Consider the following 144,179-nt stretch of genomic DNA (forward strand, 5'->3'; position numbering starts at 1 on the left):
GAGATCAGATAGAGAGAGATCAGGTAGAGAGAGATCAGATAGGGAGAGAGAGATCAGATAGAGAGAGATCAGATAGAGAGAGATCAGATAGGGAGAGATCAGATAGGGAGAGAGAGAGATCAGGTAGAGAGAGGTCAGATAGGGAGAGAGAGAGATCAGATAGAGAGAGATCAGATAGAGAGAGATCATAGGGAGAGAGAGAGATCAGAGAGAGAGAGAGATCACATAGGGAGAGAGAGAGATCAGAGAGAGAGAGAGATCAGATAGGGAGAGATCAGGTAGAGAGAGATCAGATAGGGAGAGAGAGAGTGATCAGAGAGAGAGAGATCAGATAGAGAGAGATCAGGTAGAGAGAGATCAGATAGGGAGAGAGAGTGATCAGAGAGAGAGAGATCAGATAGTGAGAGATCAGATAGGGAGAGATCAGGTAGAGAGGGATCAGAGAGAGAGAGAGATCAGAGAGAGAGAGATCAGATAGGGAGAGAGAGAGTGATCGGATAGAGAGAGATCAGATAGAGAGAGATCAGGTAGAGAGATCATATAGGGAGAGAGAGAGTGATCAGATAGAGAGAGATCAGATAGGGAGAGATCAGGTAGAGAGAGATCAGATAGGGAGAGAGAGAGATCAGATAGAGAGAGATCAGGTAGAGAGAGATCAGATAGGGAGAGAGAGTGATCAGAGAGAGAGATCAGATAGGGAGAGATCAGGTAGAGAGAGATCAGATAGGGAGAGAGAGAGATCAGATAGAGAGAGATCAGGTAGAGAGAGATCAGATAGGGAGAGATCAGGTAGAGAGAGATCAGGTAGAGAGAGATCAGATAGGGAGAGAGATCAGATAGAGAGAGAGATCAGGTAGAGAGAGATCAGATAGGGATAGAGAGTGATCAGAGAGAGAGATCAGATAGGGAGAGATCAGATAGGGAGAGAGAGTGATCAGAGAGAGAGAGATCAGAAAGAGAGTGATCAGATAGAGAGAGATCAGATAGAGAGAGATCAGGTAGAGAGAGATCAGGTAGAGAGAGATCAGATAGGGAGAGAGATCAGATAGAGAGAGAGATCAGGTAGAGAGAGACAGATAGGGAGAGAGAGTGATCAGAGAGAGAGATCAGGTAGGGAGAGATCAGATAGGGAGAGAGAGTGATCAGATAGAGAGAGATCAGAAAGAGAGTGATCAGAGAGAGAGAGATCAGATAGAGAGAGATCTGATAGAGAGAGATCAGGTAGAGAGAGATCAGATAGAGAGAGATCAGGTAGAGAGAGATCATATAGGGAGAGAGAGTGATCAGATAGAGAGAGATCAGGTAGAGAGAGATCAGATAGGGAGAGAGAGAGATCAGATAGAGAGAGATCAGGTAGAGAGAGATCAGATAGGGAGAGAGAGAGATCAGATAGAGAGAGATCAGAGAGAGAGAGATCAGATAGAGAGAGATCTGATAGAGAGAGATCAGGTAGAGAGAGATCAGATAGAGAGAGATCAGGTAGAGAGAGATCATATAGGGAGAGAGAGTGATCAGATAGAGAGAGATCAGATAGAGAGAGATCAGATAGAGAGAGAGTGATCAGGTAGAGAGAGATCAGATAGGGAGAGAGAGTGATCAGAGAGAGAGATCAGATAGGGAGAGATCAGATAGGGAGAGAGAGTGATCAGATAGAGAGAGATCAGAAAGAGAGTGATCAGATAGAGAGAGATCAGGTAGAGAGAGATCAGATAGGGAGAGAGAGAGATCAGATAGAGAGAGATCAGAGAGAGAGAGATCAGATAGAGAGAGATCTGATAGAGAGAGATCAGGTAGAGAGAGATCAGATAGTGAGAGATCAGGTAGAGAGAGATCAGATAGGGAGAGAGAGTGATCAGATAGAGAGAGATCAGATAGAGAGAGATCAGATAGAGAGAGAGTGATCAGGTGGAGAGAGATCAGATAGGGAGAGATCAGATAGGAAAGAGAGAGATCAGATAGTGAGAGAGAGAGTGATCAGAGACAGAGAGAGATCAGAGAGTGAGAGAGAGAGTGATCAGAGAGAGAGAGACAGAGATTGATCAGATAGGGAGAGAGAGAGATCAGATAGAGAGAGATCAGATAGAGAGAGATCAGGTAGAGAGAGATCAGATAGAGAGAGATCAGGTAGAGAGAGATCAGATAGGGAGAGAGAGTGATCAGATATGAGAGAGAGAGTGATCAGAGACAGAGAGATCAGATAGTGAGAGAGAGAGTGATCAGAGAGAGAGAGACAGAGTTTGATCAGATAGGGAGAGAGAAAGAGATCAGATAGAGAGAGATCAGATAGAGAGAGATCAGGTAGAGAGAGATCAGATAGGGAGAGAGAGTGATCAGATAGAGAGAGATCAGATAGAGAGAGATCAGATAGAGAGAGAGAGTGATCAGATAGAGATCAGATAGAGAGAGATCAGGTAGAGAGAGATCAGATAGGGAGAGAGAGAGATCAGAGAGAGAGAGAGATCAGATAGGGAGAGAGAGAGATCAGAGAGAGAGAGAGAGATCAGATAGGGAGAGATCAGGTAGAGAGAGATCAGATAGGGAGAGAGAGAGTGATCAGAGAGAGAGAGATCAGATAGAGAGAGATCAGGTAGAGAGAGATCAGATAGGGAGAGAGAGTGATCAGAGAGAGAGAGATCAGATAGTGAGAGATCAGATAGGGAGAGATCAGGTAGAGAGGGATCAGAGAGAGAGAGAGATCAGAGAGAGAGAGATCAGATAGGGAGAGAGAGAGTGATCGGATAGAGAGAGATCAGATAGAGAGAGATCAGGTAGAGAGATCATATAGGGAGAGAGAGAGTGATCAGATAGAGAGAGATCAGATAGGGAGAGATCAGGTAGAGAGAGATCAGATAGGGAGAGAGAGAGATCAGATAGAGAGAGATCAGGTAGAGAGAGATCAGATAGGGAGAGAGAGTGATCAGAGAGAGAGATCAGATAGGGAGAGATCAGGTAGAGAGAGATCAGATAGGGAGAGAGAGAGATCAGATAGAGAGAGATCAGGTAGAGAGAGATCAGATAGGGAGAGATCAGGTAGAGAGAGATCAGGTAGAGAGAGATCAGATAGGGAGAGAGATCAGATAGAGAGAGAGATCAGGTAGAGAGAGATCAGATAGGGATAGAGAGTGATCAGAGAGAGAGATCAGATAGGGAGAGATCAGATAGGGAGAGAGAGTGATCAGAGAGAGAGAGATCAGAAAGAGAGTGATCAGATAGAGAGAGATCAGATAGAGAGAGATCAGGTAGAGAGAGATCAGGTAGAGAGAGATCAGATAGGGAGAGAGATCAGATAGAGAGAGAGATCAGGTAGAGAGAGACAGATAGGGAGAGAGAGTGATCAGAGAGAGAGATCAGGTAGGGAGAGATCAGATAGGGAGAGAGAGTGATCAGATAGAGAGAGATCAGAAAGAGAGTGATCAGAGAGAGAGAGATCAGATAGAGAGAGATCTGATAGAGAGAGATCAGGTAGAGAGAGATCAGATAGAGAGAGATCAGGTAGAGAGAGATCATATAGGGAGAGAGAGTGATCAGATAGAGAGAGATCAGGTAGAGAGAGATCAGATAGGGAGAGAGAGAGATCAGATAGAGAGAGATCAGGTAGAGAGAGATCAGATAGGGAGAGAGAGAGATCAGATAGAGAGAGATCAGAGAGAGAGAGATCAGATAGAGAGAGATCTGATAGAGAGAGATCAGGTAGAGAGAGATCAGATAGAGAGAGATCAGGTAGAGAGAGATCATATAGGGAGAGAGAGTGATCAGATAGAGAGAGATCAGATAGAGAGAGATCAGATAGAGAGAGAGTGATCAGGTAGAGAGAGATCAGATAGGGAGAGAGAGTGATCAGAGAGAGAGATCAGATAGGGAGAGATCAGATAGGGAGAGAGAGTGATCAGATAGAGAGAGATCAGAAAGAGAGTGATCAGATAGAGAGAGATCAGGTAGAGAGAGATCAGATAGGGAGAGAGAGAGATCAGATAGAGAGAGATCAGAGAGAGAGAGATCAGATAGAGAGAGATCTGATAGAGAGAGATCAGGTAGAGAGAGATCAGATAGAGAGAGATCAGGTAGAGAGAGATCAGATAGGGAGAGAGAGTGATCAGATAGAGAGAGATCAGATAGAGAGAGATCAGATAGAGAGAGAGTGATCAGGTGGAGAGAGATCAGATAGGGAGAGATCAGATAGGAAAGAGAGAGATCAGATAGTGAGAGAGAGAGTGATCAGAGACAGAGAGAGATCAGAGAGTGAGAGAGAGAGTGATCAGAGAGAGAGAGACAGAGTTTGATCAGATAGGGAGAGAGAGAGATCAGATAGAGAGAGATCAGATAGAGAGAGATCAGGTAGAGAGAGATCAGATAGAGAGAGATCAGGTAGAGAGAGATCAGATAGGGAGAGAGAGTGATCAGATATGAGAGAGAGAGTGATCAGAGACAGAGAGATCAGATAGTGAGAGAGAGAGTGATCAGAGAGAGAGAGACAGAGTTTGATCAGATAGGGAGAGAGAGAGAGATCAGATAGAGAGAGATCAGATAGAGAGAGATCAGGTAGAGAGAGATCAGATAGGGAGAGAGAGTGATCAGATAGAGAGAGATCAGATAGAGAGAGATCAGATAGAGAGAGAGAGTGATCAGATAGAGATCAGATAGAGAGAGATCAGGTAGAGAGAGATCAGATAGGGAGAGAGAGAGATCAGATAGAGAGAGATCAGGTAGAGAGAGATCAGATAGGGAGAGAGAGTGATCAGATAGAGAGAGATCAGGTCGAGAGAGATCAGATAGAGAGAGATCAGGTAGAGAGAGATCAGATAGAGAGAGATCAGGTAGAGAGAGATCAGATAGGGAGAGAGAGAGATCAGATAGAGAGAGATCAGATAGAGATCAGATAGAGAGAGATCAGGTAGAGAGAGATCAGGTAGAGAGAGATCAGATAGGGAGAGAGAGTGATCACATAGAGAGAGATCAGATAGAGAGAGATCAGATAGGGAGAGATCAGGTAGAGAGAGATCAGGTAGGGAGAGATCAGATAGGGAGAGAGAGAGTGATCAGATAGAGAGAGATCAGATAGGGAGAGATCAGGTAGAGAGAGATCAGATAGGGAGAGAGAGAGTGATCAGAGAGCCGATAGCAATCAAATAAATCAGCAAGATAGTTACCAGAGATGGTGATCAGTACAGAGAGCAAATAGTGATCAAATAGAGAAAGTGGGTGGAATGTTGCTGTAGGACACAGGAAACGTCTAAGCGGAAAGGCAGGTGATTGGGTATGATTGATGACAGTTATCATCTGTATCACTTAAAAATTTCATTTTAAAATGTAGGCCCGCTAACATGCAGCAATTCTTTTTAGTATTTGCAAATTGTGACTGAATTGAAGATGTGAGAGTTGTGCTGAAAGTTCACACATCTCACATTGAAAAATCCTATATCTACTCTTCCGAATAACCCTCAAAGAACTCTATAATAGACTTAAGTTACATAATTTCCTGTGTGTTAGAGAAACTGTGAATCCCATTGTCTTAATTTACTTGCTGCAAGTTCCTGGTCACCAAGGATTACAACAGTCAGAAATTAAACCTGTCTGTTCACAACTTTGTGTCCTTTTTACCCTGAGCTAAACTTCCAGTCACAGGTCTACACCATCCCTAAGATTATCCAGTTTATGTCCAGTTTTTGTAGCTGAAATCCTTGTACCATGTCTTGTTACCTCCAGAAGTGACCAACGTAATGCATGGATCTCTTGCATTGTACTTTCCACAAACTTGACACCTCCCAACTCTACATCTCAGTGACACTAAGTCCACTTGATTTAAAAAAAATTAAAACAAACTGATATTCTTTACTGTTTGCAGCTGTCCCTTTACTGCGGGTGTGGACTGAAGATACTCCCAAAATCGCTGGATATGATGAGCCTTGCTTCTCTTGTTTAAAGAAAGCATAGAGTATTTGAAGAATTTATTAGTGCTTTTCTGTTTTTAAAGTATAGATAAACTAATAAATAATTGTTTTTACCTTTGGAGCCTGGAGAGTTATGAGCTACTAACAGTAAATAACCTGCTTAATCATTGTTTTTGGATGTCAGTAACATATCGTCGTCATTTCTTATCTCCTCCTTTGAGGATCTTGTGGCTTTGATGGCGGAGAATTTAGTGCTGACAATGCCAATGAATATCAAGGGAGATAGTTAGACTCTCTCAAATTGGACTCTCAATTGCTTGGTCCTTGTGTGATGTGAATACTATCTGTCATCTATGAGCCTGGATATTGTCTCGGTCTTACTGTATTGAGGAATGGGCTGTTTCAGTATGTGAGTGCTCATAAATGGTGCTGAACATGATGCAATCATCGGCAAACATTCACATTTCAGATCTCATCATGGAGGGGACTTCATTATTGATGATTAAGCCTTGGACATTATCGAAAGGGACTCCTAGAGTGGTGTCCTGGGTGAAGGGATTCAACTGCACCCACCACCACCTTCCAATGTGTTAGATTTGATTCCAAGCAGTGGAACTGTTTCATCATGATTCCAGTTGACTCCTGTTTTCCAAAGAGTTTTTCATTGGTCAAATGCTGCCTTGATGTCAAGGGTAGTCACTGTCAGCTTACCTCCACAGTGGAGTTCAGCTCCTTTGTCCATATTTGAATTAAGGCTATAATAAGGTTGGGAGCTAATTCACTCTGGTGGAACCTAACTGACGTCGGTGACCAGGTTATTGCTGTGCAAGTAACTTTTGGTGACACTGTTGACAAAACCTCTATCACAATTCTAGAGATTGAGAGTAGATTAATAAGGCTGGATTGGGTTGAATTTGACCTGCTTTTTATAGATGGGGCAATTTTCTATGTCACTGAATACTCACCAGTGTTGTAAATGTAGCTTGAATGGGTGGACAGTTAGTTTTGGAGCATGTCTTCAGTGCGATTGCCAATATATTGTCAGGTTTCACAGCCTTTGCATCAATGTGGATTTCACCAATTTTGTCATTTCCCCTCCCCCCACCTTATCCAAACTTCCAACTCGGCCCTGCCCTCATGACCTGTCCTACCTGTCCATTTTCCTTCTCACCTATTCACTCCCCCCTCCTCTCCGCCCTATCACCATTATCCCCCATCCTCCATTTTTCTATTGCACTCTAAGCTACCTTCCCCCAGCCCCACCCCCTCCTATTTATCTCTCCACCCCGTTGGCTCACAGCCTCTTTCCTGATAAAGGGCTTTTGCCCAATTCTCCTGCTCCTCAGATGCTGCCGGAGCTGCTGTGCTTTTCCAGCACCGCACTCTCGACTCTAATCTCCAGCATCTGCAGTCCTCACTTTCGCTTATGCTTTGCAATATCCAGAGCCTTTAGCCATTACTTGGAATGTATCAAATTGGCCGAAGACTAGCATTTGTGATGCTGGGAATTTCAGAAAGAGACTGATCTGGATCATCTACTCAACATTTTTGATTGAAGATGGGTGTCAATAATTCAGCCTCGTCATGATGTTCTCTGCTGTCACATTATTGAGGTTGGGAATGTTTGTGCAGCCTCCCCGAAATGTTGTTTAATGCCCACAACCATTCACAACTGGATGTGACAGGAAGTATAGAGTTTTATCTGATCCGTTAGTTGTGGAATCATTTAGCCCTATCTATTGCATGTTACTTCTGCTATTTGGCACACAAATAGTCCCGAATTGTAATCTCACCAGGCTGATACCTTATTTTTAGGCATGCCTAGTGTTGTTCCTGGTATGCCTCCTGCACTCTTAATTTGACCAGTTCTAGCCAACTCACTTGATAAGAACAGATGAGTGGGGCGTAGGCCACGTAATGTGTTTACAGATTGTGTTTGAATACAGTTTTCCTGCTGCTGATGGCTCACAGTGATTCATGGATACTCAGTTGTTAACTGTTGGAAATCTATCCCAGTTAGCAAGGTGGTGAATTCCCACAACCCAGTGGAGGGCCTCTTCACTTCATCTCTACAAGGACTGTATGGTGATCATCCCTAAGAATTCTGTCATGGGCAGTTCCATCTGACAGGTTTATTGGTGAGGAGGAGGAGGTCACCGAGGTTTGTCTCTCTTGGTGGTTGCCTCACCACCTGCTGCAGAGCCAGTCGAGCAGCTATGTCCTTTAGGTCTTGAACATCTTGGTCAAAGATTGTGCTACCAAATCATTCTTCTTGGATGTTGAAGTCCCCCACCCAAAGTACACTGTGAGCCGTTGCCACTGTCAGTGCTGCTTTTAGTTGGAGTTCAACATGCAGGAGTATTGATGCATCAGTTGACCTAGTTATTCTCAAGGAAACATACCTTAAGACAGTGTCCCTTACTTGGAATTGTTGAATAAGTACTCAATTAGATACTTAACTATTATTTTCTTTATTCGTAAGAGCATAAGAACCAGGAGTAGGAGTAAGCAATTCAGATTCTTAAGCCTGACATTTGATATGATCTCATGTCTGATCTCATCTCGACCTCAACTCCACTTTTTTGCCAGCTCTGCATAGTCTTTCAACCCATTAGTAAAGAAAAGTTTTTAATGGGTGCAGACACTGCTGACAAGGCTAACATTTGTTGCCCAAACTTAATTAGAGTTGAACTGAATGCCTTGCTAGGCCATAGCAGAGGTTGGTTAAGAGTCAATCACATGACTTTGGTCTGGAGTCACATGTAGCCCACACTCGACCAGGACGGTCATTTCATGATTTCCTTCCCTAATGGACCCAGATGGGTTTTTACAATAGTGAAAATCATTGGTCCATGGTACCAATTCTGTACTATTAAGGATTGTGAAATTGGCTGTTCAACTAGCAACATCAATGCCACTGCTGACCTCCACTGCAAAGGCTACAGCGTTCAACTATCCACTCTTTATGAACAATTCAGAGACTGATCTTTCTCTTCTTTTAACTTTTATCCTTTTAGGCTTGGTTCATATTTCTGATCTATGTGTGTGTTTCATTACTAAGCCTGATTAAACTGGCTCATTTAAAACCCAATTCATTTGTGTCTGGGTGAAAGGCATGCAAAGTGAAAGATCTTTCCTAATAACCTGTTGTAACCAACAGAGGGCATTTTTAAAAAAATCATTTGTGGGATGTGGGCTTGGCTGGCTAGGCCAGCATTTATTTTCATCCCATGCAATTAATAGTTAACCGCATTGCTGTGGGTCTGGAGTTACATGTAAGCCAGACCAGGTAAGAACAGCAGATTGTCTTCCTCTAAAGGACATTAGTAAACCAGATGTGTTTGTCCCCCGACAACGGTTTCATGGTCACCATTACATTTCATTCCAGATTTTTATAAAATTCAAATTCCACCATCTGCCCTGGTGAGATTTGAACCCAGGTCAGTATCTGGATCTCCAGCAATAGCCACTTGGCTATCACCATCTCATGGATGAATAAAGAAAGAGAGCCAATGTATCTGTCTTCACCTGGCAGCTGAACAGTTTGGGGGTATCTTGCCTGGAACTATAATGAATTTGGAAACTTTGCCTTGGGTTTGAACATAACAACTGAGAAACTTAAGATCTGCAGTTGTGCTAGACAGGGAGGAGTGGTGCACTTGTCAGGATGGGTTAACTGCTTCGTGGCAGATTGCTAACTTCTTTAAAGCCAATTCATTTCATAAAGCCTTACATTTCATTCAACTAAGCTGAATCCTTAGATACATGCTGGATTTATCCTGAGGCACACCAACAGATTTCCTGGAGATACTGAGGACGACAGATGCTGGAGAGTCAGAGTTGATCAAGTGTAGTGCTAGAAAAAGCTGAGCAGGTCGAGCAGCATCTGAGGAGCAAGAGAGTTGATGTTTCACACCTAACCTTTATGGCCTGCTGTGCTTTTTCCAGTGCCACAGTTTATTGACACCATAGAGTTCCCCACTACTCACTCCTTAGAGAGAAAAAAACTATCTGCTGTGCTTCTCATGGGAACCCATCATTTCAAGACACAAACCTGGGATATGGTTAGGGCTAGGGCTAGGGTTACCCCTGTGACTCCTGGGAAAGAAACATTGGATCCACATGAATCATCTTAACTTCTTCAGGGGGAATGGCTATCTTATTGGCTCTATTTTGTAGCTATAGACCTGGGGGAGGGTGAAGGGGTGGAGTAGGGCATGCCATAGACCTTGGAGAAACTTAACTGCTTTGCCTAGTAAGCATGTATGTACCGCACGCCAGACTGATGTAAGTGAGCTTCTTTGGAGAAGGTCTGGTACCTTATCAAAAACCTTCTGAAAATTCTAGTATTCTATATCTACTGGTTCTCCTTTATCTACACTATAAGTAACATCCTCAAGTAGATTTGTTGAACCTTCATGACCCATATTGACTCTGCTCATCTGTTTAATTGTTTTCTCAGTTAATCTCAGTTTCTCAGTTAATTATTTATTGTTCATTCTGATATTTTCCTCTTTACTGATGTAAAACCAGCAGCTTTGTAGTTCTCCATTTTATCTTTCCCTCCTTTTGAGTAGTGGGGTTATATTTGCTATTCTCTGGAATCTACAGGAATTTTGAAAGACAATCACCAATGCATTCCCATCTCGAAAGGCATCTCCTTCATTAATAAGGGATGGTCCAGAGGATCAATCAATATTCAACCCAGTTAATCTTTGATTACTATCTCATTATTAATTCTAATTTATTTCAGTCCCTCATTTTCACTAGTCGTTTTGTTTCCTAGCATTTCTGGAAGATTTTCTGCTTTTTCACTGTGAAAATAGATGTACAATAATTGTTTTGTTTCTCCGCCATTTCCATATTACCCATAATAAATTCTTTATCTCTGCTTGTAATGGACCCTCATTTGTCCTTGATAATTATTTTCCTTTTCACAAAGCTAAACGAATTTATATGAAATGCTTTTATGTACTAGCCAGTGGGCCATCATATTTGCTTTTCCCTTTCTTAATCAGTGTCTTGGTCATCCTTTGCTGAATTTTAAATTGCTCCCAATCCTTGATCTTACCTTTATTTCTTGCAGCTTTATAAGTTACTTTATTTGTTAGCCAGAGTTCATTCACCTTTCCTGGTGAGTTTTTGTATTTTACTGCAATACTATTGCAAACACAATACTATTGCAATGCTTGAAGGTATTGCTGTCCAACCACAATAGCCTCATATTTCTGCTAATTTTTAGCAGTGCCTCATCATTGTGACCTTTTTATTCTGCTAACAATCGTTTGAAAGACTTTGATGACAATGCTGTACTGACACTGTTATTCAAGGAGAAAACTCTACTTCTGAAAAATATCAGCATTTTCCCATATCACAGCACTTGCTGACTAATTGATCACTTGACACTTGTGGCAATCGCTTGCAATTAGTCTGAAGTTCAGCTTTACACAAAGCTGATCCTCCAGCATGTTCCAGGGACAAACAAGGATTTTCTGATCTTTCTCACCCACGCCCTCTTTTGCAAAGTTATCTTTATTTTTAATCACTTGCCTACTCGCTTTTGTGATGGCTAAATCTAAATGGCGTAATTTCATCCATGTTTAAAAAGCCTAAATTCAGAATAGGATAGCTGGGACTTTTAATTAATTTTGGAGATCTGGCATTAGTCTTCTTGATAATTCCTATCTTTAATCAATGTTTCGGACTTATAAGTAATTTTGTAATCTTTCTGTGAGGAGTTAGTTTCAGTTCTATTTAAAGTTTTACGTGCATATGACAACTGTGTGTATCTATTTTTCAACAGTGCCAGTTCAATCTGTGTTCTGGCTAAGGTTGACTTGAGATATAACTGCTTGCTCTGCCATTGACAGTGGAAAGCAATGGCAATCCATCACTAGTAAAACTGTAAGGAAAGGTGGCTCAGGGTGACATATCTGAAGACAGTGAGCCAAGAACTTGCTTTTAGGCATTTTTGAGTGCAGTACTAATGGAATGCAAGATGTCATAGAGTCATAGAGATGTACAGCATGGAAACAGACCCTTCGGTCCAACCCGTCCATGCTGACCAGATATTCCAACCCAATCTAGTCCTACCTGCCAGCACCTGGCCCATATCCCTCCAAATCCTTCCTATTCATATACCCATCCAAATGCTTCTTAAATGTTGCAATTGTATCTTTAGATTATATTTTCTTGAGTGGAACTTCCAATTGCCTTATTTGATTGACAGTTTTCTGAGGATGTAAAGGGAATTTTTTTCGACTGTTGAATACTTTACTGTATTTCTACTTCATGAGCAATTCAAAACGTTTGCCAGTTTATACCTTGGCTTGTTGGTTCTACCCTTTGTGGATGCTGGAGGAGTGCTTCAAATCCTCAACAGATGTCAGGACATTAAATCTATGTGAAAATGAAACCTATCTGATCCAGACTATAGTATACATAATTTGAAATTAAATGATACTTTAAATATAAAAACAAACCAGAAACAACATGTCACTCAGTAGCATTCACCAAAACAAATTTGCCTTGGAATGATATGTTATGCAAAATATTTACATACATTCACTTGTGTTTGTACAAATCATATTGACACATATTACAGTATATTTTCTTCTAGATTTATGTAAAGGTGAAAAATATGCATATACCTTAAATTTCTTTGTTTTTCTGTGTTTTTGATCAATAACAGTATAATTTAAGATAAGAATACAATATCATATTACAAATATAATGTGAACATTAATAAGCCATTGAAATGTTTCTTACCCTGGAGTATGATAATTATCATAACTATGTTCAGATTAGCTAATGCATAACATGTCTGTTTGTTATAAGAGACATGCAATTCTATTTAGAACAATTCTCCAATCCAAGGCTTTCACACAAGGCAGCTGGTCAGATAACAGTGTAACACCAAAGGATGGATTTCACTTTTGAAGCAGAATTAATCTTATCCTTGGTCACCATAGCATGGAGCAATCCATTCATGGTAAGGGAGTAATAAATTCTCTGAATTCTTTATTTATTTGTATGATTATGTTTGTAATACAAATTTATTTTGATGCAGGTGAATAATGCAACAACAAAGGCATTACAAGGTTTGTTTCTTTTGCAGAATATTGTTCCCAGATAGTTTTGGATTGAAGGTAAAATTTACTTAATACAATGCATGTTTATATAGTATACAAAATAGGATTCTACTGCTCAAATTCGCAATTCCATGACCACAATACATTTTTTGTAAAAGCAAACTATCTATATTTTAGAATTTCATATCAATTCCTTGTACGTGGATCTTGTTCACTATAATTCATAGACTGTGTCATCCCATTATTTGTCATGCAGAAAATGAAGTTAGAAAATTACTATAATTTGTAATTGTGTATAAACAGTTGTCTTCTATTCAAAACGGGTGCAAACCATACAGAATCTAAAGCAACTATAATATTCACAACCAAACTAAATTTTAATAATTCAGCAAGTAACATTCACTAAATGTAAATATAATGAGAATAATCACTAATGACTACACTAGCCTTCTCAAAAATAAGAATTGGAAATTACCACATTCATTATGTTAAACTTTCTGGTTGCAAAGAATACTGCAGATGCATGAGGAGAGATCATAAATGCAGAAGTTAAGCCATTTGGCAGATCAAGTCTATTCCACCATTCAATCAAGGCTGATATGTTTCCCAACCTCATTCTCCTGCCTTCTCCCAGTAACTTGTCAGTAACTAATCAAGAACATATCAGAAACTCACTGATTTGGCATCCACAGGCTTCTGTGGCAATAAGTTCCACAGGTTCACCACATTCTGGCTGAAGAAATTCCTCCTGAACTCAGTTCTAAAGTGGCAACCCTTCATTCTGAGGCTGTGCCTTCAGGTCCAAGTCTCTCCTCCTAGTGGAAACATCTTCTCAACGTCCACTCTGTCCAGCCCTCTCAGTATTCTGTAAATTTCAATCAAATCTCCTCCCATCCTTCTAAATTCCAGCAAGTACAAACACATAGTCCTCATATGACAAGCCTTTCCATCCCCAGGATCATTTTTGTGAATCTCCTCTGGACTCCCTCTAAGGCCAGCACATCTTTCCTTAGATACAGGGCCCAAAACTACTCACAGCATTCCAAATACTGACTAGAATCTTATACACCAGTGCATCCCTGTACTTGTACACTTGCCCTCTTGAAATGAAGTGAAATATTACATTAGTTTTCCTACTGCCAACTGAACCTGCACAAAAAGCTTAAAAGAACTCTTGAACTTCTTTGTGCTTTAGATTTCTGAAACCTTTCCCCATTTAGAAAATAGTCTACATCTCTATTCTGCCAATTAAAATGCATTCCAATTGCTACTTCTTTGCTCAGTCTCCTAGCCTGTTCAAGTTTTGCTGCAAACTCCCCACTTCCTCAACACTACTTGCACTTCACCTATTTTTGTATCATCTTGAAAACTTAGAAAATTAACGACCAGATCGTTGATGTGTAGTTTGAATAGTTGTGGTCCAAACACTGACTCCTGCAGGATTCCTCTTGTCACTGGCTGCCATCCTTTATCCATACTCTCTGCTTTCTGCCAGTCAGCCAATCCTCTATCTATGCCAGAACCTTGTCCCTAAAACCATGGGCATATGTTGTTTAGCAGCCTGGTGTGATACCTTGTCAAAGTCCTTCTGGAAATCCAAACATATTATGTCCATTGGCTCTCCTTTGTCTCACTTGCTTGTTACCTCCTCCAAGAATTCTAACAGATCTGTCAGGCACGACTTCCTCTTGATGAAGCCATATTGACTCAGCCCAATTTTACCATGCACTTCCAAGTTCTCTGCAATCTCATTCTTAATAATACTCTAAAATCTTAGCAATAACTAAGTTCAGACTAACTGACCTATAATTTCTGTCCTTTGCCTCCATTCCTTCTTATGTAGGGGTGTAACATTAGCTACTTTCCAGTCCTTCCTGACTCCAATGATCCCTGCTCATGTTAAGAAGAGACATTGACTGATTTCAGCAAACCATACCAAGTCAGGCAATCAGGACACTTGTAAAAGGATTACCAATTTACTGCTCCTTCATCAGGTAGCTAATGGTGAGAAAGTGTATAAGGTATGAGCAGATAGGGAAAGAGTTAAGTTTTGAGTTTTTGTGAAGCAAAAGGTTCAGATAGCATGACTTGGATTAGATAAGAACTTGCAGTAAACAATGGGGTCCTGCAGGCAAGGTTAGTGGGTTAACAAGGTGGAAAAGCATTCATTATGTGAAGCCTTTTAACAAGGTGAAGAAGAATTCAGTTTGTAAAGTCAGTTAACAAGCTGAAAAGTATTCATTACGTGAAGCCAGTTAACAAGGTTAAGAACATTCACTGTGTAACAGCAGATGGTTTAGGCTTTACTATTGACACTCGCTGATTGTGACGATCATCCAGTCAATATATATATTGCCTTATCTGGATGCTCCCACCTGCAAGTGACTATATAATTCATTGGTAGGCTGCTGTTGGAGAGAAGATCGAGAACTCATGTCTCTGCACATGGGCGATCATTCTCTCTCCTTCCAGGTCCCAGAATAAAGATGAAGGAGGTAAAACTATACAGTATCTCTGAGCGTTTTGCTTTGACTGAGACGAGAATGGGACGACAATATTGGTTTAGTCAACATGATCCAAATGGTTGGTTACAATCAGATGGTGTCAACATCACCCAGAACATCCATGTCTCAAGACGGGCCCACAAGGTAAGAGTTTAAACTTTGGTCCCTCTCGATATTCCTGGGTGCTGGAAACGGTTCCCTCACTCAATCACTCTATTTTATGGACTCCTTGAATGGTAATTAGTTCAGTTGAGAGACATAGTTTTGCAAGCACGCTGACAGGTTCAAGTTCTCTGCGCTGGATTGGGTGGGGTGGGGGGGAGTTTAAGTCTCCTGGGTTAAATTAAGATTTGGGTCCTCCACGCTGTATCAGGGTTTGACTCTTCCAGGTGGGTTCAATTAAGGTTCAAGTACTCTGCACGGTATTGGGGTTCAAGTCCCCTGAGTGGGTTAAATTGAGGTTTGAGTCCTCCGTGCAGTATTGAGGTTCTTGTCTTCTGTGTTTAAGTGGGATTGCAGTTCTCTGTGTTTCAGTGGGATTCCAGTTCTCTGTGTTTAAGCGGGATTCGGGTTCCCTGTGTTTCATTGAAATTCAAGTTCTCTGTGTTTGAGTGAGATTTGAGTCCTCTGTAGATTCGAGTCCTCTGTGTTTAAGTGAGATTTGAGTCCTCTGTAGATTTGAGTCCTCTGTGTTTAAGTGAGATTTGAATTGTCTGTGTTTAAGTGGGATTTGAATCATCTGTGTTTGATTGGGGTTTGAGCCCCTTTGAGGAGTAAAGTGAGAAAAGGGTTAAAGTCCCCAAGTGGCGAAATTTGAGGCTCTGCGACTCTTTGTTCTAGGGGAAGAAAGTGGCTTGGACTGCGGCGCCATGTGTTCTGCTGCGAGGGCTTTCTCTTTTTATAAGAATGGAAAAAGAAATAGATAAGAACGAGAAATGCTGAAATTAAGGTTCTACTAATACTTGGGTTTAAAAAGGAAAGTTTCAATGTAAACTGTGCCATGCTGAGAGTGTTTGATGTTCAAAAATATTGGTTTGATAAAATACTGGCTTGGAAAATCCTTTTTAAGTAACTGTTTTGCCTTGTTTGAATTAGGATCTCAATTCAATATGTTTTGTGAGCTGTGTAATGGGCAGATTTTGTTTTTACATTGAAATTGTACATCATTATGTCCTTTTTAAAATAATCAAACCTTAAAACAAATTGATTGTGTGCCTTGAACCCTGATTTGTTGGAAATTCTACAATGCCTGTTTAAAAAAAAGTTAGGTCAGTGGTCATGCTTTAGCCAGTGGAGAGTATTATATTATAATATCTTTGCTGCTGTGATTTTAATGCAGTGCGTTCACAAAGAGTGCATTTTTAGTTTGGTGTTTTGTTACGATTTTCTAGAGAATATTAGAAATTGAGGCTGAGCTATTTAAATTCTTTCAGTTATTGTTAATACTTCATTGGCCCCCTTCATATTGCAAATTCAAAGAATGTTGATCTCTACCAAAATTACCACTGTATTTGGGAAGGTTCATTTGGAGGACATATTTTAAAATATTCTGCATTTGTTTCCCATGAATATTTGGGATTTAAATCTGAACTGAAACTACCTCTGCAATGACTGAAGGACAGGAAACATTTTGTTTTCTTGCTGTTCCAGACTTTTGAAATACTTTTCCTGACCAAGTCTCAATTTGTTAAAGGAAAATAACTTTTGAATAACCTGAATGGGGTCCACCGAAGGATTGATTTTAGGACCATTGATTGTTTCTAATTGTTTAGGCAGTACAATTTAGTAGTTTATGGATTGTATAAAACTCGATAATGCCATAAATAGTGAACAGAGTAATAGGTTTCAAGATGACTAAGAATGTTGAAATAGGCAGACACAATTGAGTGTAGTTAATTGTGTGACTGTCTTCATACTGATAACCACCTTGGCAAGGAAGGAATGAGAGGGGAAGTGAAGAGATATTTTCAGCAGCTAACATCGTCTCTAGGGTTTCTCCATTCACAGGTAAAGCACACCTTCTGACCACTGCCTGCCCCTCCACAACCCGATCCAATGGATTCAATCAGCTCCCCAGTCATCAGCACGACAAGTGAAGAAGCTAACAACAGTGAAGAGGAGGTTGGTACGCTTTTTTTCAGTGGCCTTCCTACGGACATTGAACCAAGTGAGCTTTACCTTGTCTTTCGATCATTTAAGGGATATGAAGGCTCGCTGATCAAGCTAGCATCACAACAGCTAGTTGGCTCTGTTACATTTAACAGCAGAGCAGGAGCAGACGCAACAATGAATGTTGCGTTCACCTAACCTGCAGCTGCTGTACTGTACAGTCAGATGTACTGGTATCCTCCATCTGAAGTATCTCTACAAGGATGGAAGTCTCGGCAGCTTTGTTAAGTATTTCACTTCCCTTATCCAAGAATTGAGATTTCTCTGAGGAGTGGTGCAAGGACAGACTGAATTTTTATTCAGGTTGGACTTTACTGAATGAGTTTCCACTTGACTTGGAGGGGATTGAATGGTCACTAAGGACTGCAGATTTAAGAACTTTACTGGTGAATTTTTTTTTCCACATGGGCGGATTCTTCAAATTCTGTTTACAGTAACGGACTAGTAATTTTTATTGTTACAAAGATTGTATGCTACGTATCAATAACTTGCTTAAATACTGGTTGTCAGAGTCTTATGAAAAATGGTAATGTCTATGTGGTTATCATGAAATGATAAAAAGAGGGAACGAGAAAGTGTATAAGATATGAGCAGATAGGGAAAGAGTTAAGTTTTGAGTTTTTGTGAAACAAAAGGTTCAGCTAGCATGACTCAGATCAGATAAGAACTTGCAGCAAACAATGCTGGAGGCAAGGTTAGTGGGTTAACAAGGTGGAAAGGCATTAATTATGTGAAGCCTTTTAACAAGGTGAAGAAGAATTCAGTCTGTAAAGTCAGTTAACAAGCTGAAAAGTATTCATTATGTGAAGCCAGTTAACAAGGTTAAGAACATTCACTGTGTAACAGCAGATGGTTTAGGCTTTACTATTGATACTCGCTGATTGTGACGATCATCCAGTCAATATATATGTTGCCTTATCTGGATGCTCCCACCTGCAAGAGAGAAGACCGAGAACTCATGTCTCTGTGCATGTGGGCGATCGTTCTCTCTCCCTCCAGGGCCCGGAATAAAGATGAAGGAGGTGAAACTATACGGTGTCTCTGAGCGTTTTGCTTTGACTGATACAGGGATAGGAAAATGGGACGACAGTGGGGCAGGATCATCGAACACAGAATTTATACTAAAAGATCAAAGTGTTATACAACTGAACAAACCTAGATTGGTGTTAAGTCTTTAATCACTTAGAACAGGGTGCAGGTTTTAATTGATTAACATGTAAATCGCAGAACTTAATTCCAGTCATAGACATAGAGTCATAGAGATGTCCAACTTGTCCATGCCGACCAGCTATCCCAACCCAATATAGTCCCACCTGCTAGTATCCAGCCCACAATTGTCCAAACCCGTCTTATTCATATAACCATTCAGATGCCTTTTAAATGTTACAATTGTACCAGTCTTCACCACTTCCTCTGGCAGCTCATTCCATACACGTACCATCCTCTGCGTGAAAAATTTGCCCCTTAGGTCTCTTTCCCCTCTCATCCTAAAGCTATGCCCTCTAATTCTGGACTCCCCGATCCCAGGGAAAAGACTTTGTCTATTGACCCTATTCATGCCCCTCATAATTTTATAAACCTCTATTAGGTCACCCCTCAGCCTCCAACGCTCCAGGGAAAATAGGCCTAGTCTACTCAACCTCTCCCTATAGCTCAGATCCTCCAACCCTGGCAACATCCTTGTAAATCTTTTCTGAACCCTTTCAAGTTTCACAACATCTTTCCAATAGGAAGGAGACCAGAATTGCATGCAATATTCCAACAGTGGCCTAAACGATGTCCTGTACAGCCGCAACATGACCTCCCAACTCCTGTACTCAATACTCTGACCAATAGAGGAAAGCATACCAAATGCCTTGTTCACTATCCTATCTACCTGTGCTATGAACCTGCATTCCAAGGTCTCTTTGTTCAGCAACACTCCCTAGGACCTTATCATTAAGTGTATAAGTCCTGCTAAGATTTGCTTTCCCAAAACGTAGCGCCTCACATTTATCTGAATTAACTTAAGGTTTCATTCTTAAAAAATTACATCTCAGCTCAGCCAATGCATTAAAGGTGTGATGGTAGAGTCTGTCTGTGTCCCAACCTTGAGTCAGACCGGTTCTGTTTCGAAAGTAGGAATTGATAAAATGTCACATGGACTGACTGCTTACAGATTCTGTGCTTTTTGAACAAAATAGAAGGTATCTGAAGATACAGTTCTGCAAATGCAGATTCACCCCATAGATTGAGTCTAAGCCTGGGACAGGATGTGTGCGTGAATGAAAGCATGTCTATAAGAGAGGGTGTGTGTGTGTGTGTGTGTGTGTGTGTGTGTATTGTGTAAGAGAGTGCGTGTGCACTAATGTATGAGTGTGTGTGTGAAGTATTAAGTGTGTGTATAGTGTAGTGGGGTCACCTGTAGTGTGCCATGAACCCAAGACCCCCAGTTGAGGCCATCCTCATGGGTGCCGAACTTGGTTTTCAGCCTCTGCTCGGCGACTTGTTGCATATCCTGAACTCTGCCTTGGAGGATGGTCAGCTGAAGATCCAAGGCTGAATGACCTTGACTGCTGAAGTGTTCCCTGACTGAAAGGGAACATCGCTGTCTGGCTATTGTTGCACTGTGTCCATTCATTCGTTGTTGTAGCATCTGCTTGATCTCGCCAACGTACCAGGCATTGGGGCATCTTTGCCTGCAGCGTATGAGATAGACAATATTGGCCGAGTCTCATGTATACCTACCACACACATGGTGGGTGGGGTCCCCGTGTGTAATGGTAATATCCATGTCAACACTCTGACACATCTTGCAGTGGTTGCCAGGACAGGGTTGTATGGTGTTGTGTTTGATGTTGTCCTAAGGCCGGGCAGTTTGCTGCAAACAATGGCAATTGTTTAAAGGCGAAAAGTGGAGGTATAGGGAAGAACTTGGAGAGGTGCATGTCCTCATCGATAATGTCTTGCAGGCTGCAACGAACATGGCGAAGAGTAGTTTCTCTGCCCCCAGGAAGTAGTGGACAACAAAGGGTGCCCTATCGGTCATATCCCATGTCTGTCTCCTGAGGAGACCATTACAGTTTCTCGCTGTGGCAACTACAGGCAACTACCAGCCAATCTGACCAAAGAGCACACCTGTGAACTAAGCAGATCGATCAAGACTTTTGATCCCATCCTTCAGAATACCCTACACACTATCATCCAATGTACTTCTACTGCCTTCCGAAGATTCTCAAAGCCAACAAATCTGGACATCCCACCGTATCAGGATATGGGATCCTGTGTGAGAACCTCTCTCGCTATGTCAACGGCATCTTGAAACCCATTGAGCAGAGGGTCCCTAGCTTCTGTCGCGACACTACAGATTTTTTTATGGAAACTAGGCACCTATGGACCAATTGAACCAGGAACATTCCTTGTCACCATGGACATTTTGGCGCTCTACACAAGCATCGCCCATGATGTTGGCATCGCTGCAACAGCCTCAGTACTCAATACCAACTACTGCCACTCTACAGGCACCATTCTACAACTCATCCGCTTCATAGGTGACCACAATATCTTCACCTTTGACAACCAGTTCTTCATCCAGACACACGAAACAGGCATGGGGACCAAATTTGCACCCTAATATGCCAACATTTCACGCACAAGTTCAAACAAGACTTCTTTGCTGAACAAGAATTCCAACCAACACTATTCACCAGATATATTAATGATATTTTCTTCCTCTGGACCCATGGAGAGGAGACACTGAAACAGCTACATAGTGATATCAACAAGTTTCATCCCACCATCAGTCTTACCATGGACTACTGTTTCAAATCAGTCTCATTCTTTGACACAAGCGTCACCATCAAGGACAGGCACCTCATACCTTACTGTAACGCAAGCCCACGGATAACCTCGTGATGCTGCACTTCTCTAGCTTCCACCTTAAACATATTAAAACAGCCATCCCCTACAGACAAGCTCTACACATACATAGGATCTGCTCAGCTAAGGAGGAACAGAATGGACACCTGAAGGTGCTGAAGGATGCTCTTATAAGAACAGGAGACAATGCTCAACTCATCGATTGCCAGTTCCAACATGCCACAGCGAGAAACTGTAATGGTCTCCTCAGGAGACAGACACTGAATATGACTGATAGGGTACCCTTTATTGTCCAGTATTTCCCGGGAGTGGAGGAACTATGCCATGTTCTTTGCAGCCTGCAAGACATTATCGATGAGGATCTGCCCTACGCCCTCCCTTCTTGCCTTTAAACAACCACCAAACATTAAATAGACCATTGTTTACAGCAAACTGTCCAGCCTTGAGGTCAACATCGATCATGACAGCATACAACCCTGTCCTGGCAACCACTGCAAGACATGTTAGAGTGTCAACATGGATACTACCATTACATGTGGGGACATCACCCACCATGCGCATGGCAAGTACTCATGTGCAATGACCAGTGTTGTCTATCTCATACGCTGCAGGCAAGGATGCTCTAAGGCATGGTATATTGGTGAGACCAAACACGCTATGACAACAGATGAATGGGCACTACGCAACAATCACCAGACAGGGATGTTTTCTCCCAGTCAGAGAACACTTCAGCGGCGTTGGGGAAACATGAAACCTATAATTCTTAATCAATACTGATTTTCAGGTTTTTTCAGAACAAGGTTCAGAGAGAACAGTGAAGTGGATATATTTTCCAGGATTACAGAAATTAACCATTGGATTGGTAAGCATTAAAGGAGTACTTTGTTTTAAATTATGTGTGTAACTGACATGTAGCAACAAAAAAGAAATAAAAAGTGTAACATTAAGAAGTGTAAAATATTCTCCAAATTGGAAATGTGTATGAAAAAGTGAACTCTTTGGTTGGATCCTTACTTTGTGCAGAATAAGCAGAATTTGGTTAAGACAATGATGGCAGAGCAAAATAAACCACTCCACCAATAAATCAGGAGAGAAGTTGAGTTGACTGTGCTTGAAAGTTATAAAAAAGAACGTGTATATGTTGGCCTAGATCTTCTTGTCACCAGTCTGAGGCACTTGCTATTGACCATAACTTAAACTCCATTTCACTTTTTTACACTAGAACTTTAGGAATTTCCTGTCCAGATTTCAGGATGCAGCAATCAGTGAAGGAAGTTACTGGCGAGATGCGGAAATGCTGAGGCCACATTCCTTTTGATCTTAGCACATAGAAGCAGTGCATCCTTATATGCAGCAGCCTTACAGGAGTTGCAGTAATTTTTTTTTGGTTCTTAAGCTATTTTTCAACTATTTTTAATCTTTCAAAAACTACAACAAAGAAAAAGGCCCTTTGGCCCATTAAGTCTGCACCAGTCAAAAACAACCACCGAAATATTCTACTTCCAGGTCTATAGTCATTGTGTGCCTTGGCATCCCGTGTACACCTAATTGCTGAGTAATTGTTATGAGGGTTTCTGCCTCTACCACCATTAAAGGCAGTAAGTGTCAGATTCCCACCACCCTCTGAGTGATAAAACATTTTCTCAGGTCTCCTTTAAATCTTCTGCCCCGTACCTTAAATCTATGCCCGCATCAAAGTCTGTGGAAACTTTAAGTTAATGAGGAAAAGTTCTGCAATGAATTTAAAAAGTACTTAAAATTAATTAAATGGTAAATTACAACTTTATAATATTGTAATTGTAGCCAAGTAAGTAAAATAACTGTTTTTAAAACACTTCTAATATTTTTATATTATTACTTTAAACAGCTGGTGAGTACAGAAACTTTGAAGTCAAGTTGTTTATTTGGGGTGGGTGAAGGTTGGTGAGTGAGATGTTAGTTGTTTAGCATGTTTCCTTGCAAGTACATTTTGAGGCTTTTCCAATATAGCTTCTATGGTTAATTATTGACAAATATTTCTAATTTTTCTGCCCTTGCCTTCTTTCCTCAAGACTTTACTTTCAGGGATACATTTCCATACTAGCTGTGCAGAGCCTTATCCAAGTAGCCATTGTTTGTGCACATCTTGAAAGTTAATGTTGACGGGTAGAACTTCCCTATGTTTGCTAAAATTTGAAATAGCCTGGTATAAAGACACATTCAGAAATATATAGTTTTGCATCCACAATTGCTTAGAGTCAAAATCCATCTTTCATTTTCTGGCCCTGAACATTTCTGTAACTGTGGAGTTTTTGACCAAGTTAAAATTTAAATACAATGTACCTGATTTTGGCCATAATCGAAAATACCTCCTAGAGTCATAGAAGAGTACAGCATGGAAACAAACCCTTTGGTCCAACTCATCCATGCCGACCAGATATCCTAACCTAATCTCATCCCATTTGCCACCGCTTGGCCTATCTCCCTCTAAACCCTTCCTATTCATACAGCCAGATGTCTTTGAAATGTTGTAATTGTACCAGCCTCCATCACTTCCTCTGGCAGCTCATTCTATACATACACCACCCTCTGTGTGAAAAAGTTGCCCCTTCTATATCTTTCCACTCTCATCCTTAACCTATGCCCTCTTGTTCTGGACTCCCCTACTCCAGGGAAAAGACCATGCCCCTATCCATGCCCCTCATGTTTTTATAAACCTCTATAGGGTCATCCCTCAGCCTCCGACAGAAACACAGCCCCAGCCTATTCAGCCTCTCCCCATAGCTCAATCCTCCACCCCTGGCAACATCCTTGTAGATCTTCTTGGAACCCTTTCAAGTTTCACAATAGGAAGGAGATCGGAATTTCACGCAATATTCCAAAAGTGGCCTAACCAATGTCCTGTATACCCACAACATGACCTTCCAACACCTGTACTCAATGTTCTGACTAATAAGGGAAAGCATACCAAACATCACCTTCACTATCCTATCTACCTGCGACTCTACTTTCAAGGATCCATGAACCTACACTCCAAGGTCTCTTTGTTCAGCCACACTCCTCTGCAATAAAATTGACAAAAAAATGTTGGGTGGCCCCTGTCCAGGCCCTCACACATGACCCTCCAAACTTCCCACCATCCACCAACAACCAACGCATCCTAAACCTGATGTTTCTCATTTTCAGTGGGGTTGCATGGTTCTTGGAGGCAGTTGGCCATTCACATGATTAATCTCCACTGAGATCCTCTGCTGTCAGGAAGAGTGTGGAGATTAGACCATGAAAGAGCAAGTCTGTTGTCAGTGCATTTATTTTAGGTAGGCAGAGTACTTTGTAGAACCCAGCTACACCCGTGTATGATCTCAGGGCAGCTTGGGAGTGTAGTTAGGAGCACTTTGATGGTGAGGGAGGGGACATTGTTCTGGTGCCCTTTTGGACTGTTAACTGTGGAGAAGATTGTGTGTGACACGTGCAAGTGCCCCATGAAACTGTCAAACCTCCCAAGATTTGTAACAAGCATCAATCAGTTATGAAGTGTCAAGAATGTTAACAGGAGACAAGGTCTATCAACAAGTGTAGACCTGTCAAGAACTGTCAAAATACACCTTTATGTATGAGAGTGCTATTCTCAACAGCGAGTAGTCTGTGGATACTCAATGAGCAAATAAATAAAAAAATGCTGCTCTACTATCACAGAAGACGAACATTTATCAACAATAGATATTAAGATAACTGGCTGAGGGTTGCCTTTTTTTTCAACTATTTGTTTATCCTCTGGGACCTCGAAGACCACTAGCAGTCATCCATTATCTCTGTAGCTATATTTTTAATATCCTAGGATGCAATCTGTCTGGTTGAGAGGAATTGTTGGTATTAGTTTCCTAAGCATTATTTCTCAGTTATAGTTATTGTGTTTGTTTTCTCCCCTTTTATGCCTTGATTATTTGGTATTTTTGGAATGCTGTTAGTGTCTTCTTCTGTAAAGACTGTGCAAAATATTTGTACATCCCTCCTAAATGTATCATAACAATATGCCATTGAACATTTATATGGAACAAATCCCAGTAATAGCACAGCACTGGAGTTGATAATGTATTATGGAGAAACCTTAGGCTGGGAGAAATGTCACTGTGGAACCACCTAAGAATTACCTCTTAGAACTTGTGAACAAATGCAAGTTGCTTTTTCTTCTGTATATTTTCAGTTTCAAAGGAGATTTTGCAATATTTTCCTTCAATAAATTTAATGCTATTGAATCTCAATTTTGCATTAAAAAAAAGACCAGAATGTTATTATTTGACCTTTGCCAAACTTACATGAAATGGGATGTGTTATGGTGCTTAGAGACATTAACCAAAATGTGATTATCTTTGCTTTGGATGGTGGATAAACTTAAATATATCATGTAATCTCAAGAAAATCCTATGGCTGCTTTAACATCTAGTTGAATCTATATATTGCATATTTATATTTTACATTTTTAGCAGTTGGAATTTCTTTCTCACCTTAGGGGAAGAAAACAAGAAGGATATTATATTTGGAGATATTGCAGCTGGAAGTTCCAAAAATGCTAAGAAATGTTTATTTGGTCCCAGGTCATGCCTGTGGCCTCGTTCAAGAGATGGGATTGTTTATATACCATATACAATTGACCAACGTTACAGTAAGCTAACCTACATTTTTTAATATTTGCTCCAGATTATAGATAAATATGTAATCATGTAATAATTATGAAGATATGATATCCAGTGAAATATCCAGTTAAGGAGGTAATAGCCTAGTCGTATTTTGCTAGACTGTTAATCCAGAGATCCAGAGAATGTTTTTGGGACCCAGGTTCAAGTCCCACCTGGAGTTTGGAAATGGAAATCAGGGCAGGACTTGTACACTTAATGGTAAAGTCCTGGGGAAAGTTGCCAAACAAAGAGACCTTGTGCAGAAACAAAGTGCAGGTTCGCAGTTGCTTGAAAGTGGAGTCACAGGTATACAGGATAGTGAAGAAGGTGTTTGGTATGCTTGCACTTATTTGTCAATGCATTGAGTATAGGAGTTAGGAGGTCATGTTGCACTTGTAGAGGATATTGGTTAGTTCACTTTTGGAATATTGCGTTCAATTCTAGTCCCCTGCTGTAGGAAAAATGTTGTGAAACTTGAAAGGGCTCACAAAAGATTTACATCAGTGTTGCCAGGGTTGGAAGGTTTGGTCTATAGGGAGAGGCTGAAAAGGCTGGGGCTATTTTCCCTCGATCATTAGAGGCTGAGGGTGGTATTTAGAAGTTTATAAAATCATGAGGGACACAGAAAGGGTGAATGGTCAAGGTGTTTTCCCTAGGGTAGGGGAGTCCAGAACAAGAGAGCATACATTTAGGGCGAGAGGGAAAAAATTTAAAAGGGACTTAAGCGGCAACTTATTCACACAGAGGGTGGTGTGTGTATGAAATGAGCTGCCAGAGGAAGTGGCAGGGGCTGGTACATTTACAACATTTAAAAGCATCTGGATGGGTATATGATTAGAAAGGGTTTCCAGGGACATGGGCCAAATGCTGGCAAGTGGGACTAGGTTAATTTAGGATATCTGGTCAGCATGAGTGTGCTGTACATCTCTATGACTATATGTTTGGTCACTTAACACAGTTTTAAAAACAAGCTGCTTAGTCACGTTCTAATGTGTTGACAGGATTATAAGCAACATAATAGAACTATGAAACCAAGAACTTTGTTTTTCCAGTTTAGACCTAGAATCAAAGAACTTTACAGTTGCCTGTACCAGTTCCAAAAGAGCTAACCAGCTGGTGTCTTTCTCCAGCCCTATCTTTGAAGCCCTCTAAACGTAACACTTTCGAATAGAATCTTTCAAGTAGCTCTTCTTCAAAACCTCTGCTGGAGTTTCCCTCCACCACTCCCCCAGGCAGTGCACTCTAAATCCTAAGAACTCTCTGAGTAAAGTTTCTCCTTATCTCATTCCTAGCTTCCTTGTTGATAATCTTGAAATTGTAATCCTTTGTTACTGCCATACCAGCTAGTAGAAACAGAATATCCCTCTGTACCCTGTCAAAATTGTTCATAATTTTGAACAATGCAATAAGGTAATCTCTTAATTTTCTCTCATGCAAGGAGAATAAGCACAATTTCTCTAATCTATCCTATTATTTGAAATCTCTCATTCCTTGTATCATTCCAGCAAATCTTGTTTGTACTTTCTCCAGGACTTTAGCACCCTTCCTTAAATAGGGTGCCCAGAACTGAACATAATACTTCAAATGTGGTCTGACCAGTGATTTGTAGAGATGCAGCATCACTTCCTTAGAACATAACACATACAACACTACAACACAGTACAGGCCCTTCGATGTTGTGCTGACCTTTTATCCTATTCGAAGATCAGACTAACCTACATACCCTTCATTTTAATATCATCCAACTGTCGCTTAAGTGGCTCTAATTTATCTGACTCTACCACTGATGGCAGTGTATTCCACACACCCACCACTCTCTGCATAAAGAACCTACCTCTGATATCTCCCCTAAACCTTCCTGCAATCACCTTAAAATTATGCCCCCTTGTGATAGCCATTTCGGCCCAGGGAAAAAGTCTCTGGCTATCCACTCTATCTATGTCAGTCATCATGTTGTACACCTCATAGAGTCATAGAAATGTACAGCATGGAAACAGACCCTTCGGTCCAACCTGTCCATGCCGACCAGATATCCCAACCCAATCTAGTCCCACCTGCCAGCACCTGGCCCATATCCCTCCAAACCCTTCTTATTCATTTACCCATCCAGATGCCTTTTAAATATTGTGATTGTACCAGCCTCCACCACTTCCTTTGTCAGTTCATTTCATACATGCACCACTCTCTGCGTGAAAAAGTTACCCTTTAGATCTTTTTTATATCTTCCCCTCTCACCTTAAGCCTATGCCCTCTAGTTCTGGACTCCCTCACCCCAGGGAAAAGGCTGTCTATTTACCCTATCCATGCCCTTCATGATTTTGTAAACCTCTGGCTCAAATCCTCCAACCCGGGCAGCATCTTTGTAAATCTTTTCTGAACCTTTTCAAGTTCCACAACATCTTTCTGATAGGAAGGAGACCAGAATTGCCCGCAATATTCCAAAAGCATCCTAACCACTGTCCTGTACAGCCACAACATGACCTTCCAACTTTTGTACTCAATACTCTGACCGATAAAGGAAAGCATACCAAATACCTTCTTCACTATCCTATCTATCCGTGACTCTATTTTCAAGGAGCTATGAACCTACACTCCAAGGTCTTTTTGTTCAACAACAGTCCCTAGGACCTTACCATTAAGAGTATAAGTCCTGATAAGATTTGCTTTCCCAAAATGCAGCACCTCATATTTATCTGAATTAAACTCCATCTGCCACTTCTCAGCCCATTGGCCCATCAGATCAAGATCCTGTTGTAATCTGAGGTAACCTTCTTCACTGTCCACTACACTCTATCAAGTCACCTCTCATCCTTCTTCGCTCTAATGAGAAAAGCCCGAGTTCCCTCAAACTTTCTTCATAAAACCTGCCCTTCAGTCCAGGCAGCAGCCTGGTAAATTTCCTCTGCACCCTCTCGAGCTTCCAATCCTTCCTATAATGAGGCACTGCGAACTGACTACAGTTTTCCAACTGTGGTCTAACCTGAGTTTTATAGAACTGTAGCCTAACCTTGGAACTTTTAAACTTAACCCCCCTGCAAGTGAAAGCCAACACGCCATATGCCTTCTTAACAACCCTATCAACTTGGGTGACAACTTTAAGGAATCTATGGACATGGACCCCAAGATCGCTCTGTTTCTCTACACTGCCAAGAATCCTGCCCTTAACCGTGTAATCTGCATTCAAATTCGACACACCAAAATGAATCACTGCACACTTTTCCAGGTTGAACTCCATCTGCCATTTCTCAGCCCAGTTCTACGTTCTGTCAATGTCCTGTTGCAACCTACAACAGTCCTCCACACTATCCACAACTCCACCAACCTTGGTGTCATCAGCAAACTTACTAACCCATCCTTCCACTTCCTCATCCAAGTCATTTATAAAAATCACAAAGAACAGAGGTCCCTGCGGAACACCACTGGTCACCGAGCTTCAGGCTTAATATTTTCCATCAACTGCCTTCTGTTTCTTCTATGGGCCAGCCAAGTTCTGTATCCAGGCAACCAAATTTCCCTATATCCCATGCCTCCTTACGTTTTGAATGAGCCTATCTGGGGAAGCTTATCAGACATCTTGCTAAAATCCATGTGACATCACATCCACTGTTCTGCCTTCATCAATGTGTTTTGTCACATCCTCAAAGAATTGAATAAGGTTTGTGAAGCATAACTTGCCCCTCACAAAGCCATGCTGACTATCTCTAGTCAAGCTATGCTTTTCCAAATAATCATAAATCCTATCTGTCAGAATCCTCTCCAATAATTTGCCCACCGCAGATGTAAGATTGTAATTCCCAAGGTGGTCCCCATTCCCTTTCTTGAACCAGGGAATAACATTTGCCAGGCTCCAATCATCTGGTACTACTCCAGTGGACAGGGAGAATGGAAAGATCATCGCCAAAGGTGCAGCAATATCTTCCCTTGCTTTCCATTTAAACCTTGGGTATTTCCCATCTGGCTCTGGGGACTTATCTATTCTCATGTTTTTCAATATTTTCAGCATATCCTCCTTCTTAACATTTGAGTGTATCAACCTGTTTCACGCAGTCCTCATAAATGACAAGATCCCTCTCACTAGTGAATATTGAAGCAAAGTATTCATTAAGGATCTCTCCTACCTCCTCTGACTCCAGGCGCAACTTCCCTCCATTATCTCTGATCGGCCCTACCCTCACTCTGGCTATCCTCTTGTTCCTCATGGAAGTGTAGAACGCCTTGGGGTTTTCCTTAACTCTGCTCTTCAAGACTTTTTTATGCCCCCTCTAACTCTTCTAAGTCTATTCCTCAGTTCCGTCCTGGCTATTTTGTAACCCTCTAGAGTCCTGTCTGATCCTTGTTTGCTCAACCTTAAGTAAGCTTCCTTCTTCCTCTTGACTACATGTTCAACATCTCTTCTGGAAGGTTCTTTCACCCTCCCATTCCGCTTGCCCCCACCCTGCCCCGCCCGCCAGGCCTTGCGTCAGTTAGACAAACCTATTCAGCACTCGCAGCAAGTGCTCTCTAAACAACCTCCACATTTCTGCCGTGTGTTTTCCTGAGGATATTGATACCAATTTATGCTCCACACTTGCCTAATACCTGCCTAATACCATTGTAATTTTCCCTTCCCCAACTAAAAAGTTTCCCTACCATCTGCTCCTATCCCTCTCCATGACTATAGTAAAGGTCAGGGATTATGATCCCTATCAGTGAAATGCTCTCCCACTGAGAGATTTAACATCTGACTTGGTTGTTGTCAAGCACCAAATACAGTATGGCCTCCCCTCTTGTCCGCCTATCTGCATCTTGAGTCAGGAATGCTTCCTGAGGACACCCAACAAAGACTGCACAATCCAACCTATTTTCCCAAAGGAGTTTCTAATCCATATTAGGGAAGTTGAAGTCACCCATGACAACAACCCTGTTACTTCTTCACCTTTGCAAAATGTGTGTCCCAATCTGCTCCTCCGTGTCTTTGTTGCTATTGAGGGGTCGATAGAAAACTCCCGATAAAGGGACTACTCCTTTCCTGTTTCTGACTTCCGCCCATAAGACAAACCCTCCTCGATAAACTCCCTTTCCCCAGCTGTTATACTATTCCTGATTAGCAATGCCACTCCCCAACCTCTTTTACCTCCCCTACCATTCTTTTTGAAACATCTAAATCCCGGAACATCCAACAAACATTCTTGCCGGTGATATCCCAGTCTCCGTAAGGGCCACAACATCGTAGCTCCAAATACTGATCATGTTCTGAGTTCATCACCCTTTTTCCTGATACTTCTTGCATTAGAATGGACACACTTCAAGCCATCGTACTGACTGCAACTTTGCCCGATCAACTGTCTATCCTTCCTCACAGACTCTCTGCACGCTGTATCTGCCTGTTCACCAGCTACCCCATCCTCTGATCCGTAGCTGTGGTTCCCGTCTCCTTGCCAAACTAGTTTAAACCGTCCCAAAGAGCTTTTGCAAACCTCCCACCCAGAATATTGTTACCCCTCCAGTTCAGATGCAATCCATCCTCCATGTACAGGTCCCATCTTCCCCAGAAGGTATCCCAATGATACACATACCTGAAGCCCGCCCTCCTACACCAGCTCTGCAGCCACGTGTTCAGCTGCACTCGCTCTCTGTTCCTGGACTCACTAGCCCGTGGCACGGGTAGCCATCCTGAGGTTACTACTCTGCTCGTCCTGCCTTTTAGCTTCCATCCTAACTCCTGATATTCTCTTTTAAAGTCCTCATCCCTTTTCCTAGCGATGTCATTGGTACCAAAGTGTACCACGACTTCTGGCTGCTCACCTTCACCGTCCCCCTTGTTCCTTGTTTTTATACTCTGTGCCTTTACTTGTAAACCCATGGATCCTATAAGCATTTTTTTAACAACTGTTTCAACTTGCCTGGCCACTTTCAGAGAATTATGCATTTGAACCCCAAGGTTGCTGTGCTGCTGAACTCCTCCCAAAGTTGTACCATTGTTTCTCCATGCTTCATCTGCCAAAATGCATTAATAGAATATAGAAGACAATAATAGAATTTATTCTATTTCACCTTTTGACCTCATAAAACAAATATTCCACACTGTTTTTCTTCTTTGGAAAGCTTATAGGTATTACTGTGTTCAGTTCTTCCCAACTGCGGTGCCATGTCTTGCCAATGCCACAGATGCGAAAATACAACCGTGAAACTCTATTTTCCCAGCTTTTGAAGTCCCCATCAACTTACAAAACTCTTGTGTTCAAAACCTACTTCCAGAAGGGTGGCTCAGTAATTAGAACTGCTGCCTCACTGCCCCAGCGCTCTGTCTTTGATTCCAGCCTCAGGTGACTGTGTGGAGTTTGTGCATGCTCCACATGTCTACATGGGTTTCCTCCAGGTCCTCTAGTTTCCTCACACAGTCCAGAGATGTGCAGGTTAAGTGGATTGGCCATATTAAGTTGTCCAAAATTCCCAGGGATGAATAGGTTAAGTGGATTAGTCACGGGAAATGCAGGATTACAGGGAATAAGGCTGTGGGGTATGGGTTCGGGTGGGGGCTCTTCGGATGGTCGATGTAGACCCGATGGGCCAAATGGCCTCCTTCTGCACTGTAGGGATTGTATGATTCTATAAATATTAACAGTCTTTTTCAACAATGTAGGCTATTCTGGCAAATACATGGAATTTGGTGTCTGTAGCTAAACTGACCATTATGACATAATATGCTTTATGAACAATGTTACTGATGTCTGCCGTTTACTGCAGATGTACTGACAGTGCAGTGAAAGAAATGCCCCATCCCTCCCATCCCCCCCATCCCCCAGCACACACAGAATGAGCAATAAACGCAGAATGTCACCCAACATTTTTATTCTAGTTTCTTTTGTAAGATTATTGTATTATTGCATTATATTGCTTTATGACCAGTAAGTAATAGCAGTGCAAATTAATGTCATAAACTAATTAGTAAATTACATGTTCCTTATTATGTTTTCATAACTACAGGTAAATATCATCAAAATATAATACAGCACTCTATGAAAGAGTTTGATTATCTAACATGCATTAAGTTTGTCTATAGACGACATGAAAGATATTACATTAAAATTATTTCAAAAAATGGGTGAGTTGGAGAATATACCTCACGAGTTTGTGTTGTCATGTATCCATTATACTTAATTTTTTTTCTGAGAATATAGAGTTGGATATTCAGACCAAGAAATTTGGGTCTGAAACTGGTGTCTTAAACAATTATCCGGTAATGTAGAACTTGAGTTTTGTGAAATGTTTTGGCTTGCATCTATCATAACAATTCAGTAGAATACCAAGAAAAAGAATATCAGTATATCTAACATATGAGAGTAGAGTGCTGATTGCTTGGCAAGTGGACTCTAATTAGGAGAGATGTTGCCGTGGAGAATGTATCAGTTAATGATGATTGGCACTTAACTGTCAGGCTTTGTTTAAAGTATGCAAGCTGACTCTAATTGGTTAGAGCATTGCCCTGAGATATGAACCAGCAAACTACTGTCACCTGTTTCATTGAGTTGAAAGAGGTGCAGTGTGCATCTTAAACTTAAAAAGGAAATTATAAAACTAAAAGACACAGTTGGCAATGGTAAACTGAAAATAAACTACTAAAATGTAAGAGACAGGCATTTGTGGAAATTTAAATCTCAACAATTACATATCCCATTAAGATAGAAAGTCTTTCCAAATAAGATGCACCACCTGTGATTAACTGCTACATAAGTAAAGGATGGTTGAAAACAGAAACAAAGGATCAGTCATACAGAACAAGTAAAGAAACCAGCAAAGAGTGACAAATAAAAAAGGAAGAAATTAAATACAAGAGCAGTAAATATAAAAAACAGAGAATAAGACCAAGTATTTAAAAGCAAAAGAATAGTTAAAGTAAAAATATTAGAGGATGAGTCTTGGAAATTAATAATGGAAACAAGAATGGGAGCAATTTTTAACAGACATTTTGTCTCTCACTTCATGGGTGAAAGTATCTTAAACATGAGAAAAAAATGTCAAGAAGAGTGGAAAATCAAGGAAGAAAAGCAAAAAGGAAACTTAAAGCGCCCATAATCACCTAAAGAATAAGTATTTGGTAACTCTTAAAAGTATGGATTAAAGCCTGTAATTTTGCTCCCACATGGGTGCACAGTGTGGAATAAATTCCAGGTTTCTCACACTCACTGAAGACACAAAAACCAATAACAATGGGCTATTTAATCTTGGTGGGATGGGTGCATAGAAACCAATGCTCCTCTATCCACCTCCTTACCCCCCCCATAACACGTCAAGATAATCTTATGTATTTATAACCACATTCCCAAAGGCACTTACAGCTCCTGGAGCAACTCAGTGCAGATTCATGCCAACCTGTGACCTATGATCCTTTGTCCTTACATCCTCAATGCTACCTTTTTTATTTCTTTGTGAGACATGGGCATCACTGGGGCCAGTATTTATTTCCCAACCCTAGCTGTCCTGGAGAAGGTGAGCTGCCTTCTTGAACCTCTGCAGTCCATGTAGGTAGACACACAGCGGGGAGTATCAGGATTTTGACCAGCTGAAGGAATGGTGATATATTTCCATGTAAAGACGATGAGTGGTTTGGAGGGGAATTTGAGGTAGTGGTATATCCAGTTATCCAGTCATAGGCAGACATTAGGAGATCAATTTCTCTGAAATGACAAAAAGTCACTTTATTATTTACCTATTACATGCTTCATCATATACGAAAAACAATAATTGATAACAGTCCATTCAATACAGTTAAATCCCTTCAAGTACTTAATCTCTTATAGAACACGTATGTATAATCATAGCCCCATGTCAAAAGCAGCTCATCCCTTGGAGCTGTCGATTAAACTGTGAATTCAGAGCAACGTTCTCTCAATTGTGAGAACAATAGGATATGGGTGCAGTAAAGCAGTATAAGCTTAGCCTTCAGGTTTGTCAGTGGCCGCCTGGAAATCCAAGTAGATCATGTCCATTTTGTCTAACTTGCTGATTACCTCCTCAAAGAGTTTGAACCGATTTGTCAGGCATGACCTCCCTTTGATGAAGCCGTGCTGACTCATTCCTATATTACCGTGCACTTCTCTGCAATCTCCTCCTTAATAGTGGACTGTAAATTCTCACCAATGACTGAGGTCAGGTTAACCAACCTACACTTTGCCACTTTGTTTTCATGACCTCAAAGTTTACCTTATTTAGTTTTAAAAAATAGTCTCAGATCCACTTCTCTCTCTCAAAACGAAAGTAAAATTCAATCAGGTCTTCCAAACATTTGTAACTATTTTCTACAACCTGACTGCCACTCACCTTTAATTGTTGCAGTCTGGCTTTAAGTAATGGAGACTAGCCTTAAGTGTTTGTTAGCCTTAGACAGACATGAGACATTTACTGAGGGATTCAGGTACTAAACAGCTTGTTCAATGTTGGGTTAAATGCCTTAATTATAACTATTATAACTTGATTTCAAGGACTATCTGGTTTAGACTCCAAGAATTTAATGTGAACTTGTCAGCCATTTTTTTTAAATAGTAAGTGGAAGAATTTTAAATTGAGAATCGAAACATGAAATTTAACCATGCATTTTGTTGCTGAAGCTGATCCTGATACTTTTTGAATATCCTACCTTGTATAATTTCATGTAGAGGCTCATTAGATGACATCCAGGAGCAATGCCCACTTTCTTACTTTCCCAGGTATACTGAGGAAATTTTAAATGCCACTATTGTTCCCCAGGCATATTCTAACTAACTCAGCATAAAAAAGAAATTGTGTCTGGGGCCCAGAATGTATCGTTTGCTACCACACCATTTCATAGGTTTATTCATTGATCTATTGGTATATCCTACATAAATTAATTAAATTCCACGTTAATATTGGCAATTCTGTAATAAAAGATACCAACTAATATTAAATCTGATTTCTAGGATAAAAATATTAATTTAAAAGTTTCATTTGTTCCTTTTTAGCTGCTGGGCAAATGTGGGATATAATAAACGCATACAGTTTGTTTCATTGGATAAAAATGGCTGTATTCGACCTGGCATTATACAACATGAGTTACTCCACACAATTGGTTTTAATCATGAACAAAATAGAAGTGACCGTGACGACTATGTAACCATCATTTATAAAAATATTGTTAAAGGTAAGCATACGTAAGATATTTCTGTCTCTAACTGATGTTAAAGAAGGCAATAACTGGAGGTTAAGAAAAAACATTTGTGGACAATAATTATTTAGGACTGTATGAAAGTCAAAATGCACATAGTTCTTTTATAGGCTTTTAGTTTGGCCCAAAAATGCTCCCTGAATGAAACCAAGTCACATTTTCTCATTCTTGTGATTTCTGGAGCGGGTACCACCATGTAATCATGTCAATCCCGTGAATAGCAATTAATGATGGACACAGCAGTTACTGATAATTATGGAAGTATTTTCTGGTATATACTGTTGAACTCCACTTAACCTATCCAGGTGTTGAAAGGTCATGTTCACCAGCATAAAAGTTATATGGACTTCATTGAACTACTACTGTTTGCTGTATCAAAATTTCTGGAGGGATTAGCAGGTGTACCATAAAGGGTTAACTATTGAGCATTTACAGGTAGCTAATGAGGGTGTCATTGCCTCATATTTATGTAGAGACTCTGAGAAGGGCAGCAACTTAAACCACTGAAAGCTTAGGATGTATATTGTCAATAGGATGTAAATAAAGAACTATATTTTTAAAATCCTCATAATTGAGCCAAACGTCTTTCATAGTGAAGTGTCCTGTAACAATGTTCGATAAGACATCACAAGATAATATTAGAAATGGAGTTCACTTTTTAAAATGTGTTGATGGGGTGCAAAATTTGCTGGCTTGACCAGCATCTGTGTCCATTCAGATGACAGTTACCAGGATCCAGAGGCCCCACAGGACTGTTGAGAAGAAAGTTTCAGGATTTTCACCAGCAACAGTGAAGGGATGGAGATAAAGTTTAAGTCTGGATGAGGTGTGGCTCAGAGGAAAACCTACATTTAGTGGTGTTTCCATAGTACAGGTACAAGATACTTTATCCGAACATCCAAAAACCAAAAAGCTCCAAAATCCAAAGGTTGTTTTGTGAACTTTTTCTCTCATCAACAACATTGTTTGGTGAGCAAACAGTTAACTCAAGTCGACACCCACTCGATGTGTGTCACTCAGATGCGACATGGCAGGCGTGGCCAAACACCGACAGACCTGAGGTTTCTCTGTGAACACCCCTATGTCGACACCCATTTGATGTGTGTCACTCAGATGCAACATGGTTGGGGGGGGGGGCATGGCCAAGCATGTTCTTAGTTAGAAATCTGTTTCTCCGGTAAGATTTTTAAAAATTTCACCATTAAACTGTCACATTCTGAAAACTGAAAAATTTTGAGTTCCGAAAAACAGCTGGTCCCGAGCATTTTGGATAAAGGATCTTGTACCTGTAGTGTGCCTTTGTTATATAACTCATAGTTTTGAAAGGTTATGTCAAAAGAGCTGGTAGTGCATCTCATGGACGTTATACATTCATGCCTTAGTGCATTGCTGGTGAAGGGAATGAATGTTGGATATGATAGTCGCTCAAGTGGGCTGCTTTGTTCTTCATCAAACATCTGAAGTATTTTGAAGCTTCACTCATCCAGGCCCATGGAGAGAAACCCTTTACACTACTGATTTGTGCCTTGTCGATGCTGAACAACGCATCAGGTAAACAGGAGGTGGATTACTCACTGCTGAATGCCTAGCCTCTGATTTGATTTGATTTGATTTATTTATTGTCACATGTATTTTGTTACAAAATAAAGTGAAAAGTTATATATAGTATCACCACTCTCTGGTGCCATCTTAAGACACAGAAAAGTAAACCAAAACATAGAATATAAAGGTAAAAGAATAAAGAAATAAAGAAGAAGTGTTCAACTTTACAGTCTTTCTTGTTAAGTGCACTGCCATGGGCCATAGTTCTGGTGGCGAGGCACAAGTCCCTTTGCTGTGCCACTGGAATGAAATCACCACTCTTCATGCCATCTCACCTCCACCAATATAGATGCCACTGATGCCACCGGGCACTGCAATGGACCAATTCGACTCCAGTGCCACCATGAACCTGCTTCAGGCCCACATCTCCGATGCAGCTGTTGCCAATTCTGCAGGGTCTCGGAACTCAGCCCAACTCAGCTCTGCTGCTACCTCCATGAATCTACCCTGGACGCAGACACCATCGAGAACCCAATCTCTGATCTTTTACCCTGATGCACTTGAATACTATGATCTGCCTGTAAAGCATATAAGACAACATTTTTCACTGTACCTTGGTACATGTGACTGTAATAAATCAAATCAAATCAAACTCACCTCCACCGCAGCAGCCGTGAATCAACGCTAGGACTGCCTTGTCGATGCAGAAGCTGCCAGGAACCCAAACTCTCTCTGACACTGCTGTCACGACTCCACACCAGACCCACTTGACCATTGCCCATGAGTCCGCACTGGGCTCACTCACTGACCACCCACAATTCCACACTGGGCTCACTCACTGACCCCCACAATTCCACACTGGGCTTACTTCGCACCACCGATGCTGTCACCGTGACCAAGCTCCTCAACAAGATGCTAGTAAAATGAAAGAGAAAAAAAAGACGAGAAACAAGAGGTAAAAAAAAGAAAAGAAATGTGGATATAGCATATGAGCCCTGGGCTCAGAAACCCTGCTCTGGACCTGCTCTTGGAGCCACTGCATGTATTTGCCTGGTTCAGTTCAGTTTCTGGTCAATGGTAATCCCCAGAATGTTGATAATGGGGTGTTTCATTGATTGTAATACTTTTGAACATCAAGGCATGGTGGCTTGCTGCTCTTTTATTAGAGATAGTCATTGCTTAGCACTTGTATGGCACAAATGTCAGTTGCCATTTATCAACTCAAATCTGGATACAGTTCACATCTCTATGCAAAAAACACAGATATCTTCAGTGATTGAGGAGTTGCAAATGGTGCTGAACATTATGCAATCATCAGCATATATTCCAATTTCTGACCTTATGATGGAAGGAAAATCATTAATAAAGCAGTCAAAGACTGCCTAGGGCAGTACGCTGAGGAACTAGTAGTCCAAGATTGGGCAGGGCACCAAGCAATGGAAAAGATAACTGTCCTCAACAGAGAACAATCTTACTGATCTGGGATTCCTTCTCATATTTATGACTCCTGTTGAAGTTATCAGAGGTGTACTTTAGTTAAAGCAGGAAGCAACTTCATCCCACCAAGTGATCCCTGATCAACAAGAGACCTCTCGAGGTCATTGTAATGGATTTTTTTCGATCCTTGACTCCGGTGATTGAGCAAGTTCTCAAGCTCACACGTGTCTTCACTAAGTTCAGGTAGGTCCAGCCCCTGATCAAAAGGCATAAACTATAGCCAGCATATTAGTACATGATTTGTTTGTATGTTTCAGTAGTCCATGTTGAAATCACAGTAATCGAGGATGCAACTTTAACAGCAAGATCCTTGAGGAGCTTTGCAAGTTCTGTGGTATTGCTAAGAGCCACACCACCCCTTGCCATCCAGAGGGTAATGGACAGTGTGAACAATTTGCCCATTTACCACATGAATGTCTGTATACCTTGCCTGCTGAGAGTAAACAAAAACCTTTTGCAGTTGGTTTATGGTGATGATAGAATGCCGCCGCACTTGTCCACAGGTATTCTCAACACTGTTTCTTCTTTGGATGAGATGTAGCCCTTCATCTGGACTATCTCCTTTGGCTTAATTGTTATACACTACTGGAGAAACCTAAAATTACTCTCTGTAATTAAAGTAAACGAAATTCCTCTGTGATAACTTGCCTGAAGATAAATAGAGTAAATAAGGTTATGTAATTAATTTAATAAAATGAATATTAAGTAGGCCAAAGTAAGAGGTTATTTCAGTTGTTTGTGCATGTATTATTTTGCAGGAGCAGAATACAATTTTGTAAAAATGGATACCAATAACTTGGGGACAATGTACGATTATTCTTCAGTCATGCATTATGGGAGGTAAGTGAAAGATTGGCATTTTTCATTGCAACAATGAAGCTATGTAATGTGAGAAGATTGGATTTTGGACACAAAATTAAAACTATTTTCTTAATTAAACACACCGCTGGTATGTTTAGGTTTTATACTTCATCTTTTTTAAGTATAATGTCTTTATTAATGTCTTTATGGTTAATGTCTTTATTCACTTTCCTTCTCAAATACCTGGTATATGTTATTTGTTGATCAATGTAAGATCCGATTGTCTGAAGAAAATAACAGGACAAGGAGGAGCGACTTACAAGAACCCCAAAAGGTTCCTCTCAGGAAACTCCAGAGATATCCAGTCCCTGAACTCTCTCCTTGCCTGTGTGGTCAAAGCCTACAGGGGTTCAACCTGAGGAGTATGAGCCTGCATCTGGGCAGGACACTCTCAGCAAGCCCTGGTGTACTAGGCCCAAATACCCCTGATGACCAGCCAAGTCTTCTAGAACTACTGGGTCAGCTACAGGGCAACCTTCCTCCATCCCAGACTGGACTTACATATAGTGGGAGGAGAAAAAAAGGATAAAACTTACTGAGGGTGGATCAGTGACATGGGTGATACTTTGTTGCAAATAATCTTACACTTTTGTAAGTATATATTCACTTACTCTCTTAAAATATCTGTTCTGGCGTCTTCGTCATTGTCAGACCCAATGAAGTCATGTGCATTTGAAATATGAGCAATCTTTTCGACATCCAAAATGAAATAAGTTGTAATGTCCAAGCATTTGTCATCTTTCACAAGCAACCAACTCCTTGAGTATAAATATCATCAAACATTAGGGATCCTTCAATTACTGTAATGTGGACAACACTGAGACTACAAGCATTTTGCAGGGATAGTAGTATGGTTTGCCCATCTTGTGAGTGAGAACATAAAATCAGTGATAATTCCACACATCTCTGCAGGCAACATTTCACTCTGTCTTTCAGCCATCCAAGACTGAGAGGCGTATATTCAGCACATCAAATCTCCAGTTTACCCCACAGCTGAGTGACCTAGTGAGAAAAGTTGCTGCATTTCTCAGGTTAAACACTGTCCTACGTAATGCTAAAGCTCTTCAGAACAATTTAATATTCTATCTTGACTCTAAAATATTGAAGGCTAACCAATGATGGAATGATGAAAGGAGGTGCCTTCGGATTTTACCATCCTGCTGCCTTCCATGAGGGACTGCACTGCTCAATACTCGGATTCCATATACCGGCTGAACCCTTCATAGTTGTACAACTCCTTTCACCCTTAACATGTTTAATGACTGCTCGTAGTTTGAATGGGTGCAACTTCATCAGCCTTACAGTTACCTAACCTCAGCATCATGCCATTGTCCTATCTCAGTGTTTTCTTTGAAACGGTGACGAAGACCACTAAAGTGCAGATACCTTAAGGTGAGATCAACCCAAGATACCATGCATACAATAATATAGATCAAAAAAACATTTACACATCAACAGAAAAGTTCATGGAGTGCATATATAAGCAAATCTATATGTACTGTTGATTGATCAAGGAGTGCTTGCTATATAACAATGGAAAATAACAAAATGAAAGAAATCCAAACCCAACTCAATTCTGGCCTCTTATGCTCAATGGTACATAGTTCTACAATGGTTTATTGGATGTTCTTCCTTGTCAATGTCCTGATCCTTATTCCCATCCTCAGAGGATTGCTGTCAATCCCCCATTTTGCCTGCACTCAAACATCCCCTGCTTAGTTGGCTCAAGCTGTGAAAACACAACATGCCACAATGACATGGAACACTCTTTCTGGGCTATTCTGCAAAGCCCCACCAGATTGGTCCAGGCCTCAAAAGATACCTATGATCTGATTCACTTTGGCCCTGGTAGTAGTATGATCAGTGTTAGAGCTCCATTCTGAGAGTTTTGCAAAGTTGTCATCAGCTACCCATGGAGGGATCATCCTTGTCTCCTGTTAGCTATGTCAATATGGAAAGATGCATGAACCTGTGAACTCTTTAGTGTGAATGTTTCATGCCAGATCTCAAGATGTCTGGCATTGCTGGTCACAGATGGACTGGGAATCTCTTCTGTTGACAAACTCTGTAGATTGGTGATAGCATGCTGTCAAAGCAATGTGGATATAATTGCATCCTGCCAACAATGCTGGAGAATCCCACTGTCAAGGCTGTTTAACCCTCCTCATGACAGACAGAATATATAAACTGGTGTAATCAGGAGAAAATGGCACCAGTGACAGTGGTGGGCTAAGGGTTGGGAGATGCACACAGATACTCAGTTGCTCTTTGGAACAAGACTTTGGCATAAAAATGCAGGACAGGTGTAATCTTTATGGACAGTGGGATGAGTTGGCCATCCACTCCTTCCAAGCACATGCTAACTCCAGGAGGTTACACAGTTCCGAGCTGATGGCCCTGAACATTTTTAGTTTGTGCCTGTAGATAATAACTATGTGGCTCGTAGATTCAGGGTCTGGTCATTTTCATTCTTATTAAGTTCAAAATATAAATTTTATTATAAACGAAACCCATTCTTTAAACATTTTACAAAACTGGTTAACAACTTGGCTATAACCTGAAATTAACCAAATCCCTTTAATGCCAAACAGACACCTTCATGAGCCAAATAAGACATTAAATCTCTGAAGAGATTATGAGCAAACTAGTATAGGGGTCTGAGCAACATGGGCGAGGATGAGATTTGTGGCAGAAATAGATGAGAAAGCGTCTGTCAACATCAGAAGATCCCAGTCCAGATATTTCTGTTCAAACTGTTCGGACATGGCACACTGCTGGAACAGATGAGCCTTCTGGCCGAGAGTTAGAGACAATACCACTGCACCACAAGAGCCCCAACTACTCTGTCTTTTATGCTTTTGATGTGTGATGAGATGAAGGGGATTATTGATTGTCATCATTTTGTTAATGACCAATTCACCTCATTAACATTCGACTTCTAATCTTATCAGACATGTTAAACAAGCTAGATGTCCATGATATCTGGACACTAGCCGCACACACATCTCATCCATGGATACCAGCCACACCCACACCTTATCATGGATATTTGCGTCTGGCTTCTATGAACCACTTTTGACCATCCTGGCCTCTCTTAGATACATTACATGCAGCTCACAAAGCAGAGGCCTGCATTACAGGATGCTTTGATAATTAGCATAGGAAGACTGCAGCGGAGCTACTTTGTTTGCAAGGACAGGCACCCGGCTTACAGATTGAACCAGGCTTGCTTGCTCTCTTATCGCTGTCTCATTTAGCCACTGTCTGCATTCTCGCATCATCCATTGCCCTGCCTTGCCTTGCCAATTAGGGCAGTCAAGCAACCAGGCAGCTTGCATTGCTGGTCAGCAGTCAAGAGGGTGGTATCTTGGTATACACCAATGCGCCACATCAATCTCACACCTATACTACGTGTCATCAGTTAATGCAACAAACAGACTGTATATGCAGCAAGCAAGCACTGTATGTGAAACTCTTAGGCAAGTAACCCTCAACAATGTGCATGGAAGCACCCATCAGTCAGCAGCCCATTCCAGTCCAGATGATGGGCCACAGTCAGGAGTCCAGTTGGGGTCTTCTCGGTCAGGGGATTCGTGCCTTTGCAGTCTGGGGTGTGGATTATAGTCAGTCCTGTGGCAGCTTTGCAGCCAGTCCACAATATAGGACTAATGCCATTGGAAAGATGTACAGGCATCTGTCAGGGGTCTGGGTATTTTTCATCTGGTATTGTCTAGTTAGGTCATTGTAGAGGGTAAGCACCCCCTCCATCCATCGAAAGTGAGGAAAAAGAGTGGGGGGGGGGAGCGTGGTGGTGAAGAAAGGGCCTGCTGCCACAATGGGACAATTGGGAACATATCCTACGGGACTGGGGGAAGGTGGGATGACATTTGTGAAGGTGGGAATGGGGTTATCCGTAGATGCAAAAAAGGGATATGGTAAAGCATGGTCAGGAGCACCCTGGTTTCAAGGCAATGACTATCTACAGCCATTCCTGGCATTACCCTGTCATAAGTCAGGAGCTGAGGAGAAAGGTGGGCAGTTATAGCCTCATGGATTGAGCAGCAAGGTGTGAACCTTTTGGGATTTACTGGATGGGCTACCAGGAAGGTGATTTGGATATTTGGAGATCACAGTCACACAAAGCTGCAAGCCACTGGCTGAAGTCTGCTCACTGTTGCCTTCTATGGCACTGGAAATCAAAAGTGCAGAGTTGGAAAAAAGTGTTTGCAGCCACACTTGGGTGATACCTTGATGTAAATATCTTGTCCAGTGAGGCAAAGGACTGCAAGACAGGCTGATGAGAGCAGGGTTAAAAGGAAACAACACACAACCTGGCATTGTGCATCACATAGACCTACAGATCCTTAATCCCTGATTCTTCTCATATCACTGACCAGCGCATTGATAGTAATATGTTTGAGGAGAGGTAAGAGTGACGTACCTCAACACCAAAATCTCATTTGACCAACTGAGGGATCAAGGGGCTCCAGCAAATCCGGAAACAGTAGGAAACAATGGCAAGCTCTCTGATGGTTGGAGGCTTTGTGGCACATAGGAAGGTGATTGTGGTTGTTGGGGTCAGTCATCTTAGCTCTAGGACATCTCTGCAGGAGGTCCTCAGGGTAGTATCCTCACCCTAAACATCTTCAGCTGCTTTATCAATGGCCTTCCCTCCATCATAAGGTCAGAAGTGAGATTGTTTGCCATTGATTGCACAATTTGTGACTCCTCAGATACTGAAGCAGTCCATGTTCAAATGCAACAAGACCTGGAAATATCCAGACTTGGGAAAACACGTGGCAAGTAACATTCACATCACACAAATGCCAGTGAATGACTACTTCCAGTAAGAGACAATCTAACCACTGCCCCTTGACATTCAGTGGCTGTACCACCAATGAATCACCCACTATCAACATCCTGGAGGTTACTATTGACCAGAAACTCAACTGGACTCACACATAAATACAATGGCTACAAGAGCAGATCAGAGGCTAGGTATAACTTACCTCCTGACTGCCCAAAGCCTGTCCATCATCTACAAGGTACAAGTCAGGAGTGTGATGGAATACTCCCCAGTTGCTTCCTTGAGTGCAGCTCCAACAACACTCAAGAAGTTTGATACCATTCAGGACAATGCAGCTGCTTAATTGACACCATATCCACAAACAAACTCTCCCTCTGCCACTGAAACTCAGTAACAGCAGTGTGTACTATCTACAAGGTGCACTGCAGAAATTCACCAAAGATCCTTAGACAGCACCTTTCAAAAGCATGACGATTTCCATCTAGAAGGACAAGGACAGCAGATACATGGGAACCACCACTTGCAAATTCCCCTCCAAGCCACTCCCTATCCTGACTTGGAAGTATATCGACGTTCCTTCAGTATCATTCGATCAAAATCCTGGAATTTCCTCCCTAAGGGCATTTGTTGAAAGTATCTTGAATGAGCCCCTAATGCTGTTCTTTAATACTTTCAGGGATCAGCTGTTCTTTCTATACTCCCAATGAGTTAAAGGAGTGCCACTGAGTCCATATTTCTTTGGCACTGCTATTACTTTTCAGAGCTCATGGAGGTGTACACATCTCCAGCATGCACTGGCTTGTGTGTTGGACATGACAATCCAAAGACTCGCAATCTGCCTCCATGTGTTCAATTGCACAGGCACTGCTGCATTCATGATTTGGATGGACTTGGTGGAAATTCCACGAGGTGTTAACACTCCTCACACTGACACTTCAGCCGTCAGTCCATTTTACAAATTGAATTACAGGTATATATAAGATTAATTTTGACCCATTCATATATCAAATGGCAGCTGTATACATCATGACAGGAAATGGTGTAACTTGACATGATTGAATCTCTTCAGCTTTATAAAAGATGTGGACCAGTAAGCTGTGTTCTAAGAAAGCTCCTGTTTACGTGCATCTGCAGACTCATTCAATATTTTATGTTAGTCAAACGAGACTAAAATATTGTAGGAAAAAGCAGTTATGAAAAAGTATACTAAAAAGCTTCAAAATATCACAAGCCTCAATGAAGGATAAGCATGGCTGAGATGGCATTGGAGATTTTGTAGATATAATACTATGTTGGGCCTCATGTGAAGGTGAACAGGCAGATCAGCATATTGTTGTATGTGATGGGTGACTCCAGTAGCCACTCAGCAAGTGAATGAAATCAGAGAAGCACAGAAAGCTAATTTGTAATGTGCTCAGATCAAAGAGTGCCTAAACAGCTCACCAAGATGTCCTCAAGACAATGGTGAAGCTGAAAGACGAGTGTCTACATAGAAAACATTGCTGAAGTGAACCAACTTGTACTTCTGAGCCAACGTTCAACTGAACAGCAAAATGGTTCATCATCATATAAGTTGTTGGACAGAGAGATGAAATAGACATGGACTTGTTACTAAACTGAAAGAGTCTCCTGCATCATGGAAGCACAGTGGCTCAGCGGTTAGCCATGCTGCCTCACAGTGCCAGGGACCCACGTTCAATTCCAGCCTCAGGTGACTGTCTTTGTGGAGTTTGTATGTTCTCGTCGTGACTGCATGGGTTTCCTCTGAGTTTTCTGGTTTCTCCCACAGTCCAAAGATGTGCAGGTTAGGTGAATTGGCCATGCTAAATTGTCCATAGTGTTCAGGGATGTGTAGGTTAGATGCATTAGTCAGGGGTAAATGTAGAGTAATAGGGTAGGGGAATGGGTCTGGGTGGGATACTGTTTGGAGGGTCAGTGTGGACTTATTGGGCCAAATGGCCTGTTTCCACACTGCAGGGATTCTATGATTCTAACTGGCCAGAGATGTTGCACTCATCCCCAAACCAGGTCATGATCTCGGTGGTGAACCTGAGCCACCTACTAATTCCCTTTCTGTCCAGCAAAGTTGGAGACATTACTTGCAGGACTCAATTACCCAATCTACTTGAGAGGAGGAACTATTCTGACAGGTTCGTGAAACATCAAAAAAAAGGACAAAAAGCACAGCAATAAAGAGTATTAAAAAATATTAAGAAGTGCAAATATCAGAGTTTAAAGTTGTGGTTGGGTGATTCTTCACAATCTAGAAATGAGAATCAGAGACTAGCTGAGGTGGGCAATGGAATACACTGGTACAATTCTAACTTTAATATTCTAATCCAACACTATATATATATCATCACAGCCAAATGATGCTCCATCACATGATTGAGGCTCTCGTATAGCTTCATGTAAGATGTAGCCAAAGGTATGAGCCAACAAGATCCTGTTTTGTATATCTCTGCAGACTCAGTATGTAATCTGTTTTAGGCGAACAATGCCAAGGATATTATACTAATAACTTGAGCAGTATACTATGAGTCTGAAATTCATAAACTGTGACTGTAAATGACCTCATTTTAAGCCCCTCAATTTTAGTTTATTTCTTTCAATTCAAACCTTGATTTAAAAGTCAACTTCTGTCATGGCCAACAGCTGAACTGTGGCAATTTTAACAGCCAAATTAAAAGAAACTGAGTGAAAAGGGTTCAATGACATATTGAACATCAAATTAGAACTTTTATGTTACTAAATTTCATAGTCGAATAAGTCATTGGAGTTCTTTAATTTGTAAATAATCATTGTTGGCAATCACTCATTAATCACACACATCGTTGGCCTTGAAATCACTGGAATTCTTTTCTCCAGTTCCTTTTCTGTACTTCCTCTTGCCAATTGTTGTTTACAAAGAATTGTGTCCTTTCAAACAGAGTTTCCTGCAAGTTGGTTTCTTCTGAATAAGAGTCTCCCGCATCTTGACATCTATTCTGCATTTCTTGAGGAAATCCTTTCGGGAGATTTTGAAACACTTCTTTTGACCTCCTCTCATTTGAGTGTCTTACTTGAGCTGGATGAAGAAGATTTAATTTAGCAGTTGAAACTCAGGTATCCTAAGCATGTAGCTGGCCCAGCAGTGTTGATTTTGGATGATCATGGCTTCGATGCTGGTGCTACAGGCTGCTTCAATGCTGCTGGTGTTAGTATGCCTTATCCTCTTAGCTGAGGCAGAGAATCCATCTCAAACAGCATTGATTGTACTTCTCAAGAACCTTGAGGTAGCATTAATATGTCGTTCACATAGAAGAGTTGAAAGCATGGCTGCCTTGTACAGAAATTGATTTGTGTGGAGCTTTGTTTTTGCTTTTTGCAGGCAATAAGTTAAATGCCCTCTTGTTCCTAAAGTAAATTCAGAATGTGGTAGTCCAATGTAAAATCTGAAAGTTGTATTCTGGGCAGAAGTTTAAATATTTATTTTCTCATTGCAGATATGCTTTTTCTAAAGATCGAAGAAGTGTTACCATTATCCCGAAACCAAATTCAAGGATATATATTGGACAACGTTATGGAATGTCTCACCTTGATGCTTTGAAGGTTAACAAGTTGTATAATTGCAGTAAGTGTGCTGTATGGACCCATTTATATGAAACTTCATCGATATGCTAAACACAAACAGAATGTTTCTGTCCATTCATAAAACAGAATAATTTAATCCCTGTACATAACAAATTTAGCAGTTGAGACATGTAGGAGTTCATGGGAATTAACAGTATATTGACTGCATTGTTAACGTTAAGGACTTACATTGGAGTATTTAGAGCACATATCAAGAGGAACTTCTTGGAGTACATTATCTCTTCCAGAAATGGAATTTAAATGTATTTATAAATTAAACAGTTCATTTTTGGAGTGCCCCTTTGAGGAGTGGCCACTTGTTAATTTAGTTTAATTTGTATTAATGGTTTCAAAAGAGTATCAGAGACCCTTCTGAGAACTTGGATGTTGGTTAATCAGGAGGTAGGAATATGCAATATTCAGTAAATAAATCTATTATAAAGTAAAAAGAATGCCATTGGTTTTCTACTTCACCATTTGACATCAGAATGAATTAATGTGATCACAGAGAATAGTTATCCAAAGTTAAAGTTAGAAATTAAGAAAACTACTTAATTTTTCAAACAGAAGTTTGTAATCTGAGATACCTTTGAAAAGATTGGTTGAAAGTGAACGTAAATTGTCAGGGTGTGATTTAATCTGAACTTCAAGAACAGTGCAAAAATGAAATGGGTAAATAGACGAGGGTCGTAAAGAGTTTTCAGATATTGCATTGACCCTGCAGAAAACTTTGGACTAGCCTGGCAAGATCTGATATCATGGTGTACTCTGCCAAGTCCTTAGGGAAAGAAGATGACCTTTGCTGCACCACCCCATCCACCAGGACTTCCAGGTCCCTGTTTGCAAAGCGAAATGCCAATTTTTGTTTATCAGACTGTCTGGGTAACTGACAGGAACTATGCAGGGTACTTCTGGCATGAAAGCAATTAAGATCATAATGATAACACCATAAGAAATAGGAACAGGAGTAGGCCATTTGACCCCTTGAGCCTGCTCTGCCATTCAGTAAGATCATGAGTGCTTAAACATTCCTCACACCCACTTTCCTGCATTTTCCACATAGTCCTTGATTCCCCACTGATCAAGAATCTATCCCAGCCTTAAAAGTACACAAGGATTCTGCCTGCACAGCTCTCTGTGGAAAGCTATTTTCAGTTTATTGGGTATCCCAAAACAATTAATACCTGACAATGGACCATAATAATCTGGAATGCTGTTTCAGGACATATGTACCAAGTGGGGAGTGACCCATATCACATTGTCACACCAGCATCCACACTAAAACAGTCTAACAGAATGTATAATACACGCTGATCACTAAGCACTAAGACACAAGGCAAGATTGCTTCATCTGATTGCTGCATTTTTGTGCAACATGGATGGTGAAGTGATAACCATCCCTTGCACAAAGTATACTCAGAAGGCAATTGTGGAAAACGTTACCTATCAACCAAATGTCTAACCATTCTGGGACAGAACATCTTTCTTCAAGAAAGAGGAGGATGAAAGAGATACACAATGAGAGAAGCAGGTACAGAACTATCAAGATTGTTTCTGGGCAGCGAATATCAGTTAAAAATTCAAACACATAGATGCCAACAAATGTTTCCAAAGTATGTAACCAGCCCAAATCATGCAAAGTCATTGTTGGTCATGGTGCTACATTACAAAGGAACAGCAACCAGCTCATCACCTACTCATCACCTTCCTCATTAGAGGCATTTGGATTATGATGGTTGTATTGTGATGTTGAGTTTGAGCAACCAGTGGCAAAACAAACAAGTGACACAGAGAATAGTGCACACCTCTTCAAATGGGAAACTGATCACTTCTAAAGCAACATAGTGATGTTTGAAATGTTACTCTTATGAACTTTTTTCTTATTTGTACATTTAATTATTAAATTAATGAGTTTCGAGAAGATTTGTAGCTCAGGTTGAGGTTCTGGATGTAGGTTTGCTCACTGAGCTGGAAGGTTTGCTTTCAGACGTTTTGCCACCATACTACGTAACGTCATCAGTGAGCTTCCAGATGAAACGTTGGTGGCATGGCTCGCTTTCTATTTACATGTGTAGGTTTCCTTGGGTTGATGATATCACTTCCTGTTGTGGCAATATTTCCTGTGGTGATGTCATTTCCCATTCTTTTTCTCGGGGTGGTAAATGGGATCAAGTCAATGTGTCTGTTGATAGAGTTCCGATTGGAATGCCATGCCTTTAGGAATTCTCATGTGTGTCTCTGTTTGGCTTGTCCTAGGATGGATGTCTTGTCCCAGTCGAAGTGGTGTCCTTCCTCATCTGTATGTAAGGATACTAGTGAGAGTATGTGGCTAGTTGATGTTCATGTATTCTGGTGGCTAGTTTTCTGCCTGTTTGTCCAGTTACAGTTGTTACAATTCTTGCAAGGTATTTTGTAAATGACATTAGTTTGCATGTTGCCCGTATAGGATCTTTCAAGTGCATTAGCTGCTGTTTTAATGTGTTGGTGGGTTTGTGGACTACCATGATGCCAGAGGTCTGAGTAGTCTGGCTGTCATTTCCAAGATGTCTTTGATGTAGGGGAGAGTGGCTAGGGTTTCAGACGTGAATTGTCTGCTTGTTGGGGTTTGTTGCTAAGAAATCGGCGGACTGTGTTATTTGTGTACCCGCGCTTTTTGAATACATGGTATAGGTGATTTTCCTCTGCTCTTCGTAGTTCCTCTGTGCTGCAGTGTGTGGTGGCGCATTGGAATAATGTTCTATTTCAGTTTAGAAACATGAACATCAACTAGCCACAGAAAAACATGACCCACTCTCACTAGTAACCTTACATACAGCTGAGGAAGGACTCCACTTCGACTGGGACAACACATCCATCTTAGGGCAAGCCAAGCAGAGACACACACGTTAATTCCTGGAGGCATAACATTCCAACCAGAACTCTATCAACAGACACATTGACTTGGATCCCATTTACCACCCCCTGAGAAAATGAACAGGAAATGACATCATCACAGGAAATGATGTCACCAAGGAAACCTACACACATAAATAGAAAGTGGGCCATGCCACCAGTGCTTCATCCGGAGGTTCACGGATGGTGTTACCTAGTATGGTGACAAAACATCTGAAAACAAGCCTTCCAACTTAGCGAGCAAATCTACCTCTAGAATTATTGAATTGACAGCGCATGCATGTGTGCATCCATGTAAAGATAAAGTTTCATAATCTCACAAGGTCATAAGGCTGTTCTCACATTAGAAAGAGATAACTGGTGGTGGTTTAACCTGAGGAGCAGTACACCTCAGGAGGTGGTAGAGATTGAGAAGGAGAATCCTTTATGGTAATCTCGGTGAGCACAAGAATTGAACTTGTGATGTTTCTATCACTTGACATTGCAAACCTGTCATCCACCCAACTGAACTCAACCAACTATGTATATATATTTGGGATAGAATCAGAGAAGAATCAGCATCATAGAATCCCTACACTGTGAAAGCAAGCCATTCAGTCCATTGACTCCACACCGACCCTCTGAAGAGCATCTCACCCAGACCCACCCCTGCAACTCTGCAGTTGCCATGGTCAATCCACCTAACCTGAACATCTTTGTGACTGTAGGAGGAAACTCGAGCTTCCAGAGGAAACCCATGCAAACACAGGGAGAATGAATTTTAGCTCTGGAAAATGGAGTGTTGCAGTTAATATCCACATACATTTAAGAGACAAACCCATGATATCATCACTGTATCATAATGTGATCTGAAGATAAAACCGTCTGAGACAGCATCCTACTCTGGGATCACTTGGAGCATTACTTGTTACTAGAAGCTTCCTGCTCAATTGTAATCAAATAGCTTAATGTTACCCTGGACACTGGGTTTGTGAATACAATAGTTTTATGTAATAGTTGCTGTTATAGATATCTGTTAGCTTCTCCAATGCTATGATATCCCCAGGAGATAACATAATTATTGCTCAATCATATAAAATATCTGCTTGAGGCAAACTCACGTCAAGACCAGGGGCAGAGAGAACAGAAAGCAGCATAAGACAGTAAGATAAAGCAACAGTTGTGAGATGATAAAACATCATAACAGGGTGAGACAGAGCAGCAACAGGGACATTTTTAATCAGACTGAGGTTGACAGAAGAGCTACAGCAGACAGCAGAGAAAACAATACAAGAGGAGGAGAGAGGGCAGCAGAAGAGAAAGAGCTAAACAATAAAATGGGAGGAGAGTGAGCAACAGTGGAGGTACCATTAAAATGAATGAGGGGAAGAGTGAGCTTTCAAGGAGACCAGAAAGCAATGCGAAGGGAGAAGGGAGAATGAAGTATCAGGGAAACAAGTAAATAGTGTGAGGGAGGAAAAAAAGAAGCAGTGGAGAGGCAATAAAACACAATGACAGCAGGAGAGAACGCAGCAATGCAAAAACTGTAAAAAAAAAGAAGGGAAGGAGTGAGTAGCAGTGGTCACATCATAAAAAAGCAAGAGGAATGAGAGAGCAGAGGAGAAATAATAAAACAGAGAGTGGTGGAAAGACAATAAAAGTGTGCGAACATTGGTGAGGACATAAAACAGAATGAGGGGTGAGAGCAGCAATGATGGACAAACTATTAAACAGTCCAAGGGGAGGAGAGAGAACACACTGATGGAAAACCAGTGAAACAGCAGAAGAGTAGATGAGAGCAGTGTCAGAGGGGCCATGAAACAACATGAAGTGAGATGAGAGTGCAGCAGTGAAGAGACCTTAGCACAGTGCAAAGGGAGGTGAGGGCAATGGGGAAAGACCATTAAGCATTGCGATGTGCTGAGAGGGAGCAGCAGAATAGATAACAGCTAGGCTTTGTGGCTCCTGAGCAGATCTGAGGAAAATGAACATGTGATAGCACAGGGCAATGGCTAAATCTCGGTTGGGGAACCTCCATGATACACAAGCAATTGTATGGTTTCACTGGTAGTGATATGGTTTACTAGCAGTAGTAAAGCTTATTAGAGGTCGTAGGATTTATTAGTCAAAAGTTAATTATCCCAGAATAAAGATTGCAGAGCAGGTATCCTGTTGTGGCTGCAGAATGTTAATTCCGTTTGATGCCAGTGCAATTCACGGCAACTACATTTACACTAAATCTTTGCAGCTTGGGGAACATGAACTCAAAATAAATGAGCTGGAATCCAAGCTAAAATGAAATAAAAAGTACTGGTATACTTTGTTCCAGAAGGTAGTTACGTTGTGTTAGGGGACTCTCTAGTCCAGACAGACGTTTCTGTGGCCAGCAGAGAAAAATCAGAATGGTGTGTTGTTTCCCTGGTGCCAGAATCAAGGATGTCTCAGAGAGGGTACAGAATGTTCTCACGGGGGAGAGGGGCCAGCAAGAGGTCATTGTCCACATTGGAACTAACGATATAGGAAGGGAAAGGTTGAGATTCTGAAGGGAGATTACAGAGAGTTAGGCAGAAATTTAAAAAGGAGGTCCTCAAGGGTAATAATATCTGGATTACTCCCAGTGCTATGAGCTAGTGAGGGCAGGAATAGGAGGATAGAGCAGATGAATGCATGGCTGAGGAGTTGGTATATGGGAGAAGGATTCACATTTCTGGATCATTGGAATCTCTTTTGGTGTAGAAGTGACCTGTACAAGAAGGACGGATTGCACCTAAATTGGAAGGAGACTAATATACTGGCAGGGAAATTTGCGAGAGCTGCTCGGGAGGATTCAAACTAGTAAGGTGGGGTGGGGGGGGTGGGACCCAGGGAGATAGTGAGAAAAGAGATCGATCTGAGACGGGTACAGCTGAGAACAGAAGTGAGTCAAACAGTCAGGGCAGGCAGGGACAAAGCAGAGAACAAGGGAGCACTAATAAACTAAACTGCATTTATTTCAATGCAAGAGGCCTAACAGGGAAGGCAGATGATCTCAGGGCATGGTTAGGAAAATGGGGCTGGGATATCATAGCATTTACAGAAATGTGGCTCAGGGATGGACAGGACAGGCAGCTTAATGTTCCAGGATACAAATGCTGCAGGAAGGACAGAAAGGGAGGCAAGAGAGGACGGGGGGTGGCATTTTTGATAAGAGGTAGCATTACAGCTGTGCTGAGGGAGGATATTCCCGGAAATACATCCAGGGAAGTTATTTGGATGGAAGTGAGCAATAAGAGAGGGATGATCACCTTATTGGGATTGTATTATAGACCCCCTAATAGTCAGAGGGAAATTAAGAAACAAATTTGTAAGGAAATCTCAGTTATCTGTAAGAATAATAGGGTGGTTATGGTAGGGGATTTTAACTTTCCAAACTTAGATTGGGACTGCCATAATGTTAAGGATTTAAATGGAGAGGAATTTGTTAAGTGTGTACAAGAAACATTTTTTGATTCAATATGTGGATGTACTGCTAGGGAAGGTGCAAAACTTGACCTAATCTTGAGAAATAAGGCAGGGCAGGTGACTGAGGTGTCAGTGGGGGAGCATTTTAGGGCCAGCAACCATAATTCTATTAGTTTTAAAATAGTGATGGAAGAGGACAGACCAAATCTAAAAGTTGGAGTTCTAAATTGGAGAAAGGCCAATTTTGACGGTATTAGGCAAGAACTTTCAAAATTCCGGATTCGTGGAGCTGGAAGAGCACAGCAGTTCAGGTAACATCCGAGGAGCAGTAAAACTTTCAAAAGCTGATTGGGGGCAGATGTTCGCAGGTAAAGGGATGGCTGGAAAATGGGAAGCCTTCAGAAATGAGATAACATGAGTCCAGAGTCAGTATATTCCTGTTAGGATGAAAGGAAAAGGCTGGTAGGTGTAGGGAATGCTGGATGATGAAAGAAATTGAAGGTTTGGTTCAGAAAAAGAAGGAAGCATGTCAGGTGTAGACAGGATAGATCGAGCGAATCATTAGAATATAAAGGAAGGAGGAGTATACTTAAGAGGGAAATCAGGAGGGCAAAAAGGGGACATGAGCTAGCTTTGGCAAATAGAGGTAAGAAGAATCCGAAGGATCTTTGCAAATACATTAAGGACAAAAGGGTAATGAGGGAGAGAATAGGGCTCCTCAAAGATTAGCAAGGTGGTCTTTCTGTGGAGATGGAGGAGATACTAAACAAGTATTTTGCATCAGTATTTACTGTGGAAAAGAATATGGAAAATATAGAATGTAAGGAAATAGATAGTAATATCTTGAAAAATGTCCATATTACAAAGGAGGAAGTGCTGGATGTCTTGAAACGCACAAAAGTGTTTAAATACCCAGGATCTGATTAGAACTCTATGGGAAGCTAAGGAAGTGATTGCTGGGCCTCTTGCTGAGATATTTGTATAATTAATAATCACAGGTGAGGTGCCGGAAGACTGGAGGTTGCCAAACGTGGTGCCACTGTTTAAGAAGGGTGGTAAGGACATGCCAGGAAACTATAGACCAGTGATCCTGATGTCGGTGGTGGGCAAGTTGTTGGAGGGAATCCTGAGGGACAGGATGTATATATCTTTGGATGAAGAAGTAACAAAGGGGATTAATGGGGCAGAGCGGTAGATGTGATCTATATGGACTTCAGTAAGGCATTCGACAAGGTTCCCCATGGCAGACTGGTTAGCAAGGTTAGATCTCATGGAATACAGGGAGAACGAGCCATTTTATACAAAACTGGCTCAAAAGTAGAAGGCAGAGGGTGGTGGTGGAGGGTTGTTTTTCAGACTGGAGGCCTGTGACCAGTGGAGTGCCACAAGGATCGGTGCTGGGTCCACTCTTTTTCATAATTTGTATACGTGATTTGGATGTGAGCATAAGAGGTACAGTTAGTAAGTTTGCAGATGACACCAAAATTGGAGGTGTAGTGGACAGCGAAGAAGGTTACCTCAGATTACAACAGGATCTGGATCAGATGGGCCAATGGGCTGAGAAGTGGCAGATGGATTTTAATTTAGATAAATGTAAAGTGCTGCATTTTGAGAAAGCAAATCTTAGCAAGACTTATACACTTAATGGTAAGGTCCTAGGGAGTGTTGCTGAACAAAAAGACCTTGGAGTGCAGGTTCATAGCTCCTTGAAAGTGGAGTCGCAGGCAGATAGGATAGTGAAGAAGGTGTTTGGTATGCTTTCCTTTATTGGTCAGAGTATTGAGTACAGGAGTTGGAAGGTCATGTTGCAACTGCACAGGACATTGGTTACGTCACTGTTGGAATATTGCATGCAATTCCGGTCTCCTTCCGATCAGAAAGATGTTGTGAAAATTGAAAGGGTTATAAGGATGTAGCCAGGGGTGGAGGATTTGAGCTATAGGGAGAGGCTGAACAGGCTGGGGCTGTTTTCCCTGGAGCATCAGAGGCTGAGGTTATAAACCTTATAGAGATTTATAAAATTATGAGGGGCATGGATAGGGTAAATAGGCAAAGTCTTTTCCGAGGGATGGAGTAGTCCAGAACTAGAGGGCATAGTTTTAGGGTGAGAGGGGAACGATATAAAAGAGACCTAAGGCGCAACTTTTTCATGCAGAGGGTAGTACGTGTGTGGAATGAGCTGCCAGAGGATGTGGTGGAGGCTGGTACAATTGCAACATTTAAAAGGCTTCTGGATGGGTATATGAATAGGAAGGGTTTGGAGGGATATGGGCCGGGTGCTGGCAGGTGGGACTTGTTTGGGTTGGGATATCTGGTCGGCATGGGCAAGTTGGACCAAAGAGTCTGTTTCCGTGCTGTACATCTCTATGACTATGACTCTATGACAATCCGTAGGATAAAATCTTCTGATTTGATTTGTGGTCAGGGACACGAGATGGTTCTGCAAGTGTAACAGTCAATGAGACCGAGAATACAGAATTCAATTGTCCTTCCAATTATCCAATAGGTAGGAGTGGTGGCTATGAGGTGGAAAGGCAAACTGACCATGGAATTGTGATGCAGAGAGCACCCAGTGGGGGAACCAAAAAAAATGTTGCGATATTGGGGACAGTCAGGATATATGACACAGTTCCCTGAAGCAGAGAACTTGAATTCAGAAAGCTGTATTGATTACCTAGTGTCAGGGTTTTGGATATTTACTCAGAACTGGAGAGAACGTGCTGTGGGAGGGGGAAGATCCTGTCAGCATTGTCCACTTGGGAACCAACAACATAAGTAAGATGAGGAAAGAATTGCTGCTGAGGAATTGTGAGTGGCTAGAGGATAAACTAAAAATCAGAACTTCAAATGTAGTAATGGAAAGATGTTGTGAAACTTGAAAGGGTTCAGAAAAGATTTACAAGGATGTTGCCAGGTTTGGAGGATTTGAGCTATAAGGAGAGGCTGAACAGGCTGGGGCTGTTTTCCCTGGAGTGTCAGAGGCTGAGGGGTGACCTTATAGAGATTTACAAAATTAAGAGGGGCATGGATAGAGTAAATAGACAAAGTCTTTTCCCTGGGGTCAGGGAGTCCAGAACTAGAGGGCATAGGTTTAGGGTGAGAGGGGAAAGATATAAAAGAGACCTAAGGGGCAACTTTTTCACATAGAGGGTGGTTCGGGTATGGAATGAGCTGCCAGAGGAAGTGGTAGAGGCTGGTACAATTGCAACATTTAAGAGGTGTTTGGATGAGTATATGAATAGGAAGGGTTTGGAGGGATATGGGCCGGGTGCGGGCAGGTGGGACTAGATTGGGTTGGGATATCTGGTCAGCATGGACAGGTTGGACCGAAGGGTCTGTTTCCATGCTGTACCCTTCTATGACTATGACTCTAATCTGTGGATTATTAGGTGATCCATAAGAACATTAACAAAGGCTAAAGAAGATCAAGGAGGTAGATGCATGACTTAAAGACTGGTGTGGGAGTAATGTATTTTGAATTATGCACAAGTGGAATCAGTGTTGCAGAAAGTAGGTGCTGTCCGACTGTGAATGGCCTTTACCTAAACCATGCTGCGGCAAGTGTTCTGGCAAGCATATGACTAAGATGGTAGAGAATACTTTAAACTAAATAACGTGAAGAAATCTTCATCTGAGATGAGGTATGGTAAATAAATGGGAAACAGTTGGTAAAGAGCAGAGTCATAATTTTAGTAATGATAACCAGAGTGTGGCAGAAAAGGAAAGTACAAACTTAATGGTGCACCTATAGGTAAAACCAGACTTTGTAAAAATGGCAAAAAGATGGAGTTAAAGGCTGTGTGTGTGAATACATGTATTATCATTGATTAAGAATCTTAAGTGCGTGGCCAGTTGCTTGAGCCCTTCCACGACCAGTAGGAATGGCAGGAGATGGAAACACTTTTCAGTTTTCAACTGGGGAAATGAGTTTAATTTTATTTAAGTTTCTGTTGAACTTTTGGATTTGTTTACCGTGCCCCTTGGAGGAATAATTCTTGAGTTAATTTATTTATTTGTTTAATGAAGACCATCAGATATAGGAGCAGAATTAGGCTATTTGGCTTAGTCATGGCTCAGTGGTTCGCACTGCTGCCTCACAGCACTCGGAACTCAGGTTTGATTCCACCCTCAGGCAACTGTCTATTTGGAGTTTGCACATTTTCCATGTGTCTACATGGGTTTTCTCTGGGTGCTCTGGTTACCGTCCACAGTCCATAGATGTGCAGATTAGATGGATTGGCAATGCTAAATTGCCCTTAGTGTCCAGAATGTACAGGATCAGTATGTTAGCAATGGAAATGCAGAGTTATAGGGTGGGATGGTCTTCAGAGGGTCAGTATGGACTCGATGGACCAAATGTTCTGCTTCCACACTGTAGAGATTCTATGTTTCGACTGTTATTAATCTGATTCCTTAAAAATGTGTGATCAGAATCTGTCTATCTCAGCTGTGAAATGCATATTGTAATACAGAACTATACCTTGCATGTTTGCAAATTATTATTTCAAACTATAACTTTTAAACTTTTAGAAATATGCGGAGGACTATACAGGCATGAAGCAGGAAAATTCACCTCTCCAAATTTCCCAAACTTATATCCGAACAATGCTCGTTGCACATGGATATTTAAAACATCTCATGATAGAAAACGTGTAAGTAAGACCACAACACCATTGTCTGGTTTGCTATCCAATATAATTAGGACTCCTGCAGCTATGTCCAAGGGGGATATAACTAGAGTTCTTTGATGCCTGAAATTTTTGTGACTTTTCTTCCCATCGTTAGAGTGGACATTCAGAACTAGAAAAAAAACATTTTTATACTTTTCCAGCTGTTTGTTACAAATCTGTGAGCAATTTTACAATGAGCAGCATTGTGAACAGATTTGCTGTCACCAGCCTCTTTCAGGCTAAGGATATACAAAGTCTCATGCCATACATAAAAGCTACTTGCTAATACACTGAAAAGAAACTCTCTTTAAAAACTTTAGTTTTTTGCATGATAATGTTATGAGGAGATGTGATCCAAATCTTATGTTTTAAAAATTAGGTGGACCTACATAAATTTATCGTAAACTTTTAAACAAATTGGTCTTTACTGAGGAAAAGGCACCAGGTACAACAGCAACATGTGACTTTATCAGAGCAGGTGCATTCGGTCTGGAAAACCTTCAGAGAGAGGTCATGTGTCACAGTTTTGAATTCTGTTCAAAGTAGAATTTGACCTGCCTGAAGAGCAACAGTCCATTGCTTCCTGTCTCTTCCTTTGGAATTCCTCTCCACAAAATGTTGAGCTGAAAACCCACCAAAAGTCTTCTTCACAACTCATGGAGTATTCCTGAAAAGACAGTGTGTCTGTCTGTGTACAATTATTTGCGTGATTCAAACGGTCAATAATCTTTGCATCTTTGTTTGGAAGTGAACAACTTTATTTGTTTGGCTGATTTGTTCTTAGTACTGAACTTGGCATTGTCTGACTGCTGCGTAGTTGGCCACATCATCAAACTGTTTGAACACCTTTAGAAAGACATATTCATTATTTGTGTAGTTTAATGCCAGACTGATTTGGAGATTCTTACAGGCCGAAGGTTAAGCTTGAATACATTTCTTGGCTTTGCCTTCTCCTCGACCAAAGAAATACTATTTATTATACATTAATATTTAATTATGCTATGCACGGTAATCATTGGTATATTCGGCTCTAACTTGTAGTTACATTAAGAAAGGAGTAATTCATCCTTTCCTGTCTTCATGTCCATGTTGTAGTCTGGTCTGATGTGTTCCAGACTATCTAAAGTTTTACCTCTACCCACCCTGTTCTTTATGTTACATGTTGTCCAGACCCATGACTTCATTACAAGGGTGTTCTCTTGGGTCTGATGCCCTTGCACGACAATTTGAAATGGGGCATTAAGTTTTCTTTAAAGAGAACAGCAGGTCAGATCTCTTGTGAATAGACTGTACTGAACAAAATATTTAGTTTCGAAACCAGTATATCCTGCAGCAGAATAGGCTACATTGTAAGACAAATGTAAGATAAAAGCCAAAAGAACTGCAGATGCTGTAAATCAGAAACAAAAACAGAAGTTGCTGGAAAAGCTCAGCAGGTCTGGTAGCATCTGTGAAGAGAAGTCAGAGTTAACGTTTCGGGTCCAGTGACCCTTTCTCAGAACTGGTGCTGAAACATTAACTCTGATTTCTCTTCACAGATGCTGCCAGACCTGCTGAACTGAAGGCTGATGGCCAGTAAAAACTTACAGCTAAAAAACTGATCGTGGCTCAGACAGTAATTAGTCAATTAACGAAATACCCAGACCCAAATTCACTGCTAAGTAGGCTGGAGAGGTGTTCATCAAAAAAAGACGGGTAGTCGACACATGCTGCAAAGATCACTTCAAAAATCACCCCAACAAAGACTCTGTCCTCAAATCCAAGCCACGGAATGCAATCAGCATCACTTTAGCACAACTCCACTGGTTGCAAAATAGAAAAGGCCATTCAACAGATGCCTAAAGAACAAAGACATCAGAAACAGATGGAATCCCTACTGATGCACTTCAGTCTGAAGGGAAAGCACTTTATTAGCATGATAACACTATCATTTCGTTTATCTGAACAGAGGGGAGTAGTAAGCAAGGATGTCTCTTAATCATCACCATCCTCAAGAAAGGTGACAGATATCACATATTCCAACCTCTAAAAAACTTGTATGGTATATTTCCAATTCACTCAGTACACTTGTAGTCCATCCACAGCTGCACTGGCAATTGCCGTTGTATGGTATAAACACAGAAGCTGCTGGAGACCTCATTCTCACCAGTCTGCCAGCTGCAGATGCCTCTGTCTGTAACACTATCAGTAAGAGTGACTACTGCACAGTCTTTATGGATGTGAAGTTCCACCTTCATATTGAAAAAAACGTTAATTGTAATATCTGGCGCTACCACTGCATGAAATATGACAAACTTTGAACAGATCTAACAACTCAAGATTGGTCATCTGTGAGGCGCTGTGGGCCATCAACAACCTTAGCATTGAACGCCAGTACAATCTGTAACCTCATAGCCTGGCATATCCCTCTCTCAATTATTACCATCAAGCCAGGGGATCAACCCTGGCTCACTCGAGAGTTCAGGAGGACAAGCCAGGAGTATCACCAGGCATACCTGAAAATGTGTGTCAACAGCACTATTTGCATACCAAGCAGCATAAGCAGCAAGTGATAGACAGAGCTAAGCGATCCCACAACTACCAATCGGATCTAAGGTCGGTATTCCTGCCACATCCAGTCTTGAATAGTGGTGCACAATTAAATGCCTCACTGAGGAGGATGCTCCACAAATATCCCCATCCTCAGTGATGGAAGAGCCCCACACAGCAGTGCAAAAGATAAGGCTGAAGCAATTGCAGCAATCTTGAGCCAGAAGTGGTGAATGGTTGATCCATCTAGGCCTCCTGCAGTGGTCCTCAGCAATACAGATACCAGTCTTCAGCCAATTTGATTCACTCCAAGTGATATCAAGAAACAGTTGGAGACATTGGATACTGCAAAGGTCATAAACCCTGACAATGTTCCAGCAATAGTACTGAAGACTAGGGCTCCACAACTAGCTGCTTCCCGAGCCAAGCTATTCCAGTACAATTACAACACTGGTACCTTCCCAACAATGTGGAAAATTGCCCACATATGTCCTGTACATGAAAAGGAGGACAAATCCAATCCTGCCAATTGCTTCCCCATCACTATACTCTCGATCATCAGTAAAGTGATGAAAGGTGTTATCGACAGTGCTATCAAGCAGCATCTGCTCAACAATAACCTGCTCTGTGATGCCTAGTCTGGATTCTGCCAGGGCCACTCGGCCGCGACCTCATTCTCACCTTGGTTCAAACATGGACAAAAGAGTTGAGGTGAGGTGAGAGTGATAGCCCTTGACATCAAAGAGTCTGGATTAGAGAGGTGCTGGAAAAGCACAGCAGGTCAGGCAGCATCCGAGGAGCAGCAAAAGCCCTTCATCAGGAATAGAGGCAGGGTGCCTGCAGAGTGGAGAGATAAATGAGAGAGGGGTGGGGAGAAAGTAGCATAGAGTACAATAGGTGAATGGGGGTGGGGATGGAAATTATAGGTCAGAGAGGAGGGTGGGGGAAGGTAGCAGAGAGGAGGATGGAGTGGATAGGTGGAAAGGAAGATAGGCAGGTAGGACAGATCATGGTGGTGCTGAGCTGGACGTTTGAAGCTGGGGTGAGATGGGGGAAGGGGAAATGAGAAAACTGGTGAAATCCACATTGATGCCCTGGGGTTGAAGTGTTCCGAGGCGGAAGATGAGACGCTCTTCCTCCAGGCTTGTGTGGTGAGGGAGTGGCAGTGGAGGAGGCCCAGGATCTGCATGTGGGAGGGGGGGTTGAAATGTTAGTACACAGGGCGGTGGGGTTGATTGGTGCGGGTGTCCTGGAGATGTTCCATAAAGCGCTCTGCTAGGAGGTGTCCAGTCTCCCCAGTGTAGAGGAGACCGCATCGGGAGCAACGGATACAATAAATGATGAGCAGGTAAAACTTTGATGGATGTGGAAGGCTCCTGCAAGGTTTGTAGCTCAGGTTGAGGTTTAGGGTGTAGATTTGCTCGCTGAGCTGTAGGTTTGATATCCAGACATTTCATTACCTGGCTAGGTAACATCATCAGTGGCGACCTCCAAGTGAAGCGAAGCTGTTGTCTCCTGCTTTCTATTTATATGTTTGTCCTGGATGGGGTTCCTGGGGTTTGTGGTGATGTAATTTCCTGTTTGTTTTCTGAGGGGTTGGTAGATGGTATCTAGATCTATGTGTTTGTTTATGACCTTGTGGTTGGAGTGCCAGGCCTCTAGGAAGCTTCAGCTAATGCTCTGGATATCTGGATTCAAATTCCGCCACAGCAGAATTAAGAATCTATTAATGACCATGAAACCATTGTTGATTGTCAGAAAACCCATCCGGTTCAATAATGCCCTTCAGGGAAGGAAATCTCACCTCAGCTCGTCTGACCCACATATGTCTCTCGATCCACAGCAACGGCACAAACAGCCCTGCAAACTCTGTAAAGTCTTCCTTCTAAGTTTTTTTTTGTTTTTATTCACTCGTAGTATGTGGGCATTGCTGGCTGGCGAACATTTATTGCCCATCCCTAGTTGTCCTTGTGATAGTGATGGTAAGCTGCCTTCTTAAAGTGCTATAGTCCTCATGCTGTATGTTGACCCACAATGCCCTTAGGGAGGGAATTGCAGGATTTTGATCCAGCGACAGAGAAGGAACCACGATCTATTTCCAAATCAGGATGGTGAGTGGCTTGGAGGGGAACTTGCAGATGGTGGTGTTTCCATGTATCTACTACTATCGCCACATCCAGATAGTTTATACAGACTGTGAACAGACTTGGCCCTCACATTATTTCTTTTGATGCCCCACTAGTAGCAGCTTTTCATTTATTCCTAATATTTCCTTTCTGTCTGTTATCAATTTGTAAACTATGCTAGTATATTACCCAAACTCATTCAGTCTAATTTTATTTACTCTCCTTGTCTGTGGGACTTTATTAAATGCTTTCTGAAAATCCAAATACACCTCATATATGGATTAACTCTTTATCTATACTCCAGATAGCATCCTCACAAAAACTCCAAAACGTTTTGTCAAATTTCTCATAAATTCAGATTAGATGTGCTTAATTTCACCATTATTTTCTAAATGTCTAGTCATCACATCATTAATAGCAGATCTTTATATTTTTCCTCCCAGTCATATCAAACTAACAGGTTTATAATTCTCCATTTTCACTGTTCTTCCTGTTTGTAAATAGTGGGGCTTCATTTGCTAATTTCCAGTCTTAAAGAACCTACCCAAAATCTATGGAATTTTGAAAGATAATAACATCCATTTGTTTTATAATCATCATCTTCAAATCTCTGGGATGTGGCTCATCTGGTCGAGGGATTTATTTGTCTTTTACAAATACGGATTCCTTCTACTCATTCAGTATCACAAGTCTCTTAATTAAGTATTTCTGGGGGATTTGATGTATCTTTCTCTGTAAAGACAATTAGAAAATAGAATTGGATTTTCTCTTAACAAATGTTCAACCATTGTTTTAGATTTCTATTTTGTAACTCTCATCATTCTTTGTCATCAACATCCTACCATACTTTGTTCCAACGTCCTTCAGCTCTGTTCTGTTTAGCCTGCTTATATTTCTTGTCGATTCCTTCCTGTTCACTAGTTAATAGCTTTTGCCACCTTCCCATTTAGCATTTTCAACAGGAATCAGCACTATCCCGATTCAGGTGGAGCACATTTCACCAGACTGCTCAGTCCTGTCCCAGAATTGGTGCCCATGACCCTCGAAAAGGAATCCATAACCCACACTAGTGGTGTTTGTCTTCCCTTAAATGTTCATTTCTGCTCAGTGGCTAGCATTGCTGTCTCACAGTGCCAGGGACCTGGGGTTTGATTGCAGCCTCCGGCAACTGTCTGTGTGGAGTTTGCACATTCTCCCCACATCTGCATGTTTTCTCTGGGTGCTCCGGTTTCCTCCCAATATCCAAAGATGTGCGGGTCAGGTGAATTGGCCAAGCTAAAATGCCCATAGTGTTCAGGGATGTGTAGGGTAGGTCCAATAATTAAGGTTAAATGTAGAGTAATGGATTTGAGTGGGATACTCTTCGGAGGGTTGGTATGGACCTGTTGGGCTGAAGGGCCTATTTCCACACTGTAAGAATTCTCAAGTTCTTGCTTTTTAATTTAGAGCTTAACTGCAGATACTCTTCCATCTTGATCTCCTTCCCTCCTCCTTGTTGTTCCTAACCATTTGCTTTGTCAAAACATATTCCATGACAAATGGATTAACCCAATTTGTTTTCCACTTTCCTTTTTTGCCACAGAGAGATGGCCTTTGCCCAGCAGGAGATAGGCAACACCAACTTGGATTCTTTTTTATTGAGTGCAGAGGGATGCTGTATATCTTTGATTAAGTAAAGTCTCTTGTTGCAACTATATTTCCATTCTGCTCTTCCTCCTCACTATCAGGCTTCATGGACACAGTATCTTGGTGTGCATTGCAATCCTTTTGCTTGTCCTCACAAATAGCAAGAACATCATATCTATTAGAAAGGATCAGTGATTACAAGACTTACTTTCAGTTTCTCCTTAATCCCTGGTACCCTGTATCCCTGCTAAACAGTTCCTTATCAGTAACACAAGCCTTTTGTAACCAGCATTTTATTCAGAGTTATGATTGTATTCTGGATTTGACTATCCAAAACAATGTTGCCCTCCCTTATGGCCTGAAGTCTTAACTACTCGATGAATTTGAGCCGATGAGAGTTGAGATGGGGACATTTTGTACAGATGTGTTTGCTCTGGGCAGCTCACCATTCACAAAGCCGCTCATCCTGCACTCCAGAAATGCAATCAGCTCTGTCATATCCTCAACTAGCTTTATTATTTTTATCAGTTAAGGTCTTTATTCAAAGATTATTTGTAATTATATAAAGCACTTATGTAATTATGGTATAAATTTAAGGTATGACATATCTTCTAGTTTTAGAGCATTAACGGTAGCCTACATATTTTCTTTTACTGGCTGTAGCCCTTTTACATTGATTTTCAGGCCAATCTCTGCTGACATAAAAGCACACTTAACTCTTTTTCAACCTCATGATGTGATCGTGGAGCCCTGTTTGGAATTCATCCAACACATAAAAACTGTATTCTTCTATTATGGTTGCAGTCAACACATTGATAAAATGGAATCCCTTGCAAAATCTTAGCCCTTGCACATTGGAAGATTTTTGGAAACTAATTTACACAATGGCACTGCTATTTGTAAAAGTATAATGCCTTGCATATTTATCATGAGATACCATTGACTCTCTCCATCTATACTGAGTTACACATAAGAATCAGACAAACCCAACATCATTATTATCTTGAATGCAACAAACTCTATATACAAATCCTAAAATGTTTGTGAATTCAACTGTGTGGTTGATTTTTCGTTACATTGCAATTTTGGTAAATGTTTGGACTGTGCATGAGAAAATAGATTTTGGGTATGGTTTGCTGGATGAAAGAATCCAGTAAAACTTTCTAACCTATAAAATCTTATGCTTGAGCTTGCATATAATATTGCTTTCACGAAGAAGTGTTTGAAAAATACTTAAGTAGTTGGTGGCTACACATTTTTTCTGCTTATTCCAAATTTAAACCTGTCAGTTTTCACTAGTAACCTAAGATTAAAACATTGCTTCAGCTTATTTTGAATAGCACACCTTTAAAAAAAATGCTTTCTTCTGTTCAAAACTTGCCTAATTCTGAATCTGAATCTCATTGTTTTCACCTTTTCATGCATAATTAGCTTGAAAGAACATGTCCATTCTTTCAATATAAGAACTGAATTGTTCTCAAAAGATCAACTGAATTGTTCTACCAAAGATTCCATTTTACCAAAGATGCCATTTTATCCCATTTTCAAATGTACCATTGACTGTAACTCTGCCACACTTACAGAAGCCAAGTCAGCCAAATTAGAACAAATTCACCAAAGCCAGTGAAATCAGTTGAAGAACCAGATGTACACTAGGAACTACACTAGCCTAATCAACTGTATATATAGCTACGTGTTTTCAGAAACAATGAAAATCTGCACAATCTAGCTGAAAGTCTTCACCATTTAATCTGATAGCTTTCCATGAGTTGGCTCATTTTGCTCATTGTGGTCTCTATCACCATGGACTATAAATAGTTTTACACTTTGATCATATCCCCAGCCAAAATCTGTTATAAGTTTGGAGAAACTTGTCAAAAGGGAAAGACTCCAAGGTTACCATATTGTTTAATGACATCATGTACTGGACATTCCCATAACTTATTATGGCGCATAACAAAGAAATGATTGTGTTACCATATACCTGCTAGGAATGAAAGCTTTTCCTTTGGTAGACACTGTTAAAAAAGCTCAAAGCACTGCAATCCTATCAACCTTGCATACTGTAATATTGAGGATACACATTTCAAATATAGGGTAGATCAAACCAACTGCTGCATCAAACTGCTGCATCAAACCAACTGGTGGTATTGAATTTCATGAATATTGTTGAAGCTGCACTCACCTAAGCAAGTGAAGAGAACTGCACCAGTGCAAAAGCTAAAACTGCTGAACAAATTCAATTTCAAATCAGATTCTACCCTCAACCAATGAAATCTTAAAATTGTCTCCCAATCAGTTATCTTTTAGAAAAGCTCACTTCTTTTTCACATTGCAAATTGTTTCGTCATTTATCATAGTAAATAACTGACTTACACCATTCTGGATAATCTGCCTGATTTGATCGTTATCTTCTTTACAGGTTTTCATACAGTTTACAAAATTTCAAGTAGAAGAGTTTATAAACTGCTACAGTGACCGAGTAATAATTCATGACGGTGACGATGCACTTGCTCCAGTCCTGGAAGGGCCAACTTGTGGTGGAGAGAATCCAGCAGTGATATCAACTAGAAAATCATTATTTGTTCAATTTTACAGTGCCCAGTCATGGCAAGCATATGGCTTCAGTGCAAAATATGAATTTGGTAATATTGTCTTCAAATTATAAATTACATATTTAGTTGAATAGCTATTTAATATTAAACAGTATGCTTAGCGCTAAATCTCTTCCTTTTGTTTTATAGTTAGGTGTGGTTATACATTGAAAGGTGCAAAGGGAGCTATTGATTTTAGAACTTGGGACACCACTTTTCCTTGGGGAAAATGTTTTTGGGTCGTTCTAGTACGAAGATCATTTAAGGTATATAAAACAATTTTACTTTCTTTTAAATTTAGAGTAGAAACTTCTGATTAGTCATTCATTAAAAACTCAAAAGTAAAATTAAATATTGTAATGGAAAGGTTATTTCATGTGAACTCAAAATCCTATGAGAAATTATATAATATCATTTTCCAAACTGTCAGAGGTAAACAGAGGAGCAGATATGTAGGCATATCGTAGAAAGGTGTGAAAAAAAACAGGGTTATACTTGCAGGGGACTTCAATTTTGATAACATTAACTGGGATCATCTTAGTATGAGAGGATTGGATGGGGTGGAAATTTTAAAGTCCATCCAAGAGAGCCTTTTGTTCAAGTATGTAGATCATCCAACTAGAGATGGGACAGTGCTCGACCTAATTGTAAGGAAATGAATCTGGTAAAGTGGTTGAAGTGTAAGTGGGTGAGCATTTTGGGGATTGTGAACATAAGTCTATAAATAGAAAGCAGGAGACAACAGCTTCGCTTCACTTGGAGGTCGCCACTGATGATGTTACCGAGCCAGGTAATGAAACGTCTGGATATCAAACCTACAGCTCAGCGAGCAAACCTACACCCCACAAGTTTATATGTTCCAGAGAAGTTGAGTGTCTCAATTGGGGGAAGGCCAACTTCAATACCATTAGATAGGATCTGGCAGACATGGACTGGGAGCAAGTATTTGCAGGCAAAATCAGAAGTTGCTGGAAAAACTCAGCAGGGTTGGCAGCATCTGTGGAGAGAAAGCAAAGTTAACTTTTCAGGTCCAGTGACCCTTATTAACAATTGATAGTAGCTAGGAAAAGCATATATAATATATATTCTAGAAAAGGTTGGGGTGAAGGGGATAGAGTAAACAATAGGTGGAAATGGAGCCCAGATAGTGAGAATAACCATTAGACACAAAAGGAATAGGTAAAGGTTAGGCTGGGAGAATGATACTGCTAACGAGCATCATTTGTGGCTTACGTGGGTAGTTTGTGGTAGTAGCTCATGACAAGGTTAGTGTGGGGTAAGGGTATCGGAGAAGACCCGAAAATTATTGAACTTGATATTGAGTCCTGAAGGTTGTAGAGTTTCCAAATAGAAAATTAGGTATTCTACTTTCAAGTGGGATGAGCTTTCCTGAAGCATTGCAGCAAGCCCTAGAAAGAGATATTGGCCAGGGTACACAGTGGTGTCCTAGGCAACCAGGTGCTCAGGGTCTCTTTTGCAGACAGAAGTTTTCTGCAAAGTGGTCACCCAGTCTGTGCTTCATCTTCCCAATGTAGAGAGGACCACAATGTGAGCAGTGAATCCAGTAGACTAGATTGAGTGAGTGCAAGTAAACCATTGCTTCACCTGGAAGATGTGTTTGGGCCTTGTATATTGAGGAGGAAGTAAATGGTGTTACACCTTCTGCGGTTGCAGGGGAAGGTGCCGTGGAGCTCTAAGGACATGTTGGGAATGGAGGAAGAATGGACTAGGGTGGGCTGGAGGAAGGCTGATGAGGGAGAGATGGTAGCATCTAACTGGAGGTGGTGGAAATGGCAGCTAATGATCCTTTGGATTTGGAAGTTGTCAGGATTGTAAGTGAGCACAAGGGGGATCTTATGATTGTTATGGAAGGGAAGAGAAGGGTGAGAGCAGAAGTGTGGAAGATGAGTCGGACATGACTGAAGACCCTATCAATGGTGCGGAATCCTTGGTTGAGGAAGAAAGTGGACATATTGGAGGCCTCCTTGTCAAAGTTTGCATCATTGGAGCAGATGCGACAGAAAATCTGGGAGAATAGAATAGAGTCGTTATGGGAAGCAGGGTATGAGAAAGTATAGTCGAGGTAACTATGGGAGTCAGTGGGCTTGTGGTGGATATAGGTGGCTAGCCTGTCTCCAAAAATGAAATTCCTTCTCTTGTGCAGAATTGGAAAAATTAATCAATTTTGTGGCAATTTGGACGACAGTTTCATGGTCCCCCTGACCAAGACTATTGCAAGTTAATGCCTGGCTGTGGCCAAAACCCTTGACAGGTATGGAAGGCTGCTGTTGACTTAGTGCATCAGAGACCCTAATCAATGGCTGCTTTGGTGGACTTCATTGATAACTACACCTCTTTGAATTGGATACTGCCTGCTTGCTGCAAGGGCAGCGTGTTTGCAATGTAGGCTGCGGGCGGGTGGGCCAGGTACAAAATTGATGTGGCACACTGCCATGCAGCAAGATATGCACCTCCTAGACTGAGGACTGCTAAACAACAAGGCATGCAATCTGTTTCTGTTACCATGTTAATTAGCACACCAAAGTAAGGCGTGGATGCTGTGAGCATACAGGTAGACGGTAAGTTAATGAATGGCTATAGAGCAAGTGAACAGCTCCGAGATAAAGCTTGGTCCAGTCTGTGAGCTGGGTGCCTGTCTCTGTGCATAAAGTGTCCTGCTGCAACCTTTCAATGTGATTGCGCCCTGAAATCTGTGCTTATCAAACGCACTGCCAGTGCATAGCAGAAGTGCCAGATCTGTTCCGGTGGTAATTGAAAGTTCTTCTCTTGTGAAAGGGTAAATGTGGAGAAGAGGTTTGCAACTTGCAGCCTTCCCAGCCCTTCTGAATTACCCAGCTTCCCCTCGATTCAGAATGTCTTTTTCTCTTGAGCAACTTGCAGTACCTGCAGAGACATAATTTGGAAATGCCGGTGTTGCTCAGGGATGTACAAAGTTAAAAGTGACACAACACCAGGTTATAGTCCAACAGGTTTAATTGGAAGCACTAGTTTTCAGAGCGCCGCTCCTTCATCATGTGATAGTGGAGGACACAATTGTATGGCACAGAATTTAAAGCAAAAGTTTACAGTGTGATCTAACTGAAATAATACATTGAAAAATACCTTGATTGTTTGTTGAGTCTTTCATCTGTTCGAATACCATGATAGCTTCACTTCTTTCATGCGTAAATCACAAAACTATTTTTTAAAAGTTAAATTCTCAGATTAACTGTAACTATTGGTGTTAGCCAGACAATATGTTGAAGGCGTTAGCCCCCTGTGTTCTCTGCCTGTGCCATAATATTTAGACTGATTCTCATCTAAAAAGTGAGAAAACAGTTTTACATGAATTCATGCAGTTTTTGAGCAAAGTACAATGTAACTCTGCAATTTCAAATTCACCCCACAAACGTATATGTATATGTGTGCATGTGGGTCTTTGTGTGTGTGTGTCTGGGGTGGGGGGTTGTGAGTATGAGAGAGAGTTGTTGTGGTTCTGTTCGCTGAGCTGGGAATTTGTATTGCAGACGTTTCGTCCCCTGTCCGGCCACTGCAGCGGACAGCTGGAACTGACAACCGGAAACGGCAGATTCAAACCACTACAAATGCCGGAGGAAAGATCACAGAAGCGCTTCACAGGAGGCTCCCAAGCACTGAGGATGTCACCTAGACAGGGGACGAAACGTCTGCAACACAAATTCCCAGCTTGGCGAACAGAACCACAACAATGAGCACCTGAGCTACAAATCTTCTCCCAAACTTTGAAAATGAGAGAGAGTGTATATGTGTGTGTATGTGAGGGGACATACAGACTTAGATACTCTACACTCACATACACACACATATACACTCTCTCTCACACTCACAACCCCCCACCCCAGACAGACAGATATACACATGCACACACACACACACACACACATCCACATTCACACATCTACATATACATTTGTGGGGTGAATTTGTACTTGCAGAGTTACATTGTACTTTGCTCAAAAACTGTATGAATTAATCTGAAACTTTGTTTTAGATTAGAATCAGTCTAAACATTATGGCACAGACAGAGAACACAGGGGGCTAACACCTTCAATGTATTAGGCAAAAGTGAGGACTGCAGATGCTGGAAACCAAAGTCTAGATTAGAGTGGTGCTGGAAAAGCACATTAGGTCAGTCAGCATCTGAGGAGCAGGAAAATCAATGTTTCGAGCAAAAGCCCTTCATCAGGAATGGAGGCAGAGAGCCTGCAGGGTAGAGATTGTCCGGCTAACACCAATTGTTACAGTTAACCTGACAAGAAGTGAAACTATCATGGTATTCGAACAGGTGAAAGACTCAACAAACAATCAAGGTATTTTTCAATCACACTGTAAATTCTTGCTATAAATTCTGTGCCATACAATTGTGTCCTCCACAACCACCTGATGGAGGAGCAGCACTCTGAAAGCTAGTGCTTCCAATTAAACCTGTTGGACTATAACCTGGTGTTGTGTGATTTTTAACTTTGCAGAGACATAAGTTGTAGTGTTGCTGGCCAGTCAGATTGACCTTCCACTGAGTGATAGAAGTTTCACTCTTAGCTTGATAAGACCACACACTGTATGCTATTAATGAAGGATGGTTTAATTTAAAGTCATGTAATGGAGAGGATATGGTCAAGCAATATAAACCCCTGGAAAATTCACCCATTAAGGCGGCTGGGAACGGAGGTGCTTACAGCATGAGCACTAACATGAATTTTCTGGGCTAAATGACCTGTTTTTATGCTGTAAAGCAATGTGATGCTATGGAGTACTCTTAGTGAAGTCCAGTTAAAGAACACCACAACAAATATGTCTCCTGAACTCATTGGCTGTCCTTTTCTGCTATTTCTTTCAAATATCCACCAACACAGCTCTGCATCCATAATACATGAAATTCACAAAATCGATCTACATTTACACAAGGCATTCAGAAAGAATTTAAGAATAAAAGCTTCACCTATACATTGAATTTGCAATATTTTGTGGAAAAGAAGAATGATTTTATGCAAGTATCAATGTTTGTCAGCTCAATAATAATTACCTTTGCAGCACAAGGAGACATTAACTTGCTAAAGTTTTCTAGGTTCTTAACTTCTTGTCTGTTGATGTTTTTCCACTTAACATGTTTCAGGTAAGCTATCATTGGAAAACTTTAAACCCAGTATTGGTTTTGCAATCTGACTTTGTTTTAATAATTGTTCATTCTAAATTCTAAGTTTTCATTGAAAACAATAATTAGCATTTTTCTATGTGTTTATTATTGAACAGGTTGTTTTAGAAATTTCTAAGTTGTACATAAATATAAGTGAAAGTTGTGCAAAATCTTACTTGGCCATCCACGATGCTGCTCCAAGTCCTCCAGTTCTCCAGGCAAAATACTGTGGAAGAGTAAGACTGCCAGTTACTTTAACATCCACTGGCCGGACTGTCATTATAGAATTTGCTCATTCGTTGTTAACCAGTGGATGGGGATTTTCAGCTGACTACAGATCTATTGTGAGTAAGTAGTAAAGAGACATGCACATTACACAGATCTTTATTCTCACAGCAACCTTAAAAAACCTCAAACAAAACTTTTGAGATCAAAACTTTGAATTGAACCGAATTAAATTGACTTGAATTTATTGTCATGTGTTTTGCGAGCAATACAGGCAGATTACATAGTTAAGTAACATAGATATGTAAATAATAGGTAAACAGTGGCAAAACAAAAACACAGGTACAGGCGAATGTTAAGAGTTTGTAAGTCCATTCATATTCTAACAACAGTAGGTAGAAACTGTTGCAAAACCAGCTGGTGCGTGTGTTCAGGCCTTTGTATCTTCTCCCCGATGGTAGAGGTTGTAGAAAAACATTGCCAGGGTGGGAGGGATCTTTAAGAATGCTGGTGGCCTTTCCTTAACAGCGGGCCTGGTAGATGGAGTCTATAGATGGGAGGTTGGTCTTTATGATTGTCTGGGCCGAGTTCATTACTCTCTGTAACCATCTCTGATCTTGAGTACAGTTGCCATACCAGTTAGTGATACATCAGACAGAATGCTCTCGATGGTACACTGATAAAAGTTGGCAAGGGTATTTGCCGTCATGCCAAATTTCCTCAGCTGTCTGAGGAAGAAGAGATGTTGTTGGGCCTTTGTAACCACTCCCAGGAGCTTGATACTCTCCACTCGTTCCACCTCTGCTGTTAATGTGTAGGGGGGGCATGAGTAATATCCCACCGAAAATCAATAATGAGTTCCTTGGTTTTGCTGGCATTGAGAGCTAGGTTGTTCTCAGTGCACCATTTTTCCAGGTCTTCCACCTCCTGTCTATAGTCTGTCACCAGCTGAGATTCGACCGATTTTGGTGGTATCATCAGTAAACGTGGCATTAATAAATGGCATTCGTCTGATATTTGGCAACGCAGTCATGGGTATACATTGAGTACAGTAGCGGACGGAGTACGCACCCTGGGGGGGCTCCAGTGTTGAGTGTTAGTGACGATGAAATATTGACCCCAATCTTCACTGATTATGGCCTGTGGGTCAGGAAACTGAGGATTCAGTTGCAGAGAGTGGGGCTTAGTCCAAGATCAGAAAGCTTGGTAATCATTCTCGAGAGGATAATAGTGTCAAAGACTGAACTGTAGTCAATGAGTAGGATTCTTATGGAGCTGTTCTTTGTGTCAAGATGTTCTAGGGAGGAGTGAAGGGCAAGTGATATGGCATCTGATGTGGTCCAATAGGCAAATTGGAGTGGGTCAAGAGTAGTGGGGAGGCTGGAGTTGACTAATGCCATGATCAGCCTTTCAAAGCACTTCATGACCACCGAAGTTAGGGCCACTGGGCGATAGTCCTTGAGACATGCTGCATGAGCCTTCTTAGGTACAGGGATGATATTGGCCTCTTGAAACAGGCAGGGACAGGGGCCTGCTGCAGAGAGAGGTTGAAGATGTCTGAGAAGACCTCTGCCAGTTGATCTGCACATGCTCTGAGTGCACGGCCTGGTACTCCGTCTGGTCCCTTCACTTTCCTTGGATTCGCACAAAGGAAAACTGATCTGACCTCTGATGCAGTGACTGTTGGAACAGGTTCGTAAGGACTTGTCGGAATAGGTGTTACCTCTTTGCCGAAATTCTGCTCAAAGCCAACATAGAAAGCATTGAGACGATCTGGGCGGGATATGTCATCGCCTGCTATCTTGCACTGTCTCTTTTAAGAATCTGTTAAGTCATTCAGTCCTTGCCATAGTCACCGGGTGCCTATCTGGGTCTCTAGTTTGGATCCGTATTAGTCCTTGGCTGTCTTAATGGCTCTGCAATGTACTTGGATTCCTTATATTTGAGTGGGACTCCTGATCTGAAGGCCTCACGCTTGGTGTTTAGCAGATTCTGTGTGTCCTGATTCATCCAGTGTTTCCTGTTCGGGAACACCCAGATTGATTTCCTCGGTATTCAGTGCTCCACACAATTGCTGATAAAGCCTGTGACGGTGGTGGCGTACTTGTCCAAGGTATCTGTGGATTGTTTGAACATGGCCTAATCAGCCGATTCCAGACAGCACTGGAGTTAATCCTCTGCCTCTGGTGGAGTACAACACATCCAGAGCTTCCTCAACCTTTGCTTGTAGCAGTATGTACACAGCAGTTAGTATAGCAGTGGTTAAATTCCTGTGCTAGATAGAAGGGGTGGCATTTGATGGTGAGGAATTCAAGGTTTGGGGAGCAATGGCTGCCCAGAGTTGCAATGTCCATGCACCACAAGTAGCTAATATACTAGTGGCTAACTTCCATTGTTTTTACTTAATGGTGTATGTGCAAGAGCGTGATAGGAAGAAGGCGAGGGGGAGAGAGAGGGTGAGGACGAGAGAGCACAGAAGAGAGGGTAAGGGGAAGAGAATGATGGTGAGAAAGGGAGAGGGCAGGCAAGACAGCAGGAGACAAAAGTTGAGAGAAAGAAAGTGAGAGAAAGAAAAGGTGAGAGGGCAAGAAAGAAATGTGAGAGAGAGAGGCCAAGAGAGAAAGAGGATGCAAGTGAAAGAGAGAAGGCGAGAGACAGAAGGTGAAAGAGGGAAGGTGAACACGAGAGCAGGAGAAAGAGAGAATAAAGAAAAAGGGTGAGCAGGCAGGGTAGTGAGAGAGTGTGCAAGTGTGTAATATAGAGAGTGGGAGTAACTGAGAAAGTGGGAGAAGGCAAGAGAGAAAGAGAGCAAACAGATGTGACAAGAGACAGCAAAGATGTAAAAAAGGGAGAGAAAGAGAGCAAGCAGGAGGGATAGAGGGCAAGAGGTGGCGAGGGCAAGACAATGATGGTGAGAGAGCCAGAGACAAAGAGGGTGTTAACAAGAAAGAGTCTGAGAGGGCACTGGCAAGATAGAGACAGAGCCAGGGAGGGTGATGGTGTGTGAGACAGAGAGAGAGAGAGAGAGCAGGACAGAGGCAGAGCAATGCTGAGGTAGAGGCAGAGGCAGAGAGGCAGACAATGAGAGAGGGATACAGAGGAAGCAGCGAGAGAGAGAGACATGGATGAGAAAGATAGAGCAACAGTGAGAGAGACAGAGTGATGGTAAGCCAGAGAAAGTGCGTCCAAGAGAATGGCAGGGAGGGTGACAGTGATTGAGAGATGGAGAGAACAATGGCAAGAGAAACAAAGAGGGTGATGGTGACAGAGAGAGAGAGAGAGAGAGAGAGAGAGAGAGAGAGTCAGAGGACAATAGCCAGATAAAGACAAAACAACAGTGAGAGATAAAGGTAGAAAGGACAATGGCAAGAGAGAGACAGACAAATAAGGTGATAGCAGGAGAGTGTCAGAGAAACAGAGAGGGCAAAAATGAGAGCAACACAGACAGAAAGGGTTATGCTGAGAGTCAGAGGGCAATGGCAAGACAGAAACAGATAGTGTAGGCTCAAGAGAGAAAGACAGAATGGTAGCTAGATAGAGAGAGAGAGAGAGAGAGAGAGACAGGTTTATAGTGAGAGAGAGACAGGAACAAAGAGGACAAGAGAGGAAGAGATGTTGACGATGAGGGAAAGACAGCGAGAGTGACAGTAAGGCAGAGATACAGAGCATGTATATGAGAGAGAAAGTCTGTGAGGATGATGGCGAGATAGATAGAGCAACAGCAAGGGAGACAGACGGTGATGACAAGAAAAAGAGAGACAGAAATAGAGAGGATGATTGCAAGTGACAGAGACAGAGAGGCTATTGGTGCGAGACAGGGATAGAGAGTGTGACAGCAAGACAGACAGAATCAGAGAGGGAAACTGAGAAAAAACAGACAGGGAGACAGTAGGAGAGACAGACACAGAGAGGGTGATGGCAAGTGAGAAACAGAGAACGACAATGAGACAAAGGGAGATAGCAAGATAGGGACAGAGAGAGCTATGGAAACAGAGGCAGCAAAAGAGAGAGTTAATGAATGAGTTTGTGAATGGAGCAGAAGTTGGGGGGAATTAATAATTGAAGTATATTGATGAATGGGGGAGAGACCATAAGACATAAGAGCAGAAATTAGGACATTCAGACCATCAAGTCTGCTCTGCCAATCATAGCTGATAAGTTTCTCAACCCCATTCTCCCCCTTTCTCCCCATAACCCTTGATCCCCTTTACAGTCAAGAACCTATCTATCTCTGTCTTAAATATACTCAATGACCTGGCCCCTGCAGCCTTCTGTGGCAATGAATTGTACAGATTCACCACTCTCTGGCTGAAAAAGTTTCTCCTTATCTCCATTTTAAAAGGTCTTCCCTTTACTCTAAGACTGTGTCCTCCTACCTAGTCTCTCCTACCAATGGAAACATCTTCCCAACATCCGCTCTGTCCAGGCCATTCAGTATTCTGTAAGTTTCTATTAGATCCCCCCATCCTTCTAAACGCCATTGAATATTGACCCAGAGTCCACAAATATTCCTCATCTGTTAAGCTTTTCATTCCTGAGACCATTCTCGTGAACCTCCTCTGAACACTCCAGTACATCCTTCCTGAGATATGGGGCCCAAAACTGCACACAATACTCCAAATGTGGTCTGACCAGAGCCTTCTCGAGCCTCAGAAGTACATCCCTGCTTTTATATTCAAGTCCTCTCAAAATAAATGCTATCAATGCATTTGCCTTCCTAACTACTGACTCAACCTGCAAGTTTATGTTGAGAGAGACCTGGACTAGAGCTCCCAAGTTTCTTGCACTTCAGACTTATGAATTTTCTCTCCATTTAGAAAATAGTCCATGGCTCTATTCTTGCTACCAAAGTGCATGACCTCACACTTTCGCACATTGTACACCAGCTGCCACTTCTTTGCCCACTCTCGTAACCTGTCCAAATCCTTCTTCAGCTTCCCCACCTATCTTTGTATCAAGTGCAAACCTTGCCAGAATGCCCTCTGTTCCTTCATCTTGGTCGTTAATGTATAAAGTGAAAAGTTGTGGTCCCAATACTTAGTCAAGAGTGTGGTGCTGGAAAAGCATAGCAGGTCAGGCAGCATCCAGGGAGCAGGAGAATCGATGTTTTGGGCATAAGCCCTTCATCAGGAATGTGGCTTGTGGGTTCCCCTGTTCCTCGATGCTGCTGGACCTGCTGTGCTTTTCCAGCACCACACTCTCAACTCTATCTCCAGCATCTGTAATCCTCACTTTCTACTGGTTCCAATACTGAGCCTTGTGGGACACTACTTGTCACTGGCTGCCATCCTAAGAAGGACCCTTTTATCCCCATTCTCTGCTTTCTGCCAGACAGTAAAGCCTCTATCCATGCTCGCACCTTGCCTCTAACACCATGGACCCTTATCGCACTCAGTAGCATCCTGTGCGGCACCTTGTCAAAGGCCTTCCTGATTTCCAGGTAAATAATATCCATTGGTTCTCCATGGTCTAACCAGCTTGTTACTTCCTCAAAGAATTCTAGAAGATTTATCAGGCATGACTTCCCCTTGATGAAACCATGCTGACATTGCCCGATTTTACTATACATTTCCAAGTATTCAGAAATCTCATTTTTCACAATGATTTCCAGGATCTTACCCACGACCGAGGTTAGGCAAATTGGTCCATAATTTTCCATCTTTTGCTTTACTCTCTTTTTAAATAGGGGTGTCACATTAGCAATTTTTCAGTCCTTTGGGATCCTTCCTGATTCTACTGATTCCTGAAAGATCATCATTAACACTCTTCAGCTATCTCCCTTAGAGGTCTGCAGTGTAGTAAAGAGGTTGTACAGAATTGATGAATGAGCTTGATGAATGAGGGAGAGTTGGGGGAAATTGATGAATGAGGAGTGTAGATGAAGGGGGAGAGGCCAAGGGAGTTGATGGGAGGGGAAAGTTGGTGGAGTTGGTGAAGGGAAGAGGAGAATGGGGGGAGTTGAAGAAGGGTGAGATGTGGGTTTGTTGTCAAATGGAGGGTAAGCATGTTAAGGAGGGTGTGAAGAAAGCAGGGATTGGTAAAGGGAGGGGGAGTTGGCGAAGTAAGGATGGGATTTGTGGGGGAGGGGGAGGGTTGAGGAAGGCATGGAGAAGATTTGGGGCAACTGCACAAGTGAGGTTCGGGTGGAAGAGTGGTCATGTTGATGAAGGCAGGGACAAGTTAGAGGGAAACTTAAAGGGAGTGGGGGAGGTTAGGGAAAACTGATGGGAAGGGAAGATAGGAATTAGTTTGTGAAGAGATTGTGAGATTGGAGTTTACAGCAAAGGTAGGGTGAGATGGGGGGTTAGTTGGTGACAGGAAGGGGAGTTGGGGCATTAGTTGTTGAAGAGAGGAGAGCAGAGGATGGGGTTGGCATTGGGGGCTTAGTTAGTGAAAGCAGGAGGAGAAAGGGCTCACACTCAATTTATTTCATATGCATGGCTAAAACTGAAGCACAGCCACCCCCTCACTCTGCTTCACAATGGAACATGCCCTTCTACATTCAACAACTCTTAAACTTTCCCAGATTTTCACTGGGGGCGGGGGGGGGGGCGGGGGGGGTCGGGGTGGGGGTGGGGGGAGGGTAGCACAAGAAAAAGGTTTGGAAAGCACTGATTAAGGTAAGTGCAGCCTTGTTTTTGACCTCTGATCCATACTTTTAACCTGATACCACTTTTGCCTTCTCTTGTAGTTTGGAGTTATACAGTTCTTCGGTTTATCTTGTTGATTCTTTTCCATGTTTCTTCCTCACTCACTGATGTAATACTCGGTTACAGATTCTGCTGCAATAAAAATATCTGTGTTCTCAACATTTGACAAATAAGAAAGTTGGACAGTGAGAAACCGTTACTACAGTGTATCCCTCTTGAATTCAGCAAGGCTGAATCCCAGTCACTATTTTTAGACATTACTGTTTAGATGGTTTTCTCTGCCATCTCAGTTTTTCCATTTCTCTTGGGCAAAGACAAGTAATGTGATTGATTCTACATCCTTCTGCAAATTTTTGATGTATTCCTTCATGAACTATGTAGCTTTGTCTGAGACAATTCCATCTGGAAAGCCATGAGTTGAAAACATATTCTTCATGCTAACTATTTTAACTGTTGCAGTGTGCATTCTAATAGTTTCGAACCACCTCTAGGGAATAATCTACTGCAACCGGATCCTCTCAAGTGGAAGAATCCCAACATTTAGAAAGCACTGAGTGACAAACTACATGATAAAAGTTAAAAATCACACAACACCAGGTTATAGTCCAACAGGTTTATTTGGAAGTACTAGCTTTTGGAGTGTTGCTCCTTCATCAGGTATGTGTGGAGTAGGATCTTAAGACACAGAATTTACAGTAAAAGATCACAGTATTATGCATGCAACTGATACAATATATTTGTTCAATATATCATATCAATTACAGGCATGACACTTTGATCTTTTACTGTAAATTCTGTGTCTTATGATCCTACTCCACAGCTACCTGATGGTGTTATGTGATTTTTAACTTCGTCCACCCCAGTCCAATACCAGTACCTCCACATCATAGATGATAATAGTCATTTTCTTTGGTGTTTATCTATTTTATTCATGAATATGGCAGGACAATATTAATTTCTCAGTTACTGAAGAAATTCTAGGCCATCACACACATTGTTGTACAAGGATTCTAGAAATCACTTCTCCAATGTGACCACCAATGATTCTTCCAGAATGGTGCACTGATTATAATCTTCCAAGCATCTAGATTCCAGAAGAGAATCAGGTGGTTGGAAAACGGTCAATATAACACTCTTATTCAAAAAGCATGGGAGATAAATAACAGTTAATGTTAGCTTAACATCTGTCATTGGGAAAGTGTCAGAATCTATTATAAAGATTATACATTATAATATTTATTATAATCTTTTATCTAATCTATTTTAATCTACTATAACAAACATTCCAGAACTCACTGGTTCCAGCAGATTGGAACAGTGCTCATGTGGTGTTTCTGTTCAAAAAGGAAGGGTGACAGAAAGCAAGAAACTAAAGGGTGGTTGGCCTAACATCTGTCATTGGAAAATGCAAGAGTCCAATATTAAAGAAGAAACATCAGGGAATTTGAAGCATAACACAATCAAACAGAGTCAAAGGGGAAAGGGGCATCATGTTTGACAATGTACTCAAGTCCTTTGAAAATATAATAAACAGAGTTGAGAAAGGGAACCTGGGAGGTGTAGTGTATTTGGATTGCCAGGAGGCATTCAAAAAGGTGCCATGTGAAAACATATTACACAAAATAGGAGCCTATAATATTGGGGATAATATATGGGCATGGATTAAGGATTGTTGACACTCAAAGACTGAGAGTCAAGGATTAGTGTGTCTTTTTCAGGTTGGAATGATATAACCAGTGGAGTGCTGATGGGATCAGTCTTAGGGTGTCAATTATTTCATTAATGACTTGGAGGAGGGCCACAGTGTAATGCATGTAAATTTGCTGATGAAACAAAAATAGGAGGGAGGGCGTGTTGTGATGAGGACATAAGGAATCTGCAAGGAGATATATATTCAAACAGAGAATGCTGGAGAAACTCAGCTGATCTGGCAGCATCTGTGAGTAGAAAAACAGAGTTAATGTTTTGAATTCGACAATACTCTTCTTCAGAATTGTTCAAACTGTTCTTTTAATGTCTTTTCAGGAGATTTGAAGTTAGGTTTCTTTACCCATGAATGCCTACAACTCCTTTGCAAAATTCCTTTCTCAATCTCTGGTACAGCCCCTCTCTTAGTTTAGCACAAGATAACACTTCTACATCACCTTAGACATCACTTACTCATTACCCAAATTTTTTAATTGTCTCTGGTCTCGGGAGATGTAAGAGGACTGGAGGACAGCTAATGTGGTTGCACTTTATAAGAAGGGCGGTAGTGATAGACCAGGGAACTACGGACCAATAAGTTGACAGTTATAAATAGAGTCATAGAGATGGAATTCTTTATGCAGAGGGCTATAGAAGCTCGGTCATTAATTACATTCCAGGTTGACTGTTTAATCAGCAAGGGAATTGAAGGTTGTTGGGATAGAGGTAGGAAAGTGTAGTTGAGGATTTTCAATGAATGGTGGAGCACATCTGATGATCTGAACAGTGTTGTTCTGCTCCTATGTCATACGATCTTTAATATCCTGGTGTTCGTTCCCATTTTCTCTCATCTGTTTGGTTCACTCTGGACATTACTAGCACAAGGTAGCTCTAACGATGGAATATACCCAATATTCTTAAGAAAACTGCAAAAGTCCTAAAATACAATACCTACAACCACAAGTGGACTTTTTAACATGGACTTGTGTGAAGATCAGACAAGAACATGTGATCGGCCTATGCTGAACATAGAACAAGACAGTGCAGTACAGGCCCTTCGGCCCTCGATGTTGTGCTGACCTGTGAAACCGACCTGACACCCATCTAATCTAAACTATTCCATTATCATCATCAATATATTTATCCAATGACCATTTAAATGCCTTAAAGTTGATGTGTCTACTACTGTTATAGGCAGGGAATTCCACACCCTTACTACTCTTTAAGAACCTACTTCTGACATCTGTCCTATATCTATCACCCCTCAATTTAAAGCTATGTCCCCTTGTGTTATCCATCACCATCTGAGGAAAAAGGGTCTCACTGTCCACCCTATCTAACCTTCTGATCACCTTGTATGCCTCTATTAAGTTACCTCTTAACCTCTTCTCTCTAACAAAAATGGCCTCAAGTTCTTCAGTCTTACTTCATAACACTGTCCCAACTTCTAGCTGTTGGTCAGACACTGATTTTCTACAAGCTTTAGCTGCATCTGAGCCAGTCACATAGTTGTTGGCAGGCAGGAAGCTTTTGTCACCAACAACTAGACATCATTCCATAGACCAATCAGTTACCTGTAGATCCTGATGATCCATCCTATCCATGCTTCTCATAATTTTATGTACTTCTATCAGCTTGGCCTGTCAGCCTCTGATGCTCTAGAAAAGACAATCCAAGTTTGTCCAAACTCTCCTTACAGCTAATACACTCCAATCCAGACAGCATTTTTTGCATTCTCTCCAAAGCCTCCAATTCCTTCCTATAGAGTGGCGACCAGAGCTGCACACAGTACTTCAAATGTAACCTAACTAAAATTTTATTCTGCTGCAACATGACTTGCCAACTTAAATACTGAATGCTCTGACTGATGAAGACAAACATGCCATATGCCTTTGTTACCACCTTATCCACTCGTGTTGTCACTTTCAGGAAGCCTGTGTATATGAATGCTTCTAAGGGTCCTGACATTTACTATATACTTTCTGTCTGCATTTGACCTCCCAAAATACATCACCTCACACTTGTCTGGATTAACTCCATATGCCATTTCTCTGCCCAAATTTCCAACTGACGTAAATCCTACTGTCTCCTTTAACAACCTTCCTCACTGTCCATAACTCCACCAATTTTAATTTAATAATCAGACCACTAGATTTTCATCAAAATAATTTTTAAAACAACAAAGAAATATCAGAGATCCCAGCACTGTTTCTTGTGGAACACCACTGGTCACAGATCTCCAGTCAGAAAAACACCCCTCCATAACTATCCTCTGTCTTCTATGACCAATCCAAGTTTGTATCCAACTTACCATCTCACCCTGGATCCCATGGGACTTCATATTTTGAACTAGCCTACAATGAGAGACTTTGTTGAATGCTTTAGTAAAGTCCATGTAGACAACATTCATTGCCCTGCCCTTATCAATTATCTTTGTCACTTCCTCAAAAAACTAAATCAAATTTGTGAGACAAGACATTTTCTGCACAAAGCCATGCTTATTATCCCTAACATACACATTCTTTTCCAAATCCAAATGCCTTGTTTGCAAATGATATGCAGTTGACATTGTGTTTTACACCTAAAGAATTAATAATCTCTTTGAAACTTTGGACATAAAACTAGAAGCATATCAGATTGTATCTCAATTAATATTCTATAATTAGTTAAGAAAAGTTGATTTAACTTTTCCACTGCTACTCTTTGAAGGTATAGCTTCTGGGAATTGGGTTGTCATGGTGCTGGTTTTTTAACACTTTAAGGTTGCATATGATATGTTTTAGGGAGCTGCACTTTGTCCTTATTGATGCCTGCATTTTACAAATTGCTATATTCCCTGCCGTAGGCACTTGGTGTATTATTCACAATATCTACTTATGATGTCTAGGATGGTACCACTGTCTGATGGACCACAGTCCATTCAATGTCTGCAGGTCTGTGAGAAAGTCTTCACTTCCTCATCAGAACTCCAGTTTGAATAGCATTCTGGAACTCCTTCAGCCTCAGCTTCAATATGAGCTGTCTGTGCAGACTTAATTAATAAAGATATACCAAACACACCTTTTGAATTACGTTAATTCTTTGAGAACAGTTTCACTATCCTGACATTTGTTTGCAGTACGACTATGAGCTCTCATTTTCGCCATTGCTCTGCTCACTATACAAAATGTAAAGATACACAGAACCTGTTCTCACAACCATTCTGGTTCTTTAGTCTCAACTGGACTTTCTATGCTTGTAGATAAGTTATAACTTTCAATCCTGTTAAATCATTCCCCAGAAGTAGATTAATTCCATCCACAGGTAATTTCTTAACATACTCCACATACTATTTCATTTACCAAAATTTTGGCTTTCACTGGACTCTCTGGAGAGAAAACTGTATGTTTCTACAGCAGAAGTATTTGAAAAGCTCGTGTGTCCCTTTTGTATAGTTTAGGCTTGGATGTATCAGTTGAAGAAAAACAGGTTATCTTCCTCTTAGATAAAAACCCCCCAAACCTCTCATCGACACTATGTACTACTTCTGCAGTAATAGTAGTGTCTACGTCCAGTCTCTTAGTAATAATTAAATCTGTAATTTGATCCATGGCCTTTTCCTTTCGAGTTTCCTTTTTGGACTCAATTTTACAATCTCTGATAAGTGCCATGAGTTTCCCTCACAGCATCCAGCATTCTGAATGAATGTATCCCCCTTGAAACACCTCAGCTTCCAATTTTTACCTTTACTTCCAGTACTTCATCTGGTCTGATGATGGCACTTTGAGATATTCCAGCAATACAATTCTTATCCTGGTTCCTGGACTTCCTTTCAGTCTCCAATTTTCAATCTATTTATCAGGGTGATGGAAAAAAAGAGTTTTATACATCAGCTCATAAAGATCAGCCATTATTGCCACCTATCAGTTTTGTTTTCAATATGGGTTGTTATTATTGAAGGCAGTGAGCTTTTACATTTCTGTAAGAGAACAATTTCTTGGTCATGCATGGTTATGGCTTCTAATACTCCAACTGTCAAAGTCGCTTTGCTTAACCCTTTCAAGTTCAATATTGCTTTGTCCAGACTGTTTTCTTAAATTCTAGAAACTTTGCATATATGCCTCAGGCACAGCTCATATGCAGCCATAATCCCAAGAAACTTCTAACACAAAGCATATATCTCTTATGCTGTACCTGTTAATTAGTCTGCATGAAACAGTGTCCTGTCTTCTTTTGCCAATCCATTTGTCTTTCTGTTTTCTCAAGTGATGTAAAGAATGCTTCCACATCCTTTCCCTCAAATTTTAGTACAGCCTGTGGAAGTATGAACATTTCCTTACTAGATTTTGAATTATTACCAATATTTTCCTCAATATGCTTGTCCACATCAGCATCTGACATCTTCTGTTTCAACTACATAATTTTAAGCTTATACTCATGTTTTCTTGCTTCCTCTTTGCAATTCTAATTCTAACTTTCTCAAGTCCATACTTTTCAATCTATTTCCTATCTTCTTTCTTCCAAATTCCTCTTTTTTCTATCATCTTTAGTTTCTTCTTTTATTCCCTATTCAGTTACAGTGCAAACAGCCTGACCATATGACTTGATTTCAATGATTCATGACCCAGAGTATTTAGTCAGTCTTGTACTTTCACCAAACCCAAATAGTTGGCCAGTCCCTTAATTATATAAACCTTTCTAGCTCTGTCAGGCAATTCAACGTTTAGTTTATCTGCCAGTTCAGTTCAATGAACCAGGATTTGCAACTTTCCTTAAGACTGTCAGGGATAACTGTGCCATTTTTAGGAAATGCTTTGCCATTTCCAGTGCTATTCCTCAAATACAAACCTAACGGTTTCTCTCACCACCTTTTATTTACTAATACCATTCCTAAATCCTAGTAGTCTGTATTCCAAAATCAATCCTGACAAGAGTTCCCAAACTTTGTCACTCTTCACTGTGGTAGCACACTGAAAATCTAGCTCTGCTATTCCTGGATTTGTCATAAAACTTAAAGATTTTAGCAAAATATTCAAAATTCTGCAATTTACCTGTCATACTAGACCCAGGTTAACAGAAAGCATGGACCAAGTTTCTGTACTTAACAAGAATAGATTCTAGGTACATGTAAACAACAAGGAACTGTCAACATGTAACCCTAATGGTAACCTCCTTATAAACACCTCCTACACAAATACAGATAGACGAGGACAGTCAAAAAAAGAAATTAGTGTTATGGTTGGAAAGAAAAACTGGGAAGGCAATACGATGACTCCATTCACAGGTTTTGCTAAAATGGTCCTTTTGCTTGTCATTCTTGCTGTTCATCGATTTTTCTTCTCAAAGTCCTTTCACATCCTTACAGCAGGCACAGAGCAACACCAGGGCCCTATAAATCACAAGGCCCCTAGCTACTGTGGTTAAAAGCCACATCTTACAGCAATTGGTAGAGAAAATAAATCGGCTTTCTTCAAGCTTTAAGTATTTTTAACTGTAGAAAGAAGAGACCACCTTCTCTTCAGGAAGTTCCAAGGCTACCTCGGAGCCAATCACACATATTTCTAATCAACCTGCCCAGTGATATTACACACACCTCTAGAGCAGGTGGGACTTGAACCTATGCCTTCTGGCTCAAAGGTAGGACATTACCACTACACCACAAGAGACTAGCGAAGACTTAGGTTGATACATATTTTTAATCAACCCGTTCAGAGAGTTTGACACATTTCTGGAGCAAGGACTTAAACCCAGGACTTCTCACTGTGAGATAGGGTTATTACCACTGTACCACAAGACCCATAACAGGAGCCAGTCATATAATTATTGGCAGCAAAAGGCCTTTGGCATCAACAACTGGTCACCATTCCACGGACCAATCAGCTACTTTTGCTGGATGACACACCCAAACCGGTCTACAGTAATCTTCACCCACTGCTTGAACAAGCAGCAGTATAAATAGCACTGACAATGAGTGTTGGTAATTTGCTTTGAAAAAGAACAGTAATCCCTTCCAAAGTCTTTGTTTTGTTTTAAACCATACTTTTACCATTTTAATTTACAATTTAAATACAAAAATGAAAAGACCTAGTATTTATGCTGTATTTTCCGTCATGAAAGAAGCTAATTATTTTCCCCTGTGACACATGTTAAGTCAATTGACTTGTAGTTTCATGCTTTTTGTGTTCTCTCTTTTTTGAATATAGAGTCACATTTACAATTTTCCAATCTGATGGGACTTTTCAGAAACTAGGAAATTTTGTAAAATTAAAGCCAGTACATTTGCCATTTCAGCAGCTACTTCTTTTAAACCCTAGAATAAAGTTAATCAGAACCTGAAAAGTTGTCAGGTTTTAAATTCTAATAATGTTCTTAGTATCCTTTCCTGGGTGATAGTTGTTTTGAAGTTCCTTGCTGCTTTTACCTTCAGACTCAAATTACTTTTGGGATGTTATTTGTACCCTCCATAAACCAGTAGTCAGACATCAAATATCTAAGTATTGAATCTGTGTTCTAGTTCCATTTGAGAAACTAGAAACTTGACTAGAGGAAATCTCACAGCTTTCTTTGAACTTTCACTTTATAAGACACTTGAAGTTATCAAAACCATTTGAGAACAACAGATGTGCCATCTGTGAGACTGGAGACCATAAACCAGACAATATATTAACTATAATCTTTGCAAGTTACTATTTTTATATGTGTCAAATAATTGTGTGTATGTGAGTATGTGGATGAGAACAAGTGTGTACCACATTATGTTTATATCATGGGAAATGTTTGAGAATAAATAACTGTCTTTCTGTGAATATTCACAAAACTTGCTGCTAACTGATTTAATTGGGATCCACACTCCAGTATAAAAAAAGACATACCTCTTTCTATGCAAAATACACTGATTGCAGGCAGTAACACAACATATATGTTAAGTCCATGGTATTATTATTGTATCACAATTCTTCCCTCTGAACTTTATATTATAAAATCTAATAATTTACTCTTAGAACAACCAATTTGTGTAAATGTAGGGCATATTGATAGATAACTAAAAGAGAATATATCCTTTCTCAGTTTCTGACCACTGTGTATTTTTTTCGGCAATTGTGTTTTTGTTTCAGATTTTAGATATTCACTTTTCATTTTATTGATATTTGGAAGTTTTAGACAATTTGTTTTTTTTAATGCAGATAAAAATCCTCCCAAGGTTCCTGTATTCCGAAGTGTGGGGAGTTATTGCAATTGCAATGCATTTGTTTCATGCATCATCCTAATAGTATGGACAATCTCTCTAGGACTTCATTGCTGATGTTTCTGTGCTCTGGAATGTAGAAGACCTAAATCCATGTGTTTTGCATATTAAGCAACAAAAAATATTTAGATGTTCTAAAGCATTGATGAAGATCAACTGAGAATTATTGTTTCTGGTGGAAAAGAGCATGCATTTGTATATTCTCTGTTCTATTTCAGCAGAGTAATTAACCCATTTCATCAGGAGGGCGAGAATGCCCAATTAGCCTGAAAATATAGATATTGAGCAGTAAACCTGATGCCTAGATCTTTTTAACTATGGAGACAAAAGTATTTTGCAGCTGTTTGGCATTTTCATTCATTCATATAAACTTTAATTGTATTTGAAGATACAAGGCAATTTTATTTTAAATATAAAGGCCTATTAATTTGACAATGCAGCAGCATTTTTTGGATGGCAACTGGTTTCCTATTTCACCACTATGCCAGACAGGAGCTTATTACTCTCCCTGAGCTTTGTCTCTCAATTTTATCACTATTTCCAGTCATGTTCAATCTCAGGATGAAGTGCCTGAGTGGCACCCATTAAGCCCAGTCTCTTAGCTGGAAGGCTGTCACATTTTGATGTTCATCTTGCTGGTTCCATTAAAATGAACCACGATGTCCAACCGATATCAAGACACCTCAAGGTTCACCAGATACCTGCCCCTCCTTGTGTTCAAGAAGAGCGCAACTTAATTTATTACATTTTTTTAATGTTATGCACTTTTTATTTAGTAACTATTGAGGTATTTTTTCTGAATGACTTTTGCTCTGAATTGAACATGATGATGGCTCTAATGTTTCTGTGTTTTTAAATCAAATCACAAGTTCTTAGTTTACAGCAGCCAAATTAATGGCTCCATTGTTTATTTATTGTGCCACAGATAAACATTTTGTGATATTTATAATGAAATTATTTGTTAATAAAATGTTGCTTTAATATTGATATGTTCAACAAAGTTTTAGCTTTTCAGATACAATGAAAGAAAATATGCAATAAAAAGTTAATGTGGCCCACTTTGCAGTTAATGTTCCATGCATTCAGTCTCATGGAGGAACACTGTAAGAAAGCAAGCTACTTAACAAAAATATTTCTGCAATCTTTAACATTAATCAAGGCAAGTTCCAGCATATGAAATCCACACACAGTTTAAAGCTCTTACTAATTGCAGTTTACCTGAAGATCATCAATCAATCTAATCTGAGGAATATTCATTTGAAGTCTCATGCCTATCATAATAACTTTCTGCCCTCTGCATAAACAAATGCATAATTTGAATATGTTGTAGCTGGTACTATCTGGATCAGGCAGGCTGTTTGGCACATGTAAACAACTGCTTGTTCCTTCTTCTACTTATCTCAATGCCCAGGTCATCTTCACATCTCAAAATCCTCACCTCTATGACTCTAAGATGGATCATATAATATTCATTGCAAGGCAGCTTGTCACCCTCACACGAGTTGAACAAATGTTTCTGCAGCTTGCTTTTGAGCAAGGCTGTGTGATTATATTTTGTGGAAGGATAATAAAATAAGAGACTTTGGGAAAGCTCAATGCAGTAGGCAATTGTAAAGAACTTTGAAAAAGATTTCAGTCATAGAGACCCTTCGGTCCAACCCGTCCATGCTGACCAGATATCCCAACCCAATCTAGTCCCACCTGCCAGCACCCAGCCCATATCCCTCCAAACTCTTCCTACTCATATACCCAATACAAATGCCTTTTAAATGTTACAATTGTACCAGCCTCCACCACTTCCTCTGGCAACTCATTCCATACATGTACCACCCGCTGCGTGAAAAGGTTGCCCCTTAGGTCCTTCTTATATCTTTCCCCCTCACCCTAAACCTACGCCCTCTAGTTCTGGACTCACCCACCCCAGGGAAAATACTTTGTCTATTTATCCTATCCGTGCCCCTTATAGAGGTTTATAAACTAATGAGGGGCATGGATAGGATAAATAGACAAAGTCTTTTCCCTGGGGTGGGGGAGTCCAGAACTAGAGGATGTAGGTTTCAGGTGAGAGGGGAAAGATATAAAAGAGACGTAAGGGGCAACTTTTTCAAGCAGAGGGTGGTACGTGTATGGAATGAGCTGCCAAACGAAGTGTTGGAGACTACTACAATTGCAACAAAGTACTACAGACACTTAAGATCTGAAATCAAAAAACAAAGTGCTGGAGAAATGTGGAGACAGAAACAAAGTTAATGTTTAATGTGCTGTATGACTCATCTCCAGAACCAAACAATGTAAACTTTGTTTCCCTCTCCACCGCTACTGTTGATCTGCTGATCTGCAGCAGTTTCTGCTCATATGGAGAATATCTTGCGTGACGAGATCAATGCCTCCACCATGAATGCCAGACATAGCAAAGATCTGCCAAGAATAGAAATTGGTTTCAGCATCCTAAGTGGCTCAATTAGCCCTGGAATTATGTGAACACATAGGTCACAGGTCTCGGATTGAAATTCAACATCACCAACATAGATGGTGCTGAATGGAATAAGGACAAACTCTTACCAAAGGCAGAAGGGATAGTAATGAAACAACACAGATTTAAAATAATTGATATAAGAATGGGTGACATGGGGAATAAATCCATTTTTTTAGACAGTGACTTATTTTGTTCTGGACTATACTGCTTGGAAGTGTTGTAAAACAACACTCAATATTAACTCTCCGAGGGGATTTAGTGAGCGTAGAGGCACAGTAGGATGTGAAAGGGAGGGAAATAAGAGGAATAGGACAGTGAAGTATGGTGGAAAGGGTAATTAAATGGAGGTGAGAAAAGGGGAGAGAAGGGTGAGGTGCAGTGATAAGTAAAGGTAGACATCGGGGGAAGGAGTCCATGACGATGAGTGAAGAGGATGGGGAGGGAGACAGGGTGATAGGAGGCTGAGCAGAAAAGAAGTCAGGTTGGCAGGGTGTGTGAGCAAGAAAGTGGACAAGGAGATAAAATGAGCTTAAGTGGAGGGTACAGGACGTGAGTTGTGGGAAAGGAGCGGGAGAGGAGCGTGTGTGCGAGGGCCAGGGAGCTGGGGAGCAGACGGGGAGAACTTAGCAAGGGGGGAGTGGGGGGGTGAAGACTTGACAAGGTTGATGGGCAGAGAGGTGACATGGAGACTGTCCTGTTCACCGAGGAGGGTGGTCAGCTCAGGTCAGCGCGCGCGGGGGGGGGGGGGGGTGCGCGCGGTGGTGGGGGGTGTGTCGCGCGCGCGGTGGTGGGGGCGCGCAGCAGAAGCACGAGCGAGGCGAGCCTGTAACTAACGGACATTTCAGAGCCCCCTGAGGGAACGAGGTGATCCTGAAATTTAAGGCAAGGCGGCATGGGGGGGGATTTGTTTGGCGGTACATGAGCACCGGCATGGCTTTGTGGCAACTTTTATCCTCTTAAAGATTTGGGAAACTGAGATAAATAGTGATTTCTCTGTGGTCTCAGAGTGAGGGAGAGACACACAGAGAGAGAGAGAGAAGGAGAGAGGGTAATGTAGGAGAGATAAATACACATCTACACATAGATCCAGGTAGATAGAGAGACAGACAGGCATTTCTTATATATAAGGTTTTCATCCCATGATTGGAGCATGTGGAATCAAGGGACAAGGAGCAAACAGGTAACAATTTCTCTGAAAACAGGAAACAAAATTACATGTAAAATATCTACAATAGTTAAGTACAATGTCACCATTTACAGATGTAACTAAATTGCGTGGGGCAGGGGTAAGGTTAATTCTGAACTGGATTTCAATATAGTACAAGAATACATTAACAAATATAAGGAATAAAAGTGGCAAATGAATTTCAATATACTTTAGTGTAAGCTGGTACATTTTGGGCAAGAAACTGGGAAATAAAAGGGCATGGGGTGCAGGTACACAAATCAATCAAATTAGCAAACCATTTAACAAAGCAATAAAAATGTTAAAAAGCACTGGGATTCAATTTTAAGACCTAAAGACATAGGAGTGGAAGTAAGGCCATTCGGCCCATCGAGTCCACTCAGCCATTCAGTCATGGCTGATAGGTATTTCAACGCCACTTACCCGCACTCTCCCCGTATCCCTTAATTCCTTGCGAGATTAAGAATTTATCAATCTCTGTCTTGAAGACATTTAACGTCCCAGCCTCCACTGCGCTCCGTGGCAATGAATTCCACAGGCCCACCACGCTCTGGCTGAAGAAATGTCTCCTCATTTCCATTTTAAATTGACTCCCTCTAATTCTAAGGCAGTGCCCACAGGTCCTAGTATCGCCACCTGATGTAAACAAATTCCCAACAACCACCCTTTCTCAACCATGCTTAGAAATTTTGGTAGAATAGTGTTCAAATGTGTTAGAAATAGCACGAGTTAGATTGCTGACTTGAGTTATTTGATTAACTAAGCGACTGAGTAAACAGGTGATGCTGGATATGGGATGAACTTTAGACAGAGTGAATTCAGTTCACAAGGCCAAGATGTCTTGAGTTCTGTTTCATCGACAGACTTCAGTCCAAATTGATATTGACAGCAGAGGATGGTTGCCTCATAAGGATGGAAGTTGTCTTTTTTCAGAAGAAAAGTTAGAAATTTGAGTTCACCTTTGAGAAGAATGGCTGAACCCCAAGTGTAAGGAATTGAGACTGCGTGCTGATGTGTGAAATTTAATCTTATAATTAATGGAAAAATGAAGTGGGAAAATAGACACAGTTATGTCCTGACCAAAGGAAATAAGAAGATATGGTTTTGGCAGTGTTGCTTCCTACTAGAATAAGGATCAGGTATAAAGTAATCTCAAATCTGTAGCCTGAAGGACTGTGGAATCTGTGGACACTTAGGAAGGTTTGGATAATCTATTAATGTTAATGGACAAAATTTATTTTAAAATATCTTTGTTCTGATGTATAGTCAGATTTTGATAAATTTAGAAATCCATGCAGGTGCTCCACTGAAGAATTTATAATTGAATTTAACAGGCTACCTTCAAGATTGGAGAAAAAATTCTATTTGGAGATCCCTATCTCAGTGCTTGCCTTTAAATTGTTGGACTGTTTGCAACATGGATATACTCCTAATGTTAACTGGTGTTAGATTATCAGAAAGAAGCATGTTCTGGAACAGATGTCCAAAGTCTCAAATTTCTGGGGAAACATTCATTCCAAGTGGCCTTGATGGTTGTAATGGACATTTAGCAGTGACACAAAGAATGGAGGATTCAGTGATAGCTGGAATGCAGACCATCTGCATATAGGCTGAAAGGATTGTTACAGAAGTGGAATCATAACTAAAAGGAATAAGAATAGACACATATTTGGTAATTGTAACAGATAACAGGAATTGCGGAACTGAAACAGGAGAATGAATCCCAAGAATGGGAGAGTTCAACAGATGTTTTTAATCTATTTTTGTGTTTCAGAGTATCATTTTGCAATGAGTTGTAGTATACTGAATAATAAGGTTTTTACAAGGAGTTACAAGGAGCTTCAGCCTATTAATGAAGGTTTGTGTTGTAGACTACAGTTGTGCAGTTTGGACAGTGGATGTGAGTCCACAGTGAGTGAAGTGGATTGGCTAAAATGTTACCTATATTCTTTAAATGAAACCTTAAGTAAGGGTAAGGAATTTGAGATTTCTGGATGTAGGTTTGCTTGCTGAGCGGAAAGGTTCGTTTTCAGATATTTCGTTACCATACTAGGTAGCATCATCAGTAAGCCTCTGGACAAAGATTTGACACTTCTACCTGCTTCATGTTTGAGCGTGATAACATGCTGCAGTCACCATCAAAAGTGTTGATTCCCTGTAAAATAGTTGGGGTTGATCACTTTGTCATCATAGCTACAGTGTCAAGTGGAATACCTTATTGCTGAGTAGGCCATCTATCAAAAGGGCTCAACAAAACTTACTATGCAACACGACAAGGCAACTATTTTTGAAAAATCACTGGATTTACTGTTTACACGATCCAGACTTCTGTTATATTGTATTTCGTTATTTTGACCTAACTCCTCTAAGCAAAATACTAAGCGGCTCCTCTTGGCATGAGGAGATAGGAATTTAAAGGAAAAACGTATACACGGTGTCCTCACTCAAAGTTGGAGTTGCATTCTTATAAATGATGACTTTAAGCGAAAAGCTGTTAAGGGAAGCATTTGATTCCTATAGGAATCAATTTTATGACTGGAGTTATGCTCCATATGGCTTTGCTCAGCAGTAGGGAATCAATTATAACATTCAACTTGTACCTGCTAAGTTGAACTATAGAATCACCTTTACTTTATATTGCTAAATTTCTACATTGAAAATAACTCAAAATTAAGTACAATGCAAAAGTGTAAGCAATTTAGGGTGGCATGGTAGCTCAGTGGTTAGCACTGCTGCCTCACAGCGCCAGGGACCTGGCTTTGATTCCAGTCTTGGGCGACTGTCTGTGTGGCGGTTGCATATTCTCCCTGAGTCTGCGTGAGTTTATTCCAGGTGCTCAGGTATCCTCCCATAATCCAAAGATGGCAGGTTAGGTGAATTGGTCATGCTAAATTACCCATAGTGTTCAGGGACATGTAGGCTAGGTGCATTAGTCAGTGGTAAATGTAGAGTAATAGGATAGGGGAATGCGTCTGGATGGTTTACTCTGTTTCCACAATGTAGGGATTCTGTAATTCTAACACTGTTGTTTCTGAGTGCCAGGAACCTGCATTTGATTCCAGCCTTGGGGGAACTGTCTGTGTGGAGTTTGCACATTCTCTTCATGTCTGCATGGGTTTCCACCAGTGCTCTGATTTCCTCCCACAGTCCAAAGATGCTCAAGGATTGATCTTGCTCTCATAATGGAAATGCTAGAAAGAAGTTTCCAAAATAAAGCTAGTGGCTGCAAGTCAGCAATTTGTTACCTGAGTGCTTCATAAAAAATTAAGAGCTATTTGAACCTGGCTTTATGAGAAGTTACAGGAAATGAAAATAAATTAAGGTCATTTATTGATCAAACATATTTTTTGTATGGTTATTGAAAGAAGGGCAAATACAACAGTTTCTATTATAAGAAAAGATGTAGAATATGAAAAATAAATGATATTTTTTCATTATTTTATTTTAAAAATTTGTTTTTATATCTTCAAAGCTTAATTCCAAGAGAAGACAGGAATCTGTCTGCACAGCAAGAGTTGAACTGATGACTGGTTTAAGTGACTTAGTAAATGTGAAGCGAAAGCAGGTGATCCTAGGTATAGAATGAGCTGTGTGACTGCACACCCAAATTCTATCTATAAACGGAAGGAAGCTTGATTTCTATTTTACCAACAGTCTTTGATCCAAACTAACAAAATAATCAGATACTTTATGTATTTTTTTAGGACTATTTGCTTGGTAATGTTAAACATTTCTAAAAGGAGACAGGGAATTGAAGTTTTTTGGTTTACGCTCATCAGGACCAGGACACAAGAAACAGACTTGGTGTTGATGGGGGCACCGGTTTATACAGCAGAAGAAAAAAGTGTTGATTGATGGGCCAGTGCTGGTGTGGACATGATGCAGCAGCAGTTCACTGTCAATCTCATCTCCCAAACCAAAATTTCATAGAAGCTTTTAAAATTATCCATAAGTTGAATATAGAAGATGTAGAAGAAATGTTTCCACTTTTATGTGACTGAAAACTAGGGTCCTTTTAAAGATAAGGTAGATACTAGTAAATCTGATAAATAATCCAGGTGAAGTTTATTTGTTTGGAGATCAGTGTAATGAGTAACTAGCGACCAATACTTGAGGTGAATAACATAGTGTGTTTCCTGGGAGAAAGATAAATACATTGGGGATAAATTAATAGAAGCATATATTGTTTAGATATGATGAATTAAACAGAGTGGGGAATTCATGTGAAAAATGGACATTAAATAACCTGCTTCTGTTCTGTAAATTTGGAACAATGCAAAGAATAAATAAGCCATTGATTTTATTGTTTATCATTGGAATATACTAATTATGAAAACCAGTCACATTCTTGTACTTTGGAATTTTCTTTCTCATAGCAAATATTACTCTGTCCATCTTTGAAAATAATTTTTCATCTTGATCCTTTGCATATTTCTACAAAAGTGGTTGGAGAGCGTACAGCAGAAGATGGACCTTACCTTAGGCTTACAATTGAGCCTCTCCCTGATGTACATCTTGTTTGCTAGTCAAACTTTGGTAAGAAATAAATGAAATATCAATGTTGTCTCTGAAGTTCCTATTTTTAAAACACTTGTTTTGTAACATATTATTATTTTGATACAGGCAAACAGTTCAATGATGTCCACAGCACAAGGTTTGTCTTTTCTAAGTAATTTCACAGCCAGGTTTTTCAAATTTGACAATGTAATTCAACTATCTATACAATGGCAAGTTTAAACTAAACATAAAGAAAAGGGAACTAAAGGTTGTTTAGAATAATAGCAAGTCTAATACAGTGTTTGTAGCTTAATACTGCAAGAGATCTTCCTGGAACTAGTGCCATTATGTAGTAATTAAAGTGCTTAATGTAGTCCTTCTTTACAGAATATATTAAAGGGAGTTATATTCATAGAACTCACCCCAGTATGTGAAAACAGCAGGAGATCCTTTGTTATAAATGTTGAATTTTTGTATAAAATAACATTCTCCCCTGCCAATGCCGCATTATTCCCGGACTCTTTCTAACTTCCTTAAAACTGTCAGCTTTTGGACCTTACCAAAACACCCGAACATCACAGCACCCCATAATCTTAACCTCTTTTATTTCTACATCAAGTTCTATTAATATCAGAGAATGAATTTTGTAACACAAACTGAATTGAATTATTTTTAAAAGGAGCAATATAACCATATTATTCATATAAAGAAGCACAAACTGACCCTTTCTCAGTTAAATTGGTGCTTTATTATTTCTAAAATATATAGTGGTAAGTCCAGCTAAGTTTTAATTTTAACTTTTAATTGGTAACTTAGTTACCATTCTCTATAATGCTAAGCATAAGTAAGGGGCTGAAACTTACTCTGGCCATGGGGAAATCTTTCACAACTGCATTGCTGATCCATGAGTAAACTACACACACCATTTTTTGCCTTTTCACACTTGGTTTACAGTGCAGTTTGTGAGTATGCACTGAAGTTTGTGAGATAAGTGATTGCAGAGGTGAGTTTGTTAGAAAGCCTCCTTTGCTGCTTGAAAACAGTATGCAAGAAATCAACAATGTTCAATACCATAAGATGGGGGAGCAGAATTAGATCATTTAGCCTATCAAATCTGCTTCATCATTCAGTGAGGTCATAGTTGATGTGTTGATTCTCATCCCCACTTCCTTGCCTGATTCTCATAACCCTTGATTCTCATAACCCTTGATTCTCATAACCCTTGATTCTCATAACCCTTGATTCTCATAACCCCTGATTCTCATAACCCCTGATTCTCATAACCCCTGATTCTCATAACCCTTGATTCTCATAACCCCTGATTCTCATAACCCCTGATTCTCATAACCCCTGATTCTCATAACCCCTGATTCTCATAACCCTTGATTCTCATAACCCTTGATTCTCATAACCCTTGATTCTCATAACCCTTGATTCTCATAACCCTTGATTCCCTTTCTGATTACCTCAACTTTGAAAATAATCACAGCCATCTAATGAAGCAGCAGCACTCCAAAAGCTAGTGCTTCCAAATAAACCTGTTGGACTGTAACCTGGTGTTGTGTGATTTTTAACTTTGCACACCCCAGTCCAACACCGGCACTTCCAAATCTTGAAAATACTTAACGTAGCCTTGGTAGCCGTTTATGATAAAGATTCTACAGATTGATTGGCCTCTGAGAGGAGAAAATACTTTTTCATCTCTGTCATAACTGGGTGATCCCTAACTCTGAGATTGTGCCCGCTGGTCCTAATTTCCCAATATGGGAAACAACCTTAGTACCCGAAGGCATAATCTTAGAAACAGAAGTTGCAAATTTAAGAAAGAGATGAAGCATTTCTTCTCTGATGATGGAATTCTTTACTGTAGAGGGCTATTGAAGCTGGGTCATTAAACATAATCTAGGCTGTAATAGACAGACTTTTTTAATCAGTAAGGGAATCTATAGTTTTGAGGGAATGACAGGAAAGCCGTGTTGTTTGGAGAATTCATCTTTCTCTGTCCTGCAGTGAAAAAGTCAAGAATGGTTGTGTAGTTCTGCAGTCAGTACATGGACAAAGTCCTGGAGAGACTCATTTTGTCATTTATGATGATTGGGAGTCATTGTAAAATCAATGGAATCTACCTTCAAGTCATACAGATCTACAGTACAGTGTAAGGCCCTTTAGCTGTCAATTCTGGGCTGGTCAAAAGCAACCACCTATTTTCCAGTTACGAGGGTTTCTGCCGCTATCACCCTTACGGGCAGAGTGTTTCAGATTCTCACCAACTTCTGAGTGCAAACATTTTCCTTAAATCTCTTCTAAACCTTTTGCCCCTTGCCTTAAATTATGCCCTAATCATTGATCTCTCCAAACATTTCTTTCTGTCACCCCTGTCTTTGCCCCAATCATTTTATACATCACAATAATATCTCTCTAAATCTTCTCTGCTCTAAGGAAAACAACCCCAGTCTGTACAATCTTTCTTCATAACTGAAACTTTTTAGCCCATTTATCATCCCGGTAAATCTCCTCTGCACCCTCCCCAGAGCTATCACATCCCTCCGATAGTGTGGATTCCAGAACTGCACGCTATACTCTTGCTATGGCCTAACTGATGTTTTATACAGTTCAATGATCACCTCCCTGCTCTTAGACTGTAAGAAATAGGAACATAAGAAGGCTATTTAGTCTCTTGAGCCTAACTTTCATTCATTAGAATCGTGGCTGATCCAATATTCCTGACAATCACTTTCCTGCCTTTTTCCTGCAACCTGTGATTTCTCCTACTGATCAAGAATATGTCTGTTTCAGCATGAAATATACACAAGGGCTCTGCCCCCACGACCAGTTCCAAAGACACTCTCACCTCGAGGAGAAGGAATTCCTCCTCCTTACAGTCTTAAATTGGTATCCCTTTATTCTGAGACTTTGCTATCTGACCCTCAACTCTCCCATGAAGAGAAACATCCTCTCAGTATTTACTATGTCAAGCACCTTAAGAATCCAAAATGTTTCAATAAGATCACCCCTCATACTTCTAAAGTGCAGTGAGTGGAGTTCTAAACTGTTTAGCTTTTGCTCAGAAAGCAATCCCTCTCCACCAGGGATCATCCAAGTGAGCCTTCTCTGAACTATCTTCAATAACATGATATCTTCACTTAAACAAAACTGCTCACAGTACTCCAGGTGTGGTCTCACTAGTAGTTTGTACAGTCACAGTAAGACTTCCCAACTCTTATGCTCCAACACCCTTGAAATAAGGGCCAATATTCCATTAAACCTCCTGATTACATATTGCACTCATGTGGCATTTTTCCATGTTTCATTTACTTCTTTCAATCCCTTTGTGGTACAACTTTCTTCAATCTTTCTTCGTTTAAATAATGCTCTGTTCTTTTATTCTCCCTTTCAAAGTGAATAACTTCACATCTTCTTAAGCTGTATGCCTCAGCTAATGAAGACAGGTCTACCACATGCTACCTTAACCACTATTCACCCATCCTATTACCTTCAGGGCCCAGCATATATGCACATCAAGGCCCTTCTGATTCTCAGTGTTCCCAGGGTCCCATTGTTCATCATGTATTCCCTTGCCTTCATTGCCCGATAGAAGTGCATCATCTCACATTTATCCAGATTTAATTCCAGCTCTGTAAAATTTGCTACTTGATATGTGTTGTTGGGTCTTTTAATCAGATAGTGTTTTAATAAAAATAGTGCCACATTTTTAGACATGCTAATTCTAGATTTTAAAAATATGTTATAGTTATATTCTAGATTGTATTATTATTCTAACTGGTATACTAAGTTTTTTTTGTTTGTTCATAGAGATGTACAGCATGGAAACAGACCATTCGGTCCAACCTATCCACGCCGAACAGATATCCCAACCCAATCTAGTCCCACCTATCCCTCCAAACCCTTCCTATTCATATACCCATCCAAATGCCTATTAAATGTTGCAATTGTATCAGTGTCCACCACATCCTCTAGCAGCTAATTCCATTCACATACCACCCTCTGTGTGATAATGTTGCCCTGTAGGTCTCTTTTATATCTTTCCCCCCTCACCCTAAACCTATGCCCTCTGGTTCTGAACTCCCTGAACCCAGGGAAAAGACTTTGCCTATTTACCCTATCCATGCCCCTCATAATTTTGTAAACCTCTATAAGGTCACCCCTCAGTCTCTGACGCTCCAGGGAAAACAGCCCCAGCCTGTTCAGCCTGTCCCTATAGCTCAAATCCTCCAACCCTGGCAACATCCTTGTAAATCTTTTGTGAACCCTTTCAAGTTTCACAACATCTTTCTGATAGGAAGGAGACCAGAATTGCACGCAATATTCCAACAGTGGCCTAACCAATGTCCTCTACAGCCACAACATGACCTCCTAACTCCTGTATTCAATACTCTGACCAGTAAAGGAAAGCATACCAAACGCCTTCTTCACTATCTTTTCTACCTGCAACTCCACTTTCAAGCAGCTATAAACTTGCACTCTAAGGTCTCTTTGTTCAGCAACACTCCCTTGGACCTTACCATTAAGTGTATAAGTCCTGCTAAGATTTGCTTTCCCAAAATGCAGCACCTCACGTTCATCTGAATTAAACTCCATCTGCCACTTCTCAGCCCACTGGCCCATCTGGTCAAGGTCCTGTTGTAATCTGAGGTAACCTTCTTCGCTGTCCACTACACCTCCAATTTTGGTGTAATCTGCAAACTTACTAATTGTACCTCTTATAGAACATAGAACAGAGAACAATACCGCACAGAACAGGCCCTTCGGTGCCGAACTTCTAACCTAGATTAAGCACCCTAGATTATGCTCGCATCCAAATCATTTAGGTAAATGACAAAAAGTAAAGGACCCAGCACCGATCCTTGTGGCAATCCACTGGTCACAGGCCTCCAGTCTGAAAAACTATCCTCCACCACCACCCTCTGTCTTCTACCTTTGAGCCAGTTCAGGATCCAAATGGCTAGTTCTCCCTGTATTCCATGAGATCTAACCTTGCTCACCAGTCTCCCATGGGGAACCTTGTTGAACGCCTTACTGAAGTCCATATAAATCACATCTACTGCTCTGTCCTCATCAATCCTCTTTGTTACTTCTTCAAAAAACTGAATCAAGTTTGTGACATGATTTCCCATGCACAAAGCCATGTTGACTATCCCTAATCAGTCATTGCCTTTCCAAATACATGTACATCCTGTCCCTCAGGATTCCCTCCAAAAACTTGCTCACCACCGAGGTCAGGCTCACTAGTCTATAGTTCCCTGGCTTGTCCTTGCCACCCTTCTTAAACAGTGGCACCACGTTAGCCAACCTCCAGTCTTCTGGCATCTTACCTGTGATTATCGATGATATAAATATTTCAGCAAGAGGCCCAGCAATCATTTCTCTAGCTTCCCACAGAGTTCTCGGGTACACCTGATCAGGTCCTGGGGATTTATCTACTTTTACCCATTTCAAGACATCCAGCACTTTCCCTAGTAACCCTTTTGCCCTCCTGATTTCTCTCTCACGTATACTCCTACTACCTTTATACTCTTCTAAGGATTCACTCAATCTATCCTGTCTATACCTGACATATGCTTCCTTCTTTTCTTTAACCAATCCCTCAATTTCTTTAGTGATCCAGCATTCCCTATACCTACCAGCCTTTCCTTTCACCCTGACAGGAAGATACTTTCTCTGGGTTCTCATTATCTCATTTTGGAAGGCTTCCCATTTTCCAGCCATCCCTTTATCTGCAAACATTTGCCCCCAATCACCTTTCGAAAGTTCTTGCCTAATATCTTCAAAATTGGCCTTTCTCCAAATTAGAACTTCAACTTTTAGATCTGGTCTATCCTTTTCCATCATTATTTAAAATCTAATAGAATTATGGTCGCTGGCCCCAAAGTGCTCCCCCACTGACACCTCAGTCACCTGCCCTGCCTTATTTCCCAAGAGTAGGTCAAGTTTTGCACCTTCTCTAGTCGGTACATCCACATACAGAATCAGAAAATTGTCTTGTATACACTTAACAAATTCCACCTAAACCCTTAACACTATGGCAGTCCCAGTCTATGTTTGGAAAGTTAAAATCCCCTACCAGAACCACCCTATTATTCTTACAGAGAGCTGAGATCTCCTTCCAAGTTTGTTTTTCAATTTCCCTCTGACTATTAAGGGGTGTATAATACAATCCCAATAAGGTTATCATCCATTTCTTATTTCTCAGTTCCACCCAAATAACTTCCCTGGATGTATTTCCAGAAATATTCTCCCTCTGCACATCTGTAATGCTATCCCTTATCAAAAATGCCACCCGCCCTCCCACCCCCCGTCCTCTCTTGCCTCCCTTTCTATCCTTCCTGTAGCATTTGTATCCTGGAACATTAAGCTGCCAGTCCTGCCCATCTCTGAGCCATGTTTCTGTAATGGCTATGATATCCCAGTCCCATGTTCCTAACCATGCCCTGAGTTCATCTGCCTTCCCTGTTAGGACCCTTGCATTGAAATAAATGCAGTTTAATTTATTTGTCCTACCTTCTCCCTGCCTGCCCTGACTGTTTGACTCGCTTCTGTTCTCAACTGTACCAGTCTCAGACTGATCTCTATTCTCACTATCTCCCTGGGTGCCCCCCCCCCCCCCCCCCCACCCCACCTTTCTAGTTTAAATCTTCGCGAGAAGTTCTACCAAATTTCCCTGCCAGTATATGAGACCCCTTCCAATTTAGGTGCAATCCGTCCTTCTTGTACAGGTCACTTCTACCCCAGAAGAGATTCCAATGATCCAAAAATGTGAATCCATCTCCCATACACCAACTCCTCAGCCATGCATTCATCTGCTCTATCCTCCTATTCCTGCCCTCACTAGCATGTAGCACCGGGAATAATCCAGATATTTCTACTCTTGAGGACCTTTTTAAAATTCTGCCTAACTCTCTGTAATTTCCCTTCAGAATCTAAACCTTTCCCTTTCCTATGTCGTTGGTTCCAATGTGGACAATGACCTCTTGCTGGCCCCTCTCCCCCGTGAGAACATTCTGTACCCTCTCTGAGACATCCTTGATCCTGGCACCAGGGAAGCAACACACCATTCTGATTTTTCTCTGCTGGCCACAGAAACGTCTGTGTGTACCTCGGACTACAGAATTCCCTGACACAATTGATTTCTTGGAACCCAATGTCCCCCTCATTGCATTTGAGCCAGTCTCAATAGCAGAAACTTGGCTGTTCGTGCTACGTTCCCCTGAGAATCCATCTCCCCCTACATTTTCCAAAACACCATACCTGTTTGAAATGGGTATATCCACAAAAGACTCCTGCAGTAGCTGCCTACCTCTCTTACCTTTCCTGGAGTTAACCCTTCTATGTGACTGTATCTGAGACTTTCTCCCCTTCCTATAACTGCCAACCATCACATACTGTTGCTGTTGCAAATTCCTCATCGCTACTATCTGTCTCTCTAACCGATCCACTCGATCTGATAAGATTCACGTCCAACAGCATTTGTGGCAGATATAATCCACAGTAACCCTTAAACTCTCTTTAAACTCCCACATCTGACAAGAAGTACATATTGCTCTATTAAAGGCCATTTTTGCTCCTTCACAATCTACAGACCCAGAAAATAACACCGTCTTATTCCTCTACAAACATTTCCCCAGGTTAAATTAATAGTTATGGCTTATATTTTAAGGTTAATCAAGAGACATATCTCCAAAAACTTATCATCATGAAAGAACCCATTGTACTCATTACTGCAGATTCTCTGTAGGCCACACTTAAAACAATGATTAACTTATCTGCTTCTGTGCTGTGAACTTCACCCAACAGTTCCTCCAAGATCAGTTGTGAATTTCACTGTTTGTTAAATTGCCCAGATACACTCTGATGTCCAGCGATACATGAATTCAAACAGCAAAGACAGTAACTGTGCAGTTTCTTTCTCTCTCTCTCTCTCTCTCTCTCTCTCTCTCTCTCTCTCCTGCAAATGTCAAAACTCAAGAATCCCGTGGTTTTGTTCTCTTAAAGGATCTCACCATTTGTCTATGACAAAAATTAAAATTGATGATCCTTCATCAGATCATAACTTAATTTTGAGACCTTGTCTGGAATGATAACATAAGGTGGTTGGTCTGCTATGGGATCGTAATGTAATTTGGGAGCTCATCCTGGATCCATCATCTGCAGACAAAGTGACGGTGCTGGGATTTGCTAAATTTGAGGCTAAGAAGGATTTTTAAAGTTGAAAATCATACAACACCAGGTTATAGTCCAACAGGTTTATTTGGAAGTACAAGCTTTGGGAGTGCTGCTCCTTTGTCAGATAGTTAGTGGGGCAGGATCATAGGACACAGAATTTACCACACAAAATCATAGTATCATGCAACAGATACAATATATTGAACAAACCTAGATTTCTGTTAAGTCTTTCATCTTTTAGAATGGATTGCCGGTTTAGATTCATTCTGGTCTCCTTCATATCGGAAAGATGTCGTGAAACTTGAAAGGGTTCAGAAAAGATTTACAAGGATGTTGCCAGGGTTGGAGAACTCAAGCTATAGGGAGAGGTTGAATAGGCTGGGGCTGTTTTCCCTGGAGCATCGGAGGCTGAGGGGTGACCTTATAGAGGTTTATAAAATCATGAGGGGCATGGATAGGATAAATGGACAAAGTTTTTTTCCCTGGGGTGAGGGAGTCCAAAACTAGAGGGCATAGGTTTAGGGTGAGAGGGGAAGAGACCTAAGGGGCAAATTTTTCATGCAGAGGGTGATACGTGTATGGAATGAGCTGCCAGAGGAAGTGGTGGAGGCTGGTTCAATTGCAACATTTAAGAGGCATTTGGATGAGTATAATGAATAGGAAGGGTTTGGAGGGATATGGGCCGGGTGCTGGCAGGTGGGACTAGATTGGGTTGGGATATCTGATCGGTATGGACGAGTTGGACTGAAGGGTCTGTTTCCATGCTGTACATCTCTATGACTCTATGTAAATCCCAGAACTTCTTTCAAGTCACATTCCCAAGATAGCTTAAGTTTTTATAAAAAAACAGTGACATCTCAGCTCAAACAATGCATGAAAGGTGTGAGGTTAGAATCTGTCTGTCTGCCAATCTTGAGTCAGACGCGTTCTAATTCCAAAGTCAAATTCCAATGTCACATGGATTGACTGCCTGCAGATTGTGTGCGTTTTGAGCAAAATAGAATTAATCTGCAAATACAATTCTGCAAGTGTGTGTGTGTGTGTGTGTGTGTGTGTGTGTGTGTGTGTGTGTGTGTGTGTGTGTGTGTGTGTGAGTGAGTGAGTGAGTGAATCAGGGACACGGATGTTCGGGTGACCAACCTCCAAGATGGACTTCGAGATACGCAATGATGCAGAGTGGCCGAGTAGAGGCTAATAGCCACATTCGGTTCCCATGAGGATGGCCTAAACTGGGTTCTGGGGAAGATGTTACATTACAGGTGACACCACTACACTATACATTCTCTCACATACAAGCACACATACATACACGCTTACATACACACAGTCACGCAGACCCTTTCTCTTACACACACGTTCTCTCAGACACACACACGGACAACCCACACTCTCTCTCTCTCTCTCTCTCTCTCACTTTGTCTCTACTTATTTCCCTCTCTCTCTGTCTGTGTCTCTGTCTTTCTCTCTCTCTCTGTCCATCTATCTATCTCTATCTCCATCTCCATCTCTCGCTACCTCTTTATCTATCTCTCTCTTTATCTCTATCACTCTGTCTCTATCTACATCTCTATCTCTCCCGTTCTATCTCTATCAGTCTCTATCTTTATCTCTCTCTATCTTGACCTCTATCTCTCCAAGTCTCTCTCTATATCACTCTCTCTGTCTATCTCTATCTATCTGTCAATCTTTCTCTGTCTATCTCTCTCTGTTTATCTCTCGCTATCTCTACCTCTATCTCTCTATGTCTCCCTATCTCTCTACCTCTCTGCCTCTCTGTATCTCTATATTTATTTCTCTCCATATCTCTCTCAATATCTCTCTGTCTCTCTCTATTTCTATCTATCTCTATCTCTCTGTCTCTTTATCTCTGTCTGTCTCTCTGTCTCTCTCTTTTTGTCTTTCTTTATCTCTGTATCTCTCTATTTATCTCTCTCCATATCTCTCTCAATATCTCTCTGTCGCTCTCTATTTCTATCTATCTCTATCTCTCTGTCTCTCTAACTCTGTCTCTCTGTCTCTCTCTTTTTGTCTCTCTTTATCTCTCTCTCTCTGTCTCTCTATATCTGCCTGTCTCTCTGTCTGTCTCTCTTTATCTCTCCCTCTGTCTCTCTATCTCTCTAACTCTGTCTCTCTATCTCTCTAACTCTGTCTCTCTATCTCTCTGTCTCTGTCTCTATCTCTCTCTCTGTGTCTCCCTCTCTAACTCTACCTCTCTGTCTCTCACTATCTCTATCTCTCTGTCCTCTCTCTCTGTCTCTCTTTCTCTATCTCACTCTCTATCTCTCCTTCTCTATATCTCTATTTCTCTCTCTCTCTATATATATACATATCTGTCTCTATATCTCTCTCTGTCTCTGTCCATCTCTATCTGTATCTATCTCTCTCTCTCTTTCTCTACCTTTGTCTATCTCTCTAGCTCTCTCTCTACCTCTGTCTCTGTCTATCTCTTTCTCTCTCTCTAGTTCTGTCTCTATTTCTATCTCTCTCTTTCTATCGCTCCCTCTCAATACCTCTCTGTCTGTCTCTCTATCTCTCTGACTCTATTCCTCTGTCTATCTCTGTCTCTGTCTCTCTCTCTATATCTTCTATCTCTATCTCTCTGTCTCTCTACCTCTATCACTGTCTGTCTATCTCTATCTCTCAAACTCTGTCTCTAGCTCTGTCCCTGTTTCTCTCTGTCTCTCCCTATCTCTATCTCTTTCTGTCTCTCTCTCTCCCTCTCTCTATCTGTCTCTCCCTATATATCTATATCTATCTCTCTGTATCTGCCTCTCTCTATCCCTTCCTCCATCTCTATCACTCTCTCAAACTCTCTCTCTATGTCTATCCCTGTCTTTCTACCTCTCTATGTCTCTATTTTTCACTCTCTTTCTCACTCTATATCTCTGTCTATGTCTCATTCTCTATTTCTCTATCTTGCTCTCTAACTGTCTCTATCTGTTTGTCTCTATGTCTTTCTCTATCTCTCTCTCATTCTCCATTTCTCTCCCTATCTCTCCCTCTATCTCTTCCCGCTCGCTTTCTCTCTCTATATATATATATCTCTGTCTCTGTCTCTCTCACTCTATCTGTCTTTCTCTATTTCTTTCTTGCTCTCTATCCCTCTCACTCTCTATCTCTCTTTCTATATCTCTCTCCATCTTTGTCTTTGTCTTTCTCCCTACTGTCTCTCTCTCTCTCGATCTCTCTCTCTATCTCTCCCTCTCTCTATTTCACTTTCTCTACCTCTCCCTCTCTATCTCTCCCTCTCTATATTTCTCTATCTCTGTCTCTCTGTCTTGTCGCTATCTCTCTCTCTCTTTCTATCTGCTTCTCTCTATCCCTTTCTTTATCTCCCTCTATCTCTGTCTCTCTATCTCACTCTTTCTCTCTCTATAGCTCTCTCTCTATCTGTCTATCTCTCACTCTCTATTTCTCTCTCTATGGCTCTCTTTATGTCTCTCTATATCTGTCTCTCTATCCCTTTCGCTCTATCTCTCGCTGTCTATCTCTGTCTCTCTCTAGCTCAGTCTTTCTATACTCCTCTCTCATTCTATCTCTCTCTATCTCTGTCTGTCTTTGTCTCTGTCTCTCTCTGTATCTTGTCTGTCTCTATCTCTGTCTCCATCTCTCTCTCTATATATATATCTGTCTCTCTGTCTATCTCTGTCTCTGTCTCTCTATCTCTCTCTCTCTCTCTCTAGCTCTGTCTCTAGCTCTGTCTCTTTGTCTCTCTATCTCTGTCTCTATCTCTATCTCTCTCTCTAACTTTCTCTCTCTATATCTCTCAATGTCTGCCTCTCTCTCTATCTGTTTCTCTGTCCCTATCTCTCTCTCTCTCTCTCTGTCTCCCTATCTGTCTCCCAATCTGTCTGTCTTTCTGTCTCTCTCTCTCTATTTCTCCCTCTCTATATCTTTCTATCTCTATCTCTGACTATCTCTCTCTGTCCCTATTTCTCTCTACTCTATCCCTCTCTCTCTCTTTCTATCGCTATCTCTCCCCCATCTTTGTCTCTGTCTCTCTCTCTCTATATATATCTATCTGTCTATCTCTATCTATCTCTCTCTATCAGTCTTTCTCTATATATATCTCTATCTATCTCTTTCCGTCTCTCTCTCTCTCTCTGTCCCTGTCTGTCTCCATCTCTATTTCTCTGTCACTCACGCTATCTGTCTATCTCTATCTTTCTCTGTCTTTCGCTATCTGTCTATATCTATCTCTATCACTCTCTGTCTACCTCTCTCTATCTCTCTCTCTCTATCTCTGTCTGTCTGTCTCTCTCTATCTATCTACCTCTGTCTCTCTCTACCTCTCTCTCTCTATCTGTCTATTTCTATTTCTCACTTCCTATCTATCTCTCTCTATCTGCATCTCTCTCTCTGTCTATCTCTCTCTACTCTCTCTTTCCGTCCTTATCTCTGTCTCTCTATCTTTCTCTCTAGCTCTGTCTTTAACTCTGCCTTTGTCTCTCTCTGCCTCTCTGTCTGTCTCTCTATCTCTGTCTCTCTCCCTAACTCTCCCTCTCTATATCTTTCAATCTCTGTCTCTTTATCTCTATCTCTGTCCCTCTCTGTCCCTAACTCTGACTCTCTATCTCTCTAGCTCTGTCTCTGTCTCTTTCTGTCTTTAACTCTTTCTCTCTCTCTCTCTGTGTCTATCTCTATCTTTCTCTCTCTCTGTCTCTTTCTATATATCTCTCTCTCTGTCTCTCTCTCTCTATCCTTCTATCTCTGTCTCTCTGTCCCTGTCTATCTCTCTATCTGTATCTCTATCTGTCTATCTCTATCTCTAACTCCATCTCTGTCTCTCTCTCTCTCTATCTCTCCTGTATCTGCCCCTCTCTATCCCTTTCTCTCACTTTCTCTCTCTCTATGTCTATCTCTGTCTCTCTATCTATCTATCTCTTTCTCTCTCTATCTATCTTTCTCTATCCCTCCTGTCTCTCTCTCTATCTCTATCTGCTTCTGAATCTCTCTCTCTACCTACCTGTCTCTATCTCTATTTCTCTCTCTATCTCTATCTACCTCTGTCTGTCTCTCTATATCTCTCTCTCTCTTTCTCTATCTCTCTCTCTCTCTAACTCTGTCTCTTTCTCTTTCTGTCTCTCTCTATATCTCTGTCTCTCTCTATATCTCTGTCTCTCTCTCTATCTCTCTCTCTCTATCTCTTTCTCTATCTCTTTATCTCATTCTCTATCACTCTCTAACTGTCTATTTCTGTCTCTCACTCTCTATCTCTTTATCTGTCTCTCTCTCTATCTATCTATCTCTATCACCATCTATCTCGATCCCTCTCTGTTTCTCCCTATCTCTCTCTCTCCATCTCTGTCTCTGTCTCTCTCAGTATCGGTCTCTCTCTATCTCTGTCTCTCTCTCTCTCTCTCTCTACCTCTCCCTTTCTATATCTCTCTATCTCTTCATCTCTATCTGTCTCTCTCTGTATCTCTATATATATATATCTCTATGTATCTATCTCTCTATCTGTCTCCCTGTTTTTGCCTCTCTCTATCCCTTTCTCTAACTCTCTCTCTATTTCTATATCTCCCTATCTTTTGCTCTATCTTTCTCTCTCTGTCTCTCTCTCTATCTCTCTCTTTATCTATGTCTGGCTGTCTATCTCTCATTCTGTCTATCTCGCTCTCTATCTGTCTCTCTTGATCTGTATCTATCTCTTTCTCTATATCTCTCTGTCTCTCTCTCTCTCTCTCTCTCTCCATCTCACTCTCTATCTCTCCCTCTCTATATCTTTCTGTCTCTCTCTCTCTCTCTATCTCTGTTTCTCTCAATCTCTTTCTCTCTCTCAATCTCTATCTCTCTCCATCTTTGTCTCTGTCAATCTCTTTATCTCTCTCTCTTTCTGTCTATCTCTCTCTAGCTCTCTCTTTATCTCTCTCTCTATCTCTATCTGTCTATCTCTACCTCGTTATCTCTCTAGGTCTATCTCTCTCTGTCTATCTCTATCTACCTCTCTCTCTATCTGTCTATCTCTCACTCTGTTTCTCTCTCTCTCTGTGTCTCTCTTTGTCGCTCTCTCTCTATCTGTCGCTATCTCTATCTCTGTCTATCTTTCGATCTCCCCCTATCTCTTTCTCTCTGTCTCTATCTCTCTCTGCCTCTATCTGTCCATCTCTATCTCTCTCCATTTCTGTCTCTGTTTCTATTTCTGTCTCTCTCTCTATCTGCCTCTCTCTATCTCTTTCTCTATCTCTTTCTGTATCACTCTCTCTGATTCTCTATCTCTGTCTCTCACTCTGTCTATCTCTTTCGCTCTCTTTCTCTCTCTCTATCTCTATTGCTGTCTCCCCTTCTCTCAACCTCTCTATCTCTCTCTGTCTATCTCTCTATCTGTCTGTCACTCTCTATTTCTCTCTCTATCTTTTTCTCTATCTCTCCTGTATTTCTCTCGCTATCTTTTTCTCTCTCTCTGTCTCTCTCTCTATCTCTATCTCTCTAGCTCCATCTCTTTCTCTCTCTCTCCCTCATTCTCTCCATCTCTCTTTATCTCTCTCTCTCTCTATATCCTTCGCTCTACCTTTCTCTATCTCTGTCTATCTCTCTCTCTCTTTTCTCTTTCTCAGTTTCTCTCTGTCTCTCTCTATCTCTACCACTCTCTCTCTCTCTCTCTCTCTCTATCTCTGTACCTCTCTATCTCTAGCTATCTCTATCTCCTCAGTATCTGTTTCTCTCTCTGTCTCTATCTCTCCATCTTTCTCTCTCTATCTCTATCTGTCTATCTCTCTATCTCTGTCTTTCTCTCTCTGTCTCAGTCTCTCTCTCTATCTCTGTCTCTCTCTCTATCTCTGTCTCTCTATCTATCTGTCTATATCTCTCTCTATCTCTCCATCTCTGGCTCTCTCTCTTTCTATCTCTCTTTCTCTATCTCTATATGTATATGTATGCATCTCTCTCTTTATCTTTCTCTCTCTATCTCTTTCTATCTCTGTCCCTATCGCTGTCACTGTCTCTGTCACTCTATCTGTCTCTCTATCTTTGTTTCTCTCTCTATCTCTTTCACTATCTCTCTATCTCTATCTGTCTCTCTCTATCTCTCTCTCTATCTCTCTCTCTATCTCTCTCTCTACCTCTCTCTCTATCTCTCTCTCTACCTCTCTCTCTATCTCTCTCTCCGTCTCTCTCTCTCTCTCTGTCTCTCACTATCTCTATCACTCTCTCTATATCTCTCTCTATCTCTCTCTCTATCCCTTTCTTTCTCTGTCTCTATTGCTGTCTCTGGCTTTATCGCTGTCTCTGTCACTCTATCTCTGTCACTCTCTCTATCTCTGTCTCTCTCTCTCTGTCTATCTCTATCCCACTCTATCTCTTTCTTTATCTGTCTATCTCTATCTCTCTCTCCATCTTTATCTCTCTCTATCACACTCTCTATATGTATGTATATGTACATATCTAACTCTTTATCTCTCTCTATCCTTTTCTATCTCTGTCTCTCTATTTCTGTCTCTGTCTCTCTCTGTCTCTCTCTCTATCTCTATCTCTCTTTCTCAGACTCTCTCTCTGTCTCTCTTTTTTGTATGACTATCTCTTTATCTCACTCTCTATCTCTGTCTCTATCTCCTCTATCTCTATCTCTCTCTCAATCTCTCTCCATCTCTTTATCTATCGCTTTCTCTGTCTCTGTCACTCTCTCTGCCTCTGTCGCTCTCTCTATCTCTGTCACTCTCTCTTTCTCTGTCTTTCTCTCTCTCTCTATCTCTCACTATTTCTCTCTCTATCTGTCTCTCTCTCTGGCTCTCTATGTCTATCTGTCTATTCCTATCCCTCTCTATCTCTCTCTATCCCCTCTCCATCTCTCTGTGTCCCTCTCTCTGTCTCTCTCTATCTCTATCTCTGTATCTCTCTCTCTCGTCTCTGTCTCTCTCTATATATATCTGTCTCTCTCTTTATTTCTCTCACTATTTCTCTCTCTCTCTCTATTTCTCTCTATCTCTCTGTGTCTCTCTCTATTTATCTCTCTTTATCTATCTCTGTCTCTACATTCAAATAAACCTGGTGGGCTATAACCTGGTGTTGTGTGATGTTTAGATATGCCACCCAACTCTAACACAGGCACCTTCTTATTTTTAAGGTCTTTTTTTGGTACTGGTTGAGGAACATTTTTTTTTCTCTGTTGTTCTGAACAGAGAAGATTTATCCTGACACTATGATTCCTAGTTTGAGACACTCCTGCCAAGGAAAATATCCTCCCTGCATATAATCTGTCTAGCCCTGTTAGAATTTTAGATATTTCAACCAGATCCACTCTCATCGTTCTAAACTCTAGCGAATACAGGCTCACTCGAACCAATCCCTCCTCCTCAGACAATCCTGCCATCTCTGGTACCAGCTTAGTGACCTCCACCACACTCCTTCTGTGGCAAGCATATCCTTTCTTGGGTAGGAAGTCCAAAACTGCTTGCGGTACTTCTGGTGTCACAACAAGACCCGTGTAACTTCACTGAGATATCCTGATTTCTGAACTCAAATCCTTTGAAAACAAAGCCAATATGCTATTTGTTTTCCTAATTGCTTGCTGCACCTGCCTGCTACTTTCATTGACTGATTTGATTTCATTTCATTTATTGTAATCACATGACCTAAGTTCAGTGAAAAGCTTTGCTTTGCGAGCAATGCAGGCGGATCATAACAAACAAGGACATAGAAATTTTTATTAATGACTTGGATGAGGGAGTCGAAGGGTGGGTCAGTAAATTTGCAGATGATACGAAGATAGGTGGAGTTGTGGACAGTGAGGAGGGCATTTGTCATTTGCAAAGGGACTTAGATATGATGCAGAGCTGGGCTGAGGAGTGGCAGATGGAGTTCAACCCTGCCAAGTGTGAGGTTGTCCATTTTGGAAGAACAAATAAGAATGCGAAATATAGGGTTAATGGTCGGGTTCTTAGTCAGGTGGAGGAACAGAGGGATCTTGGGGTCTATGTACATAGATCTTTAAAAGTTGCCACTCAGGTGGATAGAGTTTGTAAGAAGGCCTATGGTGTATTATCGTTCATTAGCAGAGGGATTGAATTCAAGAGTCGTGAAGTGATGTTGCAGCTGTACAGGACTTTGGTTAGGCCACATTTGGAGTACTATGTGCAGTTCTGGTCACCTCACTTTAGGAAAGATGTGGAAGCTTTGGAGAGGGTGCAGAGAAGATTTACCAGGATGTTGCCTGGAATGGAGAATAGGTCGTACGAGGATAGGTTGAGAGTTCTCGGCCTTTTCTCGTTGGAACGGCGAAGGATGAGGGGTGACTTGATAGAGGTTTATAAGATGATCAGAGGAATAGATAGAGTAGACAGTCAGAAACTTTTTCCCCGGGTACAACAGAGTGTTACAAGGGGACATAAATTTAAGGTGAAGGGTGGAAGGTATAGAGGAGATGTCAGGGGTGGGTTCTTTACCCAGAGAGTGGTGGGGGCATGGAATGCGCTGCCCGTGGGAGTGGTAGAGTCAGAATCATTGGCGACCTTTAAGCGGCATTTGGATAGGTACATGGATGGGTGCTTAATCTAGGATAGAAGTTCGGCACAACATCGTGGGCCGAAGGGCCTGTCTATGCTGTATTGTTCTATGTTCTAAATCAAAGGATGCTTAGACAGAGTGAGGCATAGAAATAACACCGCACAGGATGTGCATAGAGCAAGATCAACGTTACTTGATGTTAGTGAGGTTCATATAAGCAATCTAACAATGGCAGGGAAGAAGCTGTACTTGAAACTGTTGGTGTGTGTATTCAAGCTTCTCTAGCTTCTGCCTGACAAAAGAGGTTGTAGGAGAGCATTACTTGGATAGGAAGATCTTTGATGATGATAGCAGCTACTCCGCGGCAATGAGAAGTGTAAATGAAGTCTTTCGATGGGAGGTTGGCTTCTACAATGATCTGGGCTGTGCACACAACATTCTGTAGTTTCTTATGGTCCTGGGCAAAGCGGTTGCCATACCAAGCTGTTGTGCACCTGGAAAGTATACTTTCTATGGTGCATCTGTTAAGTTCGTGAGAGTCCTTGTGGATATGCTACATTTCCTAAGCTGCCTAAGGACGAAGAGGCATTGTTGTGCCTTCTTGACCATTGTGTCGACGTGCGAGGTTCAAGACAGGTTGCCAGTTATTGTCACTCCTAGAAATTTGATGCTGTTGACCCTCTCCAATTCAGCTCTGATATATATAGGGACATGTCCACATCCTTTCTTCCTGAAGTCACTGATCAGTTCTTTTATTTTGTGGACTTTGAGAGGTTGCACCACAATACTGTCTCCTTTCTGTATTCTGACTCGTTATTGTTTGCTACCCATCCTACCATGGTGATGTTGTCAGCAAACTTATAGATGGCATTCGTTTGGAATTTGGCTACACAGTCATGGGTGTGCAGGGTGTACATGTGGGGGCTGAGGATGCATCCTTGGGGAGCTCCAATGTTGAAGATTATCATGGTTGAGGTGCAGTCATCTGTCTTCACTGATTGCAGTCTGTGAGTCAGGAAACTGAGGATTCAGGTGCAGAAAGTGGAGCTAAGTCCTAGGTCTTGGAGTTTTGAGATTTGTCTGGAGGGGATTATGGTATTGAACGTGGAGCTGTAGTCAATGAGTAGGAATCTGACGTAGATGTCCTTATTATCCAGATGTCCCGGGTGAGTGTCAGCCCAAGGGAAATGGTGTTTGGTGTGGACCTGGTTTGTCAGTATGCAAATTGTAGGGGATGGAAGCAGGCTAGGGTGCAAGAGTTGATGTAGGCCATGACCAGTCTCTCGAAGCACTTCATGATTGAGTTCAAAGCCCCTGGGCATTACAAGGACCCCCAGCTTTCTTTGCTCATCTACACTTCCCAAGTAATACTTCTAAGTAATACTCTTACTTTCTGTTTTACTGATTTTTTTCTAATGCACTTGTCAAAATTATCTTGAGGCTTCCTTGCATCTTCCTCTCAACTCCCAATCCTGCTCAATTTAACTAGACCACAATCCCTGATTCTTGTAGTATTCCGCTAGTCACTGCCTGCCACTCAGTAAAATAAATTTTTATTCCAACTCTGTTTTCTGTTTGTCAACCAATTTTTGTTCCGTGCCAATATAATGCCTCCTTATCTCATATACTTTTAACTTTGTCCACTAACCTGTTATGAAGGACATTCTGAAAATCCAAATAATACCAAATCTACTGGTTTTCTGTTATCTATTCAACTGGTTATATCCTTGAAATACTCCAGTAGACTTTGTTAATGATGATTTCCCTTTCATATGCCATATAACAGCAGTAATCACAACAAATCAACCCTTTGATGAAACAATGTTGTTTCTCTTCAGTCACCTTGGTTTTTCTCAATGTCCAGCTGTAATCTCTTTAACGATTGATTTTAACATCTTCCCCAGCATAGCTATTAAAGTAACTGGGCTACAATTTCATGTTTTATGCCTCCTTTCCTTCCAAAATCTAGGAGTTGCATCTACTACTTTGCAGTCCAATGAAACTTTCCTCAATCTTGGAAATTTTGGAATGTTAACACAATATGCCTACTACATAATTAGTAATATGTTTTATGACCCTAGGATGAAGTCAGTCTGTACTCAGATTTGTCATCCCACAGCTCCATACCTTTGCTGCTGAAGACTCTTAAGGCTGAGGTGCAATTTTTTCATATGTAAGGGAATCAAGAGTTATGTGAAAAAGGCGCAAAAGTGGAGCTAAGCATTATCTGATCTGCCTTGATCTCATTGAAGTTTGGAGCAGACTCAATGGACTCAATTACCTACTTCCTAATGCTTGTAGCCTTATATGCAGCTAAAGTAGCTTCTTTTTATTACACCACTGTGATCACTAGGGATCTCCTTTGACAGTGAGGCATAAAGTACCTGTGCTTTACCAGCCATCTAACTCTACATGGACAAAGTCCAGGTTTCCTTTTGCAATTCATTGCATTTGTTATTTTCTCAAAGGACATACTTTGCATTCTTTTCACAATTTTAGGCAAGGCCCGTTCAAACTTAAGCATTTTCTTACTAGATATGACTTGAATTCACCTTCTAAAAGTATTGTCAGCATCTGGTGAGTAAAACAAAGATACATGGATGTTGAAGATCCAAGATCAAAGCAGAAATTGCTGGTGAAACTCTAAGTCTGGCAGCATCTGTGGGAAGAAAGCATAGTTAACATTTTGAGTCCAGTGACTCTATCTGGTGAAATTGTCTCTGACTGCACCATTTTAAGCTTAAATTTCGTATCCCTCTCTTTCTTTTCCCTCTGCAATTTTAATTGTATTTATCTTATTTCTTTGTATTTCCATTTCATGGTTTTTTAAAAATTCCATTTCCCTTGTTTTCCCTATAGAATTCCATCTTCACATTTTCCATGTTTTCTTCATGCTTCGAAAAAACATGAATATCACCTGATTCTGATGTTTTACTACCTTGAGTATTTGGTCGCTCTTGTATTACTACCACATCTAAGTACTTTGCTGGTACTTCAATTATGCCAAGCTTCCTAGCTTTAGCAGGGGAGGCCATTGCCAGTTTACTTGCCAATTCAAGCAACCTACTTCTTGAATGGTTAATTAAGACTGTCAGGGACCATTGTACCACCTGCAAGAAATCCTTTGCAATTTCCAGTGCGTTTCTTATTTGCAGTACAAAATCGGGGGTTTCTTTTTATTTTTATCACTTACTAATGCCACCTTTAATCCACATTATCTCTGTTTCAAAATAATGTGGCCGAGAGCCCCCAATCTTTTCTTATGACTCACTTGAGAAAGTGTGTTGATTCTCAAGTCCCACTACTCTTGAGGTTCCACAGAAGTTAACAATTTAATCAAAGTACGCAAAGTTCCTGTCTGATGGAATCAGTATGACAGAAAATGCTGACCAGGTTCCTGTGATTAGCATTAACTACTAATTATTACAAATAAATAAATTCTACTCACCAGTTTACAACTGTGAACTATCAATATTTGTCGTAGCTGTTAAGACTCTAACCCTCTTTTTAAAACCTCTACACTTGTACAAACATAGACAAACAAAAAAAAGATTTTATTATTAGGGGGAAACGTATTGGGGAACAGCGTTTGATATCACCAGTCTACATTATTCATCAAGATGTTTCTTTCAGTTTGCCAGAACTTTCTGTTCTTCAATCTCCTGTTATCATATTCTCTCACTTCTTTGAAGGAGGCGCCATTGATACATTAAATACTCTTAGTTACTCGTTAAAGGCGATCACTTACAGTACAGCAACTGGTGGGGAAAAACTAGTTGGCTGTCTTCAAGCTTCAGGTATTTTTACTGCAGAGACAGAGAGAGACACACATTTCAGAGTTATGATCAGGCTGATACCCTTTGCCAACTATGACTGGTCACAATTGCACAAATAATTCAGCTTCTTGTTACTGGCCAGATCTCACACTGCACACCAATACTTGTGTTGTACCACCAAAAACATTTTTCCCTATAGATTGAATAAAACAGCAGTTTAAACACCACACAAAATGAGTTTCAGTTACTTGTGCAGCAATTCCTTCCACTGTCCTTGATTTTAACATAGTATTTTATTTCATTTTATTCTGCAATCAAAAATACAGAAAATTATATCAAACAATCTTTACAATTGTCATAAGCATTTTCCTCCATTCTGCCCAAAAAAGGTCTCGTGTGAGTACCCTGTAGCAGAGCTTAGTTATGGTCCTACTCTTTAGGGAGTTCACATACAAGGTGATGTATACCCTGTCCAGGATGCAGCCACTTGTGCACAATTATACACCATGTGCTGATTCTGATTTGGTGCTACTGTCAAACATTCATAAATGACATGTTATCTGAATTGATGGCTGCAAGTGTAAGGTCAAGTGATTTAGTTTCTTGGGCTTGCTTTTCCTCATGGATTTTTGGGGATGGGTGTCCATTGATCCTTGCCATGTGAAAGTACAAAATTATAAGGGCTTTAGACGTGTGGGAAAGGGTTATTAGGAGGAAAGAAAGAATTCCCTTCTTGCTCCATCTATGGAATCCAGCTCCGGATGAGGGTGAGGAGTGAAGGTACAAGGTATTTAATGTAATAACTAACCAATTCCTGATAATTTGCAGAGCTATTTCTTTGAGGGTGCTGAGAGGATGCAGGAATGCTGGTGTTTTGAATTCTTTGGCTTTCCCTAGGACTCAGCACGGTGGCTCAGTGGTTAGCACTGCTGCCTCACAGCACCAGGGTCCCTGGTTTGATTCTAGCTCGGATGGCTGTGTGTGGAGTTTGCACGTTGTTCCCGTGTCTGCGTGGGTTTCCTCCGGGTGCTCTGGTTTCCTCCCACAGTCCAAATATGTGCAGGTTAGGTGAATAGGCCATGCTAAATTGTCCATAGTGTTAGGTGCGTTAATCATCTGAGTGGGTTACTCTGCGGAGGGTCGGTGTGGACTTGTTGGGCTGAAGGGCCTGTTTCCACACTGTAGGGAATCTAATCTAAAAAAAAGTGCTAACATTGTCAGTGACTCTCAAATCCCATAAATAAGTATTTTACATGATTTTTATTGGAAGAGAGAGCTTTGCTTAGATAAAAGGACAATGAGATGACAATATTTCACCTCTGTGGTAAATCTGGATGAAGAGAGAACGAAGAGTTAAGGGTGGGATTTTAACACCTTTTTCAATTAAAATGTAATGCAAGTGCTTTAAATGACAATTTTATTAAAATACTTAAAGTTGTTTTCAACTTCCAGATATTTTCAACACAATACAAACAGACTTTGAAGAGCCGGATATAGTTAGCAGAATAATAAAAATTAATGAAGATCTGGGTAAGAAAAGTGCAAACTCCGTTGTATTGGCTAACTATTTTAGAAGCATGTGTGTTCCTCTAGCAAAAATCTGTTTATTTGGTCGCTCAGTGAGTCAATTGGATGTTATGTTGCCTACCTTTCAACAGTGGCTATTACTTAAAGTGCTTTCTTGGTATGATTATTGTGAACCATGAGGATTGTGAAAAGTTATACATAACATCTCATTCCTCTGAACTCCAGATAATATAGGCAAGATCTCCTTAATCTCTCCTCAAAAGATAGTACCACCATCCCACCTGGAATGTCTGGTACTCTGCTACAATTGCTCTATGGAAGGGACATTCTTCATTAGGCAAGGGAGCAGAACTACGAAGAATACAGCAGGTGCAGTGTAAACGGTGTTCCATACAATTAGAGTCATTGAGTCAAATTGCACGGAAACAGACCCCCCCCGGTCCAACCAGTCCATGCTGACCATAATCCCAAACTAAACTAGTCCCACTTACCTGCATTTAGTCCATATCCCTCCAAACATTTCTTATTCATGTACTTACTTAAATGTCTTTTAGATGTTGTAACTGTATCCGCATCCACCACTTCATCTGGAAGTTTTTGCACATACGAACCACTCTGTTAAAAAAAAATTGCCTCCATGTCCTTTTTAAATATTTGTCCTTTTGTGAAATCCCCACCCTAGGGAAAAGACACCAGTCATTCACCTTATCAGGAAATAAGAGTCTAATGATGGTCCTGAAACAGCTTTCGATTGTTGATTGTCAGGAAAACAACCTGGCTGACTCATGTCCTTGAAGGAAGGAATTCTGATATACTGACATTGTTTGGGCTACACATGTATCCAGACCCACAGCAAGGTAGTTGACTGTCAACTGCCAAGCATGCCATTCCAGTGTAACAAATACCATGAGGTCTGAAAGAAAATGAAACCAGATTGACAACCTGGCGTTGACTGAAGCATCAGAAACAATTATTACAAAAAATGCCCTCAGGGTTAAATATCTGGGAATTAATCTCTCAAATAAGTTAAATGTGTACTCAGACAATGACTTAGACACCACCATCACTATTTCTGGATATGCCCTGTCTCACTGCAGGAAACGTTCAAAAGAGATGGCAATGTTGCTCTGTGGTTAGCACTGCTGCCTCTCAGAGTCAGGGACCCGGGTTTGATTCCAGCCTCGGGCGATTGTCTGCATGGAGTTTGCGTAGTCTCCCTGTGTCTGTGTGGGTTTCCTCTAGTGCTCTGGTTTCCTCCCACAATCCAAATGATGTGCAGGATGAGTGAATTGGCTATGCTAAATTGCAGTGTTCAGGGATGTGTAGGTTGGGTTCATTGGTCAGGGGTAAATGTAGAGTAATTGGGTAGGGTAGTACATCTGGGTGAGTTGCTCTTCGGAGCATTGATGTGGTCTTTTTGGGCCTAATGGCCTGTTGCCACACTAGGAATTCTATGATTCTGTGGCAGTACAGTGATAAAAGGAGGGAGGAAGTTGTCCTGGGAGTCTACAACATTGACTGTGGACACTGTGCAGTGTCATGGCATCAGGTAAACATGGGAAAGAAACTTTCTCCTGATTGCTACATACCATCCTCCCTTGAGTGATGACTCTGTGCTAATCTGTGTTGAACAACACTTGGAGGAAGACTGAGGATGGCAAGAGTGCAGAGTGTACTGTGAGTAAACGATTTCAGTGTCCACCACTGAGCACTACTGATTGAGCTGGTCGGGTCCTAAAGGATATAGCTGCAAGATTTGGTCAGCAGCAAATGATGAGGGAACCAACAAGAGAGAGCAAAAACTCACCCTGTCAAATCTGCCTGCTGCAGATGCATCTGTCCATGTCAGTATCACTAACAGCGACCACCATACACTTCTTGTAGAGACAAAGTTCTGCCTTCATATTGATAATACCTTGAATCACTTTGTGTGGGACTATCATTGTGTTAAATTCGACAGATCTAGCAACCTCAAGATCGGGGATTCATGAATGGTTGTGGGCCATCAACAGCAGCGGAATTGTACTCACAACAGCGTCTGTGTCCTTGTGGCTTCGTATATCCCCCACTCAACCATTACCATTAAGCCAAGGGACCAACCCTACTTCAATGAAGTGTGCAGGAGGGCATGCTGGGAGCACCACCAAGCATACCTAACAAAAAGGTATAAACCTAGTGAAGCTACAAAACAGGACTACATGTGTTCTAAAGAGCATAAACAGCAAGTGATAGACAGAGCTATGGGATCCCATAGCCAACAGATCAAATCTAAGCTCTGCAGTCTTGCGACAACTGGTCATGAATGATGTAGGCTCCACAAATATGCCCATCCTCAATGACAGGACAGCCTCGTACATCAAAGCAAAAGATAGCCTGAAGCATTAATTCAACTGAGTGTGGCATGAAGGAACCCCAGCAAAATTGGAATCAATGGAAATCAGGGACAAACTGTCCGCTGGATGGAGTCATATCTGGCACATGAGATGGTTGTGGTTGTTGGAGATGAGTCAGCTCTGCAGAAAGCCCTCTGAATTGTGTCCTAGACCCAAACATCTTCAGCTACTTCATCAATGACCTTCCCTCCATCATAAGGTCAGAAGCAGGGTGTTCACTGATGATTGCATAATGTTTAGTACGATTCATGACTCTTCAGAGACTGAACTGGTCCATGTCCAAATGCAACACAATGGCCACAAGAGCAGATTAGTAGCTAGGAATAATTAAGTGAATAACTCCTCTCCAGACCACCAAAGCCTGTTCACCATTGACAAGGCACTAGTCAGGAGTTTAACTGAGTATTCCCCACTTGTCTGGATAGGTACAGCTCTAATAAAGCATCCAATACTCGATGCTTGACACCATCCAGGTCAAAGCAACCTACTTGATTGGTACCACATCTACCACCAATGCTCAGTACACACTGCTGCTACTATCTACAAGATACACTCTAGAGATTTGCTAAAGATCCTTAAACAGCACCTTCCAAACCCATGCCACTACAACCTAGAAGGTCAAGGTCAACGGATACATGGGAACACCACCTCTTATAAGATTCCCACCAAGTCACTTCACCATCATAATTTGAAAATATATTGGTGTTTGTGTACTATGGTTGGGTCAAAATCCTGGAATTTCCTCTGTAACAACGTTGTGGGTCAACCTGTAGCAACTGGACGGCAATGGTTCAAGACAACTCACCACTGCCTTCTCGAGGGCAACTGAATTTGAGAATAAGTGCTGACACAGGCAGCAAGGCTCATGTCCCATGAGTGAATTTTTTTAAAAAAGTCCACCTACTCTTCTGAAATTTGTCCAGGACTTTCTTTTTAAACTATGATAAACTAGAAAGCCACAGGCTTCATAACATTCTGCTTATAACCTGTGTAAAAGTCAAGTTTTTGAGGGAAAACATAGAGGCTTGACTTTTACAAGAGTAATATTTCAATCATATTTTCAAGTCATATTTCAGTCTTACACCTCTTGAGAATTGCTAAGAGTAACACTAGGCACAAAATAACAGGGGGAAGCTGACCCCCATTCAGAAAGAAAGCCAATGGCCAGCCACCTGGCATATTAGAAACCTGGTGGTTTAAAGGTGGTCCGTGCTGGAAGAGCACAGCAGTTCAGGTAGCTTTGAAATCAACGTTTCGGGCAAAAGCCCTTCATCAGCCCTCCAATCCCTCTGCTCCAGTCCCAACCTCACCATCAAGCCAGCGGATAAAGGGGGCGCAGTGGTCGTCTGGCGCACTGACCTTTACACCGCTGAAGCCAAACGTCAACTCGAGGACCCCTCTTCCTACTGCCCCCTCGACCATGACCCCACTCCCCATCACCAAACCATCATCTCCCAGACCATACAGAACCTCATCACCTCAGGAGATCTCCCACCCACAGCTTCCAACCTCATTGTCCGGGAACCCCGCACTGCCCGGTTCTACCTCCTTCCCAAGATCCACAAGCCTGACCACTCTGGCCGACCCATTGTCTCAGCATGCTCCTGCCCCACGGAACTCATCCCTACCTACCTCGACACTCTCCTATCCCCCCTAGTCCAGGAACTCCCCACATACGTTCGAGACACCACCCACGCCCTCCACCTCCTCCAAGATTTCCGTTTCCCTGGCCCCCAACGCCTCATCTTCACCATGGATATCCAATCCCTCTACACCTCCATCCGCCATGACCAGGGCCTCCAAGCCCTCCGTTTTTTCCTCTCCAGACGTCCCCAACACTACCCTTCCACCGACACTCTCATTCGTTTGGCCGAACTGGTCCTCACCCTTAACAATTTCTGCTTTGAATCCTCCCACTTCCTCCAGACCAAAGGGGTAGCCATGGGCACACGTATGGGCCCCAGCTATGCCTGTCTCTTAGTTGGCTACGTAGAGCAGTTGATCTTCCGTAATTACACCGGCACCACTCCCCACCTCTTCCTCCGCTACATTGATGACTGCATTGGCGCCACTTCGTGCTCCTGCGAGGAGGTTGAGCAATTCATCAACTTCACCAACACATTCCACCCTGACCTTAAATTTTCCTGGACCATCTCTGACACTTCCCTGCCCTTCCTGGACCTCTCCATCACCATTAATGACGACCGACTTGACACTGACATTTTTTACAAACCCACCGACTCCCACAGCTACCTGGATTACACCTCTTCCCACCCTACCTCTTGCAAAAATGCCATCCCGTATTCCCAATTTCTCCACCTCCGCTGGATCTGCTCCCAGGAGAACCAGTTCCACCACAGAACACACCAGATGGCCTCCTTCTTTAGAGACCGCAATTTCCCTTCCCACGTGGTTAAAGATGCCCTCCAACGCATCTCGTCTACATCCCGCACCTCCGCCCTCAGACCCCAACCCTCCAACCGTAACAAGGACAGAACGCCCCTGGTGCTCACCTTCCACCCTACCAACCTTCGCATAAACCAAATCATCCGCCGACATTTCCGCCACCTCCAAAAAGACCCCACCACCAGGGATATATTTCCTTCCCCACCCCTTTCCGCCTTCCGCAAAGACCGTTCCCTCTGTGACTACCTGGTCAGGTCCACGCCCCCCTACGACCCACCCTCCCATCCTGGCACTTTCCCCTGCCACCGCAGGAACTGTAAAACCTGTGCCCACACCTCCTCCCTCACCTCTATCCAAGGCCCTAAAGGAGCCTTCCACATCCATCAAAGTTTCACCTGCACATCCACTAATATCATTTATTGTATTTGTTGCTCCCGATGCGGTCTCCTCTACATTGGGGAGACTGGGCACCTCCTAGCAGAGCGCTTTAGGGAACATCTCCGAGACACCCGCACCAATCAACCAAACCGCCCCATGGCCCAACATTTCAACTCCCCCTCCCACTCTGCTGAGGACATGGAGGTCCTGGGCCTCCTTCACCGCCGCTCCCTCACCACCAGACGCCTGGAGGAAGAACGCCTCATCTTCCGCCTCGGAACACTTCAACCCCAGGGCATCAATGTGGACTTCAACAGTTTCCTCATTTCCCTTTCCCCACCTCACCCTAGTTCTAAACTTCCAGCTCAGTAATTGTCCCCATGACTTGTCCGGACTTGTCCTATCTGCCTATCTCCTTTTCCACCCTCTCCTCCCTGACCTATCACCTTCATCCCCTCCCCCACTCACCCATTGTACTCTATGCTACTTTCTCCCCACCCCCACCCTCCTCTAGCTTATCTCTCCACGCTTCAGGCTCACTGCCTTTATTCCTGATGAAGGGCTTTTGCCCTAAACGTCGATTTTGAAGCTACTTGGATGCTGCCTGAACTGCTGTGCTCTTCCAGCACCACTAATCCAGATATTAGAAACCTGCCTCACAACCATAAAGCATTGTAGGTGGGATAAACAAGATCCTTGTGGGTCTTGTACCAATCACTGGGCGGAGATCCTGCACTTGAGTCCTGCTATCATCCCAGTGCTTCACAGTGGACCCTACTGGGATTGCAAAGAGCCCAAAAAGAAAGTCCTATGGATTCTGTAAGAAGGTCAGTCTTGGGATGATGAGCAAGGGGCATTCAATACTTTTATGAAGTTGGAGGAGTGGACTAGGGATGGGTAGGATGAAGGGTAGAACTGCTATCTTTTCAGGGCTGGGGACATCCTCCAACTGCAGTAACCTGTTACTTCCATTTTAAAAGGAAACAGTCTACCAACTACTTTTTGGAATGGGCAGCTGAATATTATAGTTAATTTAGGCTTTTAACAAGGTTTAGTTGTTAATTTATTTACATTTGGTGGACAAGTTGTAAGTTATGGCAACTCTTCCACCTATTATTGAGGTGACCTTGAGAGTGAGTGAGAAAGTTGTCTACTCATCACCCAATTTATATTACATGGCACTGACCAAAAATACATCTGACAGTGTTATCTAGTCCACTGTCTCCACTGTTGCTGACCTTAGTTCTGAATTCAGCAAGGAACTGCAGTTCCATGACAATTATGTCTGATGATCTAAATACGAAGAACAATGGGCGGCACGGTGGCACAGTGGTTAGCACTGCTGCCTCACAGCGCCGGAGATCCGGGTTCAATTCTCGCCTCAGGTGACTAACTGTGTGGAGTTTGCACGTTCTCCCTGTGTCTGCGTGGGTTTCCTCCGGGTGCTCCGGTTTCCTCCCACAGTCCAAAGATGTGCAGGTCAGGTGAATTGGCCATGCTAAATTGCCCGTAGTGTTAGGTAAGGGGTAAAGGTAGGGGTATGGGTGGGTTGCGCTTCGGCGGGGCGGTGTGGACTTGTTGGGCCGAAGGGCCTGTTTCCACACTGTAAGTAATCTAATCTAATCTAAAACAATTGTGAAAAAGACGATCAACACCCATTCCTAAAATGATTATGAAACAAATGAAAACTTAAGGATCTTTGGACTAAACATTCTTGGAATGATTGGCATATCATATGTTTGAATGACTAAGGATTTTTTTTTTGGCCAGACATGGGTGTCAACCTTTACGAGAGATTGACCATTATTTATGGTATTGTAAAGTCAATGTAAAGTCACCAATGGCTGACTAGACCACAAGGCTGCTGTCAGACAGAGATGACTGATGGTCGTTTAACCTGAGGATCATTAAACCTTGGGTAGGGAAGAGGTTGAGAAGAGAAACCTTCATGGTCATCTCAGCCAATGGAGAAATTAAAGCCTTGCTGTCAGCATCACTCTGCATTGTAAACCAGCTGTCCAAGCTAACTGGCTCCCTTATATATACATATGGTGTGCCAATTCAGCTTCATCTGACTGTAAGCTCCCTAAGCACAACTGTTATGTTTTAAAAAGTCAGCTGTTTTATCAAAACTTAGTCAAATATGCAGCTTAGAGTTATAGAGATGTACAGCATGGAAACAGACCTTTCGGTCCAACTCATCCATGCTGACCAGATATCCCAACCCAATCTAGTCCCACCTGCCAGCACCCGGCCCATATCCCTCCAAACCCTTCTTATTCATTTACCCATCCAAATGTCTCTTAAATGTTGCAATCGTAATAGCCTCCACCACTTCCTCTGGCAACTCATTCCATACACATACCACCCTCTGAATGAAAAAGGTTGTCTCTTAGGTCTCTTTTATATCTTTCCCCTCACTCTAAACCTATACCCTCTAGTTCTGGACTCCCTCAACCCCAGGGAAAAGACTTTGTTAATTTATCCTATCTATGCCCCTCATGATTTTATAAATCTCTATAAGGTCACCCCTCAGCCTTCGACACTCCAGGGAAAACAGCCCTAGCCTATTCAACTTCTCCCTATAGCTCAAATCCTCCAACCCTGGCAAAATCCTTGTAAATCTTTTCTGAACCCTTTCAAGTTTCACAAGATCTTTCTGATAGAAAGGAGACTGGAATTGCACACAATATTGCAAAAGTGGCCTAACCAATGTCCTGTACAGCCACAAAATGATCTCCCAACCCCTGTACACAATACTCTGACCAATAAAGGAAAGCATACCAAACGCCTTCTTCACTATCTTATCTATCTGCGACTCCACTTTCAAGGAGCTATGAACCTGCATTCTGAGGTCTCTTTGTTCAGCAACACTCCCTAGAACCTTATCATTAAGTGTATAAGTCCTGCTAAGATTTGCTTTCCCAAAATGCAGCACCTTACACTTATCCAGATTAAACTCCATCTGCCATTTCTCAGCCCATTGGCCCATCTGATCAAGAGCCCGTTGTAATCTGAGGTAACCCTCTTTGCTGTCCACTACACCTCCAATTTTGGTGTTGTCAGCAAACTTACTAACTATACCTCTTATGCTCACATCCAAATCATTTATATAAATGATGAAAAATAGTGGACCCAGCACTGATCCAGCACAGTGTAGGAGGGAGGGCTTCAGATATTTGGACAATTGGACTGCATTCTGGGGAAGGTGGGACCTGTACAAACAGGACGGGTTGCACCTGAACCAGAAGGGCACCAATATCCTGGGGGGTAGGTTTGCTAGCACTCTTCGGGGGGGTTTAAACTAATTTGGCAGGGGGATGGGATCCGGACTTGTAGTCCAGCAAGTAAGCTAGCTGTGTGTCAGGATGCCCAAGACTGTAGGGAGGCTGTGGAGAAGGTAGCACTGACAGGGACTACTTGCGGACACAGAGATGGGCTCAAGTGCGTATACTTCAACGCAAGGAGTATTAGAAATAAGATGGGTGAACTTAAGGCGTGGATCGGTACCTCGGAATACGATGTTGTGGCCATCACGGAAACGTGGATAGATGAGGGACAGGAATGGCTGTTGGAGGTTCCTGGTTACAGATGTTTCAGTAAGATTAGGGAAGGTGGTAAAAAAGGAGGGGGGGCTGGCATTGCTAATTAGAAATGGTATAACGGCTGCAGAAAGGAAGTTTGAGGGGGATCTGCCTCTGGAGGTAGTATGGGCTGAAGTCAGAAATAGGAAAGGTGCAGTCACCTTGTTGGATGTTTATTATAGGCCCCCCAATAGCAGCAGAGATGTGGAGAAACAGATTGGTAAACAGATTTTGGAAAGGTGCAGAAGCCACAGGGTCGTAGTCATGGGCGACTTCAACTTCCCAAATATTGATTGGAAGCTCTTTAGATCAAGTAGATTGGATGGGGCGGTGTTTGTGCAGTGTGTCCAGGAAGCTTTTCTAACGCAGTATGTAGAGTGTCCAACCAGAGGGGAGGCCATATTGGATTTGGTACTCGGTAATGAACCGGGACAAGTGGTGGGCTTGTTAGTGGGTGAACATTTTGGTGATGGTGACCACAATTCTGTGACTTTCACCTTGGTTATGGAGAGAGATAGGTGTGCACAACAAGGTAGATTTTACAATTGGGGGAAGGGAAATTACGATGCTGTAAGACAGGATTTGAGGAGCATACGTTGGGAGCATAGGCTGTCAGGGAAGGATGTGGTGGAAATGTGGAACTTTTTCAAGGAGCAGGTACGACGAGTCCTTGATATGTATGTACCTATCAGGCAGGAAAGAAATGGTCGTGTGAGGGAGCCTTGGTTGACGAGGGAGGTTGAATGTCTAGTAAAGAGGAAGAAGGAGGCTTACATAAGGTTGAGGAAACAGGGTTCAGACAGAGCAGTGGAGGGATACAGGATAGCCAGAAGGGACCTGAAGAAAGGGATTAGGAGAGCTGAGAGGGCATGAAAAATCCTTGGCGGATAGGATCAAGGATAACCCCAAGGCATTTTATGCGTATGTGAGAAACCTGAGAATGACGAGAACGAGGGTAGGTCCGATCAAGGACAGTAGTGGGAGACTGTGTATTGAGTCGGAAGAGATAGGAGAGGTCTTGAACAAGTACTTCTCTTCAGTATTTACGAACGAGAGGGACTGTATTGTTGAAGAGGAGAGTGTGAAACGGACTGTTAAGCTAGAAGAGATACCTGTTAGGAAGGAAGATGTGTTGGACATTTTGAACAACTTGAGGATAGACAAGTCCCCCGGGCCTGACGGGATATATCCTAGGATTATGTGGGAAGCAAGAGAGGAAATTGCAGTACCGTTGGCAATGATCTTCTCGTCTTCACTGGCAACAGGGGTGGTACCAGGGGACTGGAGAGTAGCGAATGTTGTGCCCCTGTTCAAAAAAGGGAATAGGGATAACCCCGGGAATTACAGGCCAGTTAGTCTTACTTCTGTGGTAGGCAAAGTAATGGAAAGGGTACTGAGGGATAGGATTTACGAGTATCTGGAAAGACACTGCTTGATTAGGGACAGCCAGCACGGATTTGTGAAGGGTAGGTCTTGCCTTACAAGTCTTATTGAATTCTTCAAGGAGGTAACCAAGCATGTGGATGAGGGTAGAGCAGTGGATGTAGTGTACATGGATTTTAGTAAGGCATTTGATAAGGTTCCCCATGGTAGGCTTATGCGGAAAGTCAGGAGGCATGGGATAGAGGGAAATTTGGCCAATTGGATAGAAAACTGGCTAACCGGTCGAAGGCAGAGAGTGGTGGTAGATGGTAAATATTCAGCCTGGAGCCCAGTTACAAGTGGAGTTCCGCAGGGATCAGTTCTGGGTCCTCTGCTGTTTGTAATTTTTATTAATGACTTAGATGAGGGAGTCGAAGGGTGGGTCAGTAAATTTGCAGATGATACGAAGATAGGTGGAATTGTGGATAGTGAGGAGGGCTGTTGTCAGCTGCAGAGGGACTTAGATATGATGCAGAACTGGGCTGAGGAGTGGCAGATGGAGTTCAACCCTGCCAAGTGTGAGGTTGTCCATTTTGGAAGAACAAATAAGAATGCGGAATACAGGGTTAATGGTAGGGTTCTTAGTCAGGCGGAGGAACAGAGGGATCTTGGGGTCTATGTACATAGATCTTTGAAGGTTGCCACTCAGGTGGATAGAGTTTGTAAGAAGGCCTATGGAGTATTATCATTCATTAGCAGAGGGATTGAATTCAAGAGTTGTGAAGTGATGTTGCAGCTGTACAGGACTTTGGTTGGTGTACTGTGTGCAGTTCTGGTCGCCTCACTTTAGGAAAGATGTGGAAGCTTTGGAGAGGGTGCAGAGAAGATTTACCAGGATGTTGCCTGGAATGGAGAGTAGGTCGTACGAGGATAGGTTGAGAGTTCTCGGCCTTTTCTCGTTGAAACGGCGAAGGATGAGGGGTGACTTGATAGAGGTTTATAAGATGATCAGAGGAATAGATAGAGTAGACAGTCAGAAACTTTTTCCCCGGGTACAACAGAATGTTACAAGGGGACATAAATTTAAGGTGAAGGGTGGAAGGTATAGGGGAGATGTCAGAGGTGGGTTATTTACCCAGAGAGTGTTGGGGGCATGGAATGCGCTGCCCGTGGGAGTGGTAGAGTCAGAATCATTGGCGACCTTTAAGTGGCATTTGGATAGGTACATGGATGGGTGCTTAATCTAGGTTAGAAGTTCGGCACAACATCGTGGGCCGAAGGGCCTGTTCTGTGCTGTATTGTTCTATGTTCTATGTTCTATGTTCTATGATCCTTGTGGCACTCCACTGGTCACAGGCCTCCAGTCTGAAAACAACCCTCCACCACTACCCTCTGTCTTTTACCTTTGAGCCAGTTGTGTATCCAAATGGCTAGTTCTCCCTGTATTCCATGAGATCTAACCTTGCTGACCAGTCTCCCATGGGGAACCTTGTCGAACACCTTACTGAAGTCCATATAGATCATATCTACTGCTCTGCCCTCATCAATCTTCTTTGTTACTTCTTCAAAAAACTCAATCAAGTTTGTGAGACATGATTCTCCATGCACAAAATCATGTTGACTATCCCTAATCAGTCCTTGCCTTTCCAAATACATGTACATCCTATCCCTCAGGACTCCCTCCAACAACTTGCCCACCACCGAGGTCAGGCTCACTGGTCTATAGTTCCCTGGCTTGTCCTTACAACCATGTTGATGCATTAGCTTTTTTTTCTTTTAAACTTAACATCTTTATTTTCTATTTCTGGTAAACACTTTTACAGGGAAGCAGTACATTGGTGGAGATATCAATGTTGACATTACCAGAGCTGCTAAATTATGCCAAGGAAATTATAAGCGTTGCTTATGGACAATCTCGAAAGATGGCAATGTTTATATACCTTATGTTTTCAAAGCAAACTTTAGTAAGTAATGTGAATTCATCTTTTATAATAATTTTCCCAAGTTTGTTATGTAACTGTTGTTAATCCATTTCTTTTAAAACATTTTAATCTTATTGATGGAGATATTGTATTCTAATAGTGAAAATGGTTTGGATAATGTTAAAGTTAAAATTTATGGTCTAATATAAGTACTACAGATGCTAGAAATCTGAAACTAAAACAGAAAGTTCTGGAAATACTCAGCAGATAGGAGAAAGTGAGGACTGCAGATGCTGGGGATCAGAGCTTAAAAATGTGTTGCTGGAAAAGCGCAGCAGGTCAGGCAGCATCAAAGGAGAAGGAGAATCGACGTTTCGGGCATAAACCCTTCTTCAGGAATCAGCCCTTTCCTGAAGAAGGGTTTATGCCCGAAACGTCGATTCTCCTTCTCCTTTGATGCTGCCTGACCTGCTGCGCTTACTCAGCAGATAGGCAGCATTTGTGGAGTGGTTAGATTTGATGAAAGGTCATTGACCTAAAGCATTTAATTTCTTTCTCTTCAAAGATGCTGACTAACATGCTGAATATATCTAGGATTTTTCTATTTTTGATTTACATGTATAGTATTGAGCTATCTTGGTTCATTAGATTTGCACCATTGTCAGTAAATCTGAAGGTTCCAGCTGTATTCTGGTTGTTATTTTTAATTTGTCCATGAGATATAGACATCACTGACCAGGCCAGCATTTATCCTTAATTTTTCAGGGGAGTGTAGATGTTGGGATGTTTTATTGAGATTGTACAGGGCATTGGTGAGGCCTCTTCTGGAATACTGTGTCCAGTTCTGGTCACCCAGTTAAAGGAAGGATATTATCGAGCTGGAGAGGGTTCAGAAGAGATTTATTAGGATGTTGCTGGGTGTGTAAGGTTTGAGTAATGAAGAAAGGCAGGATAGGCTGGGACCTTTTTCACTGAAATGTAGGAGATGGAGAGGCGACCTGTTACGTTTATAAAATAATGAGAGGTCTAGGTAGAGTTGGCGATAGTTGTCTTTTCCCTAAGATGCGGAATTTCAAGACTAGGGAGCACATTTTTTCAAGTGAGTTGAGAGAGATTTAAGAAAGGCATGAGGCAATTTTTTTTCCACAGAGGGTGGTTCAAGTGGGGAATGAACTTTCTGAGGAAATGTTTGGATGTAGTACAATTATAACACTTGGATATTTGCATGAATAGGAAGGATTTGGAGGGATACAGGCCAGGAGCAGGCAGGTGGGACTAATTTAGTTTGATGTTATGTTCGGCATGGACTGGTTAGACCGAAGGGTCTGTTTCCATACTCTACGACTCTATAAGAGTCAACCACATTGTGTGGATCTGGAATCACATGTAGGCCAGAACTGGGTAAGGATGGCAGTTTCCTTCCCTAAAGGACATTAATGAACCACTTGAGTTTTTTTCTATGATTGACGATGGATTCATGATCATCATTATATTCCCAACTTCAGATTTTTAAAAACTTGGATTCCAATTCTGTCATCTGCTGTAGAGGGATCCACACCTGGATCCCAAAAATATTAGTTGGGTTTCTAGATTAACAGTCCAGTGATAATGACACAAGATTGTTGCTTTCCCAAGTTGAGTACAGTTAGGCTAGATTTCAGGGTACAAAGTAGTAGCCTGGGAATGAAACTTGATAATATAGGCTGCATGGTATTGAGGAGAGAAGGGAAAGTATTGCTTTGAGACAATGTTGAAGCAGTTTGCATAAATTATGTCACAATGTATGAGCAGGAAATGGAAATTTTAAAAAAACAAATAGCAAAGGATACAAAATGGTGAAAATTGTCAAATTTTTCTCCTAAAAACAGTGATGGAGTAACAGGATACATAGTATGAGGATTAGAGAAGCATGCAAGATTTTAATTATTGTACAACCAGAAGATGCCAAATTACTTAAATAACAAAGGTTCTTGAGAAATGTTTCCAGAAGAGATTTTGAAGCTTAGCTGTGACTGTGCATGTGCCCTGTGGGAACTCAGTTCAAATAATCTATTTAAGTGTCCCACATCTCCTCAGCAAGATAGCTAGAGGTCATACTATTTGTTGCCATACAATAGGTGATATATACATTCGTGCATGGTATGTTAGAGGTTCATTCATTGCACAAACCCTTCAACTACAAGATGTTCTGCTCAATGTGGGCTTGAATTAAGTTTTGATAACAAGACCAAAATGGTTTTGTTAGAAGCCACACGACACCAGGTTATAATCCAACAGATTTATTTAAAAATACAAGTTGTTGGAACACTGTTCCTACACCAGGTGAAGAACCTGTTGGACTACAAACTAGTGTCGTGTGACTTCTGACTTTGTGCCTGTGTTGGACAGGTGGATATTCTCAAAATGGTTTTGAACCAACAAGGAAGCATGCTATATTGGCATTAATATATTGATAGTAAAGAACCATCTGACAAACTTTGATTATAACATGATGTTTTGACATTAAGTCTGCCACAATCTCCCCGCTAAGTACTTACGTGATGTTTGAAGTCAAAGCAGTGGTATACTTTCCACAATTACAAAGAGGTGTTGCTCTTCCATTAGGACCCTTATGACTGTCTCATTCCATCAGCACAATATATGTCTATACTTTGTCTTGTAATATTTTAAATCTGTCTTTACAATGGAAGATACTACAAACATCCCATTAATATGAAAGAACATGGGAGAAGAATTAAGTACTATCACCACGACTAGAGAAGTAGAATTAGATAAATTAATGGAGTTAAAGGCAGATAAATCCCCCGATCCTGATTGCTTGCATGCTAGGATCCTAAAAAAAGTAGCTACAGAGGTAGTGAATGCATTACTTTGTAAATTTTCCAAAAATTCTAGCATTCTGGAGAAGCACCAGAGGATTGGAAAACTGCCAGTATAATACCCCTATTCAAAAAGGGAAGAAAGCAAAAAGCAGATAACTATAAACTGATTAGTCTAACATCTATTGTTAAATAATAATTGGAATCAATTATTAAGGAAGTAATCATTCTGGAAAATCATAATCTAATCAAGCAAAGTCAGTGTGGCTTCATGAAAACGAAATAGTTGCTGACTAATTTTATTATAGTTTTTCAAAGAAGTCTTAACCTGAAAAGATAGAGGGGAACTAGTAGATGTGTTGTATTGGACCTCCAGGAGACATTTGACATGGTAAGTTATAAGTTAAGAGCCCATGTTGTTGGAGATAGTATGATGCCAAAGATAAAGAATTGGCTAATGTGCAGGAAACAATGAGGTTCAGGAGTTTGTTTCCAAATTGGCAATCTATAACCAGAGGGGTTCCAAAGGGATCAGTGCTGGGATCGTAAACGCGTATGATATATATTGATAACTTGGAGGAAGAAAGCTAAATTTGCGAACAACACAAAAAAAATGGAAAGGCAAGTTGCGAGAGAAATGTAAAGTTGTTTATTTTGGAATGGAGAACAAAAGAACAGTAATATTTAAATGGAGAAAAACTGTGGAAAGCTGCAACACAAAGGAACTGAGGGCTACTTGTGCATTAAACATAGAAAGCTTGCATGCAGGTGCAGCAGGTAAGCTGGAAGGCTAATGAAATATTGACCCTTATTTCAAGGAATGAGAGTATGAGAATAGGGTAGTCTTACTGCTACTGGACAAGGTATTGGTGAGACCACATCTGGAGTACTGTGAACAGCCCTAGTCCACGTTATCCAAGGAAAGATATCATTTAATTGGGGGTGATTCGGAGAAGGTTCATTAAAATGATCCCTGTGTATGGAGACAATGGCTTATGAACAAGGATTAAACAAGTTAAGACTTCCCTTTTGGAATTTAGAAGAATGAGAGGTGATCCCATTGAGCCACATATAATTCTAAGAGACTTGTAAGTGTAAATGCTGAGAGGATATATTCCCACATGGGAGAATCTAGGACCAGATGGCACATTCTCAGAATGAATGGACACCAATTTAAGACTGAGATGAGGAGGAATTTTTTCCCTTAGAGGGTTGAGAGTATACGAAACTCCAAGCCACAGAGAACTGCAGGGGCAGAGTCTTTGGTTAGTGCTGAGATGGAAAGATTCTTGATTAGTAGGGGATTCAACAGTTAGGAGGAAAAGGCAGGACACGGGTTATGAGGAATGTTCAATCAGCTATGATCCAGTTGAATGGAGGAGGCTTGAGGAGCTGAATGGCTTACTCCTGATCAAATTTCTTATGGTTAAGCCAGCAAATCATGGACCTAACATTTCAGTAGCACAGTCAAAACTCCAGAGATAGTGATCAGGGATGTACACTTTACCCCATCAATTCAACAGCAAAAGCTTGAGCCAGGGACACCCACAAAGCTAGCCGTGCACCAGCAACTCAAGGAAGTGATGAGGAGAAGTCACTGATGTCTGCAAGATGTGAACATGAGGTTGCCACACAGACAGTCAACCAAGATTGGAATTGAACCCTGCTCCTTGGTACTTTGAGGCAGCAATGCTAACCACTGAGCCACTATGTCACAATGCACACGTGAGAGGTGACCTGTACCATTCTCAGGTAGAGTTAGTGAGAAAGTGTCAGCATATATGCAGCATAGTATACAGGAAGCTCACTGAGAATGGTCAGTAGCAATAGTACACTAACATTTTTTAAAAAGTTAATCATGGAATGTGGATGTCACTGGTTGGTTCACTTATTGTCCATCCCTTTGCTCTTGAGAAGATGGTGCTAAGTTGCCTTCTTTAATGGCTACAAGCCTTGTCACATTGGAGATTGTGTGTTAGGGAGGGAGTTCCAGGATTTTGAACCAGGGACACTGAAGGAACACCAATATATTTCCAAGTCAGGATGATGTTTGGCTTGGAGGGAACTTGCAAATGGTACCTTTTTATATCTGCTGCCCTTGACATTCTAGATGAAATTAGGCATATTTTGGAATGTGCTGTCCAAGGAGTCTTTGTGAAGTTCTGAAATTCATCTTGTAGATAGTAAACATTACTGCTATGTGCTTTGGTGTAGAGAAACCACAATCAGTGTTAAAGAGATGTCCTCTGAGTGAGTGTCTCACTGCAACAGTGGATGTGATTTGGCCTGGATGGTGTCAAGCTTCTTGTTTGTTGTTGGAATGGCACTCAGCACGAAAGTGATGAGTATTCCATCACATTTCTGACTTGTGCCTCATAGATGGACAAACTTGAGGAGTCAGGAAGTGTGTTATTCAATGAAGAGTTCTTACACTCTGACCTGTTCTCAAATTTATATGGTAAAAACAATGACTGCAGATGCTGGAAACCAGATTCTGGATTAGTGGTGCTGGAAGAGCGCAGCAGTTCAGGCAGCATCCAAGGAGCAGCGAAATCGACGTTTCGGGCAAAAGCCCTTCCATCAGGAATAAAGGCAGTGAGCCTGAAGCATGGAGAGATAAGCTCGAGGAGGGTGGGGGTGGACAGTTTCTGGTTAGTGGTAACCCCCAAGATATTTGTCAAAGATGGTAATATTCAAAGTCACACAACACTATTTATACTCCAACAAATTTATTTGGAAATACTAGCTTTCGGAATGCTGTTCCTTCGTTATGTAACTAGTGGGGCAGGATCATCAGATACAGAATTAATAGCTAAAGATCATAGTGCAATGCAGTTAAAATTATATATTGAACAAACCTCGAATGCTGTTCAGTATTTCATGTTTTAGAATGGATTGCAGGTTTCTGTTCATTTATATGTAAATCCCAGAACTACTTTTGAGTCACATTCTCGAGATAACTTAAGGTTTTATAAAGAAAAGTGACATCTTTGCTCAGACAATGTATTAAAGGTGAGAGGTTAGTGTCTGTCCGTATCCTAATCTTGAGTCAGACTAGTTCTATTTCCAAAGTAGGAATTTATAAAATGTTATATGGATTGACTGTCTGCATTGACTGCCTGAGCTTTTGGAGAAAAAATGTAATGTATTTACAAATACAATTCTGCAAATGCAAATTCACCCCATAGACTTATATGTGTGAGGGAGAGAGAGAGTGAGTGTGTGCGCGTGAGTGTGTATGCATATGAATGTATGTGGTGTGCTTGCATGTGCCTGTGACAGGGTGCATGCATGAGTGTGGGGAATGTATGTTTTGTGTCTGAGAGCATGTGTATGAGAGAGGGTCTGCATAAGTGTGTAAGTATGTAAGGTTTGTGTGTGTGTATGTATGAGAGAGAGAGAGAGAGAGAGAGAGAGAGCATAATGTAGTGGGGTCACACATGTAGTGTGACATCAACCCGAGGTCCCGTTTAAGGCCATCCTCACAGATACTAAACTTGGCTATCAGCACCTGCTTGGCCACTCTGTGTTATTGCATATACCAAATTCCGCCTTGGAGAATGGTCACCCGAAGATCCGAACAGGGTGACTGTGAAGAAGATTGAGGATCATACACCACTCGACCGCACCCTGTTTATGAAGAAGGTACTGTTGAGATGCTGTGGGTTTGCTGCTGCGGATCAGTGGGGATCAAAGCAGGGGGGTGGACACCTGCCTCATCAGCCTGGACCAGGAGAAAGCCTTTGACAGGATATCGCATACATATATGAGGGATGTCCTCTCCAAAATGGGCTTTGGGGAGGGAATCGGAAATTGGATCAGACTGCTCTACACCAACATTGTCAGTGCAGTCTCAATCAATGGGTGGGAATCAGAGAGCTTCCCTGTACGATCTGGAGTCAGGCAGGGATGCCCCCTCTCACCCGCCTTGTTTGTGTGTTGCATAGAGCCATTTGCCGAATCCATCAGGAAGGATGCGAGCCTGAGAGGGGTGACTATTCCTGGCAGCGGGGGCCTGCAGGTTAAGGCCTCCCTGTACATGGATGACGTCGCCGTTTTCTGCTCGGATCTACTGTCCGTGCACAGACTCGTGTGCATCTGTGACCAGTTCGAACAGGCCTCGGGGGCTAAGGTAAACCGAGGCAAGAGCGAGGCCATGCTCTTCGGGAACTGGGCCGACCAATCCTCTATCCCCTTCACCGTCAGGACTGACCACCTGAAGGTGCTGGGTATTTGGTTCGGGGGGGCTGGGGCGTGCGCCAAGACCTGGGAGGAGCGGATCAGGAAGATGAGACACAAACTAGGCAGATGGGGGCAACGGTCGCTCTCCATCGCGGTAAAAAACCTGGTCATCAGGTGTGAGGTACTCTCAGTATTGCGATATGTGGCACAGGTCTGGCCTATCCCCAGGACCTGTGCCGCCGCAGTCACCCGGGCCATCTTCCAATTCATTTGGAGATCAAAGATGGACCGGGTCCGAAGAGACTCTATGTACAAAGACCGGTGCAATGGGGGAAAAAACACGCCCAATGACACCCTCACCCTGATGGCCACCTTTGTGTGTGGCTGCATCAAGCTGTGCGTGGATCCCCGGTACGCAAATACCAAGTGTCACTACGTACTGAGGTTCTACCTGTCCCCGGTGTTGCGAAGGATGGGCCTGGCCTCGCTGCCGCGGAACGCTCAGAGTAGTTGGACCGTTCCGTATCACCTGTCCTTCGTGGAGAAATTTATGAGGAAAAACACCTTTGACCACAAGTCCATCAGGAAGTGGTCAGCACGTAGCGTCCTTGAGACCCTTCGGGAAAAGGAGAGGGCGGATCCTGTCGAGCGGTTCCCTGAGCAGACTGTCAAAGCCATTTGGCAGAATGCCTCATCGCCAGAACTTTCCAACAAGCACCAAGACGTGGCTTGGCTGGTGGTGAGAAGGGCTCTGCCTGAGAGATCCTTTATGCACGCCCGGACTCTCTGCCGCACCGCACGCTGCCCTCGAAGTGGCTGCGGGGGGGACGAGACTGTCACACACCTCCTTCTGGAATGTGCCTATGCAGAGGAAGTCTGGAGAGGACTGCAGTGGTGCTTGTCGAGGTTCGTCCCGAGCAGCGCCGTGACGCGGGACTCCGTGCTCTACGGCCTGTTACCCGGGACTCACACCGAGACGAACATTAACTGCGCCTGGAGGATCATCAACTCGGTGAAGGACGCTCTCTGGGCGGTCCAAAACCTGTTGATCTTCCAACTGAAGGAGTTGACCCCGACCGAGTGTTGCAGACTGGCACATTCCAAGGTCCAAGACTACGTGCTGAGGGACGCGCTGAAGCTTGGGGCAGCTGCCGCCAAGGCGCGGTGGGGAAAGACCACCGTGTAAGATCAGCCTGCCTAAAGAAGAACAGGGGGCCCATGCGGACATTTTTTTGGGCTCTGCTGATGCCTCAGCCAAATATATGTACAAGATTGAAAAATGCACAGGATTGTAAATGACAAGGATAAATTCGAATCTGTGTTTGTAAATGTGGACATATGTATGGCATGATCCAATGTACAGACCATCAAATCATTTTATGAATAAAGTATATTTTTGAAATAAAAAAAAGTCAGTGGGGATCAAAGATGGACTGGGTCCGAAGAGACTCAATGTACAAAGACCGGTGCAATGTGGGAAAAAACACGCCCAATGCCACCCTCACCCTGACGGCCACCTTTGTGTGTGGCTGCATCAAGCTGTGCGTGGATCCCCGGTAGGCAAACACCAAGAGTCACTATGTACTGAGGTTCTACCTGTCCCCGGTGTTGCGAAGGATGGGCCTGGCCTCGCTGCCGCGGAACGCTCTGAGTAGTTGGACCGTTCCGTATCACCTGTCCTTCGTGGAGAAATTTATGAGGAAAAACACCTTTGACCACAAGTCCATCAGGAAGTGGTCAGCACGTAGTGTCCTTGATACCCTTCAGGAAAAGGAGAGGGCGGATCCTGTCGAGCGGTTCCCTGAGCAGACTGTCAAAGCCATTTGGCAGAATGCCTCATCGCCAGAACTTTCCAACAAGCACCAAGACGTGGCTTGGCTGGTGGTGAGAAGGGCTCTGCCTGTGAGATCCTTCATGCACGCCCGGACTCTCTGCCACACCGCACGCTGCCCTCGAAGTGGCTGCGGTGGGGACGAGACTGTCACACACCTCCTTCTGGAATGTGCCTATGCAGAGGAAGTCTGGAGAGGAATGCAGTGGTGCTTGTCGAGGTTCGTCCCGAGCAGCGCCGTGACACGGGACTCCGTGCTCTACGGCCTGTTCCCCGGGACTCACACCGAGACGAACATTAACTGCGCCTGGAGGATCATTAACTCGGTGAAGGACGCTCTCTGGGCGGTCCGAAACCTGTTGATCTTCCAGCTGAAGGAGTTGACCCCGACTGAGTGTTGCAGACTGGCACATTCCAAGGTCCAAGACTACGTGTTGAGGGACGCACTGAAGCTTGGGGCAGCTGCCGCCAAGGCGCGGTGGGGAAAGACCACCGTGTAAGATCGGCCTGCCTAAAGAAGAACAGGGGGCCCATGCGGACATTTTTTTGGGCTCTGCTGATGCCTCAGCCAAATATATGTACAAGATTGAAAAATGCACAGGATTGTAAATGACAAGGATAAATTCGAATCTGTGTTTGTAAATGTGGACATATGTATGGCATGATCCAATGTACAGACCATCAAATCATTTTATGAATAAAGTATATTTTTGAAATAAAAAAAAAGACGTGTGGAGGAGGAGGCAATCAAGCAGGCGGAGGAGTGGATACCTGTTAAAAACAGGAAGAGGAAATCTTGCCAGGCCCCCAAAGCCTCCCAGCAAAGGGGGAAAAGACAGCTGCACGATGGAGGGACGGCCAGCTCTTCGGAGGGGGAAGATGGACGCACAGAAGGCCATCACCACCAGAAGAAGAGACAGAGCGCCGTAGGTAAAGAGGAGGGCATTTCCTCCCAACCAGGAAACAACGGACCCCCCGAAGTCCACCTCCACCCAGTGAGAACCAGAGGGTACCCACTGCCCCACAACTACAGGCAACCGAGAGCTGTGATCCTCTGACAGTCCCACTGTCAGACACAGAACTGGACAGGGAGGACCCTTGCCTTGGCTCAATGACACTAGAGCGGGTAAATGACCCCAGTGAGGAGCTGGATAGCTACCTCAGCCCAGCGAAGGTCCAGCAGTTCGTGCTTACCATGGGGATGTAAACAGCCACCCCAGAGACAGGACAATCAAATGGACAATGGTAACCCCATAAACTGGGGGTGAAAGAAGTTTCATTTGCTTTCATATAACAGGGCACCCACTCAGTAGGTGGGTTCCGCTGAAGCCACAGCCAAATACCAAGAGACTGGATAGTTAATAAAGGGAACTGTTAAATAGGATAACTGTGAATTCGATTAATTCAATTTGTTCTTTGTAATGTTAAGACATGCAATGTATATAACTATGAACGACATGGAAAATTGTACAAGTACCAAAGATTTATTTACATGAATAAAGTATATTTTGAAATAAAAAAAAGACGTGTGTGGCTGCATCAAGCTGTGCGTGGATCTCCGGTACGCAAACACCAAGTGTCACTATGTACTGAGGTTCTACTTGTCCCCGGTGTTGCGAAGGATGGGCCTGGCCTCGCTGCCGCAGAACGCTCAGAGTAGTTGGACCGTTCCGTTTCACCTGTCCTTCGTGGAGAAGTTTATGAAGAAAAACACCTTTGACCACAAGTCCATCAGGAAGTGGTCAGCACGTAGTGTCCTTGAGACCCTTCGGGAAAAGGAGAGGGCGGATCCTATCGAGCGGTTCCCTGAGCAGACTGTCAAAGCCATTTGGCAGAATGCCTCATCGCCAGAACTTTCCAACAAGCACCAAGACATGGCTTGGCTGGTGGTGAGAAGGGCTCTGCCTGTGAGATCTTTTATGTACGCCCGGGCTCTCAGCCGCAACGCACGCTGCCCTCGAAGCGGCTGCGGGGGGGAGGAGACTGTCACACACCTCCTTCTGGAATGTGCCTATGCAGAGGAAGTCTGGAGAGGAATGCAGTGGTGCTTGTCGAGGTTCGTCCCGAGCAGCGCCGTGACGCGGGACTCCGTGCTCTACGGCCTGTTCCCCGGGACGCACACCGAGACGAACATCAACTGTGCCTTGAGGATCATCAACTTGGTGAAGGACGCTCTCTGGGCGGTCCGAAACCTGTTGATCTTCCAGCTGAAGGAGTTGACCCCGACTGAGTGTTGCAGACTGGCACATTCCAAGGTCCAGGTCTATGTGTTGAGGGATGCGCTGAAGCTTGGGGCAGCTGCCGCCAAGGCGCGGTGGGGAAAGACCACTGTGTAACATCTGCCTGCCTAAAGAAGAACAGGGGGCCCACGCAGTCATTTGGGCTCTGCTGACGCCTCAGCTGAGAATGTAATCGTACAGACCTGTAAATAGGAATGATTACTCTGTTTCGGGATGCAAAGAAATGGTATGTTTACATATGTATGGCATGTCCAACTGTACAGATCATTAAAGTATTTTATGAATAAAGTATATTTTTGAAATTAAAAAAAGCTGACGCGTACTGCCTGCAGGATTTCCCTGCGGCAGGCTATTTCGACGTGACCTTCAGGAGAGTGAAGAATTGCGAGCAGCTCCTGAAGGTCTTCAAGAAAAAGGAAGGGGAACCTCTGTTCTCCGTCTTGTCGGTGGTCCCGTTGTGTGTGCTTCCTGCGTAAAGGAGTCGGGCTGTAACAATCCAGATGTACAACCCACACG

General features: G+C 41.8%; 1 protein-coding gene across 1 annotated transcript; it reads left to right on the forward strand.

The window, feature by feature from the left end:
- The first annotated feature begins 17,538 nt into the window (after window positions 1-17,538).
- On the forward strand, window positions 17,539-68,577 carry LOC140493871 (embryonic protein UVS.2-like). The gene is made up of 7 exons (XM_072592864.1): window positions 17,539-17,650; window positions 33,132-33,249; window positions 36,125-36,303; window positions 40,125-40,206; window positions 48,520-48,647; window positions 59,489-59,610; window positions 68,332-68,577. Exons 1-7 carry the CDS (start codon window positions 17,539-17,541, stop codon window positions 68,575-68,577), a joined length of 987 nt encoding a protein of 328 aa, XP_072448965.1.
- The last annotated feature ends 75,602 nt before the right edge of the window (window positions 68,578-144,179 follow it).

This window comes from Chiloscyllium punctatum, chromosome 22 (genome assembly GCF_047496795.1).
Source record: "Chiloscyllium punctatum isolate Juve2018m chromosome 22, sChiPun1.3, whole genome shotgun sequence".
Taxonomy (NCBI): domain Eukaryota; kingdom Metazoa; phylum Chordata; class Chondrichthyes; order Orectolobiformes; family Hemiscylliidae; genus Chiloscyllium; species Chiloscyllium punctatum.

What these genes read in the sequence shown, in the direction of transcription:
- LOC140493871 (XM_072592864.1), top strand. Translation starts at nt 17,539, where the DNA reads ATGGATTCAATCAGCTCCCCAGTCATCAGCACGACAAGTGAAGAAGCT. An exon ending in TTATAAAAATATTGTTAAAG is followed by an intron (nt 36,304 to 40,124) that starts GTAAGCATACGT and finishes ATTATTTTGCAG; the next exon opens with GAGCAGAATACAATTTTGTA. An exon ending in TAACAAGTTGTATAATTGCA is followed by an intron (nt 48,648 to 59,488) that starts GTAAGTGTGCTG and finishes TTAAACTTTTAG; the next exon opens with AAATATGCGGAGGACTATAC.